General features: G+C 46.9%; 37 protein-coding genes across 37 annotated transcripts in view; 20 read left to right on the top strand and 17 right to left on the bottom strand.

Annotated features, from left to right (window-relative positions):
• Positions 1-857, bottom strand: part of HD556DRAFT_1310160 (uncharacterized protein) — a gene marked incomplete at both ends in the record, with an annotated part of 3,236 nt that extends 2,379 nt beyond the window's left edge. The window contains 2 exons of the mRNA XM_041300380.1: positions 557-577; positions 648-857. Of these exons, the coding sequence (XP_041157966.1) occupies positions 557-577; positions 648-857 (231 nt within the window). The remainder of the gene's footprint in view (positions 1-556; positions 578-647) is intronic.
• A 782-nt stretch (positions 858-1,639) lies between these two features.
• On the top strand, positions 1,640-2,132 carry HD556DRAFT_1310159 (uncharacterized protein; the record flags this gene model as incomplete). Its single annotated transcript, XM_041300379.1, has 2 exons — positions 1,640-1,741; positions 1,899-2,132. 2 exons carry the CDS (start codon positions 1,640-1,642, stop codon positions 2,130-2,132), a joined length of 336 nt encoding a protein of 111 aa, XP_041157965.1.
• A 10,381-nt stretch (positions 2,133-12,513) lies between these two features.
• Positions 12,514-15,206, top strand: HD556DRAFT_1387338 (adaptin N terminal region-domain-containing protein; the record flags this gene model as incomplete). The annotated part of the gene is made up of 10 exons (XM_041303445.1): positions 12,514-12,601; positions 12,651-13,039; positions 13,089-13,373; positions 13,428-13,451; positions 13,479-13,720; positions 13,808-13,934; positions 13,987-14,178; positions 14,237-14,413; positions 14,465-14,643; positions 14,710-15,206. The coding sequence occupies 10 exons, from the start codon at positions 12,514-12,516 to the stop codon at positions 15,077-15,079; spliced, it is 2,073 nt and encodes a 690-aa protein (XP_041157964.1). The 3' UTR covers positions 15,080-15,206.
• Positions 15,207-21,317: 6,111 nt separating this feature from the next.
• Positions 21,318-22,170, bottom strand: HD556DRAFT_1445572 (uncharacterized protein; the record flags this gene model as incomplete). The annotated part of the gene is made up of 3 exons (XM_041306958.1): positions 21,318-21,551; positions 21,661-21,830; positions 21,879-22,170. The coding sequence occupies 3 exons, from the start codon at positions 22,168-22,170 to the stop codon at positions 21,318-21,320; spliced, it is 696 nt and encodes a 231-aa protein (XP_041157963.1).
• A 147-nt stretch (positions 22,171-22,317) lies between these two features.
• On the top strand, positions 22,318-23,372 carry HD556DRAFT_663310 (uncharacterized protein). Its single transcript, XM_041311238.1, has 2 exons — positions 22,318-22,954; positions 23,003-23,372. Exons 1-2 carry the CDS (start codon positions 22,400-22,402, stop codon positions 23,066-23,068), a joined length of 621 nt encoding a protein of 206 aa, XP_041157962.1. The 5' UTR covers positions 22,318-22,399; the 3' UTR covers positions 23,069-23,372.
• Positions 23,373-23,830: 458 nt separating this feature from the next.
• HD556DRAFT_663316 (WD40-repeat-containing domain protein) lies at positions 23,831-25,078 on the top strand. Its single transcript, XM_041311239.1, has one exon. The coding sequence runs from the start codon at positions 24,076-24,078 to the stop codon at positions 25,024-25,026; it is 951 nt and encodes a 316-aa protein (XP_041157961.1). The 5' UTR covers positions 23,831-24,075; the 3' UTR covers positions 25,027-25,078.
• Positions 25,079-26,308: 1,230 nt separating this feature from the next.
• On the top strand, positions 26,309-27,082 carry HD556DRAFT_1528610 (uncharacterized protein; the record flags this gene model as incomplete). The annotated part of the gene is made up of 3 exons (XM_041309384.1): positions 26,309-26,609; positions 26,666-26,871; positions 26,920-27,082. 3 exons carry the CDS (start codon positions 26,309-26,311, stop codon positions 26,992-26,994), a joined length of 582 nt encoding a protein of 193 aa, XP_041157960.1. The 3' UTR covers positions 26,995-27,082.
• A 1,283-nt stretch (positions 27,083-28,365) lies between these two features.
• HD556DRAFT_1445569 (uncharacterized protein) lies at positions 28,366-29,070 on the top strand (the record flags this gene model as incomplete). Its single annotated transcript, XM_041306957.1, has 3 exons — positions 28,366-28,672; positions 28,729-28,934; positions 28,987-29,070. The coding sequence occupies 3 exons, from the start codon at positions 28,366-28,368 to the stop codon at positions 29,068-29,070; spliced, it is 597 nt and encodes a 198-aa protein (XP_041157959.1).
• Positions 29,071-29,308: 238 nt separating this feature from the next.
• HD556DRAFT_663227 (uncharacterized protein) lies at positions 29,309-30,873 on the bottom strand. The gene is made up of 5 exons (XM_041311237.1): positions 30,746-30,873; positions 30,473-30,686; positions 30,189-30,413; positions 29,540-30,135; positions 29,309-29,490 (listed from the first exon to the last, which is right to left on the bottom strand). The coding sequence occupies exons 1-5, from the start codon at positions 30,837-30,839 to the stop codon at positions 29,381-29,383; spliced, it is 1,239 nt and encodes a 412-aa protein (XP_041157958.1). The 5' UTR covers positions 30,840-30,873; the 3' UTR covers positions 29,309-29,380.
• Positions 30,874-31,634: 761 nt separating this feature from the next.
• On the bottom strand, positions 31,635-33,449 carry HD556DRAFT_1387296 (uncharacterized protein). The gene is made up of 6 exons (XM_041303444.1): positions 33,062-33,449; positions 32,587-33,004; positions 32,411-32,529; positions 32,219-32,360; positions 32,081-32,167; positions 31,635-32,027 (listed from the first exon to the last, which is right to left on the bottom strand). Exons 1-6 carry the CDS (start codon positions 33,196-33,198, stop codon positions 31,707-31,709), a joined length of 1,224 nt encoding a protein of 407 aa, XP_041157957.1. The 5' UTR covers positions 33,199-33,449; the 3' UTR covers positions 31,635-31,706.
• Positions 33,450-34,679: 1,230 nt separating this feature from the next.
• On the top strand, positions 34,680-35,697 carry HD556DRAFT_1387288 (uncharacterized protein). The gene is made up of 3 exons (XM_041303443.1): positions 34,680-35,013; positions 35,068-35,558; positions 35,620-35,697. Exons 1-2 carry the CDS (start codon positions 34,852-34,854, stop codon positions 35,197-35,199), a joined length of 294 nt encoding a protein of 97 aa, XP_041157956.1. The 5' UTR covers positions 34,680-34,851; the 3' UTR covers positions 35,200-35,558; positions 35,620-35,697.
• Positions 35,400-39,237, top strand: HD556DRAFT_1387276 (Na+/solute symporter). The gene is made up of 26 exons (XM_041303442.1): positions 35,400-35,558; positions 35,685-35,827; positions 35,882-35,911; positions 35,958-36,052; positions 36,104-36,124; positions 36,175-36,197; positions 36,256-36,317; positions 36,371-36,386; positions 36,446-36,542; positions 36,593-36,683; positions 36,736-36,916; positions 36,968-37,149; positions 37,210-37,223; positions 37,268-37,306; positions 37,354-37,437; positions 37,490-37,614; positions 37,664-37,717; positions 37,771-37,779; positions 37,832-37,940; positions 37,994-38,023; positions 38,079-38,092; positions 38,145-38,290; positions 38,337-38,441; positions 38,490-38,771; positions 38,822-38,894; positions 38,954-39,237. The coding sequence occupies exons 2-26, from the start codon at positions 35,785-35,787 to the stop codon at positions 39,060-39,062; spliced, it is 2,034 nt and encodes a 677-aa protein (XP_041157955.1). The 5' UTR covers positions 35,400-35,558; positions 35,685-35,784; the 3' UTR covers positions 39,063-39,237.
• Positions 39,238-39,326: 89 nt separating this feature from the next.
• Positions 39,327-40,485, top strand: HD556DRAFT_1387266 (uncharacterized protein). The gene is made up of 2 exons (XM_041303441.1): positions 39,327-39,936; positions 39,990-40,485. The coding sequence occupies exons 1-2, from the start codon at positions 39,564-39,566 to the stop codon at positions 40,208-40,210; spliced, it is 594 nt and encodes a 197-aa protein (XP_041157954.1). The 5' UTR covers positions 39,327-39,563; the 3' UTR covers positions 40,211-40,485.
• Positions 40,486-40,527: 42 nt separating this feature from the next.
• On the top strand, positions 40,528-41,397 carry HD556DRAFT_662876 (uncharacterized protein). Its single transcript, XM_041311236.1, has one exon. It carries the CDS (start codon positions 40,709-40,711, stop codon positions 41,222-41,224), a length of 516 nt encoding a protein of 171 aa, XP_041157953.1. The 5' UTR covers positions 40,528-40,708; the 3' UTR covers positions 41,225-41,397.
• A 174-nt stretch (positions 41,398-41,571) lies between these two features.
• Positions 41,572-41,979, bottom strand: HD556DRAFT_1433067 (uncharacterized protein; the record flags this gene model as incomplete). Its single annotated transcript, XM_041305189.1, has 4 exons — positions 41,572-41,646; positions 41,695-41,805; positions 41,879-41,906; positions 41,963-41,979. 4 exons carry the CDS (start codon positions 41,977-41,979, stop codon positions 41,572-41,574), a joined length of 231 nt encoding a protein of 76 aa, XP_041157952.1.
• A 2,847-nt stretch (positions 41,980-44,826) lies between these two features.
• Positions 44,827-45,967, top strand: HD556DRAFT_662811 (uncharacterized protein). The gene is made up of 3 exons (XM_041311235.1): positions 44,827-45,566; positions 45,619-45,890; positions 45,951-45,967. The coding sequence occupies exons 1-2, from the start codon at positions 44,907-44,909 to the stop codon at positions 45,778-45,780; spliced, it is 822 nt and encodes a 273-aa protein (XP_041157951.1). The 5' UTR covers positions 44,827-44,906; the 3' UTR covers positions 45,781-45,890; positions 45,951-45,967.
• Positions 45,968-46,445: 478 nt separating this feature from the next.
• Positions 46,446-47,593, top strand: HD556DRAFT_1387251 (uncharacterized protein). The gene is made up of 6 exons (XM_041303440.1): positions 46,446-46,558; positions 46,614-46,745; positions 46,802-46,847; positions 46,900-47,022; positions 47,079-47,251; positions 47,309-47,593. The coding sequence occupies exons 2-6, from the start codon at positions 46,614-46,616 to the stop codon at positions 47,465-47,467; spliced, it is 633 nt and encodes a 210-aa protein (XP_041157950.1). The 5' UTR covers positions 46,446-46,558; the 3' UTR covers positions 47,468-47,593.
• Positions 47,594-48,151: 558 nt separating this feature from the next.
• Positions 48,152-50,632, top strand: HD556DRAFT_662690 (uncharacterized protein). Its single transcript, XM_041311234.1, has 11 exons — positions 48,152-48,829; positions 48,880-48,975; positions 49,030-49,039; positions 49,091-49,155; positions 49,220-49,500; positions 49,559-49,598; positions 49,655-49,786; positions 49,842-49,887; positions 49,941-50,063; positions 50,122-50,294; positions 50,344-50,632. Exons 1-11 carry the CDS (start codon positions 48,446-48,448, stop codon positions 50,581-50,583), a joined length of 1,590 nt encoding a protein of 529 aa, XP_041157949.1. The 5' UTR covers positions 48,152-48,445; the 3' UTR covers positions 50,584-50,632.
• Positions 50,633-52,248: 1,616 nt separating this feature from the next.
• Positions 52,249-54,604, bottom strand: HD556DRAFT_1387226 (uncharacterized protein). Its single transcript, XM_041303439.1, has 6 exons — positions 53,907-54,604; positions 53,432-53,841; positions 53,185-53,380; positions 52,957-53,100; positions 52,792-52,895; positions 52,249-52,722 (listed from the first exon to the last, which is right to left on the bottom strand). Exons 1-6 carry the CDS (start codon positions 54,577-54,579, stop codon positions 52,627-52,629), a joined length of 1,623 nt encoding a protein of 540 aa, XP_041157948.1. The 5' UTR covers positions 54,580-54,604; the 3' UTR covers positions 52,249-52,626.
• A 1,057-nt stretch (positions 54,605-55,661) lies between these two features.
• On the top strand, positions 55,662-56,655 carry HD556DRAFT_1387221 (uncharacterized protein). The gene is made up of 6 exons (XM_041303438.1): positions 55,662-55,777; positions 55,831-55,899; positions 55,950-56,033; positions 56,087-56,191; positions 56,244-56,477; positions 56,526-56,655. The coding sequence occupies exons 1-6, from the start codon at positions 55,697-55,699 to the stop codon at positions 56,631-56,633; spliced, it is 681 nt and encodes a 226-aa protein (XP_041157947.1). The 5' UTR covers positions 55,662-55,696; the 3' UTR covers positions 56,634-56,655.
• A 3,330-nt stretch (positions 56,656-59,985) lies between these two features.
• On the top strand, positions 59,986-61,185 carry HD556DRAFT_662413 (uncharacterized protein). The gene is made up of 3 exons (XM_041311233.1): positions 59,986-60,021; positions 60,409-61,077; positions 61,134-61,185. The coding sequence occupies exons 2-3, from the start codon at positions 60,467-60,469 to the stop codon at positions 61,141-61,143; spliced, it is 621 nt and encodes a 206-aa protein (XP_041157946.1). The 5' UTR covers positions 59,986-60,021; positions 60,409-60,466; the 3' UTR covers positions 61,144-61,185.
• Positions 61,186-63,468: 2,283 nt separating this feature from the next.
• On the bottom strand, positions 63,469-64,256 carry HD556DRAFT_661981 (uncharacterized protein). Its single transcript, XM_041311231.1, has 3 exons — positions 63,959-64,256; positions 63,876-63,909; positions 63,469-63,801 (listed from the first exon to the last, which is right to left on the bottom strand). Exons 1-3 carry the CDS (start codon positions 64,076-64,078, stop codon positions 63,506-63,508), a joined length of 450 nt encoding a protein of 149 aa, XP_041157945.1. The 5' UTR covers positions 64,079-64,256; the 3' UTR covers positions 63,469-63,505.
• Positions 64,257-64,846: 590 nt separating this feature from the next.
• Positions 64,847-66,122, bottom strand: HD556DRAFT_662198 (uncharacterized protein). Its single transcript, XM_041311232.1, has 3 exons — positions 65,708-66,122; positions 65,056-65,645; positions 64,847-65,000 (listed from the first exon to the last, which is right to left on the bottom strand). Exons 1-3 carry the CDS (start codon positions 65,897-65,899, stop codon positions 64,946-64,948), a joined length of 837 nt encoding a protein of 278 aa, XP_041157944.1. The 5' UTR covers positions 65,900-66,122; the 3' UTR covers positions 64,847-64,945.
• A 4,214-nt stretch (positions 66,123-70,336) lies between these two features.
• HD556DRAFT_1241283 (MT-A70-domain-containing protein) lies at positions 70,337-72,315 on the bottom strand (the record flags this gene model as incomplete). Its single annotated transcript, XM_041298184.1, has 5 exons — positions 70,337-70,458; positions 70,624-71,199; positions 71,333-71,444; positions 71,503-71,848; positions 71,897-72,315. The coding sequence occupies 5 exons, from the start codon at positions 72,313-72,315 to the stop codon at positions 70,337-70,339; spliced, it is 1,575 nt and encodes a 524-aa protein (XP_041157943.1).
• Positions 72,316-72,506: 191 nt separating this feature from the next.
• On the top strand, positions 72,507-75,271 carry HD556DRAFT_1433062 (Noc2-domain-containing protein; the record flags this gene model as incomplete). The annotated part of the gene is made up of 12 exons (XM_041305188.1): positions 72,507-72,718; positions 72,776-72,851; positions 72,901-72,991; positions 73,038-73,297; positions 73,353-73,458; positions 73,494-73,605; positions 73,663-73,849; positions 73,967-74,080; positions 74,139-74,327; positions 74,388-74,557; positions 74,604-75,189; positions 75,236-75,271. The coding sequence occupies 12 exons, from the start codon at positions 72,507-72,509 to the stop codon at positions 75,269-75,271; spliced, it is 2,139 nt and encodes a 712-aa protein (XP_041157942.1).
• A 753-nt stretch (positions 75,272-76,024) lies between these two features.
• Positions 76,025-76,812, bottom strand: HD556DRAFT_661820 (uncharacterized protein). The gene is made up of 3 exons (XM_041311230.1): positions 76,693-76,812; positions 76,431-76,631; positions 76,025-76,363 (listed from the first exon to the last, which is right to left on the bottom strand). The coding sequence occupies exons 2-3, from the start codon at positions 76,608-76,610 to the stop codon at positions 76,229-76,231; spliced, it is 315 nt and encodes a 104-aa protein (XP_041157941.1). The 5' UTR covers positions 76,611-76,631; positions 76,693-76,812; the 3' UTR covers positions 76,025-76,228.
• Positions 76,813-78,566: 1,754 nt separating this feature from the next.
• On the top strand, positions 78,567-81,360 carry HD556DRAFT_1241155 (actin-like ATPase domain-containing protein; the record flags this gene model as incomplete). The annotated part of the gene is made up of 18 exons (XM_041298170.1): positions 78,567-78,765; positions 78,816-78,835; positions 78,892-79,073; positions 79,126-79,198; positions 79,247-79,349; positions 79,405-79,549; positions 79,601-79,703; positions 79,762-79,993; positions 80,046-80,176; positions 80,230-80,337; positions 80,402-80,542; positions 80,594-80,682; positions 80,735-80,776; positions 80,830-80,853; positions 80,909-80,931; positions 80,988-81,052; positions 81,109-81,208; positions 81,260-81,360. The coding sequence occupies 18 exons, from the start codon at positions 78,567-78,569 to the stop codon at positions 81,358-81,360; spliced, it is 1,881 nt and encodes a 626-aa protein (XP_041157940.1).
• An 886-nt stretch (positions 81,361-82,246) lies between these two features.
• HD556DRAFT_1241271 (L-gulonolactone D-arabinono-1,4-lactone oxidase) lies at positions 82,247-83,992 on the top strand (the record flags this gene model as incomplete). The annotated part of the gene is made up of 5 exons (XM_041298181.1): positions 82,247-82,555; positions 82,687-83,166; positions 83,217-83,405; positions 83,456-83,667; positions 83,716-83,992. The coding sequence occupies 5 exons, from the start codon at positions 82,247-82,249 to the stop codon at positions 83,990-83,992; spliced, it is 1,467 nt and encodes a 488-aa protein (XP_041157939.1).
• A 141-nt stretch (positions 83,993-84,133) lies between these two features.
• Positions 84,134-85,042, bottom strand: HD556DRAFT_1445554 (ubiquitin-conjugating enzyme/RWD-like protein; the record flags this gene model as incomplete). Its single annotated transcript, XM_041306956.1, has 8 exons — positions 84,134-84,184; positions 84,241-84,302; positions 84,360-84,500; positions 84,550-84,613; positions 84,670-84,702; positions 84,757-84,824; positions 84,882-84,908; positions 84,970-85,042. 8 exons carry the CDS (start codon positions 85,040-85,042, stop codon positions 84,134-84,136), a joined length of 519 nt encoding a protein of 172 aa, XP_041157938.1.
• Positions 85,043-87,563: 2,521 nt separating this feature from the next.
• On the bottom strand, positions 87,564-91,768 carry HD556DRAFT_1433056 (uncharacterized protein; the record flags this gene model as incomplete). The annotated part of the gene is made up of 15 exons (XM_041305187.1): positions 87,564-87,611; positions 87,661-87,934; positions 88,000-88,036; positions 88,081-88,096; positions 88,150-88,275; positions 88,338-88,391; positions 88,445-88,518; positions 88,571-88,983; positions 89,038-89,117; positions 89,173-89,613; positions 89,670-89,941; positions 89,992-90,473; positions 90,525-91,007; positions 91,071-91,615; positions 91,673-91,768. 15 exons carry the CDS (start codon positions 91,766-91,768, stop codon positions 87,564-87,566), a joined length of 3,441 nt encoding a protein of 1,146 aa, XP_041157937.1.
• A 662-nt stretch (positions 91,769-92,430) lies between these two features.
• HD556DRAFT_1445552 (uncharacterized protein) lies at positions 92,431-93,160 on the bottom strand (the record flags this gene model as incomplete). Its single annotated transcript, XM_041306955.1, has 3 exons — positions 92,431-92,799; positions 92,848-92,967; positions 93,017-93,160. 3 exons carry the CDS (start codon positions 93,158-93,160, stop codon positions 92,431-92,433), a joined length of 633 nt encoding a protein of 210 aa, XP_041157936.1.
• Positions 93,161-93,433: 273 nt separating this feature from the next.
• On the top strand, positions 93,434-97,971 carry HD556DRAFT_1310137 (uncharacterized protein; the record flags this gene model as incomplete). The annotated part of the gene is made up of 17 exons (XM_041300378.1): positions 93,434-93,473; positions 93,522-93,562; positions 93,635-94,073; positions 94,127-94,209; positions 94,262-94,495; positions 94,598-94,831; positions 94,882-94,990; positions 95,041-95,308; positions 95,448-95,577; positions 95,623-96,009; positions 96,052-96,285; positions 96,339-96,738; positions 96,788-97,002; positions 97,060-97,145; positions 97,188-97,227; positions 97,279-97,692; positions 97,894-97,971. 17 exons carry the CDS (start codon positions 93,434-93,436, stop codon positions 97,969-97,971), a joined length of 3,432 nt encoding a protein of 1,143 aa, XP_041157935.1.
• Positions 97,972-105,557: 7,586 nt separating this feature from the next.
• On the top strand, positions 105,558-109,281 carry HD556DRAFT_1310136 (uncharacterized protein; the record flags this gene model as incomplete). The annotated part of the gene is made up of 16 exons (XM_041300377.1): positions 105,558-105,863; positions 105,917-106,027; positions 106,212-106,343; positions 106,390-106,497; positions 106,562-106,875; positions 106,925-107,044; positions 107,292-107,351; positions 107,409-107,422; positions 107,501-107,589; positions 107,704-107,838; positions 107,935-107,982; positions 108,128-108,197; positions 108,270-108,524; positions 108,583-108,884; positions 108,933-109,157; positions 109,210-109,281. 16 exons carry the CDS (start codon positions 105,558-105,560, stop codon positions 109,279-109,281), a joined length of 2,361 nt encoding a protein of 786 aa, XP_041157934.1.
• Positions 109,282-110,030: 749 nt separating this feature from the next.
• HD556DRAFT_1241168 (uncharacterized protein) lies at positions 110,031-110,267 on the bottom strand (the record flags this gene model as incomplete). Its single annotated transcript, XM_041298173.1, has 1 exon — positions 110,031-110,267. A coding segment is annotated over one exon (237 nt), but the record flags the coding sequence as incomplete, so codon positions are not given.
• Positions 110,268-110,597: 330 nt separating this feature from the next.
• HD556DRAFT_1193177 (uncharacterized protein) lies at positions 110,598-110,952 on the bottom strand (the record flags this gene model as incomplete). Its single annotated transcript, XM_041296227.1, has 2 exons — positions 110,598-110,711; positions 110,758-110,952. Coding segments are annotated over 2 exons (309 nt in total), but the record flags the coding sequence as incomplete, so codon positions are not given.
• Positions 110,953-116,631: 5,679 nt separating this feature from the next.
• On the bottom strand, positions 116,632-117,641 carry HD556DRAFT_1445545 (uncharacterized protein; the record flags this gene model as incomplete). The annotated part of the gene is made up of 3 exons (XM_041306954.1): positions 116,632-116,781; positions 116,830-117,341; positions 117,392-117,641. The coding sequence occupies 3 exons, from the start codon at positions 117,639-117,641 to the stop codon at positions 116,632-116,634; spliced, it is 912 nt and encodes a 303-aa protein (XP_041157931.1).
• Positions 117,642-121,402: 3,761 nt separating this feature from the next.
• On the bottom strand, positions 121,403-122,446 carry HD556DRAFT_1537450 (uncharacterized protein; the record flags this gene model as incomplete). The annotated part of the gene is made up of 1 exon (XM_041309660.1): positions 121,403-122,446. One exon carries the CDS (start codon positions 122,444-122,446, stop codon positions 121,403-121,405), a length of 1,044 nt encoding a protein of 347 aa, XP_041157930.1.
• Between the last annotated feature and the right edge of the window lie 9,784 nt (positions 122,447-132,230).

Here is a 132,230-nt window from a genome sequence, read left to right as displayed (position 1 = left end):
TGAGATTACCAGTAGATTGTACAACAGGACATGTGGGCAATGTTAACGTTTTGACTTTTACCTTTAGATATTGTATTACCTTCTTGACATCATCAGCATCAACATCGCATGCAAGTTGCAACACCTTATCTTGACAGCTTCTTGCTTCTTCACCACATGAATCCTCTCCGCACATTGTTTCCCTGGTCTCTTACCTAATCTCACTTCTTATGGTATATAGTTTGTCCTGTTCATATGACACCTCAGTATTGTTCTACGTGACTTACTGAGGTGTGTAGACACTCTTGTTTCTGCACTCAATTCTTACTGATGTGCCCTAGCATGTCTGCTAGGTAGATACATGACAATCTAGTATTGTTCTACATGACTTACTGAGTGTGTCCACTAGCACGTATAGGTTATGAGCCCTAAGCTCTAGACAAGCTCAACATCTGTATGCATGTGGATAACACTCATCAAATCATGAAGGTCCATCTAACAGCTGGAACCCACAATCACCCCGATTCACTTGCTTATCCACTACAATGGGTAAATACAATCACATCGTAGAACTGACTGGCACAGATGTATATCCAAGCTGGTGAAGGGCAGTAGAATTAGCCTTAGCCGGGAAAAGACTATGGAATCACTGTAGTGATGGCACTGACCCCAATGATGTAGCTGAATACACCAGTGTAACACCCAAAGTCACTATGCCAGGACAGCCCACCGCCACAGAATTGGCTTCCATAAAGGAATGGGTCAAGGAGGACGCCCAAGTGAAAGCCATCATCGGCAGACACCTTTCCCCCATTGTTCAAAACACTCCACACATCAATCTTTGCAAGCATGTCATGAATTTGCAAGTTTTTTGACATTATGAGTACCCCCCTGCAAAGATTGATGTGTGGAGGGATGAGCTTTGAAGATTTAGCCTTGATTGTTGGACTAGCAATATTTCAGCCAATCCTGGACCATTTTGCATAAACTTTTTTGTTTTCGTCACAGAATGAAGGGCTACCATCCTAGATACTCAAAACCTGCCAAAAACCTGCAGGTTACCCATGCTATTGCCTAGCATGTCCACTAGGTAGATACATGACAATCTAGTATTGTTCTACGTGACTTAATGAGCGTGTCTGCTAGCGCATATAGGCAACTTATCGATGCTGGAGGCTAGTTTTGTGCATATAAGGCTTGCTCTAAAGGTCAGATCACCACATAAAATTCTGGAATATGGTACAATGGTTGTACATGATGAGAGAATACTAAAACAAATTTCTTCGGGGCCATATGCTTGTCAGGATCATCTACAATAAAAGAAATGTGCCCCAGACGTGACAATCTACCACACTGTACAAATGGGTGGAGTGTGGAGTGTGAAAAGGCATTGTGGCAGGCATGTGACAAAGTGCACAAACTCTAGAGAAAATGCACTTTTCTGTGCGGTAACTCTCTGCCGGACTCAACATATCAATTTTCGAAAGAAAAACTAGCAGATGTTGTACTTTCAATGTCACACTGTCGAACTGTCAAAGAATTAATTTGTGCAATTTGGAGTAATGAACATTTTAAAATGTGTAGTACTTGTCACATGATGTTCGTCGGTATCGGCATTTTGAAACACCGAATTCTGCTCTGATTAAATATCGGATTAAATATGTACCGCATTAAGTCCTACACTTTCAACTTACACGAGGAACTTCATCAGAATGCCATTGTCGTCATCATTGTTATCCCCACTGGTGCCATCGTCGCCTACGTTATCATCCTATTCTGTCGACAGTGTCTGGAGAGGCCCAATTGAATTGCCTTCGAATTTTCTGAACATACAAGCTGATGAGCTCAGACGAGAGAAGCAGTCATACATGGTATGGATATCTTTTTATTATTTTATCTTACCACGAGCACTAAATTAGTGCAAGATGATGCTCGACGGAATAGAACTCGAAGATGACGAGCAAGATAGCTTGTTCACGAAATTCAGTATCGATACGGTGTATTCAAGCTACCTTGCGTCACGGTATCGAGTGCGACAGTACACTCACCTTTTAATGCTCCTGAAGCACGAGGAAGAAGCTTGGGCACAGAGAGTCAAGAGCGCAAGCCGTCTGATGCCGGAATACGTACCGCCCATGGTATGGAGTACTTAATATAGGAGTGATTGAAGAAAGAAGTTCTGTTCCGCACTGTTCTGAATTGTTTCTCGTGTTCTTTCATTTGCTCATCCCATCCTTGTATCCAACTGAGCTTAGTCCGCTTTTGTTATCGTAGTATGAATATGATCCTGCTGCCCACTACTGTATCATCACTATTAAGTACCTACCAGTTCGTGCATCTTGTGTTTCCGAGTCGTGTATCCTCAATAACCACACTTTTTCTGGCACATCTTGCATAAAGGGCTGTGAACCAAAACTACAGTACCAATCTGGCAATGCCTTGTGAGGCGAACATGTGATTATTAGTTGTATCATGAAAATTACTAATGATCGTCTGTCTATCCAGCTTCTGCCAGTGAGCCAACCACATCGGAAGTGGAATGCGCCTTCATCGACCTTCTTGGATTCTGTTCCTCATCCTCGTCCTTTCCATGGTGTCCTGTAGCGCACCACGTTGTTCTTGGGAGAAGGATACTGATTCACGCGGACTCAGCAGACATCGCTCGAGGTGCAGGTATTACCAGAAGGCAAGCACCTTAGCTACAGAGAAGAGGCGGAACTGGGCAAGAGAGTCGACGCAAGCGTCACAAAAGCCGTCAAAGGACACGACTAATAGTAGTACTTGTGGCGTAAGTTACTCATTTCATAGTACCAGCCCCAAAAATGTCATAAGTTGACTCACCTACTACTACCCTTCAATCCATAGCTCGGACCGGTCCAACTTGCAAAGAACCACCGTTTGAAACCCATTGCTCATTGCGAACCTAGGGTGTTTAGGACACTCGTTGAAACGCACCTGATACTGCTCGCCCTAACAGTCCGACTTTTGCACCCCAAGACTCGAGTGTTTGGGACGATGCAATGGAACATGATGGTGAATGAGACTGTCGTATCCCAGGTATGCAACATTCTAAATGTTCTATATCTGTTGCCTTCGTGCTCATGGTTATCTAGCAGTCCACGCAGGTCAACAGTCTTTGCGACGCACTCTCAGACTAGTCCCAAAACATTTCGAGGACGCTCTACCTGCTGATGAAGACCTCAATCCTTCGGAGTCGTGTGAGAATAATCCGCCTCCTCTAATAGGAACTCAAAATCAACCGCAGGGTAGAATTCAAAAAGTGTTTTTGACCCTGCGCGACTCCCTTCAAATGGCGTTTAATGCGATGGGACTCTGTCGGCAGTATCCTAGGTGACCCACATTCGAGCCTGACAAACTCATTCCCTCTTCGCTACTTGCTAATTCCTGTCCGACCACTTACGACGCTCACCGTACTCATTTGTCTGATCTCCCTCCTGAACCACCCTATCCTTTCCCCAACATGACTATCTTCCGCCTCGTGACCTGGATGAACTCCAGGAGTATTCACAAATCGGAGGCTGAAGTATCGCGCCTCGTCAAAGGCGTTATTCAGGCGGAGGACTTCAATCCCAAGGACCTTGATGGATTCTCAGTAAAGAGAAATTTACGTGCCTTGGACCTTAGCGGAGGAAATGAGATTGCTACTTTTCCAGATGACTGGCAAGAGACAGATATCACTCTCAACATACCTACAAAGTCAACAAACGAGTCCAGGTCATTTAATATTCATGGATTTCATTATCGGCCACTCGTAGGGGTGATCCATTCCGCATTCGCTGACGTTCAAGTGAATGCATTCCATCTTCTCCCTTTTAAGCGTCTGTGGAAGGACCCCCTGGACGATCATCAGGAACGGGTATTTGATGAGCTCTATACCTCTGACTCGTCGCTTGAAGCCCAGGACAACCTGCAGAGTCAGCCCAAAGAACCCGGCTGCTCACTAGAACAAGTTATTGCTGGACTTATGTTCTTTTCTGACGCAATGCACCTTGCAACCTTCGGAATGGCTAAGGCTTGGCCCTTGTACTTATATTTTGGCAATTTAACCAAGTATGCACGCTCGGCGCCGACATCTGGTGCTTGCCATCTTGTCGGATTCTTACCTTCCGTGAGCTATCAGTCTCCCGCTTTATGTATCTTCCTGATGTTGAATTTGTAGCTTCCAGATGGTATCAAGGACACCCTCAGCAACTTACCTCGCATATCGAAAAGTGGCATAGCGGCTCTTCAAGCTCATTGTCGACAGGATCTGTTTCAGTCGTGTTGGAAACACTTACTGGATGCAGAGTTCCTTAACACATATTGCCATGGAATCGTCCTCCAGTGTCCAGATGGTGTATTGAGAAGGGTGTTTCCACGAATCTTCACGTATTCAGCTGATTATCCGGAAAAGTGAGCTCTCCTTCTTTTCCTGATCAAAATACTAATAGAAATATCAGGGTTCTAATAGCGACCATCAAAGACATGGGTTCTTGCCCATGTCCGCGCTGCCTCATGCCAAAAGCTTCATACCATCTCCTGGGCCTATTTAGAGACATGTGATATTGCATGGCCAATCTTAGGACTTACTGCCTGGCAGGGGTAACTCGAGCCCGCGTGTTCATATATGAGTCTGGAAACACCATTGACGGCTCAAAGGTGCAGAGGACTCTTGGAGAAGGGTCCTGGGTTCCAACTGTTGTAAGTGCCTTTGGAATCTATGACCCTTTATTAGTACCTGACTGTAAATTAGAATGCATTTGCAGAAAAACTTGGACCCCTAGGGTTTGACACATTTCGCATGCTCGTAGTTGATTTCATGCATGAATGCGAGTTAGGAACATGGAAGGCATTGTTCACGCATCTCATCCGCCTACTGTATGTGCTTCCCGGTGGAGACCACTTGGTCACAACTCTTGATAACAGGTTCGTTTACTCACACTTTCCTCCTTACTGATTTAAAAGTGGTAAATACAGATTTCACCAGGTTCCTTCATATGGCAATGGAGTCATACGGCGATTCGCCAATAATGCTTCTGAAATGAAGAGACTTGCAGCTCGGGACTTCGAGGATATTTTGCAGGTCTGTCTAGCGGTTAAGTTACTGATGCCCATCGCTGACGCCTATTTCAGTGTGCTATGCCAGTCTTCGAAGGCCTATTTCCAGCAGGCCACGATGAGGCTGTGCAGTCACTTTTGTTCAGGTTTGCGCAATGGCACGCCCTCGCAAAACTGAGGATGCATTCCAAAACTACCTTGTCCGCTTTAGATGAGACCTTCCAGCGCCTCTCACGCCAGCTGCGCAAGTTCCGGGACTTTACCTGCGCTGCTTTCACCACCATGGAGTTACCTAAGGAAAAGTCTGCTCGCGAGCGCAACGCTGCTGGTCAACGCTCAGGTTTGAACAACCCAGATCCAGGGAGTAGTGGCCGAAAGGCCAAGAAATTCAATTTGAATACTTACAAGTTTCATGCCATGGGGGATTATCTGCAGACGATCTGGCTCTTCGGGACTATAGACTCATTTACATCGCAAATCGTAAGTGGATCTCAGCTATTCACACCTTTTATCTCAACTTACTTTATGGTCAGGGAGAGTTGGCACATAGAGCGCTCAAAGCCTTCTATCCGTTGACTAGTAAACTAGACACCCCTGCGCAATTAGCTAAACACGAGCATTGCCGTCGGGTCCTTCGGTGAACGGTGGAGACAGGTCGCAGTTTCTACACTAACGAGCAGGCACCAGTCGAATCACCTGCAGGATTGAAAGATCATCATCATATAGCTACACTTAACTGCAACAACCCACTGTATATCTTCAGTTTTCTTCGAAGTCATCCTAATGATCCAGCTTTGGCAGTAGGTATTGGCCTCCGGTTCTTGTGCATCTTACTCACTATGACTCGCAGGAGTTCGTACCGAAACTTAAGGACCATGTGCTTTACCGACTTCGAAAGTTAGACATTGACTATTGCGACCATGCCTTCACAGATCAGGAGCGCAATTCAGTCATCATCTCACACAATAGGTTATACTCGGTCCAAACGATGCAGGTAAGCCCTGCGCACTTTATGTGTTTTGTTAGTATCTAATGACTATTCATCATGACAGGTCCGCTATACAACTTATGACCTTCGACGAGAGTACGACACAATCAATCCTCGTACGCACTGTGATATCATGGTATTGTCTGGAGAAACCCGGCCCAAGCATCCCTACTGGTACGCCCAGGTCCTAGCCATCTATCATATGGAGGTATGGCTGAACATTGACGGCCCGACGAAAAAGCAACAACTCGAGGTTCTCTACGTTAGGTGGCTCGCACCGTTGACGGAGCACCAGTCAGGGATGAGCTGCGCTCGACTTCTGAAGGTAGCATTCGTGGAAGAGGCTGATCATGATGTGTTTGGGTTTCTGGATCCTAGCCAGGTGATACGAAGTGCGCATTTAATTCTGGCATTTAATTCCGGGCGTGGTACCACCTCCCTTCGCCATGGAGAGACATTTGCACATCAGTGCAATGATGTAGTAGATGACTGGGAAGCTTACTATGTCGGCATGTAAGTGTATTCATCCGTCACACCATCCGTACTCAAATTGAGGATAACTTAGATTCGTTGACCGAGATATGTTCGTACGTTACACACACTACGGAATTGGGCACCCCAAGGTCGTGTGGGAGATGGTAAGAGATTGTGCCAATTTGGATCTCATTGATAGCCCGGACTCAGAGGAAGATGAAGATGGGGACCGGGAAAGTATTCATTCCTGCAAGGTTGATGGTGAGAAGGATAGAGATGAAGCTGATGACGAAGGAGATCACGAGGACGTGATCGAGTACGATGACGATGAGCAGTTGGACAACAACTATCCAGATGATTCAGACTGGGAGACTGACGATGTTGAGTTTGAGGAAGATGAGCATCTGTCTTTCTAAATAGTTCAGTTGGTATTACTGTTTGACCCTTATTTTCACCCTACTTTCTTCCTCTGCTAATAATCATCATTGCGTCTAGTATTCTTTCATTCTGAACTGTCAGGCCCTCAGGCTGTTCAGGACAGTGCATGACTTGCAACGTTGTTTCAACATGCTATGACATACTAAGTAACTATTGCTAAAATCACGATTCACTAACGTTGGAGTCAAGATGTCCGACGCGCCCATCCTTATCATGTGCAAGCAGGTGACCGGCTCGAAGTTGATGATTGATACTAATTGATTGTTGGTAGGACGACCATGACTCACTCGGGCACCGTCTTGTAGAATCTAGATTCTTCGATAGCCACTGGTACTACTAGTACGACTTGCCTGGACACAAATCAACAAGGCAAGGCAGTTCTGTGCGTCCAAGAGCTAGCTACCACTCGTCCCGATGCGAATCCTCTTGCCTGTCATATTGGAAGAACAAGATTAGTTAGCAACTTCGAGACAAGTGAACTATCATACCTTGTTTTTTGCGATGGCGCCCGTACCACGAGTTTGTGATAGAATCGAATAGGATTATACATTGGCTGGGCAGTGCCAAAGCCACTTTCCTCAAGAAGGTCGTGGATGGCCTCAGATAACATCTTAATTCAAACGGAAAAAAAACACAGTAAACAACGCTGAGAAGAGTGAACTATCATACCTTGTGTGTTGCGATGGTGCCATACCACGAGTTTGTGATAGAATTGAATAGGATTATACATTGGTTGGGCAGTGCCAAAGCTACTTCTCACGAGAATGTCTTGAAAAGAGCCGTAATTCAACATATAGATATGGCAAAATGACAATGCCCACAATAATAGGTTACCTTGCGGAGCAAGGTCATATAAATGTAGTGTGACCTGTGGTCGTAAACAACACAACACATTCACGTGACCATCGCGACCGTCTGACACCCCAATAATCAACAGCGCACTGCAATAAATTGTGATGCGCTGTTGATAGTTTGCGATGACTAGGGAACTGCGCGGGTACGGGTAACCCACACAGGTCACAGGTAGGGGTACCGCTGGGGTACGGGTACGGGTCTGAGGTCATGATACCCCTACCCCTACCCGTACCCGTGCTGCAGGTATCAGTCACAATGGGCGCCGAATGGATGCCAAACAGGTGCTAGTAAAATTCAACTACGTAAATACGAAACTATACAGCTGCCAACTGTCAAACTCTAAAGACAAATATAAAATCATACCACGCCGCCCGCGAACCTTCGTCACCCACTAGTGCTGCCCATCATGCAGCTCAGCTTTGCAGCCACAGCAAAACGTGTCATCAAAATGACCGGAAAGGCGAGAGCCGCTCTAGAAGAAAAGAGTTTAAAAATGTCATCAAAGAAGCGGAAAAACGATGGTGGTGGAGATAGCGCGAACACACACCTTAAGAAGGCAAAAAATAACCTGCAGGCTGGTAATACTCCCACCGGCAGTGTAGGGTCTGCAGACGAAGATGAGCTGGTCGAAAAAAATAGCTCTGTCACAGCTTCACGGACAGTGTCCATGTCTCCATGTCCAGACTCAGTCTCGAGTCGGCGTGCCCTGGTGCGCACCGAGGAAGAAGAGAACGCAATGAATGAAGACAAAACTGAGACCGGTAGCACTGTATCACAGGCTGAGGTGGAAGCCGACGAGACTGCAGAAGATGAGCTTGGTATGTGCAGAAGCCTTGATGTGAACATTACATTAATTGAGTACCAAACAGCACGCTTAATGAAGGACTGGAACTCACCAGTCTACGCGTTCTTCAATCCGACACCACAGATTACTGAACTTGATGGGTGCCGTGCCCATAACTTCAAGTGCCAAGCTAGGAATTGCAAGACCAAAGTGCGACGATACCTTGACAAAGGTGATGCACGCTCCACCGGTAACATGCGGAAGCATGTGCATTCGTGCTGGGGCAATGAAGTATTGAAAGCTGCGGATGAGGCCAAGGATGCCAACGAGGTGCGCGAAAATATAGTTGGTAGTTTCCTGCGAAACGGATCGATCACTGCGTCATTCAAGCGTAAGGGTAAAGGGAAAGTTACATACTCGCACCGTCAACATACACGTGCAGAAACACGGTACGAACAAAGTCTTATCTGAGTCTTGGACTGAAACATCTGCCTTCAGGGCCGAAATAGTGAGCTGGGTGTCCAAGAGCCTGCGTCCATTCAATATCGTCAAGGACCGTGCATTTCAGTCGCTGATGAAGACAGGGAGACCGGAATATTACATACCTTCTGCCTCCACTGTTTCGCGTGACGTGCGACAAGTATTTGTGCGAACTCGACAGCGTGTTGCTACAATGTTACAGGTAAGTATTTATCATTAATAAAAAAAACAAATATTCAAAACACACCAGGAATATGACGGTAAAATAAACTTTACTACTGATGGTTGGTCATCGCCCAACCATCGTGCGTTGGTCGCATTTTCAGCGCACTTCGAGCACGAGGGGGAACCACTAAGCATCCCATTAGACGTTGTTGAAGTGGGGAAGGTAAAAAAAACTCACCTATATAGATATATACGAGCTGAGAGCTTCATAGTCGCATACCGGCGAGGAGCTCGCGGAGGCGTTTGCAAAAGTGCTAGAAGAATTCAGTATATCAGAAAAGGTATTGATCCGAAAAAAAATTGAACAAACTTACATGCAACTAAAACCGCATTGCACAGATCCTGAGCGTCACTTGCGATAATGCGTCCAACAATGACGCCATGATTTGTGAACTGAGCGGTAAGGTACTGGAATTCGGCAGACCAACCACTCACACTAGGTGTTTCCTGCACACTGTGAACCTGGTGGCCAAATCGTTGATCCGGGAATTCAATGTGAAGAAAGGAGAGGCCAACCAAGCATTGGCGCATAGTACTGACAGTACTGACATAGAGCTGGAAGAACTTAGCGCAGATATGGAAGAGGACACAGGGACGACGTATGAGGTAGATAATGATGACGGCTTTGTTGATGAGGTCGAGTTGTTGGACAAGAAAGAGCGGGCCGCACTAAACAAAGAGATAAGACCAGTCAAATTAGCACTTGTCAAAGTAAGTGCGTGCAACAAAAGAGGACTCACTATTGAACACAATTGCTCCAGGTGCGCAAGCTTGCATACAAGACCATACATTCGACTACTATCATCCTTCCCGCATGGCATGCCATCCTCAAGGACTTGTCGGAACCCCAAACCCTCATGCCACGCGATGTGGCCACACAGTGGAATTCAACGTTTGATATGTTGGATTACGCACTTGAACATCGTGAGGCCGTAGATACCATTATGCAATGGCGAGACCTCGGTTTACGGAAGTATGAGTTGGAGGATAATGAGTGGGAAATACTACAGCAATTGCGTGATATACTAAAGGTTTGCACTCTTTGTTTGACGCTTTGGCGCATATGCTTATGTTATATTGTTTGCTCTTGTTAGATTCTAAAGGACGCCATGCTTTACTTCTCGCGTGCAACACCTAACCTTGCGACGGTGATACCAGCAATGGATCACGTCGACAAGATGCTCACATCCTATTCGTGCAACAAGAAATATCTGCCTTCAATTCGTTTGGCAGTCCAGCTCGCAAAAAAGACACTCAACCGGTACTATCAGCTCACAGACAGGTCTCACACATATCGGATCTCCATGGGTAAGTTCTATTCAATCTAGGTTTTTTCTAGTTTCTACTGACGGTTAATATTATTATACTAGTGTTACATCCCCAACACAAGCTATTATACTTCAAGGCAGCAGACTGGGAAGACAACTGGATCCAAACTGCAGAGCAACTTGTGCACAAGGAATTTGAACATTCATACCTGTCCCTTGATGCCGACTCTGATTTGGGGCGTGAGGCGGATGTCTTGGAGTCAAATGATAATATATTGATGGTATTTTTCTTTTTTGCTTTTTACTTAGCGTTTGTACTGACTCAATCTTAGAGCGACAACATTTTTGACAACCTCCCCGCACTTGCAGTCCCCAAACCTACTAACTCGGGCTCCGAACTCGACCGTTACCTTAGTACGGACGTGGAACATGTCACCAACCCTATCGCTTGGTGGCAAGAACGTCGCAAATCATTCCCCCACCTGTCGCACATGGCCATTGATTATCTAACTATCCCTGGTATGTGGCATTATTATGTTCAATGCCTTGTAAGCTTACATTGCCTATAGCTACTTCTGTAGACGTTGAACGTCTCTTCAGTCGTGGGCGTCTTGTCCTGTCACATGTCAGAAATCGTTTATCGGCGCAGTCGACACGTGCGCTGCTTTGTGTCGGCTTATGGAACGAGTTAGGCCTGGTCAAATCTGAGGATATCATTCACGCGTCTAAGCTCCCAGATGTTGTTGGCGAAGAGGAAGCAATGAATGAGGGTTGGGACAGAGTCCAAGTAGATTAGTATTACATTTGTTGTTACAATTCATTACAATGCTCTTCGTAGTGACCCGCGGGTATACCCCTCGCGGGTAATACCCCGGGTCCGTTTGGCTGATACCCACAAGCAAACCCGTACCCGCACCACGGGTATGGGTATATCTCCAGGTACGGGTACAGGTCCGACTGCGCACACCCACGGGTTTACCCGTGGAGTTCCCTAGCGATGACGGTGACATGAGTTCTCATTACAGCGTAACACCTACAGCGTTTTAAATCATTTAAAATTTTGTTGACACTGCTAAATCCATCCAGCTATTGCCGTGTGACTATTGAGGTTCGCACGTTTGCGAGGCCATGTACTGTGTGAGATTCGATGGGAATAAGAACGGGATGCAGCAACATCTCTTCGACCTTTATCATGATGAATAGCATTGGACGTCGAAGATTGGTTTTGAGCATCAATATCCAGACCGTCAACGACCAAAATATCGAGTATGTCGTACTTAGTTATTTGTCTCTATTGATCTCTATCCGAGATCTCGGCTTGAACCAATCGACTCTGCATGTACCTTGAAGTGACGAACATGATACATTAAATCCTACACTGCGCAAAACGAAAGACCATTACTAATCAGCCAACATGAGATACATCCAACGACGAAATGTCCCGTCCATCGTCAACCGACACCGATGAAGCTACCCTTTGCCAGCTCAGCCGCGCACAGCTGCAAAAGGTTGCGCAAGTAGTATGATTCGGATTACTTATTCGGGTTCATTTGCTCACTGAAGTACAGAAACACAAAGTGAAGGCCAAATTGTTATTGTATTTCGATGTTGAGTTGATATCGTCCCTTTGATACATGTAACACTAGGCGACAAGCATGTACATAGTACAGAATAAAATCGGGGATGAGAAAACAAAACGACGACGCGGGAACAACCGGAGCAAGGTTATTAGTCGGCAACGCCGACCCCTAGTACAAGCAAACTATCACCCCTCATCTGCTACAATGGAGGAATGTGACGATATTGTCGTGGACTGTTCATGCTACTCTGCATGTACAGGCATCAATAGCTATGTATTTACAGCTCAAATTTTTCGCAGTATATATGATATTACTTAGCAGGAGCAGAATTGTATCCTTCTACAGTTCGCACGGCTACAATATCAAGGTCTCATCAATTCACTGATGCTCAGCGTGGATCTCAATAGCGAGTACCGCGATAAACGAAAAGATGCTATCAAGCGTGTCATAGCATCTATGACCGTCGGTAAAGGTGCTGCACTTTCTCGCTCAATCTGCCCACCGCGCTTAAAACATCCTAGACGTCAGCGGCTTGTTCCCCGATGTCCTCAAGAATATGCAGACAGATGACCTCGAACAGAAGAAGCTCGTATATCTATATCTCATGAACTATGCAAAGACACAGCCAGAACTCGTCATATTGGCCGTGAACACCTTCGTCAAGGACTCCGAGGATCCCAATCCTCTCGTACGCGCACTGGCGATTCGAACTATGGGGTGTCTGCGTGCAGAGAAAATTATAGACTATCTATGCGACCCTCTTCAACGCGCCTTGCGAGATCACAACCCGTATGTTCGAAAGACTGCTGCGCTCTGCGCTGCAAAGCTGTATGATCTCAAGCCCGAGCTTGTCATCGAGAATGGTTTTTTGGATCAGCTTCGTGATATGATTTCGGATAGCAACCCTATGGTAATCTTATATCTTTCTGTCTTACCGAGTAGGATTCATCTACATTTAGGTCGTGGCGAATACAGTCGCAGCACTCACAGACATCCACATCTCAGCAACCTCCAACCAACCATCTGACTCTACTTCCGATCCCGCCGTATTCTCCATCACCTCCGCTATACTGAACAAACTACTTATCGCCCTCAACGAGTGTTCAGAATGGGGTCGAGTCGCAATTTTGAATGCTCTAGCACGGTATGACGCGACAGACGACAAAGAGAGTGAGCACATCTGCGAACGCGTCGTACCTCAATTCCAGCATGTAAATGGTAGTGTTGTTCTTGCCGCAATGAAGGTACACAGTGTCGCTCATCCGGCCCTTGTCATGACTTGACCTTCGCATCTCAAGGTCATCATGATCCACATACGCAATGTTTGACGAGACGATCTCGTTGAGCAGTTGATCCGCAAGATGGCACCACCGATAGTCACCCTGCTATCGTCCCCGCCCGAGGTACAATGGGTCGCGCTGCGGAATATCAACCTTCTCCTTCAAAAACGATCCGACCTCCTTTCGAACGAAATGAGGGTATTCTTCTGCAAATACAATGACCCGTTGTATGTCAAGATCGAGAAACTTGATATCATGGTCCGATTGGCCAGTGATAGCAACGTAGATGCTTTGTTGAGCGAACTGAAAGAGTGAGTCGCAGCAATTTCTGTGGTTTGCATTGCTGACCGTGCTGGTCAGATACTCGTCAGAGGTTGACGTCGATTTTGTCCGAAGAGCATCAAAGCCATTGGCCAGACAGCGATTCTAATTGAGAGCGCAGCAGAACGTTGTGTGAACGTATTGTTAGAGCTCATTAACACTCGCGTCAGCTATGTGGTCCAAGAAGCCGTGGTTGTCATGAAGGTGCGCAGTGATATCTAGCTTTTTGTGGCCTTCGTAATGACATTCCTTTTAGGATATCTTCAGGAAGTACCCCTTAACATACGAAGGTGTAATCCCTACACTCTGCGCTAATTTAGAAAAGCTGGACGAGCCAGAAGCGAAAACGTCCTTGATTTGGATTATTGGCGAGTATGCCGATAAGATCGACAACGCGGATGAACTGTTGGGGATATTTGTTGACTCGTTCATCGAGGAGTCGTACCAGGTATTTGACTTCAGTGTTACCTTAAACTAGTGCTACAAGTACTGATCTTGCACAATAGGTTCAACTTCAAACGTTAACTGCAGTAGTCAAGCTATTCTTGAAGAAACCTGACTCGTCCCAGGGAGTCGTTCAGCGTGTGTTGAATACAGCAACGAAGGATTGCGATTCACCAGATGTGCGGGACCGCGCTTACATATATTGGAGACTCTTGTCAACAGACCCTGGCGCAGCGAAGGTGTGAACAATTTCTGAGCCTTGGTCGATGGTGCTAATCAACGTAAACTAGGCTGTTGTCCTTGCTCATCGGCCACCAATATCTATCCCGAGAACAACGGTTTCGCCCGCGTTGCTTGAAGAGCTCCTCGGCGAGATATCATCATTAGCAAGTGTTTACCACAAACCTGCTCAAACATTTGTTGGTCACGGACGGGTTGGTGCCGACTCAGTGCAACGCAAAGGATCAGAGTGAGTGCCCACTGGCCAGTTTTGTTTGTTTCTACTGAATTGACGACTCTCATGGTGTAATTACAGAATTTCAGATGCTCAGAAAGCCCTCCAGACGGTTGTTGCTGGCCAACAAGCAGAGAATCTTCTCGACCTTGGTGATGATTCCGCGCAGGATGAGCAGCCTTCTGGACTCGCTGCTACTCAAATACTTCCTTCGACACCCGCTGCAGCAAACTTCCTGTCAGGCACTTCCGCGAATCCACTAGACGACCTTGTGTCGATCTTCGGTGGTATGGAAACTATGGATACGGGCGCAGGATCACTGTCAACGGCGCTATCGCCGACAGTGACATCCCTGTCCTCGCCTTTCGAAGGATTTGGAGGGTCGCCGGCGCCACCGTCCCAGCCGGCTCAGAATGCGCAGCCCCAGGAGGACTTGTTAGGGTTGTTCTAATGTACTTGACATCACCATGCGCATGTACATATTTGCTCGGTGCCGTTAGCAGCCTTCCATGTGTGGTACACATACATGTCGTCTGGTCGATATTTTCTGTTTAAGGAATGGATGGGTTATTCATCATACTTTTCGCGAGGTGTTCGTGGCATGCGCGTCACTGTCAAGCACGGAGTCTAAAACTTCGCGTGGCCCCTTTTCACTCAAGCAAGAAAACGGGTGTCTCAATGCATCGCTGGCCCACAACAAAATATGCGAGCACGTTGTTACTATCCTAAAGGGCATCCAAAACACCTTTGCCCGAGCACGAGATACCGCCGGGATCAGGCGCAATTGCGTTCTATGCTGTATTACTGCATGTTCGAAAGCCACTGCATCCCACGCATAAACTTTTCGTTCCATCCAAACCGTTCGTTGTGGACAGTAAATCGAAGACAATCTCCACTCAGATCTGCGTGTCAAGGATCCGTTTGCTCATGGTTTTACACAGCGTTGTCGAGGGTCAGAACGCGAAGAGATACGCTGTGTCTATTTGCGGAGACGAATGAAGTTGGAAAACAGACGACCGAAGGCGTGTCCTGTTTAACCTAGACACAGATAAACACCTCAGTCTCGGTGGAACGGACTGAATTAAGTACCTAGACACAGATAAACACTAGTACGTAGCGTGTTAGTGTCTAGTAATCGTAGCGGGAGAACAAAACAGACGTACCCTCAGTCTCGGTGGAACGGACTGAGGGAAGAGATGGTACAAGATGGTTCAACTATATATACGAGTCTGTGGATGGAATCCTACTATCAGTTGGCGCGTCGTCACGTGCACTCTGTGCGCCAACACTCCTCCTCGACACGACAAGTAACTCCTCCTCGAATGATTCACCGTAGGCCCAAGAATGTGCGCAGGCGATCGAAATCCTTCCGTGGCAAGGCCTTTGTGAAGATGTCGGCAATGTTATCTTTGGAACGCACATAATGAAGTTTGAGTTGACGGCGGGTCACCCGTTCGCGAATGGCGTGGTGAGCCATATCAATGTGCTTGACCCGTGCATGAAAAGAAGAGTCTTCGGTGAGAACGATAGCGCCGTTGTTATCACACATCAACGGAGACGCCGAAAGTTGTGGAAAATCGAGTTCGAGAAGAAGCATACGGAGCCACGCAATCTCTTTACCAGCCTCAGAAGCAGCCACGTATTCTGCCTCGCAAGTTGACAGTGCAATGGTCTTCTGCTGACGCGCGCTCCAGGTGACGAACCCACCGCCAAGGGAACAGCAATATCCGCTAACGGAACGACGGGAGTCGACACAGCTTCCAAGATCACTGTCAGTATAGGCAAGAAGGCGGGCAGTGTGATCACCACCAAGTACAAGAGAGAGTGTGCGAGTACCCTTCAAATATCGAACGACCCGTTTGGCGGCCTCCCAGTGGACACGCCCGTAAGAATCGAGGAATTTGCAAAGCTGTTGAACAGCGTATGCGATATCGGGGCGTGTGCCGATGGCGAGGTACATAAGGGAACCTACGAGGGAACGATAAGGTGTGCGTGCCATGAGATCACGTTCGGCATCGGTACGAGGGGAGTGATCACGCCGGGAAAGATGAAGACCTGGATCCATAGGGATGGAGACAGGGACAGCGTTCTGAAGGCCAAATTGTGATACAACTCGATCAATAAGGGCAGTTTGAGAGAGTGAGATGGTGCGATTGGGTCGGTCACGCGCAATAGCGATGCCCAAACAGAAGTGCGCATCCCCGAGTTCAGAAACCTGCCACTTAGTTTTCAGTTGAGTTTTGAAATCAGAGATAACTGCCTTAGAACTGCCGACGGTGAAGAAGTCGTCGACGTGGACAGCGACGAGGAGTATGCCAGAGCTGGTGCGACGGTAATAGATGCAATGTTCGCTCTTAAGACGAGCAAAGCCCCAAGATAGCATAGCGTCATTGAGTGTACGATTCCATATGAGACCACCCTGCTTCATGCCGTATAGACCTTTTTGGAGTTCCCAGACATGATCCTCATAGCCAGGCTCGACGAAACCTTTGGGCTGTTCCATATAACAGATCTCGTCGGAGTCGAGAAGGCCGTAGAGGAAGGCTGTCTTAATGTCCAGTTGTTCGATTTCCCAGTCGAGAGCAGCGCCAAGATGAGCCAGAATGCGAAACGACTCGAGACGCGCAGTAGGTGCAGAGGTCTTGGTATAGTCCTGACCCCAGACAGCGGAATAGCCTCGGCATACATACCGAGCTTTGAACCGAGCTGGATTGCCTGCCTGATCCCTCTTCAGCTTGAAGACAGGACGCCCTTTCATAATCTTGCGACCGGTAGGGACAGTAGCACGAGGGACGAGTTTATAGACACCCAGATCGTGAAGTGACTTGAATTCGTCGCGCATCGCCTCAGTCCATGCAGCCGCATGAGGAGAAGACATGGCCTCAGTGTAAGTGACAGGATCGGAAGGGTGCTCGTGCTCAAAATCATCAGGTGTAGCTGCAAAGACGGACGTGAGATAAGCAATCTCAGCTTCCAAGTCCGCGAGGTCATTGACAGTGGGGGACGTGGTGAAAGCAGACTCAGCAATGCTCGGCAAGGCGTGAGTTCGGTCAGCGGCAGCCAGAGAAGCTAAAGCATGACGCTGAGTAGCATTTACGTATGGTATACCTTCAGTATCACAGCGTCGTTCAGAAGGCATGGGGGCACGGGCAGATCGCCGGGGTGGAGGCACAGGAGGCTCAACAGAAATAGGAATGGGAGGTGGGTCATCCTCGTCTGGTACTTCAGTGACTGAAGCACGCTGCGACGGGACAGGCTGAGAAGCCTGCAGAGAAGCATTATCGTGGGAGATACCGGGATGAAGAGGTGCATTAGCGGAAGTATGCGACTCAATAAATGAGACGTGGTATGACACGAACACCTTATGAGAGGCCCGGTGGTAGCAACGATAAGCTTTAGAGTCAAGAGAATAACCAATGAGTACACATTCAACAGAACGATCGTAAACCTTGGGGTTGTGACGGTTCTGAACAAGCACAAACGCGCGACAGCCCACCTCGCGAAGGTGGCTGAGATCGGGTTTGGTGCCGTGCCATCGTTCATAGGGCGTGTGACCAGCCTGCGAAGAGACGGGCGTGCGGTTGGACAGATAGCAGGCAGTTAGAACAAATTCGTCCCAGCGATTCACGGGAACGTCACAAGCAGAGCGCATAGCGCGTGCCTTACCCATCAAGGTGCGGTGTAATCTCTCAACACGACCGTTCTGCGCCGACGTATAGGGCGCAGTGAATTGGTGAAGAGTACCACGCGAGAGGAGCCACTCTCGCATGGCCTCAGACTTGAGCTCGCCATTGTCAGACCGGTAGATACCGACTCTGGAGGAGGTTTCGAGCTCGCGAGCTTTCTCCCAGGCTTGAAGCGCAGGGAAAGCATCGGATTTAGCAGGTAAGGGGATGGACCAAGCATACGACGAGAAATCATCAATGATGTCCATTATGTACTTATTTCCGGCGGCGGATACAGTGTCAGGATGCTCCATGAGATCCACATGGACTATACCCAGTTTCCTAGTAGCCCTAACACCTGTGCGAACTTTCGGGACAATAGACTTAGTCTGTTTGCCAAGAATGCAAGCGTCACAAACGGGAGGTGAGGTGGATAGGGTGATAGGCATACCAGTGGCATTACCAGAGCGGGCAAGATCATACACGGCGCGATAGTTGGCGTGGCCAAGACGACGGTGCCAAGACTGAAGGTCAGGGACGCGTTGTGCCAGGAAAACGTGGTCCGCAGAGAGCTGCCCACCCGAAAGAGCATACAGACGACGGGATGTAAGGGAGCCAGAAAGCATGCGGGAGCCACTACGAGCAGTAACCCAGCAGCTAGAGGCGTCGAAGGACGCGATGCAACGGTGTGCACTGCATAGACTAGAGACGGAAATGAGACGTACAGTAGCCGTAGGAATGAATAACACGTTGTCGAGAGTGATGTGAGTCCCCTTGGAGACAACCAAACGAAGGGTGCCAACGCCGAGCGCCTGGATGGAAGAACCGCCGATGCCACTGACGGTGCGAGGAGGAATGGGACGCAGACTGAAGAAGTCAGACTCAGTGTTACTGATATGAACAGACGCTCCACTGTCAAGGAAGAAAGGCACGATGGAAGGATCCACGATAGTGCGTTGACGCTGATTTGGCGCCTTATAGGTGATGCCAGCGAAGTCAACAGGTTGGCTGCATTTGTGCCAGTCAACACTGGCCTGCAAGGTGTCCAAAGCGGAGTAGAGGGCCAGTTCGTCACTGTCAAGCTCTGACAGCTCCCGGATGAAGGCAGGCGTGATGGTATCACAGGCGAGGCCTGCAAACTCGCGAGAGTCAGTGTCAGATGACGAGGAAGGAGGTGCAGCAGGGGGAGTGGCAATATAGATAGCCTCGTGGGTCTCGCCATCAAGGATATATGCGCGTCCACCAGTATCATAACGAACGGCACCCGGCTTCCCGGTGGATGCAGGCTTGGCAGCGGGTTTTGCCCCCTTGCTGTTGGCCTCACGAGCCGCACGTTTCCGTGCAAGGACCTCCTCCCGTTTGCCTTCCATACTGCCACCCTTACCAAAACAATCCTTAGCGTAGTGCCCCCAACTATTGCAGTTGGTGCAACAGTATGAGTGGCCCTGACGACCGCACTCAGTACAGGTCTTGGACCGGCCGCCATGGGAATTGCCCCCTTTACCACTGGCAAGGAGAGCAACATCCCCGGAATGCCCCTTCGCGGTGTCGATAAGTTGCTGCTCGACATCGAGACGGGAACGAATGTTGGAAGGGCCATAGACACTGGTAGTGGTGCTGGTGGCCAGAGCATCTGCGATATGGTTGCGAACGTGGGGGAGGTCATCTGACATGGCGTTAAGCATCATAATCGTTAAGAAGTCGTCTTCTTTAGGTAGGCCTATGGCATATATGCGCCTGACCACCTCACTGAGTTGAGTGCTAGTTGTAGCGAGGCGTTCTGAGCGACGGTAACGAACAGCGAGGGCCTGCTGGATGAGTAAGATCTGTGCGATAGGGCCGACTTTCTCGTGACGAGATTTGAGCGCATTCCAGGCCAGATAGGCATTGGTGAAGGTGCGAAGGAACTCCTGTTCTTCAGAGCTGGACCGCGTGCGTAAGGCTGCAATGATACATAAGTTATTAAGGTCCCAGTGGGACGCGCTCGCAGGATCAATGGAGGGATCGGGACGCATAATGAGTCCGAGGATATAACCACCCCCGTGTTTCAGAAGAAGATAATTCTCCATCTTGTCGGACCAAATCCCCCAGTTATTCTTACCGCGGTCCAGAACCTCAATCTTCTCCAGATCGGTTTGACTGAGAGTTATGGCCGTGACGGCAGGTATGACGACGGGGGAAGAACTGATCGCGGTGCTAGCGGTGCCGGGATTAACGGTACTCTTTGTACGAGTGTGCGCCGGCATGACGAGCAAAGAAGTTGAGAAGAAAGAACAATCAGAGATAGAACCCCACGAGTACGAGTTATATAGGATATCTCAGAAGCTTCTCGCCCGAAAAGGGAAGCAACGAGACGGTTCGATGACGAAGATCGAAGTACGATGACGAGGATCGAAGATAGTGACGTAATGCACCGCACACCTGAGGTACGGTGGCCTGGCGTGATTGTTCCTGGGCAACCTGTGTTGTCTAGATGGTTTCTGCTACTCGTTTACGAGTGAGCAGGGCTCATAACCTGTTTAACCTAGACACAGATAAACACCTCAGTCTCGGTGGAACGGACTGAATTAAGTACCTAGACACAGATAAACACTAGTACGTAGCGTGTTAGTGTCTAGTAATCGTAGCGGGAGAACAAAACAGACGTACCCTCAGTCTCGGTGGAACGGACTGAGGGAAGAGATGGTACAAGATGGTTCAACTATATATACGAGTCTGTGGATGGAATCCTACTATCAGTTGGCGCGTCGTCACGTGCACTCTGTGCGCCAACATGTCCTTGTTCCGCTTAAAATTCAGAGAACGAGGTTGTTAGACACTGGCAAGCTACTAGTAGGAAGTTGCCGATAAGAGTGCAGCCTCGTGTTCCATCGGCATCACAGAGAACAGCGAGCCTATTGAAAAGACAGACGGACTACTACTACTATTAGCGATATTCCCAGCGACGATGCAAGAAAGATTTGGCTTTGCTAATATTGGAGTGCAGCGCCCAGAGTTTCATGGATGGAATGAGATGGACCAGCGTCATGGGCGTGGGATAGAAGGGGGAAAGGTAGAGGGTTCCGGAGACCAGCGCTGGACGGAATGAGACGGACCAGCGTCATGGGGGTGGGATGGAAGGGGCAAAGGTAGGGGGTTCCGGAGACGGACCAGCATCATGGGGGTGGGATGGGGCAAAGGTAGGGGGTTCTGGAGACCAGTGCTGGATGATGAGTGCAAGGGTAAAAGGGGAAGGTTAGGGGGTTCCGGAGACGGTGTCTGGAAATGTTGTGATAAGCTTTCCTAGTAGTATTCCTTATGATTAGCTTCATGATCAGTACTAATAAGTGAAACACACTTACTAATATGTATTAATACCTACACATACATTTGAAGGAGGCTCTTCGACGTCTTGGAAAGGCCATGAGATGTATTGGCCAAATAGAGAATGTCGGAAGTGAATATTTCCGCGAGAGAAAAAAGCCACTGAGTACACGAAGATTGCGGCACCGAGTAGTGTGGCTAGCAGCCCCACAGGTAAATTGAATGGTGCGGGAACTATTATGGAATTAGAAGTGTATTCAGTGCCACTGTCGCGGAACTTACCTGTTGAAGTTTCTAGATTTGGCCAACTGATCCAAAGCATGTAACCCCAAGCAAACGTGAAACCAGTGCACAGGTGGTCGAACGTGCTTCCTGCCTGCATGAACCTTCTGGTTCTGCGGCCTCCGCTAAGGAAAACAGCCAGGGTCCATAAAAGGGCCATCAAACCTATGAGTGTCTCTATAATGAAATGAGGAACGATTTTTTGGATTAAAAAGATGGTAGCAGCCTCGGCTATCAGTGATAGGGGTACTATGGGCTTGACAAAGGTAACTGTCCTGCAGTATCTGGGCATGATGAAAATATTTAAAGATTAAAATTGCCGTACTACCTACGGTAGGACTCAAGCTTAAGTAGGCAGGTCCCAAGCGATGAACTGAAACATTGATGTCATGATATACTATTTATGGCAATTGTCATACAACGGACCGTCGTTCTTTCAGGGGTACAATACCTACTACCCTTATCCAAATCTTTGAAAGTACACGCTTCTAGTCTAAATCTTTCTAAATTTGCCCACAACAATGGCATTTCACTTACGAGCACATGATTATGCCCACATCTGGGGCCACCTCCTCATAAACATCAATTTCGTCAGCACTAAAGTGTTCCCTTCCTGGACTGGAGTGTGCTTTGCCATTAGCATGGCGGCAACCTGGCTTTTCGCTGTCGTCCTAGTACGAATTCCATCTACCTGCAGAATGTTACTACAGGATTTATCCGGCCTTTGCACGCTATGCTCGATCTTTTCGGCATTGTGGACATGCGTCTTCCAATGGTACGATCATGGGACCGTGAACCCGGAGATGGTGACATGGGCAGGTAAAGTCGCAGCACTGCATCTTCAGGAACTCCAATTAATGTACATGCATACCGAAGATGTTCTAAAACTAATTGCCATATTGTTGGGTTCTATGTTGGCGTGGCAGGTGGAGTTCGTAGTCATGTTGTGTTTCTGGGGGAATTTGCAGTGGAAAGATCCGATAGCGACATTTTGGTGGTTGATCACCTTGGGTCCGATGATTCATGATGAGGACGAACCGCCGAATGATCTGCACTTGTTTACATATTCCTCGCTGGTAGGTATTTCATTTAGTATCTATAACCAAGCTAATATTACGTTCAAGCTCCACGAGGATCCTGATTTGTTGTTCTTGCAACTTGACGAGAAAATTTTTACATCCGAAGTCTGAATGCTCACGGCATTGGGCTATCTCTTCTAGACCTGGCTCTTCCATATCTTTCCTTATCGCTACATATGTCGTAGGCACCTAGGGTGTGCGCCCCCAACAAAGTCTCTTTCAAATTCTCCGTATTATTCCTCATCAAACACTAATTCAATGCCTTCATCCCTTGCGGCCGCTATCGCAGCTTCTTGTCTCCCCTCAAAGTGCATTTTCAATGAAGTAAGAATGTCACGCTGCCCTGCAAAACAACGTCAGAAAACCCCGCAACGACTTTCCCGATGACCCACCTTCTAGGAGCATCAATCTCACCACCGGGCGTTTAACGGAATGTGATCACGTGTTTAGGCGCTTTAGGTGCACAGCCTATGCTGCTGTGAAGCGAACACCAGAATACAACATGTACAGAAATATACCAGTAAGCAGTGGCAGTTCTTACTTGGCACCAGAACCATCATTCCCCGCTGCCTGACTATCGCTGCTGAGAAAACCTCCTCGTAAGTGATAATTCTGAAATTTGATCGATGAAAGCTGAGACGGCGCTGCACTGCTCTAGTCAAGATTCTGGAATATGGTTTTATTCACTGCTAAAACGAAAGAGACATCAAGAATAACACCCCGCCAAAAATTTGAAGGACACACCGAAAGGGTCCCAGGCATCATACACCTGCCAGGTGGACAGCGAATCATGACTTGTTCATCGGATGGCTCGCTGCGAGTGTGGAACTTGAAGACCGGGAAACAGATAGGAGAAGACTGGAGAGACGGTGAAGGTGAAGTGTAAAGGCGATATTACGAGCGCGGGACCGAGAACGACGAGGAGTGTATCACTAGAACACAAAGGTAAATCTCAGTTCGTTTGAAACGACTCTATTGATCTATGTACCTAGAACACAAAGGTAACTACGAGCCGTTAGTTAACGTAAATGGCGGGTACGAGAATATACCCACATCTCAGTTCGTTTGAAACGACTGAGATGTTCGGACGCTGGAGCTGCTCCTTTTAAGGTGAGTGCATGGTTACTGGATATGAGAGAGAAATATTGAAAAAGATTTGCAGCACACGAGCCGACGTCATACGTCGCTCGTCTATGTCCAAAATGGCGTGCGCTCGGACCTATCATTCCTCCCCTCGTCCTATCTCGGATCTCTCGGCCTCGGACTCCAACAAAGTGTATTGTATAGCGTTGTCTCCGGACGGGAAGAAAGTGGTTAGCGGGAGTAAGGATGGCATAGTGAAGTTGTGGGACATCGACACATGCAAAATCATCACTAGATGGATGGGGCACAAAGAGACAGTGGTGTCTGTCTGCTGGAGTCGAGATGGTCAGAGAGTGTTGAGCGGATCTGGCGATGGGATTGCAAGGCAATGGGGCGTGGAAAGCAGAGAGACAACCCTCGAGTCAATCGAGACTGGGCACGTCTTCCTGTGGGCAGTCGTCTATTCACCAAACATGATTGCGACTGGTGGACATGATGGACCCTGGACTGGACAACCCATCGAGGGCTCCATCAAAATCTGGGACACAAAGACAGGCGAGCTTGTCGCAACTCTCAAAGGACATACATGGACAGTGGGTTGCCTGGCTTATACCAAGGACGGAAAAACGCTTATATCTGGGTCAGACGATCACTCCATTAGGACATGGAATACCAAAACATGGAAGCAAACCGCACTACTGCAAGCGCACACCAACCAGATATGGGCCATTGTGACATCTCCGAATGACCACATCCTCGCAAGCGCATCGTACGACAATACAGCGCTATTGTGGAACCTCGACATTGGCCAACCCATCGGTCCGCCCCTCTGGCATGTAAACTTCGTTGACTCCGTATCGTTTTCAGGAGATGGAAAGCTACTAGCTACTGCCTGCTGCGACACAAACACGTACACATGGGATGTTGCTGGGATTGTAAAAGAAGCTGGCCTCGACGACCTACTTTTGAATTCAAAGGTGAGTTGATGTGCACGTCTTGTTGTATATCCTCACAGCTGAACACGCTCTGCCAGACCAACCAGTCGGTACTCCAGGTACGTGACACTTTCATCAAAGATCTCGTTGTTCTCACTATATAGTATGCTCTAGGCTAGTGCTACACGACTTCCGGTCCAACGACGTCCGCCTGCTTATCGGGTACCCCAAGGTTTTTTCGATGGAGTCCCACCAAATCGTTCTCATGTACGTTATTACTATCACATTGATTTGATTTTCCTGACCTCTGTGTTCTCAGTCCTCTGCACGAAACTGCCCCCACTCCTCAGCATCACCAGGCACCACACGTCTCAGCCGTCTGTTCCACCGCAACCGCAACCCATCCAGTGCTCATGCTACGTCACCATCCTCCCCTTTCGACTGGGCTCGAAACATTTTGAAACGGCGCAGACAAAGAGGTGAAGGCATTGCGTTTCAAGGACCCGGTCCCGCAGTTGTTGAGGTCCCGTATGCGAAGAGCAAACGTGTACGTTCCTTTTCTTCCTTGATACTCTTACACTACCTGATTTCACGTAGAGAAATGCTTGCGCGAGGGAGAAACGGAGAAAATCATTTCCCTCGAAGATCCCTACCGCAAGTAGCTCACGGCCTCCAAAGCTCAATGCCACCCAGTCATCTTCGCAACCACAGACTGCCATCTCTGGTTCATCCACCGCACCTGCCGTTGACGATGCTATTGGCATAGCCACGACTTCAACGCCCTCACGTCCAGATGCAACGATAAGACAGGCTGGACTCTGGACTCGATTCTGGCTCTTTCTCGGTTGTCTCTCTCCTGAATATACGGATGGTCATCATTAGATCTTCTAATCCTTCACGCTCCACGAGTGGCATGCCTTTACATCTCTCGACAGACTTTCGAGACGCTTTACCTACTCCCTTTAATATATTTTGAGCCGTCCTTTATGTACGATACGGATGTCAAACGAACGCCTCATCATCTCCGTCGAATTGTATACTACGCATTCACTTTTCTGCAGCTGCGACAAAGCGTCGACCATTGCATGAACATCAACAATCTCATACAGGAGCCGAAACAAGACTCGCATCAAAATAGTACTATTGTCCTGAATGGCAAGCTAATACCAGTTGTCGAAACCGGATACTACTGGATGAAGAGAATACTATGTAGCACACCGCGGGTACAATATCTACCCCTATCCAAATCTTTCACCCGAAACTACGCATCCCTTGCCCTCGTTCCTCCAGCTTCAAGTACTATCAACTCATCTTTCTAGATTCGCCCATCACAATGGAATTTCACATAGTAGCACATCGATATGCCTTCCTCTGGGCCTACCTCCTCGGGTACATCAATATTTTCATCAACAGTGCATATCCTTCCTGGACCAGAGTGGGCCTTGCCGTCAGCATGGCGGCAACCTGGCTTTTCGCTGTCGTCCTAGTACGAATTCCGTCTACCCGCAGAATGTTCCTAGAGGATTTATCCGGCCTTTCCATACTATGCGAGGTCTTTTGGGTATTGTGGACATTCTTCTTATTGCAATGGTACGATGGTGCGGCCGTGGAACTGGAGATGGTGACATGGACAGGTAAAGTCGCAGCACTGCATCTTCAGGAACTCCAATTAATGACATGCATACCAAAGGTGTTCTAAAACGATTGCCCATATTTTTGGGTTCTATATTGGCGTGGGCGTTGGAGTTCGTGGTCATGTTGTGTTTCTGGGGGGATCTGCAGTGGAAAGATCCGATAGCGACATTTTGGTGGTTTATCACCTGGGGCCCAACGTTTCGTGATGTCGAGGAGGGCGACCCGGAGAATGATCTGCACTTGTTTGCATATTCCTCGCTGGTAGGTATTTCATGTAGTATCTATAACCAAGCTAATATTACGTTCAAGCTCCATGAGGATCCTGCACAAACACGTAGATTACTGCTTCCGGGAAACACAGTGGAATTTGACATTTTTCAGTAATTTTCTTGCATTTCCCCGAATGAAAAATACACCCTGTTGTATTTAAACAGAATCTGAAAGACGGACTTTCGAGATGCTTTACCTACTCCCTTTAATATATTTCGAGCCGTTCTTTATGTACGATACGGATGTCACACGAACGCCTCATCATCTCCGTCGAAATGTATACTACGCATTCACTTTTCTGCAACTGCGACAAAGCGTCGACCATGGCATGAACATCAACAATCTCATACAGGAGCCGAAACAAGACTCGCATCAAAACAGTACTATTGTCCTGAATGGCAAGCTGATATCAGTCGTCGAAACCGGGTACCAGATGAAGATTGATTTGAGAATACTATGTAGGTGTCGATGCATGCGAACGGAGATCAGAGCACGTACTTCGTGGCTTGTTGACTTGAGCAAGAGAGGAAAAAAAATTGGAATGGTATTGTCACAAATGTGATATCAGACTAGTTATCTTCTCCTTGCATCATAGCAATCCCTCCAAAGACCAAAGATTGCGTTTCTGCGCAGCTGAAAACGAACCGTTGTAGCTCGTCGCGAACGTATACAAAATCCTGTGTAGTTCTGTCCCAACATCATACGGGAGGGGAAAGTGGGATTAAGATTAGGATCGGACTCACCTAACAACATTCTCCTGAAATTCGTCATCGTTGTCCATCTCGCCGTCAACACCAAAAGGGACAGTTCGATCAATGCTGATATCAGCGCGTCGAGCAAACCTGCTGCTCTCCCTCCTGAACCACAGCCAGCATAAGAGTAAAGGTGGAGACGGATGACAGACTAGAGAACATCGAAGCATGGGAATTGACATGAAAAATTGGTGGTGGTGCGTTTTCTGAGGTAGAGGCTTATGTTTAATTGCGGGTCAACCTGAGGTTGTGAGGAGGGGGATGGTTATCCACAGGGTTTGGATTTTGAGTGTGTCGCTTGTACCTAGGAGAACAGCGAGCCCATTGAAAAGAAAGACGGACTACTACTATTAGCGATATTTCCAGCGACGATGCGAGAACGATTTGGCTTTCCCAAGTGTGGCGCCCAGAATTTCAACAGCTTTTAATCGATACGGCCTTGAAAAGCATGGCGTCGAGAATCGAGATCAAGTGGGGCCATCAAGCCATTGATTCGAGCAAAGCGAAGATGCAGTGAAAATCACGTTCGCGAATGATACTAAGAGGCAATGCACGGGTGAATCAGGGCTTTTGACTGGCGTTTCGAGTCCGCACTGCGGGTCACACTGAGGCGGGTCACACCGCGGGTACAATATCTACCCCTATCCAAATCTTTCACGCGAAACTACGCATCCTTGCCCTCGTTCCTCTGGCTTCAAGTACTAACAACTCATATCTAAATCTTTCCATCACAATGGCATTTCACATACTAGCACATCATTATGCCATCATCTGGGCTCACCTCCTCATGCCCATCAATTTCATGAACAGTGCAGCGTTCCCTTCCTGGACCGGAGTGGGCTTTGCCGTCAGCATGGCGGCAACCTGGCTTTTCGCTGTCGTCCTAGTGCGAATCCCATCTACCCGCAGAATATTCCTAGAGGATTTATCCGGTCTTTCCATACTATGCTGGGTCTTTTGGGTATTGTGGTTGTGCGTCTTAGCGCAATGGTCACAGTACGATCGTGGGACCGTGGAACTGCCAGAGTGGAAGTGGACAGGTAAAGTTGCAGCACTGCATCTTCAGGAACTCCAATTAATGACATCCATACCGAAGATCTTCTAAAACAATTGGCCATAATTTTGGGTTCTTCATTGGCGTGGATGTTGGAGTTCGTGGTCATGTTATGTTTCTGGGGGAATTTGCAGTGGAAAGATCCGATAGCGACATCTTGGTGGCTTATCGCCTCGGGTCCGATGGTTCGTGATGTCGAAGAGGGCGACCCGGAGAATGATCTGGACTTGTATGTAAATTCCTCGTTGGTAGGTATCTCATTTAGTATCTATAACCAAGCTAATATTAATCACGTTCAAGCTCCATGAGGATCATGATTTCACAGCACAACCACGTAGATTACTGCTTCCGGGAAACACAGTGCAGTCTGACACTTTCCAGTAATTTTCTTGCATTTCCCCAAATGAAAAATACACCCTGTTGTCTTTCAATAGAATCTGAAAATACAATCAAACTATCCTTTCGTTGTGTCGCAAATATTGATCAATATATATGGGACTTAGTTGCAATTTTGTTCTGGTTGGCCCCAGCGCTCTTGACTCTCGACTAGGACTGTACATCCGAAGTCTGAATGCTCATGGCATTGGGCTATCTCTTCTAGACCTGGTTCTTACACATCTTTCCATATCGCTACACATGTCGTAGGCACCTAGGGTGTGCGCCCCCAATGAACCCTCTTTCAAATTCTCCATATTCATTCCTCATCGAACACTAATTCAATGCCTTCATCCCTTGCGGCCGTTATCGCGGCCTCTTGTCTCTCCTCAAAGTGCATTTTCAATGAAGTAAGAATGTCACGTTGCCCTACAAAACAACGTCAGAAAACACCGCAATGACTTTCCCGGCGACCCACCTTCTAGGTAATGTTTGAGCATCAATCTTACCGCCGGGCGTATGGCAGCATCGTTCTCGTCCGGGGGATCGGGAAGTAAATCGCACTTCTTCTGAACCATTTCCAACAACAGCTGTGCTGCTTCCAAATCGTCCTCATACCCTATCTCATCCGGGGTTTCAGCCACCAAGCGCCTCACTTCGTTCCAGAGTCCTTCCGCACCGCTTGCAAGACGACCGATCGCCCACTTGTTAGAAGACCCACCTAGCTGTAACGTAATTTTATCATCCGGATTTTGTGGCAGCGAAAAACCATATCCGAGGATCAGCTCGTCGTTCGCTTTGAGCCCATAGTTGTTGAAGACTTCTTCGCCAAGAGGCGTCGTGGTATGCGAAATGATGGAAATAGTGGCCGACTCATCCCTTTCTTTCGTACTTCCTTCTGGATACGACGTGCACCAAGAAACAGGCTGTCCACGAGAATGGTTGAGGATATCCACGCCAGGAAGCATGAACGGATAACTCGAGGAGGTGGTCTGCAGCGTAGGAGATCGAGATAGAAGCGTGGACGGAAATGCGCGGGTTGAAAGATACGTCGATGCTTTTAGATATTTGTCCCTGATCTGGTTTGAGAGACGTACGTGGAGAAAACAAGCACGGGAGATGCGTACCAAGTGTATCTTTCAGCCCAATCTGAATTAACGGCGTGGATAAAGGTTCGACATGTGTTCCACTCAACATTCCAGTTTTCCCGACGATCGCGGGTAGCGCCGTAGATGTTGGTTCCTCGGAAAGCCTCGAGTTCAGATGGCGTGAATTGAAGGGGCGTTAGCAGTGCGTCCGGAGGTGGAAGGCTTTTTAAGTAGGGAAGATGTCGAAGGACATTGGGAATTTGACTGTAATGTATTATGATTATCAGATACGCACGTAGACAGACAGTATTAGTTTAACTCACCTTGAATCGGGGAAGATCCAGTGTAAACATAAGTAAGTGCAAATAAGCTGCCTTTCCGACCACGACTGCAGGTCAACGAGAGTCGATTCGCCAAATAGCGCTGTCAGGGCATGCAGGGAACACTCCACGTCGATGGCCAGTGAAAATGGACAAGATACGATCGTAGTGTCGGCATCGATGGTGTCTTGCGCGATAGCAGAGAGTCCGAATTTGTCTGGCGGTGAAATTAAACGGCGGAATGGATATAAAGTATCTACGTGTTAGATCGAGCACCTTGGGACAAAGAGACTGATGGGTGAATAAAACCGCCATAGGTAGTGAGCCATCGTCTGAGCTCAGCAGCGCTGCTGGGCTCCATGGTTGACATTGATCGTTAGAGGGATGAATAAGTGATTCGGATCAATGTCGGAGAAGAACCGAACTTGGCTCGCGCACGCGCTAGACTTCACGTGATCGTAATATTTAGATTTCGATGAACTTCAAGGAGCTTGAACGTTCTGAACTACTACAGTACTAAAAAGCGACAATTGTCCGTTATACATGTTTGTCCTATCTTCCTCTCTTCGAGACCGTGTCAGAATTCTCTTCGAATCCTCCTCTGCCTGTTGTGGAGAGACGTGAAGAATTCGTCCCTGACATATCCGAATCCCTTTTTGGGGTCCCTATTTTGTCGTTCAGTGCTCAGCCTGAACAAATATACGTTTGAGATGGCGCGTACCGTCTGACATTAGATGTCTCTTTTTCAGCGTATTTTCGGCGTCACTCGTGCCCAGCTGCGCTTCTGTCGCGTCCATGGAGACGCTCATGGATCTCGGATGCCGCAAGTTTTGTAGTAGCAGGATCTTGGTGTCTAGGAAAGCTTCCTCCGCCTCCAGGCTTTGGAGTTGTTCGAGAAGGAGAGGAATACGGTCAACGACTGTAGACGCGAGCTCGCTAAGCGGGATGGAAGAGAGGCTGTTTCTGGAATGCTGCATTGTGAATGAAAGAGCCTGCGGCAACGCTAGTCACTGGTGGTGAGTTGAGAGAAGAGTATTCCAAGGATAACTTTGCAGTGAACAGTGAGGCTGTTGATGAAGATCAAAAGCTGGAACTCCTTATAGCCCTCGAGGTAGGTTCAATTAGAACTACCAGTTTCGATTGATATTTCTTTCAATATGCATTACAGCGGTTCTGAATCTGACGATCGTGGACGTTCCAGGCTGCATGACAAGATCTAGACATTCACGTAGAATAACTACATTTCGCTCTCGGTAAACGGTCCGGATAACATTTCGTCGCTTGCCCTCCTCGCTAGTACGTCATCATTAAATCGCGTTCGGACTGCTTCATCTCTAGCCCTACATGCGTCAATGCCTTCGACCACACGAATCTCCCCTTGTCGTCTAGCCTTCCTTACGAGCTCTGATGTACGCAGTAGCCGAAGATCCTGGTAATCAGTGAACACTCGTAACAATAATTCTGTCGACAGCTGGTCGGCAGATGGATTGTGCTTCCCCAGGAGCCGCATAAAATGGTAGATGTCTTCGAAGGCTTGATTAGCACCTTGGCCCAGATGCTAAATACGATTATATCGATCAGCGCCATGAAAATGGATGGCGACCTTCGTACCGGAGTGGTTGGGTGAGCTGCATCGCCCAAAAGAACAATCCTTCCCTTAAACCACGATTCAAGCTCGGGCCGGTCACAGAGACCATACTGGAAGACGTCCATTTCAAACACTCGCAAGTATATCACGAGGGAACTTACCCTCACGATCTTCTGGCCGGTCTTTACCAAATCTCCGGCCCCAAACCCCCAAGCAGAGAAAGGCCCTTTTCGGATTTCGTTCTGTTGCTCCGCGTTCTGCATTCTCCAATTCTCCTTGGCCTCAGCTCCTCGAGTTGTGATGCTGACTCCCAGGATAATCAAACTTGGAACAGGTAATTAAGGCGCACTTACGACCATGCATATTCGTCTTCCGCAACGGGATACGCAATCATATGACGACCATCCCCGTAGTTGTTTACCACGGCAAAGCTCCCTTGAAGGACAGGCGGCGTAGGAGACACACCACCGACCTGCAAATCACTTGAATATCAGTCCCCACGCCAGGACCGTCACCGAAATGGGCTCACCCGCACCATTCCCGTAAAGTGTGCCTTCTCTTTTCCAAAGAGCGCAATCCGGGTATTGCTATGCAACCCATCACAACCTACGACAAAGCTCGCTGTGTCCTTGGTACCATTCGCGAACCTGACTTCCACTGCATCTTCGCTTTGCTCGAATTCGATGGCTTGGTGGCCCCACTTGATCTCGACGCCATGCTTTTGGGCCGTGTCGATCAAAAGCTGTTGAAACTCTGGGCGCCGCACTCCAATGTAGGGAAAGCCATATCGTTCTCGCGTCGTCGCTGGCGAAATATCGCTATCAACGAGGATATCCTCCACTTCATCCAAGCAGGAACAGTGAATCATCCTATCTGGAGAATGGCCGGGTATATGTTTCAGGAGCTCTGGAATGAGTGATAGAACACGCATGCCGTTGGGCTGCAGCCTGCCTCTAGCATTTAGTATTGGGTTGACGAGGAAAAGGAGCAGCGAGGGTGTTTACATGATCGCGATCCCGCCTTCTCCCGGACCGGGAAGTCTCTCGTATATGACTGGGTCGTAGCCTTTCATCTTCAAAAAAACTGCAAGCACGGGGCCCGCAATTCCAGCACCCACTATTATGACCCTGATGTTCGCCATCTGCGAAGGTGTTCGGCGGTGGCGGCAATGGTCAGTAATGTCCCTTTACGTTGGTCACAGCAAAAGGACTAAATAGGTGCTTGACAGTTCTTGTCGGACCGGGTCGTAATCAACCGTTGATCGTAGTATGCGCAGTGGCGGCCCGCCAATATCACACCACCTTAGGGAGGTCAGATTAAGGGTGCGTTCAATCCAAGGTGTGCAGATGCAGCTTCGCAGCCGCACTTCCAACTCCCCTGTACTCTTCCCTGGTTAGTACAAGTGTTCTGTAGGTTTAGCGTTCAACTTTACTGTGAATGTGCGTCCAGAAGTCCAGCCTGATGTTGGTCTCGTCCTTATGGCCAACAACTCAATCAAGGCGTATCGCATATATTAAGGCAGTTGTGCGTTGGCACGTTAAAATGCAAGCCATCTGTCACGGTCATCATCGGTATCAACTCTTGGTACGGTCCAAGTTAGTCTCTTTGAATTCCAGTACTACAAGTCTTCCTCAAACTCATAAACCATCGTCATCGATCTCCTCTTACTCATCATTAAAGTCACCATCCCTCGAGCGATGATATGCGTCGTCTTTGGAGTCGTCATGCGAGTCGTTGAACCCTTTGCCTACTCGCGTCGTTGCCTGGCATCTTCTCGCTCCTCTTCTGCATCTTTAGTAAGTCAGAAGTTACATGCATTGTGGGATACCGCCCAAGGTTTCGTGCATGTCCATAGCTCCTTCCTCGTACAACTCTTGACTCGGCGCGGCGCCATTTTTGTCGTATCTTCCATTCGATCTATCGAAGTAGCCCCAGCATCTGCATCGCACAACGTCGCACGTGCGCAGTATTGATCCAAGTCCGTAAAAGCACTCGACTCCGACTGACGGCAGTGATCGTGCGTGGCTATTGATCACCATAGATATCCGTCGTGAAATAGTATTAGTGGGCCATACGCACATGCGAATCGTACAGGTCCGTCCAGTTTGGGAAAATAGCGATACACTTGAAGGGCGCCCACTTCCAAGTACATCCTCTCAATCTGAGGAAACACATGTTTTGATGGAGTCACCAAGCTAATCCTCGTATTCGGAATTATACTCCTCATCCTCATCTTTCTCAGAGTTATTTTCAGTGTCCTTGCATGACACAGGAAGCACTGCGCGGCACGTTTTCATGGTTTGGCGGCGATCGATGGAATAGCTGGTCCATGCGCTCTGTGTGGTGGGGGTTGGGCGAAGCAAGGGTCTAAAGCGATGTTCAGAGAACCTCGTCCTCTAGATATGACTGTCGATGTGAACTCACGAAGGGTCATGTAAGCGATGTCGTCTGTGGCATATATACGTAGTACATTGAGGAGTGCCGCTGTGAGACCTCCGCGAATACGCAAGTATGTCGATGTTGAGGCCTGAGGCCTGCCCAAACCGATACCTGTTGAAGTGGCCTTTGCTGATTAATGATTCCTGGTTCAGATTTCGTGACTGATTTTAGTATTCGGTTCATTCCGTCACAACACGCACGACAGGGTCCAGGCTACATTCGGAACGTTCTAGCAATTGCCAATGGTCTAGCAAATACTTTTCTTCTGTGTTCAGTTCACTGTCCATCAATAGGCAGCTTAGGTCCTCACAAGAGTTGGCCTCAGATATTTGATACTCCTGAAGCAGAATCCGAGATGGCTCCGTCTGAAGCGATAAATGACGACCAGCAGATGTCAAGTGCTACTCCACTTCTCATCGCGCCTCCAGCAAACGATGATGCGAAACAAGTCACCTTGGGGTCCTCTGAGACTGTCAAACTCGATGCTTTAGGTCCGATAGTAGTGAATAGTGATGGGGTAAGCCACCCATTTTGATGCTCGGACAAATAATCGTCTCATTATAACTTCAAGACCTTATCGAGGATTGCAAACTGGGAGAATATGACAAAGGAGGAGAAAGAAAGGACCATACGTGTCGTTGCAGCTCGGAACAGGTGTGTTCAATTGTGCCGGAAGCGGCGAGCCGTGTATGCGGGCGCTTGAGCTGCTAACACCGCTTTCTTCCACCGATTGAATAGAGCTCGGCTTGCGAAGCAAGCTGACCAGATCCAATGAAACACATCGCATTCACTCAAAGACATTTTCTGGGTTGCGCATCAATATGTTTACTAGTAGAACGGTTGCAACTAAATGCCAACAAATTTTGGCTCCAAAAATCAGCTCTGAAACTTTTTCCTCCATTGCCAATCAACCTTAACGTCATGTTCATGGCAGTAACTATGCTTGGACGGAAAAGTGGTACGTATGCGTATCGTCATATGTGTAACTCATGCATTCTCGGTAAGCCAATCACCATGCCTTGATAATCCGAGGATTCAGTTTGTTTGTCGGAATGCCGCTCGGTAGGTACAATCAACTGGCTAACTTAGAGCTCCAGCTCACTCACGCTCTGTGTTATCGTAGATTTACCAGGTGCTGGACGCTCATATCTTGCTGCCATCTGACAGTTGCCCAGATCCAACATTTCTAAGAATATCTCATAAGATAACAGCTGACCCTATATCACGGCACACCAACACTTCGCCAACAAGTTGAGCTGCTAGCAGCTTTTCCCATTCAACATTTATCATGTCCAGCGAGCCGTCATATTCCGAGTTCAAGCCACTCCTCAGTATGTCTAGGTTTTGAATGCTTCCATCGATCGCTCACAAACTTTTGCATGAAGCCCAGAGCGTTGGCTATGGCGTTGTCGTTGGTATGAGGTCTAACAAGGTTGAAATTTTTTGACTGACTATTTTCAGGTGTGGGGTTCTTCTTCGCAGGCGTCATGTTCATCTTGACCACACTGCAACGCAAATTTTTCAAATTCTCTCCTGCTTCTTCGGAAGAATTCACGGTATGATATGGTTCAATACTATAGTTGTTCTAATTTCTAAACTATCACAAGAGTGCTTCCCGGAGTGTTAAGGTACGTTTGTATTTTAAAACACCTGTCCGCTACCTCACGATCAATGGAAGCCTGGCCTAATATGCTGTGGAATGTGCGTACTACTACTCGTTTGGGTTTCCCTAGTGTCGTTGGACTAAACGTGCGTGTAGCGTAAGCGCGTGGACATGGAGCGCTACGCTTTTGCAATCGAGCACTGTTGCATATACATTCGGTAAGGACTTCTTTCATATCCGTTACGGGATGCGCGTTGATCGCAGTTGAAAGGCGTTAGCGGTCCTTGGTGTGTATCTTTTAGGACTTGCGGTTACCTCGTTAGCTCACCCTTTAAACCCTGTGCAGGTGGTATGGTGTCGGTGGCACCATTCAGGTTGCTATGTTTGGCATGGTTGCCTCCAAGGTGAAGCAGAACGCCAACGGTGCCCATACATTCCTTGAGGTATGAATAATCAATTCGGAAGGTATTCTGACTTGTTCATTGGCATTTAGATTGTCAAGACCCGATTTGGGACAAGTGCCCACATTCTCTTTACATTTTATGGATTTCTGTGTATCTTATTGGTCTGCGGGTCTCTGCTACGTATGTCCTAATCTTTGTTCTCAACTGTCAGTTTCACTCATGATTAAGATAGTTGGAGGCTCTGCGACTGTTAACGCCTTGACCGGCATGAACACCACCGCGGCATGCTTTCTTCTCCCTATTGGTATTGCTGTCTATGTCATCTTTGGTGGTCTGCGCGCGACATTTATCTGCGACTGGAGTCATACCATTATCTTGTTCATTATCATCTACATATTCACATTCCGAGCATAGTGAGTGTTTTCTCCTGCGTGGGGCTAGTCGATCATGGAATATCTTGATAGCGGAACATCACCCGCCATTGGTAGTGTCTCCAGACTCTATGATCTCTTAGAACAGGCTAGCGTCGTCACTCCAGTGGTAGGTAATCAAGGGGGCAGCTACTTGACCATGAAATCCGATCAAGGTCTTGTGTTTGGTGCTATCACAATCCTTTCTGGTTTTACCGGAGTCTTCTGCGATCAAGGTCTGGCTCTGATACATGCATTATCTAGTCTACATTTTTCTAATGGAATATTTTGCATAGGTTACTGGCAAAGGGTGAGCCTTACGCTTTGCAACATGCTCCTGGCTGAGCAAGTTAGGCAATCGCAAGTCATCCAGAGTCGACCACCAAGGCATACGTCAGTTTCGCGTTCGTGGGCTCTGAAACAAGCTGACAGCTCGACAGATGCTTGGTGGTATTTCTTGGTTTGCTGTTCCATGGGCATTTGCATCTTGTCTCGGTCTGAGTGCTCGCGCTCTTATTACTAATGCAAGTCTCGTTACAGTACATCCCAAAGATAACAGCTCACCGATATTTGTAGCCAAACTTTCCCACCTATCCTTCTCCGCTTTCTCCAAGTCAGATTAGCGCAGGTCTTGCAGCTCCTGCTGCAGCTGCTGTGCTCATGGGCAAAGGTGGTGCGATCACCGTGCTCCTTGTAGTATTGTACGTATACATCATGGTGGGAAGATACAATGTTCTGACAAGATATCAGTATGGCCGTGACTTCAGCCGCGAGTGCTGAGCTCATTGGCGTATCCAGTCTATTGTGAGTTGCCGTATCATCCTTTCAAAGGCAGCCACCTGACCATACATGACCAGTTCGTATGAGTGGGTAATACATGACGTGGATATTATTATGGGGAATGACCCCGTACATTAGCATATACCGGACCTATTTCCGTCCCAATGCCACTGGCGATGAGATAGTGAGGGTATCTCACTACTTCATATGTTTCTGGGCAGTCTGGATGGGCTGTTGGGCAACTATTGTAAGTGTCATTCATCCCACCGTTTGTCTACCGCATGAGCTCAAACTCGATAGCTGAATGCTGTTCACATCGACCTCGGATGGGTGAGTTAGATCATTCCCGACGCTGATGGCCTCTACTGATGAGCTCGTGGGAAAGTTATATTATGTCCAGTAAGGTTTTTGATTGTTGCGAGATGAAGTACTGAGACTATCTGGAATACAGAGGCTGTATACTCAGCCCTGCAGTCATTCCCATTGGACTTACCGTTTCATGGTCTAAGCTTACGAAGGCAGGCGTTTTCTGTGGTGCTATAGGCGGTGCATGTTTCGGAATGTTGGCTTGGATGATCGGATGCTGGAAGATATACGGTCTGATCTTTCAAAGTCCCGCCTACTTTATGCTGATCAATTTCAGGCCAAATCAACATCAATAACCTTGCGCAACCGTACTCCGCTCTATGCAGTAGTCTCGCGGGACTATTTTTCTCTGGAATTTTGACAGTGGGGGTGTCGCTCTTGAGTTCGTTCTTGCTGACTTGTAGTATCTAATGCTGATTTTGTTCTACAGACCCTGCTGACTATGATTTCTCGGGCACCCGAGCAATCGCCACCTTAGAAGACACAATCAAGAGTGACATTTCAGGCGTTGACACTCCATACAGAGCATCGGACACCGAATCGCAGAACGAGAAAAGGGATGAAAAGGAGTCATCGTTGAAACAACCTGTTTCCAACATCATGGACGTTGGGTTGGAGAACGATGATGAACAACGTCTCAGATCTCTCAAGACGGTATTTAGAAAGGCGTTTATATATTCGTCGATTTTGACATTGATTGTTGTCATACTTGGTCAGTGTTGCAGCGCTATTCTATTTGCTACACAACTGATAGAGAATCAGTCCCACTGCCACTGTTCTTCTCTCATTATGTCTTCAGCAAGAAGTTTTATACCTTCTGGACAGCCTGCTCGATGTGAGTTCTCGACGTCAACATGCGGTTCGATGGAGTACTCACCGAGTTTCTTTTGATAGTATATGGGCTTTCGCGAGTGGGTCATTTTGCATCGTCTTCCCCCTGTGGGAGTCCAGAAATGAGATCGGTATGATATTGGGTTCAGCTTATAGGTCAATCCGCAAATAGAGTTCACTTTGAACCCCCAAGTTGTTTCATGTATATATCTTTCCTGTTAGCATTAAGTCGCAATTGTGTATCCCAGATCGGTAACGCCTTAACTGAAGACAAAAGCTGGAGTCTTGATTCAAACATGATTGCAACTAGTATACCACCTAATTGTTTTTGTATGCCGGCAAATGGTATCTCATGGGAAGCCCTCGTTATTGTCTTTGTTGTGCGAGCCTGAACGGTCTTTACCAAATCTGGTTACTAATCGCATTGGGTTGGCAGCGTGAGCTCATCATCATGACCACCTTCGTGTTCCACCTTTTTGTTAACACAAACTTGGCCCGTGGATGCTTTACCAATGCCGCACCACCAGGAATCTATTTATTCGCGAATATCGGAATGGGGTGAAATCTAGGTGTCGTTCATCCGCCCACTTACAGGCCTACCATTTTCTCTCGGAATCTCCACATTACAATACTCTCGGCTCACCACTAGGTGCTTCATCAATTTCTCGGCAAAATGTGGCATACGAGCAATACTGCATCGTTCTCTCATCCTTCCAACCCGCCGGTCGAGCTGCACCTGCACAACTTGCCATCAGATACCGTCTTAACATGTGCTAGCGCATCCAGTTCCTCGCAGGCAACCTGCACCGAACAAGTCACACCCCCTCCTCAAGCGCACTACTCATCCGTGCAGCTCCAGGATGATATGTTTGCACAGTTTTTCGGAGCCAAGCCACACCGAACGAGAGCCCTCGAACGGCGTGTCCCTCCACCCTACTTGCATGAGGGGGAGTTTGAGAAAGTGCCCACGTACACTGCTTATCCGTGTCCGGATGCAGACACCAAGCCCAAAACACTCACTCGCCATCTGTTTTTCTATGGTTTCTGTACGTTTGTTACAACACGTATCACAAGATATGAAGCTGACAATTCCCTTTAGTCTTTCCAATATTTTGGATAATTGGAAGCGCTATAATATTCTCCCCACTTCGGCCCAGTTCTGAATGGGAGACTGGAAGGTCGGAGGAGGAGAAACGGAGGTTACTTGCAGAGATGCGAGTTTCGGAAGTCAAATGGGCGAAGCGTTGTTTGTATGCCATGGTCGCACTTTTGGTTCTTATTATTGTGTTGGTGACCGCCTTCGTTTTGGTAAGACGGTGAAGAACGCTGCTCTGCTCTAGCTTCTTCCATATAGCGCTGCTATTGTTGCATCATGCGTCCGGTCGACTGGACCTTCATGTTTTCGTTTATCAGCAAGTACTATAGTTGGCTTTTTCTTTTTGTGTATCAGCAACTCGGCAGTGCCGTACCACTTTCAATCCCTACGTTTATATAGATAGACAACATACTTTATTGTACTACTATATCTGTCTCTGTACTGAATCTCCTCCGGGTATCCGAATGATTACCTCGTCCGCAAGGGGTTGTTACATAATAGCTGCCAGCGCGTGTGACACAAAGGACTAAATGAGCCTCGTTGGCGCATGCCCAGTAACTCTCTCGTTTTATCAACTCGCAGCTCAATATCTCTCAGCAATATCCATGGTAAACTGTGAGAGGCCCTACGTTTCATCAAATTGACTGGTGTTAGTGCTTATCGGCGTGATAGTTGCGGAGCTCAAGCAGAAGGCAGGGAAGGCCAAAGATGCGAGTGTCACAATGATGGTGAACACAAGGGACAAATATTCCAGTGTTCCCTCTTCAAAAACGAATTGGGATCCTAACTGGAAGCGTGCACCTCCACCTGCTCCAGCAGGATCGTCGGGTAATGGGCCTTCACCGCCTCCACTGCGATCACGTCCAGATGCTTCTGGAAGTACGAGAAGCTCTGTTGTTTCACCTCCTCCTCCCTCGGCTCACGGCTCACGGTCCGGTGCTCCTTCCTCACCATCGTATAGCCATATTTCTCCTCCACCCGCACGCGCTACGAGTTCTTACCGATCGCAGATGGCGGGATCAGCAGATCCAGTGAATCACATAGATTGGGCGAATTTGTCACAGGAAGACAAGGATGAATTTTTTAGTTGGCTGGACGAATTTTTCTCTAGATATCTCGATATCGCTCTGCCTTCCGGGCGCTCATCTGCAGGAATGAAAGGAAGCACTGCGGTCACAGTACAGTCTGGACCTCCGGTGTGTATCAGTATGATGACATATTTCATGCCAGCTGACTGAGTTGATTCTGCCGCACAGCCGGTTAATCTCAATTCACGACCGTCCTGGTGAATGACCACCTTTATTTGGTACTGCGCCTCCGTACTGTTTGTGAACCGCTCCCATGGAATCTTCGCCTGACTACTACAAGCGCTCATAATAATCCGCATTTATGGAGCTCGAAAGATTAATGCATAGTTAATGAATGACTGCGAAGATATCCAATATCTGTGAGGCTACAACATCTCAATCAACATACAAATACAAGAGGGATTTGGGATATAGGTATTCCGATGTGGAATGACATTCAGACGTCAGCTAGGTACACCATGCGCCCATATCCAATATGAGGCAGCACTCGACTAGAATTACCGTGACGGTCGTACGCAGTCGGGATGACGTGTTCGGTACAAGTTTTGTACCCGGCGGTCTTCCGTCACCACCTACGAAAACGTGAATTCCAGCAGATAGGGGAATGCGAGGACTCGTACCGAGGGGCACCCGCAATTTCGTGCTGTCTTGTGCATGTGAGACGTACTCGTCTTACACCGTAAGGAGGCGCAGTCGGAGGTTACTCCGGTAAAATATCTTCCATGAAAGTGCTGCGGTGAGGAGTGCCACAACATCGCTATTGTGTTAGTGCCTAGTTGGCTTCTACTCGAGAATGAAACCTACTCCACACCCTGTCCAATAGTCACCGACACTGTGATACAATGCAAGTGTGAAGGGTGACTGTATGACCTTGGAACCAATGCTTACATTTCGTGAAGACACATCAAGTCTTGTCGAGGGCGGTAGCGCTAGTAGTGGTGGCGCAGAAGGATGTCTGGCAATGGTTCCGAACCGTACCGACGAAGACAAGGTTGCTTCCAAGAGATGGAATGGCTGAGACCAGTTGGTTTTAGGAGGCTATTATATATCACCTCGCTAAGCGAAATTGTGGCCTGTGGTACATATGCGATGGTATCCCGCATGTAATATAATAACATACGAAATAAAGAGTGTTGAGGTCAGAAATCCAGTACACTAATTCTCGAGACATCCCGCGGTCAATATCAAGTTGCCCCAGATGCGTCATTCCGCGCCGAGCCGGTTCCATTCGGATCACACAATCTTATCTCGTCGCGAGGAACATCGATAACAAAATCTGATCGACATAATTCAAAAAAACTTTACTGAATTGTGATTTGAGGAGACAGATAATGGGTGCGCATGCGTGACGAGCAAGCCGTCGTGAAGAAGTTAACACAAGGCTTGCTGGCAACAAGTGGCAGGATGATTGTACATAATAAGTATGTACAAGTCTGACTCTAATATTTGCGAAAGTTCCCTAGTCAATCAAGATCAATGCATCCGTACTACGTAGCATCACCGCGTGAGCGACTGGCCGCGGAAATAGGTATTTTGCCATGAGTATCATCACCTACTTGAAACTTTTCCATTCTATGGTTTTTAAAAGACTCAGGGCCACATTCGTCCAAAGGAACAAGATCGTGTGTGCAAAGGGGTGTGGTATAACGTTCTACCCAGCCACGGAACGATTGAAATACGGGATAGCGTTCGAATAAACACGAAGGTACTCTGATGCAGTACCATTAATATTGCAATTACTTATATTTCCGCCACGAAAGCCTGACCCGAATGACCCAAACTATGGGAACATCCTGAAGGGTGCTAGTGACTCAAGTAACCGTTTGTTGAGTTGAATAAAGTTCATCAGATTATACAGGGTCGAGCGCGGTGACGCAATGTGGGTGGCTTTGGCGAGCTGTTAATGACATCAACAATTGTCTCGCTTGAGTAACGCACTTAAGCTGGACTGCCGCTTACGTTTGTCGTCATCAATCCCGTAGTCACGAAATGAAGACCATTTCAGCTTGTAAAAGTAGGGACGTGACCAGGGGTGACTGTTGTTATCACATGAATATGTAAACAGCCCACCATGAACTGATATCCGATGCCCATGCAGCTAGCTCAGACCTTGCCAGACATGACAAAAGAAGTAGACCCGCGTATTAAGGGCGATGACGTCGGTGGGCTTGATCCACTGGAAATGGACTAATGTGTAGCTTTGCGTAGAGCATAGACTGATTGCGACTGGAGTGAACGAGAACTGCCGATCAGCATAAACACAATCACGACATGTGATTTTTTTTGTGTTTCAGGTTGGTAGGAGTTGGACCACGGACTCTGTCTGTGATCATGAGTAACTTGGAGGAATCCGAGTCAAAGTTATGTACACACTTAGTACTTATTACTAGTTAGTCCGCCTTCGTTAAGCGGTTTGACCAAATCGGTAGACATGAAGAATTATGGGCCTGGCAGGGATTCATGGAGGCTTCGTGAGTGATCATTAATAAAAATTGTCGATCGATTGGATTGGTCACGGTGAGCAAGTAACCTCGCCTTATAATATTCGGTTCGGCGCTTTCCGCTTGCAGTGGCACAGCCTCAACCCATGGGCCAGGGATCGACGTACGTAGAGCCTACATGTTTGAAGCATATAAAACATGCATTTTGCATGATTCTGAATTCACGAAAGAGTATACGACTTAGTGAGATACCTAGGGTGCTGCCATACGGTACTGCCCCGATAATATTTGTGATCAAACGTAATTTATTTTAAGCATCACTCACGTGACCTCAGCGGCGCTCTCGAAACTCATTGTCAAGCGCTGTGCCAAGTTCATGCGCCACGGGAACTCGTCACTTCTGATTTTCTGAGGATCTGACAGTGACCCATGCTGAAAGTCTGAAACACTCGTTCCGTTAACCACGAAATGGTTCCCTTGACTACCATATGACTGTGACGAGCCAAGTTTTGATTTTTCTGCTCCGTGGTGATACTAGTGTGGATTAATCGATTGGATTCCGAGTTAGAATCAGAAGTTGGTGCACAGTCGGCGTTGTGAGTTAATTCCCGAAACTACTATAATAACTTCTAGCTTATCAAGTCTCAGATCCCAGCTTGGGGGTAACCTTTGCCTTGTCTATGCAGAATGACAATGTATCAGTTTTCGCACTAGGGCCGTTTCATACAGGCGTTCACAACTTCACATTAATGACGCCTGCACGGTGGTATCATAATCGCGCGTTACGTGGTGGACTGCGATAAGCCATACATTGAATAGTCGTGCAGATCTCAGGTCAAAGACTAGCCTTATGTGAGTTGAACTTGTCAGTCGCCATCTAGTGCAGAATACCTCATTGACCAAATTCAAGATCATCCTAACGTGTGTGCCATAGTTGAATTGCAACGTTGCCCGTGCAGATAGTGATTATGATGGAAACTTGGATGCTGATGACATCAGTCACGTTTCTATACCCCGTGGGCCGTGAGTTCCCCGTCAGCGTTTTTTTATACCTCGTTTGACGCCTTAAGGCCTCAGTGGCCGCAACCAGTTGCCAGATACGTTCCTTCCTACATCACACTCAGAAAGTTGAGCTTCTGTGATAGTGTCGTTGATGTACACTTGCTACAATGTCATCAAACTGATCAACTAGTCTACTTCGCCCCCAACTTCAGTGCCGGTGGTCACTGAGTTTGCTGTTGCCCTCGGCTCTGCACTTGCCGTTCGTAGCTCATGAAGCTTAAACGACGTTTTTGACATCCTCACAGAGCGCCGTACTTGTTGAGATAATTTCATCCTACGGAATTTCATGATATGATCCAGCTAGTCAGTTATCTTATTATCCTATCTCGATGCACTCCTCACGCCATCCGTGGCACACCTTCTGCCTACCTCGTGTTTGTTGCCTCGATTCTTCACTCATGAAACGTGGTGATTATTCTCTGTTGTGGCTTCGAGCTGGGCAAGGGGAAATGCATAGAGTGGTCATGTTTCCCTTCGGTTTGGTACTGCTCCCGAGCGCTAAGAAGTTCCAGGAACCGATAATCACACAACCAGACTTTCATGCATCATGTTTGGATGACTTCCGATATGCTCTAACACAGATTAACATAGATTCAAGTTATCGCTGTGGATCTCAAGCAACCAATCGATGGCATCGAGGAAACCTAACTCTGCAGCTTCAGCAGAGAATAGATATCGATATTGGGTCCGAGCGCTACTTATCCGTATTCATAAGGCGAGTCTCTGTGCAATCACAATCACCGTGGTCCAAACGAGCTAGAATCATGCATCGACACAACAGTTTCAACAACAACGTAACTCGTTCGCCCTCCCTTACCCAACGTAAACTCGCGGCTGAATTTCGACCTTCGTCTCCGCTCGTTGGGGGATCGCCCGTGAGCACTACTGAGACCCATCAGACGGTGATCACAAAGAATTCCTGGCTCGATGCTGCTCGTGAAAGCACCAACAAATTCAAACTGAATGGTTCACCCCTCCCTCTCGTTTGGGTGAGGAGCATGGTGATCGATCTTTACTGAATCTCACTTACAAGTATACAAGGTTTTGGTTGAAGACAACGTCATCCCGCCGAATGCTGTTCCCTTTGGCGAAGACAAGAACGGTTCTCAGCTGTACATTGCTCGTGCCCTGCTCGAGGTAGGTTGTTTCTCCCAGGGGTATCACAACTCTGACCTGCCATATCTTTCAGGGTGGGCTCTGTGAGTATATTCTGCCGGTAATCAAGAAACAGTGCTAACCTGGTTTTAGACCTCGGAAGGGTAGGTACTCACCTTCAGCATGCCCTCATTAGTTACGGCGGAAGGGAGCACCACGTACGTCTACCAAATCGAGCGTTATATCTCTTCATGAAATTGAGATTTGCGTGTTTCCAGATCCAAAAGTACGAAGTACTCGTGTGTGCTTCTCAAGTTCGCTGGGGCTTGGCCTCCTATGACTCAGCAGGATCTTTGAGTCAGGGCACAGTCATACTTGCACAACAAAATCAGCAGCTGCAATCTCAACGCGGGTCGACAGCATGGTCTACTCAAGCTGGCGGTTTCTCCCAGCATGGGGGATCGCCTGGTGGTTTCGTTGCACCATCTGGATCACCCGCTGGTTACGCTGCACCATCTGGACCACCCGCTGGTTACGCTGCACCATTTGGATCACCCGCTGGTTACGCTGCACCATCCGGATCACCCGCTGGTTACGCTGCACCATCTGGATCACCCACTGGTTACGCCGCACATACTGGATATTCTAATGTCCGGGAGGTGTCCAGTGTCCGAGAGACTAGAAGTGCATACAGCTCTCGCGAGAATTCGAGCCTCGTTGTTGAGACAACGCTGCGTGTCGACGATATTCCAAGGTTTATCCCCAATCTTGAGGACCTCAAGCTGAAGAAGCTTGCGTACGGATTCTTTTCGACCATCTTGTTACATACCTGACGATTCTTGTTAGCGACTACAAAACCGTGGTTCTGATTGATGATTCCATCTCTGTTGGTGTTACTTTCCTTGTAATATGACTTAGATGTTCTGATCCACTTCATTTAGATGGCCGAAGAACAATCTTGGACCCTTGTCCGTGGAGCTCTGGCGGGAATCGCTGATCTTGCGAATCAGTATGGCTCTCAAGGAATTGATTTGCACTTCTTGCACCAGGAGCATTACCATCAAAACATCAAGGTCTGTTTTGCAACGCACAACTTGTAGGGATGTACTGTGATTGACTGGCTCTTTAGACGAGCCACGAAGTTCAACAAATTTTCGATCAAATGGCCCCTAACGGTTAGTTCCATCCTTGACGATACGTCGAGCCGAAGGTGACATCGAGATACAGGTCCAGAAACGCCAACTGCTGCGAAACTGGAAGAGCTTATCAACACCTACCTCCCCCTCGTGGAGCGCAAATTCCCTCGACACAACCCTATTGATATTATCGTCATCACCGACGGTGTCGCAAGTAAGTTATGCCTCACGCGCCTCGGCTCGTTGTGTTGATAATTCTATGTGAATTAGCTGATCAGCAGGCCCTCCCTGAGGTTATCGTCAGTGCAGCCCAGCGCCTGGAAAGAAGCCAAGTTCCAGAGGGAATGTTTGGCCTCCAGTTTGTACAGATTGGCACAGACGCGGAGGCTGCTTTGGCATTGCGCGCTCTAGATGACCACCTCGAGCAGCAGTACAAAGTCAGAGTATGTTTTGTATTTCTTTCTAGCTGGTTGAACTGGACTAATATTTCTTGTCGACAGGATATCGTGGATACCACACCTTACGATCCTCAACAGGGCGCGTTCAATACCGATTACATGCTGAAGATCCTGCTCGGTGGTGTGAATAAGGTTCTTGACAATGGAGGTCCTGTGCCGAGCGAGTTGCTCTCTATTCCAGTCCCATACGGGCCGAGGTAATCGATCCGTCTCAGTATTGAATTTCCCGAAATGTCTGTGTCGTATGCTGGCGAAAATATGTTTTCCATCAAGTCGTTACTGTACAATAAATGTTTCGCAACGCATGATATACATAAGCTGTCTGGCTCGTATGTTCCGCTGTAAGGAAGTTCCAGCCCATCCGGCCCGTGCAACCCAGACCCAAAAATTTCAAAGAGCGTCAAGCAAGTTCCCACCATGAATTGCTCCCAATTGCCTTCATCGATCGCATCATCCATCATGCATCATGTTCGAGCCATTCACTGGGACCACTACACCTACAAGTTATTGTCTGCCATGCGGCGAGGGTACTGAAACCTTGCGCCGTGGCAAATTCCGCGAGAAGACAGGTACTTGCCCTATTGCATTAAAGTGAAGGTTGTTGGATCCTTCCGGAAAGTGAATCAACAACTTGAAGTCTGATCTCATCAATGTTCCTTGCGTATATATGCAATCAAGCCAGCCTCCTGAAATTCAAATTCTCCTACAAACTCGTTATCGATTCATTCACGAAGACCTTGGTCGGTAGGCATGCTTCGTGTTTCAAGGGAGATCTCCACTTTGTTGGCCTCTGATCAACCTCGTTGAGCTATGGTAAGCAGTGTTATCTATCTGCTTCCGAAATGAGGCAACGTGCTAGGTCGCGCGGTACAGATTTCTGTGATGATTGGACCGGCATTTCCCAATCACATCTTACTGACAAGCCAGCCTTCCGGGATAGGTGAAAGTTTTAACAAACTTCTGGTGCATCGTACAGTGTCACATTGCGCCTTGTGTTGATTGAACTATTATTGTGCTTGTACTCCTTCAAGAATCATAGAATTTTCTGTTAAACTCTATGATGCACCTGATATCGATGGATTGGGCGCCAATGCATGATGCCTGAAATTCATGGTATAAAGTGGTTTCCAGACAATCCCCCAGGAATCTACCTCCATATTAACAAACCAATACTTCACGATGCGCAGCTCCACTCCGACTCAATTCCAGTCGACGAGGACGTCGATGTCGAGTAGCACACACTCTAATCCCGCCGCTTTCGGCACTTTGATGCCAGAAGCTCGTCCGGCACCGTATCAGCAACGTCCATCATACCTAGCCCCACGGCCACTGGCATCACAGTACGAGACCTCTCAGTACACCATGACGAAGCCAGCATACGAATATGGACGCCCTCCCGCCACAGGCTCATATGCTGCCCCAATGCCAGCATTCAACAATGATTCAACAATCACCACTACTACCACTACTACTACCACCAGGCACAAGAACAGCTGGCTTGATGAAGCTAGGGAAAGCACCGCTAATTTCAAGAAGAACGGCTCACCTGTACCACTCATATGGGTAAGAGTGGTGTCCATTGAGGTTATAATGGTTGCTAAAAGGTCTCAAAGATCTTGATCGAAGATAAATCTATTCCGCCGAACGCTGTCCCATTTGGCGAAGACCGCAATGGACAGACGTTCTTTATTGCACGTGCTCATTTAGAGGTAAGGTTTATTATCAAGGAATCCCGGCCAAAGACGCTCACGTTCGGCTGACAGGGAGGTCTCCGTAAGTGCTATTAACATGTAGTGCGGACACTCCACATGATCAACTGTTCAGACATTGGAAAGGTTGGCTATCACACCTCAGGTGCTCTGATCAGCTACGTCGGCAAGGAGCACTTGGTATGTGTTCTTATTATCGTCGCACTTTTCTATTTTCATTTTGACGGACTTCGTGCGATATCAGATTGAAAAATACGAGGTTCTAGTATGCGCATCTCAGCTTCGCTGGGGCCTGGCGTCTCAAGATGCGACAGGAAGCTTAACTCAGGGCACTGTCGTCCTCGCTCGTCAGCAACAGGGGAGACAAGAGCTCAAACGCACTCCAAGCAATTTGTGGTCGCGCGAGACTCGGGAGACTCGGGAGTCCACCGTGACATCGGTCGTTCAGACTGCCCTCCACGTAGATGACATTCCTCGTTTTGCTCCCTCTCTTCTGATACAAGAGGAAGAACTGCGACGCGTGGCGTGCGTGTTCACTGTTCACTGCTCTTTGTCAACCAAATTCTAATCATTTTTGTGATAGTGAGTACAAGACGGTCATCCTGATCGATGATTCCATCTCCGTAAGGATGGCATCCTCAATATATTGATCCATGACCGCTAATGTACTTGTACCTAGATGGCCGAAGCTGATCTTTGGAGCCAAATGCGAGAGGCTCTGGCTGGCATCGTCGACCTTGCCATACAGTATGGATCCAAAGGGCTTGATTTACACTTCATGCACCAAACTCAGTTTGCCGAAAATATGAGGGTATGGGAATCCGTTCGCTGGTCCTATACTTTTTCAGCCTAACGGTCTCGACTAGTCTCGATCTGAAGTCCAGAAACTTTTCGACCAGCTCAGTCCCACTGGTATGTATATCGCATTTATCGGACTTTATCAGTGAATCATGCCCTTTATTCAGGTGAGGACACACCAACGGGAGTGAGACTCGAGCAGATCATCGAGATGTATTTGCCACTCATCGAGCACCCGAGCTCGACTCATGAACCTATTTCTATCATTGTCATTACCGATGGAGCTGCTAGTAAGGTAGTACTTCCATACCGTGTTCACATGTCTGACATACACGGACATCGCTATAGCCGACGGTGATGACTTATTGCGATGCATCATCGAGGCCGCCAGTCGCCTTGACAGGCAGCAGGTTCCTCTCGATAAGTTCGGTATCCAATTCGTCCAGATCGGCACAGATGAAGATGCCGCAAGGGCGCTCCATATGTTGGACGACGAGCTTTCTGAACGTTACAAAATTCGGGTGCGTCTCGTTCATGGTTTCTCGTACGCTTTTACTCATGATTCTTCAGGATATCGTCGACACCACTCCCTTCGACCATGCTCATGGCGCGTTCAACACGGACTACATGGTCAAGATCTTCATTGGAAGTTTGCACCAAGGTACTAACAATGGGACCCCTGAATTGCCCTTGCCGGAGAGGAAGCCCCAAATCATGGCGATGCCTGGCTATGACAGGCATCCATCTCCCGCCCCCAGATCTGCCTCTCCCCATTTGCCTGCTAGCGGCCTACGCGCCCGAGGGTTTTGAGGGGATCGGATAAACATGCTACGCTTTACGATAGATTCAAAGTCACAATTCCATTTACGCTGTGTACATCTTCTGGATAGGCTACAGTTTTGATCGGTTATCTGTTAAAAAGTTCTTTGGTTGAAATTGAAGAGTTGTCTCGTGTCAGTGAAATGTCAGGACGGTACTCAACTACTGGGCATGTGTGTTGTAGGATGTAGAAATATTTAAAACGAAGGCTCCGGCTGTATATGGGTATTCCAGTAAGTATATCGATGGGAGACGGGGTACAAAGTCAGAAACGCATACATGCATATGGTGGGACGGGCATGGACTGCAAGGAGAGCCCAGGTCAAACCCCTATAAGCAGGAGGCCAGGACCTGCGCCAGAGCACCCTGATACAATGGGATGTTGCAGCAAATGCTAGAGGAGCTGGCCTCAACGACCTATCTCGTTTTATCTGTGTTTTATAGGCTAACCACTGAATTCGTCCTCCCAGGATGACAAGTTATTGCTCGACATATGAGGTGTATGTATACACATTTCTGAAACTTTCTCATTTTTGATCGAACATATTTTGTAGACTGATGCTACACGAATCGTAGTTGGTGCTGTCGAAATGCTCTGCTTCAGATAATTTATCTTGATATTCCATTCTTGTTGATTTGCTTCGGTCGTTGCAATGCCCAAATACTTCTGTGACGTATCAGTTAAGCCTGAGCGGGACAGTCAAGTTGAAAGTCCGAGTCGATGGTAAGAGGACTCCAGCGGCGCTGCGGGGATGGGCCGGCCAGGGGGACGGCTGTCTTCAGCCAGCAATTTGACATATGCGATCGTTTCAGGCCTTAAAGTGGCGAAGGAAGGAAGAAGAAAGAGACGAACATAGAGAGAGGCTTTCCCAGGGTTTGGCCAGGGACAAGAACAAATCCGTCAACAAAAAGATTGACCTGTGACTGACCATGTACGTGCCGAGGGGATGAAGACTCCAACCCTGAGCTGCAGGGACGCGGAACGAGGCACGCCGCCCAAGCGCGAAAAGGCGGAGCCGCGGGGGGAGATGTTTTCAATGTGCCGAGGGGGCCAGAAGGTCTAGATTTCGCCAGTAACGAAGAGAGGCATCGGATGACTGGTGCTCTAGAGCTTTGACGACATTTGGAGGAACCTCGGATAGAAGCATCCGCCAAGTCGTGCCTCCTTGTGCCTCGGGGTTGGAGTCTTCCGAGTCCTCCCCTTGGCACGTACCTTGGTCACAGGTCGATCCTCCTGTTGACGGATTTGATCGTGTCCGCCGCTGTCGGCTGTGTACGGTCCTGGAAGGACTGGCAGATGAAGAATTTCTCCTCGTGTCCCATAATCAATTTCACGATGCACAAGTAGTCAGTACGTTTACCAGAACCGGTCAGCCCCGATGAACAGAAGGCCCTTAGCATTGAGGATGGCAGGTTTTAAGATCATAAGGTCGCTACAAGCGGGTAAGCGGGCGGTGATGTCGGTGATTTTGCAAGGAGAATCAAGAGGCTTCAGAACTGTAGCTGGAGTAGTGGAAGTCAGGAGCGCAAAAATCAAGTAGTGTTTTGCAACCAACTTTATCATAGTTCTCGTCCGTCACGGTCGCGTCCCTTTGTGTGGTTGACTCGTCGTGCTTCTAATACTCAGGGGAGTGGACACGCAGCTAGCAGCTAGAATCAGGAGAAAACAAGGATCAAAATCAAATTGCAAGTGATGGTATATGTACTCTATGAATTGGTAAATAGTGACTCGGGATTTGGAGATTGCAAGGTAGTAAAGACGTGCAAAATGTCAGTCAATAAAGGTGAGTAATGTTGGAAAACAGCGGAGCGATGAAACTGTGAAAAGGGTCCTCAAAAGAGCTGATAATATTGCATGATGGAGAAAAGAGAACTTCGATGGCTTTGAAAGTTCAATAGCACCGTGCTTGCCAAAGGCTTCAGCGAACGGCCACAAGAAAGCAGGTACAAGCGAAAAGTGCTCGCTAGCCTTAAGTGAAAACTCGGATAGATGTGCCTGAAGAGAAACACCATGGAATCGGCGGGGCATGGCGCTCACACATCAATGCGGAAGCTCATCACCTGTGGTAGATATGCAGCGCCTGCAAGATCAAGGACATGAACATCGTCGAAAACGTCATGACCATTGAACTGTGCGAATAGATGTTAGCATTTTCAAGACATCCAAGTTCCAAAGAACAAAGTCGAAGGAAGACTCACCCCTCCAAAGACAAACAGTCTGCTATCTGCAAGGATCGTCGCATGGTATCCGCGCGCGGAAGGGGGTTTACCTTTCACCGTTCGTGGTTCATATTGGAGGTTCACTGTGCTCAAGTTCGTCAGTTCGTTTTGCACTAAAGTTTGAAACCATAGGTATGCACTCACCAAGGTTAAACAAGACAACTTCGTCTCTATACGCCCCACCGTCGTGTCCGCCCACGATGAAGAGGCAGCTTCCAACTTGTGTAGAGGTATGCGAAAGCCGTCGGTGAGAGAGAGGGAGATTAAGACGGGTCCAAACAAGAGTCTCTGTCGGGAAATAAGATTGACAGTCAGGACTGAAGGAAAGAACAGACGCAACGCGGGGCCCAAAACATTATATAAATGACCCACCAAGGTGTAAACACCATACATCTGAAAAACATTCTCTCCCATCACTCCCTCCGACCACGATCATTATATTGCCTACCAAATTGGCAGTGTGGTATCCTCTCGGCACGGGCGGCTCACCCTGCGTTTCGACGAGGGACCAACGGAGCCCACCGCTTGCGCCTGAGCCGCCAAAGGAACCACCCCCGTACGAGTACGTCTGTTTAGAGACACTTAGTAACGTGAGGACACTGATTAATAAACCACACACAGATTGTGAAGTAGGATCTAACCGAGAAACATCAAGCGTCCATAGATCGTTGAGAGCTGTGAGGCCATTTCCTCCCCCAAAGATGTAGATTTTGCCATTATAGAGGACAGACGTGTGGGCACGACGCGGTGCTGGGTGGAGGGGCCTCTCTGAAGGATTCTGCGATTGCGATGCCGGCGGTTGCACCTCAGTGTTCGATTCAGGGTTCTGCGACGGGGATTGGGAGTGAGGAAACAAGGGACAGAACCAGGAACGCGTAGTAGTGTCAAATATATATGTACTGTCGTAGTACACTGGGCCTTGGCCCCCACCGAAAATCACAATTTTACGGTCGACGAGAGTAGCAGTATGGGCGCGGCAGGGCGGTGGAACGTCGCCGAGGGTGTCAGGATGTGACCAGTGCATTGTATCTGAAGCCCGCAACCTCATCAGCATCTCACAGATAGAATATGCATCACGAAGAAGAGTAACTGACCGGTATCAAAACAGTACACATCCTTCCAACAGCCTTTATCATCACATCCTCCGAACAACCACGCAACATGGTCTACAAGCGTGACCGTATGAGCCCTGAACGCGCGCATGGGGAGGGTACCATGAATTGGAGCTCGTGACCAGTAGAGTGCGGTTGCAGGTGCAGGGGGATCGTCGGAGTGCGGCAGACGTGGGGTGGCGCGAACGCGCTGTTGGGTTTTTGGAGGGTATTTACCTTCCCTGGCAGAAGGAGAGGATGCACGTCGTTTGATGGAGGAGGAGATGGATTCAGCAGGAACTGCGGTGGAGGTGTGGCGCAAAGAAGAAGGTTTCCGGGAAGAGGCGGTGCGAGGTGTACCAGGCATTGTTTGGGTTGATGTACTGGTGGGTGTAGAGCCCGCCGTTGGAGTGTTCGCGGTAGCAGTAGGTCCACCAACGTTAAAGGTGGACGTTGAAGCTGTCGCCTGGTGGGTTGGGTGTATATATGGTGAATGGGTACTATCAATGTTGCTACTAAGCTGCAGCGCTGTCGGACGGGAATCATCATGAAGGGAGAGCGAGCTCATGGTATCGTTGTCATCATCGTCCACTGGCGCGAAGAGAAGCGTTGACGCTGTCGTTGAATGTGTTGCAGAAAGATCTGGATTGGTCTTTTGCCGTCCCCGCTGTGCCATGGCGATGTGCACAAGCGATCAACTCGTGGGAACAATATTCGGTTGTCCTGGAGTAAGTAATTATATTAATTAGCGCTTAGCGCTCATGCACCGATGGCCCATCATGACTCACAAACAACTATTCCTTCCTTGAAGCCCCCCCCCCCCCCCCGGGAGAGACTCAGAATGCTGCTGCGATCATGAAATGATTTAAAACATTGTGTATGCACAAATCTCCCAAGAATATGTTATGAAATACAAGGAACCCGCCTACATCGACTATCAACCTGGTGGCCCCTTCAGGCCAATCACACATCGCCGACTGTCCTCGATGTTCTTCTCCCACTGGGTAAAATGGTATGCGCGTCTCATTCTCCTTGTGGTATTCCAAATCTCATTCGCCCGTGTATAGCGGTACGCTACGGCGTGTGCTCCCGGCGATGACGATGACCTCATACGCGATGAAGAACATGTTTCTCCCCCTTCCCCCCAATCCCGGCTCAAGCCAGTTACCTGTATCAGGCATTGTCAACTCCGGACACAACCCGTTTTGTTTCTGCTTCTAGCTGATTTCGAACTTGTTCCCTGGAATCTCGTTCCTGTGAAATTGTTTCACGCTGCATGCGTTGTTCTCCCTAGCTGGAATTTATGTTCACTATGCCCCTTAAAGCGCTTGAGATATATCAACAGTCCCAATGGTTGATCCTGTCCAGACACCGTCAGTTGGTTTTGCTTTGCAGCTCAGCCTCAAATTCCTGGTGATATTGCGTGCATTCGCCGTTCGCCATCAGCACTGGGTCATTGTCAGCCCCAATCACAGTATGCCATCACCTAGACCAGTGACTGTAGACAAATTCTTGGCAATATATATCATGATACTCTGATCAGCTTGCTACAAACAAGTAGTAAATTTGTATTACATCCATGACAAATGGAGCAAACCATCAAATAATTTAATATTGTCTCATCCCATGCGCCGGTATCGCATCAGTGCACTTGTGTGGCTGAATGGTTGGCGCTTGAAGTCAACGTGCTGGCTATGCTTCGGAGTTCTGCCCAAGGATAAGACGCCCATTTCCTTCTCAGACCATTACTCAGTGTACCCCACCACACCGATCCAAAACTACAGTCACTCACGATGAGTGAAGACCATAGACCAGATATTGATCCTCCTCCAGGAGTCTCCAGATCCAGCCAGGCAAATGTTGTTGAAAGCTCGGTACGTGCTAGTCTCTCGAAATCCATCGCTGCCCTTATGCGTTATTCATCCAGAACCAATCTCGTGGAGGATTGTGTCGGTCCCTGCGGAAATTGAAAAATGGGTTAACCAAAAAAATTCCTGTGCGTGGACGTCAATACTGTTTGTCCTAAAAATTGCTGAGGCTGTATAGAAACGCTCTAAGCGAACACGCAACCGCATCACTACGGTCCAGAACGTTGAAACTGAAGGGACTTCATCTAGTCAGAAAGTTGAGGTGAGTGCTCGAACTTGCTATCCTAGTCCTTCGGTGTTCTTAGAGGCGCCCAGGACACGCTGCATCTTCATACTTCCAATGACAACAAGCATCCCACCACATCTGAGATTCCCAGTGACTCCGTGAACCAAGGGTTGTCTGGTAAACCTGCTTCACAGGTATGTTCGTCAAATACATTGATTTTCTTCTCTAATTTTTGCGATCCCACAGGTTCAGGCCGCTCCTTCTGACAAGGACAAAGGACCTGATCCCCAATTAGTTGACGCTGAACTTCAGGGTGCCTATGATGGTACACAAAACATGAAATTGCTCGGAAAACATGCGACTTCTATGGCATCCGCCGCCGACAATGCCCCAGCGGATCTTGCTGCTGCGGATGATTTTGAGACGACGTATCTCCAGCCGCTAAAGATTATCGACGGTGTCCTTGAGAAGATTGCGGATGTATGGGTCATTCTTGTTGATTGGAAGCGAACTAATCAAATTGTATAGATACATCCGTACGCAAAGATGGCGCTGGGCGTGCTGTCCGCTGCATCTAAAGTATGTTTGGTTTCTCCCAGAGTCCAGTCTCCTGCTAGAAGTCACGATATCTTATAGATTATAGTCGCTCAAGCAGAGCGCGACAAATCGATCTATAGTCTTCTCAAGAAACTGGCTGAAGTTTACCGCTTCATGGCTCAAGATGACAGTCTCAGTAAAATCGAATCGATGCGCAGTATCGTTGGAAAGATCGTTCAGCAGACTCTTGAGTGCGCGCGTTTCATCAGGGACTACTCGGAGACAAAGAGCTTTTGTGAGTCACCAAGCTATCACACTTTGTACACGAATCTTATACTATTGTCATAGGGAAGAGACTCGAGAAAAACGTTCTCTCAGAAACTGATGACGTCGTCAAACGATACAGTGACACTTTGGACGAACTTGTACGACAATTCCGGGACCAAGTTGATCGGGACGTGGCCGTCTTCGTCCAACGTACGGGTAGGGATTCTGACATACTTCTGTCTTTACATTCACTCACACTGTTTCAGGCGATACCCTAGATCTCGGGGATATCGCTTATGCAAAGGGCGCAGGACTAAATACCATGAAACAATGCCTACCAGGAACGCGCAAAGAGATTCTTTCCCAGATTACGGACTGGATCAACGGCAGTGGAGATGCTGCACAACGTGTGCTGTGGCTATCTGGCCCTGCAGGAACAGGTAAATCAGCCATCGCTCAAACGATTGCCAAGGGGTTCAATGATATGGGAGTGCTCGGTTCATGTTTCTGCTTCGACAAGGCCGAGAAACGCCATGAAAAAGTTTTCTCTACCATCGCTCGTGATCTAGCTGACCGTGATCCGGAGATGAGACGAGCATTGGCGGATGCGGTCAAAAATTCCACTTCACTCAAGAACTCGAAGGACATTTTCCAGCAGTGGGAGAAGCTTCTCATGGATCCACTGAAGAAATTCCCTATGTCAAGTGTGGGACCTGTCTTGATCGTGATCGAAGCGCTGGACGAGAGTGGCGGAGTGGAGACGCGGCGGGACCTTCTCCGCATACTTGCGGGTAAACTTCAGAACAATGATCTTCCCCAAATCACGGAACTCCCATCTAACTTTCGTATCCTCGTTACCTCTCGTCCACTTCATGATATCGAAGATGCATTTCACGGCGCTCAGCATATCCTACAGTTATCCACGGACGAAATTCCAGCCACAGTGGCGGAGCGCGACATCCGTGCGTTCGTATCTGAGGAGCTGAAGGGGTTATCGGATTTTCATGACAAAGAGTTCGCAAGTCTTGCTGCGAAAGCTGATGGACTTTTTGAGTGGGCGCGTCTCGCCTGCGAATACATCAAAGATACCCCTCCAGGTGTCCGCCAAATGCCTCGCTTCAATGCTCTCGTGAACCGCAGTGCAGGAAAGCAGAAAAACCTGTTGTATGATATGTATTTGGTTATTTTGAAAGAAATTATGAAAAGGGATCAATATGATGACGACGAGTACGAAGAAGCACTAGCAGGGTTTCGTTCCGTGATGGGACAGATACTTGGCATAGCTGAACCACTGCCTTTCAACTCCCTCAATATCATGCGGAACTACTTTCCAGACCGAAGCAAGGATGTCAACATGGACATTATTAAACGTATGGGATCCCTTCTCAGCGGCACCACCAACTTATGTACTCCCATCCGACTCCTTCACGCATCTTTCCATGACTTCCTAACAGACAAGTCATCCAGTGGAGACTTTTTCATTCAGGTGTCTAATGTACAACGCGACCTTGCATTTGCATCACTACGAGTGATGGAAGATGGCCTTCGCTTCAATATCTGTGATTTGAAGTCGTCGTACCTACCTAATTCGCAAGACACAGGACTACCCCAACGAATCAAAACATCCATTCCCCTACATCTCTCCTATTCCTGTCGATATTGGGCTACACATGTTCAGACAACAGACTTTGACGATAAGCTCGCGAAGGAAATAAGATCACTCTTCGATGACGAGCGACTGCTGTTCTGGATTGAAGCGCTCGGACTTCTCAACACAATCAGAGGTGCAATCATCGTGCTTCCACTCGTTGCCAAGTGGCTGAAGGTGAGTACTACGAGGCAGTGTTGGACGAACAGCTCATAAATGAATACAGGGCCATTCTGGATACGAAGATTTGCGGTCCACCACGATGGATGTACAAAGATTCATTCAAGTGTTTGGCGGCATGATTTTGCACAGCACGCCACATCTATATTTATCAGCGCTTCCATTCTCGCCCGTCAACTCCACCATGGCCACCAAATTTATGGCAAGGTTTCCGAATAACCTTCGCCTGGTATCCGGCCGTGATTTAAACTGGACACTTGTTCAGACCGTAATAAATGGGCACACTGGAGAGGTTAACTCGGTCTCGTTCTCACCGGACGGTGCTCGCATCGCGTCTGGTTCGGATGATGACACTGTGAGGTTGTGGGATGCAGCGACAGGACAGCCATTGGGTAAGCCCTTGGTGGGGCACACTGGAGGGGTTTGGTCAGTCTCGTTCTCACCGGATAGTACTCGCATCGCGTCTGGTTCTTTGGATGGCACTGTGAGGTTGTGGGATGCAGCGACAGGAGAGCCATTGGGTGGTCCCTTGTGGGGGCACACTGGAGCGGTTAACTCGGTCTCGTTCTCACCGGATGGTACTCGCATCGCGTCTGGTTCATCGGATAACTTTGTGCGGCTATGGGATGCAGCTACGGGACAGCCATTGGGTGAGCCCTTGCAGGGGCACACTGCAATGGTTTCGTCAGTCTCGTTCTCACCGGACGGTACTCGCATCGCGTCTGGTTCTTTGGATAGCACCGTGAGGTTGTGGGATGCAGCGACGGGACAGTTATTGGGTGAGCTCTTGCAGGGGCACACTAGTGAGGTTAGGTCAGTCTCGTTCTCACCGGATGGTACTCGCATCGCGTCTGGTTCGGATGATGGCACTGTGCGGCTATGGGATGCAGCTACGGGACAGCCATTGAGTGAACCATTGCTGGGGCACACTGGAGCGGTTATCTCGGTCTCGTTCTCACCGGATGGTACTCGCATCGCGTCTGGTTCTTTGGATAGGACCGTGAGGTTATGGGATACAGCGACGGGACAGCCATCGGGTGAGCCCTTGGTGGGGCACACTAGGGAGGTTAGGTCAGTCTCGTTCTCACCGGATGGTACTCGCATCGCGTCTGGTTCGGATGATGACACTGTGAGGTTGTGGGATGCAGCGACGGGACAGCCATTGGGTGAGCCCTTGCAGGGGCACACTAGAGAGGTTAGGTCAGTCTCGTTCTCACCGGATGGTACTCGCATCGCGTCTGGTTCAAGGGATAGGACCGTGAGGTTGTGGGATGCAGCGACAGGACAGTCATTGGGCGAGCCCTTGGTGGGGCACACTAGTGAGGTTAACTCGGTCTCGTTCTCACTGGATGGTACTCGCATCGCGTCTGGTTCGGATGATGACACTGTGAGGTTGTGGGATGTAGCGACGGGACAGCCATTGGGCGAGCCCTTGGTGGGGCACACTGGAGGAGTTTGGTCAGTCTCGTTCTCGCCGGATGGTACTCGCATCGCGTCTGGTTCTTTGGATGGCACTGTGAGGTTGTGGGATGCAGCGACGGGACAGTCATTGGGCGAGCCCTTGGTGGGGCACACTAGTGAGGTTAACTCGGTCTCGTTCTCACCGGATGGTACTCGCATCGCGTCTGGTTCGGATGATGATACTGTGAGGTTGTGGGATGTAGCGACGGGACAGCCATTGGGCGAGCCCTTGGTGGGGCACACTGGAGGGGTTTGGTCAGTCTCGTTCTCACCGGATGGTACTCGCATCGCGTCTGGTTCTTCGGATGGCACTGTGAGGTTGTGGGATGCAGCGACAGGAGAGCCATTGGGTAATCCCTTGTGGGGGCACACTGGAATGGTTACCTCAGTCTCGTTCTCACCGGATGGTACTCGCATCGCGTTTGGTTCATCGGATAACTTTGTGTGGCTATGGGATGCAGCTACGGGACAGCCATTGGGTGAGCCCTTACAGGGGCACACTGCAATGGTTTTGTCAGTCTCGTTCTCACCGGATGGTACTCGCATTGCATCTGGTTCATCGGATAACACTGTTCGGGTGTGGAGTGCAGTGAAAGTGCAACCATCCCCCGAGTCAGGAGAGCCAGATCCCTCCGCATCTTCGCTGCATCAAAGCACTGCACCTCCCACCCAAGAAAGCCGTTTCATGCCAACCAACACTTGTAATGATCGCCTCATTTCCTTCTCTTCCAACCTGGAACACGCTCTACCCGACCCCGCTGATTTGCTTGAACCCACCTCTCATTGTGATTCTAACTCAACCTCCGTCTCGCTGCAAGCTGATGGATGGATGATGGGACCCAATCACCGGCTCCTTTTCTGGGTACCTCCCGCTTCCCGACATGGATTACATACTCCTTGGACTGTATTCGTGATACCCAGAGGATATCCTGAGCTTGATTTGAGCCGCATGGCACATGGAACACGCTGGTCGAGTTGCCGAGATACGTGAGTTCTTAGTCTTTACCATTCGTCCTCGTAGTTGCTAACACCAATGCTGCCAGTTCCACGTAATGATGAATTTATTGCTGCAACATCGAGCGTACCACTTGATCCTTTAATTCCTTATCAATTTCATACCTAGCACCGAGCCCAAATTTACGATTGTCTGACTGAACGATACGCTGAAAAGCAGACTGGATGAAAGTCAAATGTTTCCGCTCGTAAGAGTATGTACCGCAAACTAATTTCATCCGAGCCGCCGTGTTTGCACCCTTGAAATTCATGCAGATGTTTGAGTAGGTATCATAGGCGCTTCGGTGTTCCTTGTTTCACCGTCAGTGCCGAGAAAACTCGAAGTTCTCAGGGCAGTCGCAGTCTTTCGATTGAAGTGTATGTGACCAAGTGGCTACAGCCTCGCACACACAGCGGTACAAGGACATGCCGATCGACTCATTCTCATGTCCGGACTCTGATGAGGAACTTCATGGTATCACGATAGACAGAAGATGCCTCTTCCATGGCTCTTTAAGAAAACATATTCTGCCACCTGAGGCTGACACGACGTTTCACAGTAGTGGGTTGCCATTTGCTTGAAGTTCTGATTGTTCCTGCAGGGCATCGTTCACAGGCGAGTCTGTAAAGAGGTTGGGAACAAAATCAACTCCCTGCCAGTGGAACATGACACAGTTTCCATCGTTTACGCTGGTATCTGTCAAGAGTCGTCTGCGTCCTTGATAAAATTGAGGCCGCACGGTCCATGTCAGAGAGGTCAGAGCTAGTAAGATTTGTATTCATTTATGTATATCTCTGGTGCACAGATGTGTCAATCAGCGGAATGAGTAGAGCCTCTGGCAGGCGAACGCTGAAATTCATTATTATAACCTTGTGAGTACGAGAAGGCAGCGGGTACTTCTCAATCATCAGCGTTACTTGCTACTGATTAGAAGATTGGACTCGGAATTCGATGTCGCCTTCCCGGGTTATTCAAGAACGCAGGGTGAATTGTACAAGTACCAGAAGCAGGTGTGGGGTATACGGTAGGAATCCCTGACACTATACCTTACACCAGCTTCTGGTACTACTTAGGATCATGAACGACGTGTCGAGTCATCGTTTTATCCAGACATCAGATGTTCAAAGAGGAGTCTATGAATTTTCGCGAAATATACAGAGAGGGAGAAGAGAATCAGAAGTGGGAGCACACAAGAAGCTGAACAATCATTACGTTTGATAAAGCTCCTCGTACCACAATTATTGGACGATGCACGATTTTTGGCCACAGCGAAGGGTGTTGAGACGAAGGTAGGCGGCGATAACGTCCATTGTGGTCTTTTTTCGAGCAAGTACAGTGGATAGCAAGCGGTGCGCGTCGCACGTAGGTCTAGTGTGAGTGAGTTGGTCGGAGACGTGGGAGATGATTTCAAGATATAAGTGCGCGATCGAGAATGACAGTGAAATTCAAAAACTAACCACAAAGTTGCAATATACAAACTCATTGGACAGAAGACAGGCGTTCTGCTCAAGAAACCTTGATCGCTTGCGAAATTGCGCTACCCGCGTCCGCTGGTGGGTGTAGAAAGTGACATGTGCAACAAAGAAAGACTTGGAAATGAAACGAAGGAGAGGGTAATGGACGAGATTATATTGACCGCATGTGTAGAACTGGTCCCTGGAGTTCGAGGAGAACATGGGAATTAGTAAGTATTGGTTAGTGGTCAAACGAAGCGCCGCCCGGTGCCATGCCGATCGTGCCGATGATATCGTCTCATCGTGGTAATACGCTGCAGTACAGCGAGTTCTCCCGGTTATCATGATCAATGTTCTGATGCCTAATGCGAAATATGTTTATCCTCTTCCTTCCCAATCCATGCGGTTTGTCAACTCTGGACAGCATGAAAGTAGCCGGTGCTTCTAATTGAATTCGTTATAGCGCTCGAGACATATCAACACTCCCGATGACGGTCGATCTTGCCGAGACTCTAGTGTCTACAGGTCTGAGGCATTGCCCCTCACGTACGAGCACTCACCGTATTGTAGTGTCGCTAGGTAACTTTGGTTGAGGTTGGTGCCTATCAATGATTTGGATGTCAGAGTCTCCGTTTCAAGCTCTCTCAAGATTTTACGGCGGAAATGCGTTCACGTTTTCGATCGATAAGTTGGTTGTCGAGCCTTCCAAAGACGATTCTGACAACCAACTTATCGGAAAAGCTCAGCGGGACTGGTGATGACGTCATGAATCGTTCATCTCACCTTGCTTGCTCGTTAGATCTGTGGCGCGTACATTCAAGGAGTGTGTATTATAACCAACGAATGGCATCAGATGAATACAAAGAATATATGTACTTGGTGATACATGAATGATTGAACAGCAAACAAAAATAGTCAGCTGCAGTAGCAGGAGTGAAATTTGATTACATTTCGTACATCCTCTTTCTCATCTTCCTCCTCTTCTTCGGCGGGCCTGCGTCGGACTAGTTGGGTATGACGCCAGGGCGCCCACAGCTGTTGACCGTTCACCCGTGCCCGAGCACGTGTGAACGGTCGACGGCTGTGAGTGCCTCTTGTAGGAATCACGTCTCGTATACCTAATCAGCACAAAATGATGAGATGCGTCAATCATAAGAGTTGGGATACGGAGTTCTCTTTGTTCCAAGTCCTGCGTATCTTTAAATCTATTTAGTTTGGGGTCTACTGATCTTGTGTGCTTACGGTAGCTGTCAGGTCCGATTACTTTGCCATCTATATCCATGTGTGCTCAATAGATGGCAAAGTAATCGGACCTGAAATGGAACACGCGAATTTCCCTTTGGGTTGACCATATTCATTGAGCACGGGTTTCTGTCCCAAGGTTTGAGAGTGCGACCTCAATAACATGAAAAAAACTCACAAACAACGGGTCGCTGTATATCTTGCCAGAGCATATTTTAGTGTTCTTGGCCTTACAGCGTTCGCGGACTTTCGCGACACGACCTGGTGCTTGAGGAAGAGACGAGGAAGCAGAGCCCATTGAGAGCCCAGATCCGTGATGCTGATTGAGGATTCCTTGGTACAGGATGGGTGGAGCATACGCGTGGAGGTTCGCACCTCCCGGAATAAATGGGAAGGGTTGATGATACGGTCCTGTGGGGGATCAGCAGCATTTAAGTAGCGGTGAACATGAGTGGCGTGCGAGAAATCGCCCTTTGTCCCACGTACGTGGTGCGCAACTCTAGCACCGCACCATAATCAACAAATCATCAGATCGCTATGACAATAACAATAATATATAGCGATCATAATAGTGTGCATGCTATTGTGCCATGGACAATAGAAAGAATATCTGTACTTGGTGATACATGAATGATTGACAGCAAACAATAGAACAATAAAAATAGTCAGTAGCGGTGAAATTTGGTTACGCATCCTTAAAGTTCATTAGCCTCCCAAAAATCAGAGTCATCCTCTTCCTCTTCCTCTTCTTCTTCTAATTGAGAGGCAGTTACAGGAATCGTGAAACCGGGTGTTCCACTCTGCACGTTTTGAGACATTGGCGGGGCAAACCTAGGGTACGGGCAAGCATATGCAAACACCATGGTAGGTGCTGCCACAGGCACGGGAGAAGCAGAGCCCCTGGAGTCTTGACTAGCTGGGTATGACGGCGGGGCGACCACAGCTGTTGACCGTTTACACGTGCCATTGTCCAAATGTCTCTTGTAGGAATCACCTCTCGTATATCTAATCACCACAACATTAATGATGAGATGCGTCAATCACAAGAGTTGGGATACGCACGACTTGGAACAAAGAGAACATTTAATTCTCTTTAGTTCGGAGCCTTGGTGTTTGGCGGATATCGTGTGCTTACGATAGCTGTTAGGTCCAATTTTCTTGCCATCTAATGCGCACACGAATTTCCCTGTGGGTTGACCGTATTCATCAAGCACGGGTTTCTGTCCCAAGGTTTGAGAGTGCGACCACATTGAAATGAAAAAAAAACTCACGAACAATGGGTCGTCGTATACCTTGCTAGAGCTTATTTTTGATTTTCTGACCTTGCGGCGTTGGCGGACTTGCTTTTGACCGCTTGGTGCTTGAGGCAGAGACGAGGAAGCAGAGCCCATTGAGAGCCCAGGCCCGTGATGCTGGTTGAAATTTCCTTGGTCCGGGATGGGTGGAGCGTACGCGTGAGGGCCCGCACCTCCCGGAATAGACGGGAAGGGTTGATGATATATGGTGTGCGCTGGTGGGGGAGCAGCAACATCTGGCGGTGGGTATTGAACAACCTGAGTGGCGCGCGAGACATCGCCCACTGCAGGGGGGTAATAACCATTTTGTCCCGCTTGGAACGCGTTGCGCGCAACTCCAGCACCCGCATCAGGCGAAGGCACCATAGGCGTGTATGGGGGCGCGGGACCACGCGTCCAATGAGGCGGCACACCGTACGGATGGTAGGTGGCGTAGCCTGGGTAGGGAATGTATGGGGGCTCGGGCCCGGGTAATAGACCCATATGCATGCTAGCGTTTGCTATGTGATGTGTTGCTTCGGAAGAATCTGAACCGTGTGATGAGGAGGCAGGGGGGGTGGATTGGGTCATCTGGAGGTGACAAGTAGATATAAGTTAGAAAGCACAGGCGTTGAAGCTGGAGAGAACCGTACCTGGGCTACCATATATTGATTTGAAATGTCAAGGTTGTTTGTAAGCGTCCGTAGTGATAGAAAGTCCAGTAGATGAGGGACAGAGGATGAAGGCCACCGTTGTATATGCTCGTCCAGCGCTGGTACTATTCTCGAGGTTTGTTTCCACTGCTGGGAACTTCCTTTCGGGGAAGATTGTCTTTGGGGCGCCATTATTCACTAAACGGACGGTGGTTGTTTTGTTCGACGCGTCAGTTTTTTCTTCGACACTTGAGTTGTTCAGTCTTGTTTCAAGTGCACGATGATAAAAAAAAAAGAAGTGCGCTGTGGATGAACCGTGGTATGTTTGTGTTCCCCTGAGGTCAACAATCTGATTGGGGCATCACAACTTATGTTTCTGGCTCCGCGAAATAGTTGAATAATCGTAAGTCCATGGCCGATTCGCATGAGTGACAAGACTCATCAGGTCTCCACGAGTCATGTCGGTGCTCTGGGAGAAACAGTCTAGTGAACTGGTCAACAACAGTCACCAAGAACGAACCCACGCGAGGTGCAATAGGCGATGCAAAATTCAATGTACACCTCTCGCATCACGTTCTAAACCCGTGATTTTAGAGACAGCCAGCATCCAACTCGAGAACACTCAAGAGCGAAGCTTCACGGGAAAGATCACCATAACTGCATTTCCTTGCGCGTACTCACAATTTTATTTGGTTTCTTTTATCACATCGTAACATGCCGTCGTAGATTCTGGCCCAACTTGACTCCCCTGACCAAGCTAGAGAACCGACCAAAATTTTATTTTCCTATCTTCAAATTTACACAGTCGAGTTGAAGGAAATCGCCGCCTTGCAACATTAGTCGATTGACGTAAAGGTGTGTCTTTGCCATCCAACTAAGAACCTGCAACCGATCGCTTTTTAGTGTTTGTACGAAGAAAGACAACAGAAATTGCAAGGAATAACCTCCTGGCCCCGAAGGACGGGTGGTACGGATACCATGAATGGTAAAGCAGCGAAAATTCACTTACCATGACATCGATTCAAGGGAGCACCAAAAACCGCCTTCACCGTTGAACAGTCGTCTCTGGCATTGCTTTGAACCGCTGTGGCTCGTAAACACAACACGGAAGCGACATCCGCATGTCCTGGTGCGACCTGAATCCAGAAGTCTGGATCGGATAGAGCGACAGCATGTGCATGAAATAACTGGTTATAAATATGAAACTGCGTTATTGCTGGGCAGAAAGTCATACCTGAGGACACAGGGGTCTCGTTGACAGTGCAATGTACGACCAACGCATTGGTATAGACTTTCGAAGTGCGGCCGAACGTCGACCAGGTAATATTTCCGGTCATGATCATTCATGGTTCAGAGGCTTTCAATACTGATGTTTCGACCACGGTGAAGATCGATTATCATTCGGTTTTCATACGACTTTCCTATTCTCCTCCTGCCAGTGCGCCTTACAGCTTGCGGTGCGTGTCAAAGATCCTCGCATGCATCATTTTTGATGGGCCTACTCTCCGAGGCCGCACTCGCACCAACTTTGCAATTGTTTCGGATATAGCGCCAGAGGCGCAGACACGCATTTGAATGAATTTTAGACGGTCGTCAACTTTGGTGCAGCAAAATGCGCTGTGCGTGCATGAAGAGAAGGAATACTGTTGGTTGACCTCCGAGTCGGTCCTCGGATTCTAAGCGTCAGCATCCGAATCCCGATAGCTATTGTTGTACTGTTGTTTAATTGTTGACTCTCACGTTTGCATATTACAGCCTACAGCACACTGCTTGGCTTGGCCTACGAGAATGCGACTCAACGCGAAGGTGGTTGAATCTAGCGAGCTTGAAAGTGAGGTCAAACGAGCTCTTCGTCATTTCAGTGCAAGATTGCGACCTTCCACTTCCAGCTCATGGATTATGATTCTACCGTGGACTCTCCTTGAAGACAAGTTTCATGCTCTGAATTTTCCCTTCATTGGAGCGTACGTTGCGCCGTGGCATGCGAGAACCACGCGGGTGGATGTCGCTCCAAGGTCAGATCATATTCTGTGGATTGTTCTAGAGCAAGTTACGGACATCCTCAGCTAGTAAGGATATATCGTGCAGGGATCCAAGGATGTGGATTCGCATCAAGTGCTGGTGACTCATCACCGGAGCATTGTAACCTCATTTGTCCCTCTCAAGCCAGGTCCTTAAAACTTCGTGAACCTAGGCTCGTATATTTCTCTTAGATCCATTCAAGTCAAAAATATCACTCCCTGAATTAGTATCAACATCTGTATGAAGTTGAAAATCGAACAGTAAAGCCGGGCTTACGAACGCGGCAGCCTGATAACATCCGAACCGGCAGTGACCAAACACAGGTGCGTTTATTCTGCGCTCCTGTCGAATTCCGTGAAGGCGATAAGCCACTCTTACTTACCAAAATGGACCTATGATCTCCCATGAATCTAACACATGCAGCGCTGACCGAAGTCAATCATATTTGTGGATGAAATAATTTTTATCGTAGGGCCGTACGCCCTATGATCGGACCTAGGGTCTATTTCAATACTACCCGTGGCTACCCTGGATGGCAAGGTTCAAGGTACGTCTGCATCAGATTCTTTGTCGTTAACTGATGAAAATGGACAGATGCACATAGACTTGGCGACCTGACAGCGGCTGTCATGAGCGTGCTAGGACGTGCCGCCACCCTTGACAAACGGAGATCTGAGTGCGATATGTTTGTAAATAGCGAGGGCGCAGAACTATGAGGTATCATTTGAGCCCTACGCACACCGTAGATGCGTCCAAATACCAATATCGTCGGTGTCTCACTCATTTCTTCTTTCGAAGGAAAATCGAATTTTACCACAACACGCTCAGTTACTTGGCAGAAACAACTGGCCATTCTGGTTTTGCTGTCTTGGTTCGGACGCATGACACTCGTGGATTTGGCAACACCAAAAACTTCTTTGGACGGGTGCACAATCACAGCATTTGTAGAACAGTCACTTTGTATCATGATGGGACCCATCTTCCAACAGTCAGCCGACACCTCATTTCCGTCTTTCGGAGACAGGGCAAACCAAAGGAACTGGTTACACTAGTGCTCAGAAAAATTTTGTGCTATTCTTGTTGCTGAAATTGTTCACGAAAAAACTCACCCTGGAAATCGGAGAGAGGTTGGAGAGATGATATTGCGAGGCCATAATTTGTAAAAATGCTCTGGCGATGTGCACGAAAGACACGACACCAACGACATTATTTGACATACTAATATAGCCCAGAGGCAGATCGATATCAGGCATAGCTGCTCCTCCTTACCATCACTCTTTCACCAGGCCAGAGTCGACCCGTGCTACCCGAATCTCGGACATGTGCAGCGATCTGCAGCAAGGTAATGTGTTGAGAACGTAACACGAATTTACAGGTATACTAGAGGAAATATCGATCGGAATTCGCGGCAAATCAAACCGTAACAGGCTATCGTCCACCAGGCCCGTCTATCGGCAGCGCTTCAAGTAGCTTAAACTATTCAATCGTCTTATATTGGAGACGAACAGCTGAAACTCGGGTACCTCTTATCGCGGAGGTAAAGCGGTACAAACGCGTTATCCTATATTCTTATTCGACACAATGGCCCTCGCTGACTTTTCTAGTACCCAAAGTTGACGCCTAGAACATCCCCACTGTGAGTTACTTCGACCCTTGACTATAATGGTGCATTCGCACGAACTCGGATCAAAGCAACTGCAAAAGGTTAAGAGTTGTTCGTGGGGAGTCCCTCTTCAAAATACCACGGTGCACGTATCGTCCACATCCCCCAACCCCCTTTGGGTAACCATTGAGATCACGAAACACTCGATTACTAGTCGATCATAACAGGTGAAGTATACGGTCTCGACTAGTCATGGGTTATTCATAATCGTCTAGTGGACATATACTTCAGGTTGCAATTCTTTCCACAGAAAACACTAGCACTGCCTCTCACCTGACAGGCCCCAAAACAGTTTACAGCGTGGCATAACACGCGGTCAGTCCGCTTTGAAGGACTCAGAACAATTTCCATTGCTTTGCCCTTGTTACAGGGGCATTCAAATATTCATGCGCTAGTGATGTTTGCGCACCCTTGGTCGCCTTGTCACATTTGTATCAGTGCCCGCACGGATCAACAGCCTGTCACGATTGTGAATGAACCACACGCAGCGCTACGCTATCGGGAGTTTCTTCTGCATTCCATCGGCCTGCCAATCTTCCGCGCGTCGCGGACTTCATTGTTCATATGCTCAGATGTTCTATCCTCTCTAGGCTATAGAGAGTTTTGGGAATGTCTGTGCAGTGGCATCGCCACTGGCGTCTATTGTTATGATAGTATCGCCTCATACGTAGGATTCGTGAAGTCAATTTTCAACACGGGTGCTAAGGTAGTCATACTCGCTCATACCTAATGTCTACTAAACCCATTGTGCATGCCATAATATACTGCGTGATGCTATCTGCTCTCAATGAGATTGCATAGATGAATATATCAGCTAAATTTCGTATAAACTAGATAGAGGCTACCGCGGATACAATATATAATACAGTATATGACACAGTATGTATGGATGCGTCCAGTGAGCGACCTGCCATAACTCCACACTGCACGTACAAGATTGAGCCTCACTGGAACCCGTCGTACCCCTGACCCCATTGGCCATGCATCCCCATACCGCCCATACCGCCCATACCCATCCTCGTGTTTCCCATACCTATACCCATTCCCGGACCTCCTACACCCATTCCTGTATTCCCCATGCCCATACCACCACCCATGCCCATACTAGCCATCATTCCATCATCCCAGATTCGATCACCATCCCCTACCCATTGGAATGCGGCGCCAGGCATGTCTCCCATTCCCAACACTCCAATGTTCCCCATCCCCATCATTCCCATGTTTCCCATACCTAAGCCCATCATATTCCCGATGCCCATACCCATGTCCATCGGCATACCCATCCCCATCATTGGAGACACCATCATTGGATTTTGGGAAGGCGGACGCCGGGCATGTTGAATACTCATGTTGGGGTCGGAGTTCATATTTCCCGCATTCATCCCCACCCCGGCACTCCCTACGCCTACACCTACGCCACCGCTGATAGCAACCCCAACTCCACCACTTACACCTGAATTGCCAGAACGCATGGGAGATTTGGGGCGGAGAGTATCAATTTCCTGAGAATTTGGCACGACACACTTCCCCCCTGCGAGCGAAGCCAGGTGTCGAGTCGCTTCCTCCCACGAATCCTTGTTCCATGGGTGCACGACATCACCTTCTGTAGTCCGCGTATGCTCCCCAACCTTAGCCCCATCGCTTGCAGTCAGCACTGTGACCCACCCGCGGCGGAGGGACGAGCGTGCCCGCCCAAAAAGTTCAAGACGGCGTGTGCCGAGACAGAAATTTTCTATGAGAGTATACATTTCGGGTGGTTTGCGCATCGGATCAGCGGTATCCCCTTCCCAGATGATGACGTCGGTATCTGCAAACTAAATTAGTGTCTAATTTTCCAGAGGGTATGGGTTTGTACGTCAGACATGATGCACGGTTCCAAAGCATCATGAACGAGCATGGACAATAAAATGATAAGAACCCCAAATAGAAAACAAGCTCACCAACGTTGCAGTGAACAAACCAGCTGTCAGTCGAGCGACGTACTGTGCCGCGGATACCCATGAGGCAATGCTGTTTTGTGCGGGTCAGAAGAGAAGTAGTAGGTGGGTCTGTCTATGTAAATAGCGTCAGTTTACCAGATAGATAAGTAGAGGGTAACTATGACACGCACCCCTGGACCGCGATTGGTGGTGTTGTTTGTCTTCACCCATACAACATCCTCACACCTGCGGTAGCCCCACTTAGCAAGGACCTCACGACCACGCTCGAGACCTTCTCCTGCGCCACTACCTACCCACATGAATACAAACGAAGGGTCGGCAGCAAGGGAAGGCACAGGAAGAGCTTGAAGATCGTCCCAGCCAAAAGATGAGGAGAATGGGGGGTCTAGGAGGATGACATCGAACTTTTGGTGATGTAATGAAGATAGGTGAGAAAAGGGAAGGAAAAATGGAGGTGTAGCATGCGCATCGACGGATTCCTTTTTCAGACCGAGCAAGCGCTGCTGCTTTGGGTATCTGTAATTGACATGAGGTCAGATCCGGAGCAGCAGGTAACGGACGCACTCCTCAAAACGGCGGGAAGGCTCCGCACCGAGAACCCGATTCTGCGGCCACTCACCACTGTCGACGTACCGCTGCGAGTAGTCGTTGCGGATCGTTTCTTCTTCTGGGACATAATTTGCGTAGCGGGCGACCCTCGCACGTTTTGCAGGATGGAGATCTTGGCGTTGTGGGCGGGTACGAGGAGCGAGTTGGGGCGATGACAGTGGGGAATGCACTGGTGATGGTGCAGGAGAATCAATTAATGGGAAATTTGCCAGATCATTGGGCGCAGTTGCGAGAGCACGAAGCTGACGTCGATGCGCCCGCTGTGAATTGCGTACGTATGTGAGTAGCTTCCGATGGGACGTGAGCAAGTTGTTTGCAGAGTCCAGTACATCCGCTGTGCTTGCTACTGCCAGTATGGGGCCGATATCTGTCATGAGTGTCGACCTAGTGAGTATTTGGAATATGGTGGTTGGTGCAAGGGTGTGTCCGAGACTTCCAAGCCGTGGTGACTTTCCTCTTTTGGTAATATATGATTTGGATCACAATAATCTTTTCTGCAGTTCCATACTCCTCCATTTGCTTTCCCTACACTACACTTCGAAAGTCGGATAACTACTTTGAAACCATGGGGAAGGCAGCAAAGTCTAGCCGCAAATTTGCGGCGAGTGGCAAGTTGAAGCAGGCAATTCAGTCGCGGAAGAAGCACCAGCAGATGCAGAAGAAAATTCAAGGGAGACGTGGGACACACGGCAAAGGAAAGCAACAGGCCGCTACTGAAGCAGACGGTAGTGAACACGACGATGATGACGACGAAAAAGAGGTCAAGGGAGGCAAAGAGTCAGTTGATTAATTGTCGTCTGATCTTTTGTCTAAATACTGAGAATTCTGCTTCAGTGCGAAGAAAATGACTGTCGAGGACTTTCTCGGAGCAGAATTTATGGATGATGACAATGATGCTGAGGAAGATGAGGTAGGACCGTCATTCTTTTCTTCACTCAGTGCAATTCTAACACGCGCAGGATGATGCCGGAGGCGACGAGTTGGATACAGACGAAGATGAAGAAGACGTAGCAGACGACCAGTCCTTTGCGTCTGTAGATGATCTCGAGGGTGAGTGCCTACATGATTCTTACATGCTTTGCTTATACTGTGATAGATCATGGCACAAGTCACATGCTTGAGCTCGCACAACTCGCCGAGAAGGACCCTGAGTTCTACAAATATCTACAGGAGAATGATCGCGAGCTTCTCGAGTTCACCACCGCTCAAGAGGGCCGTGACGAAGCGGATGATGAGGATGATGTCATGGATGGAGACGATGACGATGATGATGACGATGACGATGATGAAATGGGAGAGGAACTGCCCATTCTTACTACCGGCATTCTCAAAACCTGGCAAAAAGCACTCCTTGAGGCAAATCATATATCTTTCTTTAATTACACATTCACTGCTAACCCGGCGGCCGTAGCATCGTTCCCTGCGAGCCCTCCGCAAACTGCTCATTGCGTTTCGCTCTGCAGCGCATATGAATGAAGACGACCAGGTTCTTTTGTGGCGCATTGACAATGCCGCAGGTGAGCATCGTATCCTCATGTATCGTGTTATGTAGCTGAATCGGTTCTCCCGAAAGTGTACACAAAGTTGGTAACGACCTCCCTGCGGTATACGCCAATTGTCCTAGCCCATCATCTCCCATATAAAACACTTCCGAACGGTAAATTGTGTGTCCTTCGCTCTTTCCATACTGTCTTGTCCTGAAATATTTTATCTACCGTCAGTAAACAACCTTCGCAATCTGCAAAGCAAAAAACGCTGCAAAAACTAACTCTGTCATACTTCAACAATCTGATTCACCTCATCCCTCAACTTACCGACCCGGATACATTGCGTCTCGCTCTCACAGAAAGCGCAAAGATTCTCCCTTACGTCGTTTCTAGCCGCAAGGCTGTTAAGACGTACTTGAAGGCGAGTCCAAATCTACTGTGCTCCTGCTTGAAATCCTTTATTACAACAGTTCTTATCTTCTGTTTTTACCCTTTCCCCCTTCTATTCGTTTTTGAACGAGGCTGACCCCCAATACAGAAATGTTTAGAATTGTGGTCCACAGGTGAGGATGACGTACGGATAGCTGCATTTCTCGCCATCCGTCGACTTGCGTCCTCCACTGATGACTCCATCGTGGATCTCGTACTCAAGGTACGCTACGCGAGTTCTTGATGCCTGGTACTGCTCTTGACGCAGACCAACTTTAAAGAGCACTTACTTGGCGCTCGTGCGTGCGTGCAAGTCTACGACCACCTATCGACTGCCATCCATTACGCTCATGAAGAACTCCGCATGCGAATTATTTTGTGTAGATCATGGTGTAACATACCCGCACGCATTTGGGTACATACGCCAGCTTGCAATACTCCTGCGTGGGGGTATGAAGACAAAAACAAAGGCAAGTAGAACCCTTGTGGGTCACTTGAGCGGCAGATCTGACGACTTGTATCACCTTCAGGAGGCGTACAAACAGGTCTACAACTGGCAGTACGCGCATTGTGTTGACTTCTGGGCACTTGTGCTAGGTCGCGCGTGCGATGCACATGCGGAAGCCGAGCGAGGGGGGCAGGAGAGTGAGCTAAGGCCGCTCATCTACCCACTCGTGCAGGTCAGTCTGGGTGCCATCAAGTACGTTCTCCACGTGTGATTTTTCTTGTGCTTATCTTCTTCGCAGACTCATTTCGAATTCACGGTCATATCCATTCCACTTACACATCGCACGCTCGATGCTGCATCTGACTCGACACACGCGCATTTACGTACCACTGACGCCTTATCTCCTTCCTATCATTTCCTCTACCCTCACGGCATCTGGCAAGCCTAAGTCATCCACGCTGCGCCCTCTCGACATGGAAACGCATATACGTGCTCCGGCGCAGTACGTTAAGACGCGGGTATATGCAGCGGGGCTTGTGGAGGAGACTGTATTCCTTCTCGCGGAGTGGCTTGGCAGCGGCCCAGTACATGGAAGCGTTGCATTCCCCGAATTGATCGTACCCATCATTGTCACACTCCGCCGGACACTCAAAAATTGCAAGGAGCTAGGGAAAGAAGCGGGAATGGTGAAAGGCCTTCTAGAACGGGTGGAAGATTGTGCAAAATGGATAGACCAGTCACGCTCAGGCATCAATTTCGGCCCAGGAAAAATGGATGAGGTCGAACAGTGGGAGGCCAACGCGGAGATAGCGGAGTCCCCCCTGGGAAAGTACCTCAAAGTGCAACGAAAGAGCAGGGAAAAGCGCAAGAGGATGATCGATAAGGTACGCGTATTTTTTTACCGTGTGGATACTGCTGATGTCGTTACAGGCCAACAAAGGCGAGGATGAAATCTTAGAAGACTAGATTGGTATGGGCGTCTTCCAGCCCGCTTGCCTGCCGTTAATTATTTTGACACAAGACGCCGAAGGAAATGATAATCAAGGGGCCGCTTCCCCTATTTGATCCTTTCGGAACGCGAGAGGAATAGCGTTGACCCTCTTCTGTCCGCGGAACATCCACAAAAGTATTCGGCAATGCCCGAAGTCACCGCCACAGCGCTTCGTTCCGCGTTTAATTTCCGGGACGTTCTCCACCTCCACAATGCTTGCAAACACATACACAATTTCATCCTTCCCAAAAAATATATATCTTAGCGCGAGCGGTATCCGCCGTCTGTCTCTTGATCGCGCTGTGCCTCAATTTCAACGTTTTTGAATTGTGAGATCCGGCGAGGACCGAATTGATATTACAGCGTTTTGTTCCGCGCTGTGACCTTCTGGAACGCCAAGCTGCTGGCGTTGTTTTACACAACAGGTCATATGGTTTCATGAACCCAATTTGGCTTAGGTTAACTTCTCACAGATTTGTCCAAGATTGAAGCTTGGTGAGGCGGGGATTCTTTGGTTATCCCTTTGGACTCAGATAGATCTCAGGATGGACCGCATGGGGTTTATGAGGTGAAAATGAAATATCTAACAGGTTGATCGTCTACACAGCCATAAGGCGGCATTGCCAATGCCAAATATACCGACAGCCAGAAGTTTGACCATAAAATTATGGCCAAGTGATGGTGATATATAGTTCGACCAATTGATGGGTCTAAGCCTGAATGGATCCGAGGACATCACGACTGAAATCACTAGATGGTCAACTTGGGTTTCGTGCAGACCTGGGGTCTATTCTCAGATTAAAATACCATGCAAGGCCCCTTCTATACATACTCTGAGCTTCTAGCGAATGACAAGGCTTCCGCTCCACCAAGTGCCGAACAGCAGGTTCAGCGAAAATGAACAAGTCACAAAAAGGTTCGATATTTCATGGTTATTTCCATACTCCAAAGAAAACTTTCCACCAAGGTCGCCCGGCACCTCTTGCACTTCTTTCGTACCCTTCCACAAGCCGTTCGTAGTGCCTTGGCATAGAAGCCGGCTGAAGTGTTTTCGCTGACAGTGCGTACTGAATGCGGAAAACGTACATTTGTAATCCGTTAACCATGGATGAGAACACATGTGGTCGCACTCACCTTCTTCTGTATGGCGTTGTCCCGTAGTAGCTGTGTTGCTTGGACAGCCTCGGAGGTTAGTTTTGGATGCGCAGAGAGGTGAATCAAGAAGTTCTTGAGTTGGATATTCGGACGAAATGGATCAACAGGCCATGATGAAGCGATACTGGACAGCTTTTGTGCCGCCTTGGAGGCAACCATGAGATTTCTTCTAGGTGAAATCTAGGGTTGATCATTGTCCCGACATATCGCGTGAATGCATACCATTCGACCTTGTACTTACCAGTACTTCGATGAACTAGAGGACCGACGTCAATTTTTCGCAAACCTACTGAGTAACAGGCACTCCGACTCAGAATCGGACCTTCAACCTTACGCAAACCTTCGCAAACCTTCGCGGGAAGCTCCAACTTGAACTTTCATTCCAAGGGGGAACCAAAATGCAGTGGTGCGTCGTTTATGGTATTTTTAAATCCGTCTAACAGTAACTGGCTGCCATCGCTTGAGGATCGGGAGCGATTTGGAGCTATTGTCAATTGTCCTTCCCAGTCAGCAATGCATCCGCGGCCGGATTTCGGACACACAGCAAATGTGACGAAAAGTATGCCAGGGCAATCAACAAAATTTGGAGTTGAGTGACAGGAATCGACACTTCACGTGGAAGCAATCGGTACTACCCTGTGCCACCATTCTACAACGTGCGACTCGCAAAGGATTCCCCTCGGAACCACCATCATGAAATAGATATCCCACATCCTGTACGAGATGGAAGATACCAACACACTCGGAATTTTCCTGAACGGTTCCCACTTAGACTTGGGGAAGGAATCAGAACTCCCTCGCTTGATACCGAAACCTTCATGTGAAATATCACGAATCACGAATCACGATGAGCCATCCTCCTGTCTGCACTCGAGAAGACGCACAAGAATCACCGACATCATGTGATGCGTTCGTGCATAAGCGGCGCAGAAATCACCCTGTGGTTCCTTACCTGCTGTTGCGAGGGAGAAATTCCCATTCCCGGATAGTTGCACAGGTTAGCTGATTGCATTATTATCGAAAGATCATCATAGAAAGCCAGCGATGATCCATATTCACAGTGGACGACAGCGCTGATAATACACCAGCCTGGGTTGTGGCAGCTAGAAAAATCCCACTGGTGTCTATCTCTGATTCAAAGCTCAAGAGTCATGGCCTTTTCCGGATCTCATCTGATTACAGGCCCCCGTCTACAGGAACCGCTGCAATCGTCATGATCTTTGCCCATCAGGGATTCTTCCCCGGTGCAAGTAGCAGTCAGGCAGCTTCCTGCATTTCTCCGAGTCATAAATAATATATGTGCGACAGCTTGTTATTCCTCATGACCTATCATTGTTTGTAAGAGAATAATTCTAATTATATCTGTTTCTGATGTAACTTCGGTATTCCTCGAATATCAATATTTCAGCTAGAAAGTGTTAATCGTAGGTGAGAAGCTCGTGACCAGGCTGTCTCGGATGTCTACTCATCACCTATGCCGCTGAATGCGTGACTGAAGCGTGGTTCTACTAGTGCACTGTGTGTCTATTAAGTCTAGTAAATTTTAATCTTCATGTCACCACTCGGTAGTATAACAGTTGAATCCATGCAGTACTAGAGTCAACGTGCCTATCAGTGCCGATATTTGCGGGGTAATACTTGTCACAACACATGTCTGGAATATGGGCGGGCGCTAGTTTGACGCTTGCAGTTAGCTCGGTTGACTTCACAGCACTTGCACTGCCACGCCAGGGCAGTTGCAACAGGGCCAGTGTTGATGGTAAGGCATACACCCTAGTTCCGTCCATTTTCGCTATTTTCAAGATGGGCTGCTGTGGAGAGTCAGTGGTGTCAGCCAATACTCCTGATACTCAGTATGCCAACAGAGTGCAACCAGTGAATAACGGTATCATTAGCCAGCAGCCCGGTCCTCACCCAGGCGCTCAACATCACATACAACCATTTGCAGAGAAACCACCATTGCTCATCCCTCCTGGGCCTTCTCCACCTCCACCAAGCTTTCAACAAAACAACCGGTCGATAAATGGCACTCCTTGGAGTCACTCGCCCTCACCACCTCCCCAAGGCCCGGCCTATTCAGCTCCTTTGAGTCCAAACCTTGGAGGTGCACCATTGATGCCACCACCAGCTGCATATGCTCCTCCAGGACCGTCCAATTCTACTGCGTTCTTTACGCCTCTCTTCCACCCTGACCCCATTCATGCTCCGCTAAGGAGCAACAGTGTCACACCGTCTACATCCACTGCAGTAACTTCAGCTAGGATTAATCCGGCGCCTTCAGACGAGGGGAAAATGTCGATCTCTATTGACTTTGGTGACTATTCCCATCGTTACTGGTGAAGTCCTGTGCTGATTGGAATGCAGGAACTACCTTTTCTGGCATCGTGAGTGAGCATGATTCAACGAAGGCTTTGCAGCTTATGGTTTTCATCGCAAATAGGCATATGCCTCGTCTCGAATTGCGTCTGGGAAGATACAGCAAATCCTGCATTGGCCTGGATCTTTTGAGACTTTCCGCAAGGTACCTACGTGCTTGCTGTACGATGAACATGGTCAGGTTCTTGCTTGGGGGCTGGAAGCGAAGAACGCTAGCTCCATGCCCGGCACTACGCGTTGTGAATGGTAGGGACTTTATAATGGGCCAAAATTATCTGATTCAGATACTTCATTCAAGGTTCAAGCTTTTTCTCGAACCACGTGCTCTTCGTGATGAAAGCGCGATTGACCCTCGGTTGCCCCAATTACCTGTTTGTGTTATCCCCTTATTTTATGGCATCTAATTTACAGTATTCTAGCCTGGTAAAGTAGCCATGGATCTCATCATCGACTTCTTGTCGTGTCTGTGGGAATACGCTAAAGAGCAGATTACCCGTGACATTGGTGCTGTCGCAGATCTCAGTCAGTGACCACATGGAAAATAATGGATACCGTGATTTATCTGATGTTCTTCCAGACTCGGCTGATGTACTTGTGACGTGCCCGGCAGCCTGGGACGCTAAAGGATGCGACATGATGCGCGAAGCTGCTATTGCCGCAGGCCTCGTGCAGTCGGCTCATGCAGGTGATGGTAACTGGCGCGACAGGCTGCGCATTATCACGTATGATATATCCTGCGTGCTCGCCCCTCCATTTGGCTCATTCATTTCCAGCGAGCCAGAGGCCGCGGCTGTCCACTGTGCCAGACTTACGGATCTGCACAAGCTCAAGCCCAACCAGAATTTTATGATATGTGATGCTGGTGGTGGTACAGTTGTACGTTTTCTTATGACGACTTATTTCATGCATCTGACTGATGCATCTCTGGCAACAGGACCTTGCCGTTTACAAGATCATTGGGCAAATGTCTAACCTTGAGATCGCCGAGATGTGTGCTCGATCTGGGGCCAATTGTGGTTCCCTTTTCCTCGATTTGAGATTCCGAGAGCTTGTAAAAACTCTTTTAGCTGATCATCCTGCTCATTTGGACGCCGCCAGTCTCGCCTATTTCATGCATTCTTTCAGCCAAACCGATAAGCTCGCATTTAGGGGCGAGAGAGATGATGGTTGTCAAAAATTTTGCCCTGGGATTCTCACGCTTATGCGCACTATCTGCAGACACATACTTCAACTTCACATGTTTCAATGTGCAGGATCCCCACGATTCTTCCGTTGGATTGATCAATGGAGAACTCGCGATTCCAGGGAATCTCATCCGTCGGGAGGTGTTTGATCCCGTTGTGAATCAGGTAACTTTTGTCGTGAGATCTCGTTATTTTCGCTGGTCATGGTATTTTGACAGGTACTCGAAATGATCGAAGAACAGTCGAAGAAGGTAGAGCAGCGCATCGACGCACTGCTTCTCGTGGGAGGCTTCGCTGGCAGCGAATATCTTATTAGACGAGTTGAGGTCCGTTTACACGAGTGGAGCGTCATGGATGACTGAGTAGTTCTTACACACCCTCGTGGGATAGGCGCAATTTTCGGGGAGGATCAAGGTCATCGCTCGCCCTTCTGACGCTGACACGGCTACGGTGCGAGGTGCCGCGTTGTACGGGCTTTCTCGCAAATCAATTGTATCCACTGTGATCGCTCCACGGTCCTACATCATGAAAGTGGGTGTTCACACTTTAGCCTCCTTGTTACCCTTTTGATTGTGTGTTCAGGTGAAACTGCCTGCCGAGCCAGAGGACTGGGCCAGACGCCCTGCATACATAAAAGAGAACAATGCCAATGTTCCCATTTGTGACAACCGGTAATGACGGTCCATGAACCACCCGGCGTAATGTATTGATTACCGGACCTAGCTTACAATACTTGGTCATGAAGGGCGCTATCCTGCGAAAAGGGTAACTGGCGATCTGCTTCAGAGTGTTATCTTGTTGACCTTGTATTCTTCAAGGCAAATATTGAGGACGAAATTTTGGTAAGCGCCTCAATTACATTTGCACAACTGAACTTTGGTTTAACTTGCAATGCAGCAAATTCTCACAGAATGGACAGGGTGCGATACAACTCGAGGTTGATTATCGCCGCTTCACGATACTCATAGATATCCAGATTGCATCTTCGTAGCCGTATTGTATACTTCCGACTCGGACAAGATGATGAGATATACTGATGAGGTAGGTGGCCACGTCACGGATATTTCCAGGATATCATTAACCTATTCTCCATGAAGGGCGAAACGATGGAGCTCTGTAGATGGACTGTTGATCTGAGTTCTCTGCCTACATTCATGCAGAATGCGAGCATACCGCAGCCAAATGGGTTCTTTACAGGTTTGTGGTTGTAGTCGTTTCTGAAAGACCTGTGCTGACGCTTGTTCGCAGAATTTGAATTGGGTTTGGAGATTGATAGTGCTGAAGTCCGAGGTGTTTTATTTTACGAGGGACAAGAATGGAGTCGAGTTGTCTTCGATTTTCTCAATTGATTGGCATGGTGACTGCGAGTAACAGTACTGAGTTTGGTGCATCTGATTCTCGTTGACCCGGAGTACATGTTGCGTTATTATTAATGTTCATGGCGTGTTCCTGGCAATGACCTAAAATACGTCGGAAGAGTCGAAACCCCGTGGGAGAACGGCAAAAATTTGCCAACGCAACGACAGGTTGGATGAAACGGAAATATAGTTGTGTGCTTCATGTTCTTCTGATACTAATGGCTAAATTACTGTAAGACTACCAAGGCTTTCCCGTTCATGATGCGATATATCCTTTCCAATGCGTGCAAATATTGACAGCTATTGACAGCCATGTGGGATACGAAATTTTTTGGATTAAATTCCGTTTGATGAAGGATGGGAGACGATGGGTCGGCCGATCCTGAGGCGGTGATTGAATTCGCAGGTATGTCGTCGATGATCGATGATGTGAACATCCTAAAGTACTTTTGAGTAAGTTCATGACGCCCCCATGCCATGATGCAGCTTTATCTGTCAGATCCGGGACTCAGGCTCGTCTCACGCGTTTTCTGCCACGGGGCGATAGCTTCAAACGTATGGCACGAGATCTACCTGGCTATCCCAGGTTGAATCCTCCGATTTGGCCGCAAGTGTAATAGCCTGTGGGTGAAGAGATCTCGGAACCCGATCCTTGGATTATGTGACCTGGTGCCTATTGGTCGTCGGTACATTGCCTTCGAGCGTTACCTCCACTCTCGTCCACACTTTTGATTGCTGCGACATCCGGTCATATCCGTTTATCGTCGGAGTTCGCCGAACTGTCTTACAGAGGATCGGATTGACATATGAGTCGTCACCCAAAAACTTATAAAGCCTTTGCAATGGATGGCCAATCTCCTCGTCATTTGTCCCTGCAATGTCGACGTCGACATCGGCACTTCAGCTTTCCTCAATTTCTCTCCAGCAGCTGTATGACCTACTTCAGCCAATAACAGTCCCCAATACTTCTCCCAATGCCAAGTTCACCAATTGGAGCGGCACTTTCACTTGTTCCCCACTCGCGGTCTTCGAACCAGAGACGGAACTTCAATGCGAGCTCATTCTGGAGCTTGCACGACGTGAAGGCAGAGTAGTCCGAGCAGTCGGAGTAGGACATAGCCCCAGTGACCTCGCCTGTACCACTGGCTACATGCTACGCACCACCAAGCTCGACAAACTTTTGGAGGTAAGCATAATTTTAGACTCATTCGGTTAAACTTTGTTTCATCCCCGACCCATTGCCGGAAACATTCTGGCCATTCGTCATTGATTTATCATTAACACGTAAGCGCGCAATATTGATTTCGAATTGTTCAGGTTCATGCAGATAAAAGATATATCATTGCTCAGGCCGGAATTACACTTGATGCACTGCATGCCGAACTCACAAGCCATGGTCTCGCGATGATCAATGTCGGCTCAATCTCCGATCAGACGTTGGGCGGTATCGTTACGACCGCTACCCACGGAACTGGCATCAAGTATGGCGTTATTTCTACGCATGTCATGGGACTGTCGTTGTTGCTGGCGGATGGATCTCGTGTGTTCTGTTCTCCCCAAGAGAGGCCCGATCTTTTCACAGCATCAATATGCGGATTGGGCAGCACGGGCCTTATCTTGGCGGTTACCCTTGAGGTGGAGCCCGCGTTTCGCCTCAAAGAGGTTCAACAAACCTTCCAGTTTCATGAATGCGTGCGGAGCTTGGATAGCCTTGTCACTGCCTCCGAACATGTTCGGTTCTGGTGGTTTCCAGCTGCGGATACCATGCGGATTAGTTCAGCCGATCGTACCGTAGAGGTGAGTCCATGTGCTCAGCTTATGTACACTTCCAACGTAATTCCTTCTAGCCAGTTAAACCGGCAGGAAGCTGGCTCTGGCATTCGTTGATCGGCTTTCACGTGGTGCAGTTTCTACTTTTTGTGGCAAGATTCATTTTGCCACTGAACATCTTCATTGGTCGATTCGCGTCATGGCTGGTCAGCACCAAAGTTATTGCGATTGATGATAGCTTCCGTATCTTTAACATGGAATGCAGAGTGAGTAAAGCATTTTCTTTCTTCGTTCCACATCGCTGACTCCACTGTAGTATCCGCAACATACTACCGAATGGGCTATCCCCTACGAAAATACGAAATCCTGTCTTCATGATTTACATGATTGGCTGATGCGCGAGTTCTCTGACCCAAATGGTCTCCGCCCTCATTTCCCTATCGAAGTGCGATTCTCTGACAGTGACGACATCTGGCTAAGTCCCAGTAACGGACAGAAAACTTGTTGGATTGGGATTATCCAATATAAGTGCGTGTCTTGTTTATCTTTTTTTGCACTGGCTAAGACTTGGCGAAGACCTTATGGTTTCGAGGTCCCGTACAGGTTGCTGTTTGAGCGTTTTGAAGCCATTTTGTGCCGTCATGGTGGTCGACCTCATTGGGCCAAGGCACATCACCTCCGTCCGGAGACACTTCGCAGATTGTATCCTCGATTCGACGACTTCACCCGCGTACTTGGGTCGGTCGACCCTCGTGGGATGTTTCGCAATGAGTATGTGGAACGCCACATATTTGGCAAGACAGGCCCTGAGTACCACAACAGAGTGTTCAAGCGTCATGCCCCTTCACGATAATATTGCAATTTTTCCAGTTCCGCTATACATACAATAAGGCTCGTCATCTCGTATAACCTATTCCAAGTAGATTAGTCCAGCCAATTACTGCAAGGAACGTGCTGGCAACGTATATTATTCTAGTGTTACATATCATGGTACTCATACACCTAGCTGTTGCCTAATCGACTCCCTGACCAGCCTTTCATATTCCTATGTAAAAGAGTTTATGAGACAAGAGTGTGGCATGATACGAAATCAGCGCTCACCGGTTTGTTCTCCCGATACAACTTGCAACAGTCAATGTTAGCTCCACTCTCCAAATTTGGTTCTATCAAGTGAAGCATCAAGAGAAGGGCAGAACGAGGATCAGATCCGGTGAACGTACCGGCAAGCATGGAAATAACACTCAAGATCACCTTCTCAACGCTCTGCACAGGACTCCATCTCTCAGACGCTTGTTCATACATGGTAGGGTCGTCTCCGGGTGTGTGGAGGATTGATATGCAAACGTTTCCATCCGGATAAACTGTGTACCATCAGCACGGTGACCAAATAAATTAAGGAGATCATTTCACTGTTCGGGTGGAATAAGGGAGGGTCGAATTTCATCTTGAAAGGCGATAGCGGATAGTCCTGTGGCTAGACTCATCTCTTGAGTTACATTTGCGAGATGACCATCTGACACGTTATCTTACAAAGGTGAGTTTGGCGACAAAGACGCCACCCTCCTGAAATGCCAATTACATCAAGTACAACTTGCGAGAGGTCGCGGAAAAACCTACAAATGGTGTGCCTTCTGGACCAGAGATAAGCGCTTCCCAAGTGAAGAAGTCCGACTCTGAGATTGGACCTATATGTCAAATTGCGGGATTACACCAACAATATAGCGATGTTTTTGTTAATGTACCTGCGGTGAACATTCCATCAGGCGAACCTGGAAAGTTGAAACCCAATGAGTGTCAACTGTATGAATCACAAGACACCAAAGTAACAACCTCCTGAAGTCAACTGCTTGTACTCGGTCATTAATCGTCGTAGTGCAGTTGCACTGCTGCCCTTTGTGTTCATGGTCGGATAAGAGATGGAAGATGGGGAACCGACAACGTACAGCGTAACCAAGTCTGGCAGCACAGTATTTGAGCGCTTAAAGTAATAATAGCTATTTGACGCAAATGGTAATATTCGACATAACGTAATTGCACAATCGACTGTCGACAACGCGTGTCTCTCTCGCACAAGGATTTCATGTGCATTCGAACGAATTTTAACCCAATTGTCTCGCTAATAATTTTCATACGCGCACTCCGTTCACAGCGCTCTTCACCATTACTCTTCTACACGAGCTTGAGGCTGAAGCATGAAAAGCTTGCCTCAGAGGGCAAGGCCAGAGGTGCGGGTATGAAATCTTAAGATCCGAGGTCTCACGCATTTTTTATCAAAGGAGGTCCGGTGCTGCGTGCAGAGATACTGCATATGACGTATCAGGACCTATCGACATTACTTTCATAAAAAAAAATCAGATGTCAGATGTGACAACACCTGGCAACACCAGACAACACGGCCATCCGATCATGATACTTGCCTTATGAACGGTGACTTTACGGACCGGTCTTTCATCCATGAGCGCCCAGGTTGTATGCAGTGTAGCCCATGGTGGCGGGTTGCAGTGCCGAACTGTTTATCATATTTTGACGGCTCGGTGTTCAAAGTTGTTCCGTGCGGATGCCCTTGGCGGGTACAGCTTGCCGCTAGGGAACTTAGGGAGGAACACACAAGGCATTCACTGTGAGAGATTCCAATTACCAAGGCACATCTCCCTTGCTTGTGGGCAAATGATTCAATATCACCATAATAACGAGAAGCAGGGCCCACCCTGGATCATCCTGGATAATACCTATCACAGATATACTTTGGGCCAGAATTCGACTCACAGGGCCGAAGATACATGATTGGGCGACTTCACCTCAGTCCGGACCGCACGTGGTCCTCGGTGTAAAGTTATATCACGGTCCGCAAGGGCTCATTGTAACTTCCGTCAAATCTTGATAATTCCATCTTGTTCCTAGATATGACTAGCTACCCAGGGTGTGGCGGGTATGCCGACACACCGATATTCAGCCCCTTCTGAAAAGCTACAACTTTTTTGCATTTTTAGCGAGCTTGGAAAAAACTCAAGGAAAGTATGGTCACTGTTTATCAACAACTTTTTTGCGAGTTTCACCTCGATCTCTCAATAATTGCGTGGGCTTCGGAACCTACTACCTGGTAACGCCGAGAGCCCAGGCAGTGAAAAGCAGAGTCTCGGAACACACGCGTTTATTGTGTCGATTCCTTGAACCTAGATCCGGGTTTTGATAAGTTTCTTTTCGGGATCTACATAGGTTCCACAGATATTATCCGGGGTCTAGAGTAGCCAGGTGGCCGAGCGCGCATGGCTATACCACAAAGTATCTCCCAAATTCGGGTAATTCCTGTCTCGCAACCAAGTTTTGATACTTCTCACCCCACACCCCGCAGATGTCGTAATAATTCAGGACTCTAAGCCACCTCCTGCTAGCCCTCCGCTGGCTCGCACATTAATATTGTCATATGCGTTAATGTCTGGACTGACATCTTTCGTGCTATCATGCATGGACATATTATAACGAACATCTGCACAGCATCAGCGCCTAGTCTGGCCAAATATGAACACGCACAATACTAATGGCGATACCAGTTCATCTATCTTCCACCAACTATACCACATTAGTTTTTTGGTGTGGCCCCCGCCTTAGTAACGTCAAGGCTTCAAGCTTCAGTCACCTGCTGTAACAACGGTTATGCTCGGTTAACTTCGTAAGGAGTCCTACTACATGTACGTACCGCTCTGACTAACAGTTTCACACCAAGTGTACTAAGCACCTCAACAGTGTGAAGAGTTTCCACCCGTCACTCCCGAGGCTCCGGGATACACTCCTTTCGATTTCCTCGGAGCTCTGCATACTTTCACGTTTCACTATCACTATTACTAGTTTACGTTAGGAACAGCTAAGCTTTGTTGGTATGCATACCTCGATGCACAACACACCGCCATTCACTTCTATCACCTCCATCTTTTCGTATATGCACTAGCATGTATTCTCGCACAGCATACCAATCGGAATCCACCCATTTTTTGACTGAAAAGGGTTTTCGCGATCTAGTAACGAGTCAAATTTAGCGTGATCAGCGCTATCCCTAATAAGTCATTAGCCCTATGATAGGTTATCTCTCTCGTCTAAGACATACATTTCCAACAACTCCGAGAAATAGTAAAGGTTGTAGGCTGTTGTCAGGAGCCTGAGTGCCAGGACGTTGGAAATTGCAGTTTCAGTTGCTAGCTATATCCTCTCAAATTTGGCTGTCCTCAATATCAGATGTGATCTCGCCGGTTTCTTAGATCGATCGACTCCAGCTGTACATGATCATCACATTACACTCCGGTGCACATGGGCCGGGTTTTCCGACAAGTCACAGGTGCAATGGTTGCCCACCAACAGCTGTTAGGCTGTACAGCCCTAATGATCAGATGGAGGATGGAAGAAGCATTGTGTTGTATCATGTTATACAATTATGCGTCATCGAGTATCAGTCGGGGAACGACATTCATTGCCATCAGCTGTACGAACAATCAGTACTTAACACGAAGTGGACGAACGCTGACAAACCTCCTGGAATAATAATTTTGCAGCGTACGGAATGGTGAGCTTAGCCATCTTCTTCGAACTCTTGCAGTATGTACACCACCCGTTGTATCCCATCAGCCCGCATTCCTGGCAAGCGTTCACCTCGAATTTGTCGGAAGAAATCATCAAGCGTTCAAGCAGCAACTGAGTGGCACCATAACCTATAAGACAGTCTCGCTCCATTTCCCCGAGCCGTAGACCACCCTCGCGGGACCGACCTTCGGTAGGCTGGCGTGTTAGAGTCGCACGTGGGCCTCTTCAGAGAAACGTCGACAAGTCAGCAAAAATTCGCCAGGATTTCTCAGGCTCATTCGATCGTACCTAGCACGGGCATGCATTTTATCCATTACCATGTGTTCTGTGGCGCATGGGAGTTAATCACAGACAATGTTAATGTGGGACTTCTCTCACTCAGTTTCTGTGAGACAATCAGTTTACTGAAACCTTATACGACGCAGCGAATTGACATACTTGATAGTATATTGGACCAAAATAGACATAAGCTTCCAGGGCTTCACCAGTGATACCGCTTGTGAGCATATCTTTTCCGGCATAATTAAAACCATGCTCAATTAAGATCCGGGACATGTCTTCGACCTGTGGTAAGATAATTGGTAATCAGAGTTCGATCGGCGCTAGCGCTGGTATCTGTACTGTACCTTGGAGCCCCCAAATGCTGTACCGTACTGCAGTTTACCACTTAAGACCCCGGCCTGCCAAGCAACATTAGCCCACAGAACCGCACGTAAATGTCGGTGGAAGTTACCTTCCCTGCTAAAAGCTCGATCATCTTACCAACCGTCATTCGAGATGGGAATCCATGTGGGTTCATGATGGTATCTGACCCCAAAATTAACTAAGTGAACATCAGCCAGGGACATGTTTACTTTACCGGGGTTGATTCCTTGATCGTTGAAGGGCATGTCCTCTTGGTTTACGATCAGACCGCATACACCTTTCTGGCCGTGTCGAGAAGAGAATTTATCACCCAGTTCCGGCCTCCGCGTCTGGCGGATCAAGACTTTGATCAACGTTTGGTCGTTTTCGGTGTCGCTGATCATGACTTTGTCAATGTAACCAGCAACTGGGGATTTATAAGACATCGGTGCGTTTTTGTAAGGGACCGCGGCGGCTTGGCCGCTGAAAGTATTATCGTTGGCGTTCGTTGGCATTTGCTTGTTAACATAGACATCCCCCGGATCAACCCGCTCGCCGACGCCAGCGAGACCGTCGAGTTGAATGATATCATATTTTTTCTGGGTTTGCCCGTTCTCATCCAAGGGAGCATCTGCCAACCGATCAAAGCTAGAGATCGATGCTGAGACAAAGAGATACGCTCGACAAAAAAATTCCACTCACGTGCCGTTTGGGTATTTCCGAATGAGGGTAGCGTTCTTGCGCAGAACTTGACACCTTCCATAACCACGATCGAGACTTGCCTACACGTCAAGTTAGATCACCTGCTGACATGTAAAACAGGAAATGGTGGCCAACTTTGTTTTGAATGAGAGCATCTTCGATGTCATACCCAGAATAACTCATCACCGCAACTGTAGCATTTTGACCAGCTGGCAGACGATCGTACCCAATAAGTTCAATGGTTTTCGTCTTGACCATCGGCTGTTGCGGATACACGGATAAGTACAGAAGCGTGTCGATCCTATTCAGTTGGTTGTAGCCGATTGCGCCTATCGCCTGTTTACCCATAGCACATTGATAGGTGTTTCGGGGTGATTGATTGTGATGGGGATATGGTATGAGACCGGCGACAGCACCCAAAATGGTAAACGGTTCGATCTCCAGATGCGTAGTCATTGCGACAATATCGGACTCATAAAGTGCGATATAGGAATCGTTCTCTTCATTCACATCGAGGTATTCCACAAGACCATTTCGGAGGAAGTCATCGAATGAGGCAGCACCTTGCTTGAGTTGCTGAATGACCCAAAAAATATTACCAGCTTGCTTTAATATCAGAAAAAGAATCATACCGCGATATGTTCTGACGTGACTCTTGGGCGGCCGTTCTCCACGATGATCATTGGTCGACAAATTCGTCCACCGTCGCTTGCTATGTGAACAGCGTGATGGTGGTGATTAACATAAATACCAACAAACTCGCTGAAGCGGCCCGCTCTGCGCAGTCTGCGGAAGTTTGTTACAAATCTCATCGGATACCGAGTCAGGCCAATGATTGTGCCATTCACATTGACCACAAATGTATGTGGTCCGTATATCTCCGTGCCCGTGGCTAAGCTGATATCTGCCAGTGTATTTCGTAATAGAAACAGGTATGACGCGATCCGAACTCACCTTCGACGCCGAGCATTAATGCCAAACGGACGATTGGTCCTTCTTCTACATCTGTGGTGATATGCGTCATCAAGGCAAGATTCTTGACTAAACCACAGGCTTCTCCTTCCGGAGTGTCACTTGGACATAGCATGCCCCACTGACTAGGCTGTAAAGCACGAGGTCCGCTGACCTTTCTAGTCTTTTCAAATTGGGATGATATGCGTGTCATCATTCCGAGGGCAGATATGAAACTCAGTCTGCTGAGAACATGTGTGACTCCTGCACGCTCCATTTTGAACCTCTTCAATGACCAATTCCCAGTGGAAATGGCGCGTACAAATCCGGCGGTTATGTGATCTCCCTGGAATTGCATCGTATTGAAAGCATCGAATTCATTGGTCCTTGACGGCTTCTTGAGAACCTTATCGATAGCTGATTTGAGATTGGAATTGAAAGTTTTGAACAGGTCTTCGAACAGCAAGGCAAGTAACTGTCCCGCACTAGGTAACATTGACCCATTGACAATGGCAAAAGATAGAAAATAGACCTACAGTTCTAATCGTTTGTTGCCAACATAATCCCGATCGTCAACCATTTTTTCATCATCCATCGCCATCAAAACCCGGCGAGTCATGGTAGCCACGAAAATCGCCTTGGACCGAAAGTCCAAGCCTACCACAGGAACATGGGCCAGGATAATTGTCGCAAGTGCTTCCAAGGCTTCTTCCCAGGCGGGCCTTCGTGGACCAACAACTTTTCGGTTGACCTTTACACGGGACCCTATCCATTCAAGTGCTTGATGTCTCGTGAATACGCCCGACTTGGCAGACTCCTCAAGGTTGGCAGAAAAGGCAATCTTATAGGCCTCTGTATTTCCAGCAGTTAAAAGAAGAATCTCTTTGTCGGACTGGATACCGAGCGCTTTTAAAGCAATAACAATCGGGACATCTTCGTGAATGCAATTGTGTCGGAGATATATTTTTCCTTTTTTCGTGGCAACATAGGTTTTGGACTTGAGCCCACCATGAGTTGAGCTTTAATGCGAATTAGCCAAAGGAGTCTTAGAAAGGGAAGTTAAGATATAGAGAACGACTCACGAGGTACATGTGGCTTGCACGATCCCCTTGACACTGTCAGTTTCGACGATTATGCGATTCTTGCTCAGCTGCTCTTGAACAAGAATGACCTTCTCCGTGCCTTTGACAACAAAATAACCTCCGGGATCAAGGGGACACTCCGTCATTCGAGCCAGCTGCGCTTCATTCCTGCCAGTGAGCACACATTTGTTGCTCCTCAACATGATCGGCAGTCGTCCAATGTTAACGTTAGGTCTGCGCACAACGTTCTTTCCTCGAGTGTATTGAATAGTGACAAGAATCGGGGCACTATAAGTGATGTCGCGTAGCCTACATTCGTGAGGCGTGATACTCTTGTCTATCGCGTCCAAGTCTGTGCGGTCCGGGAAGCCGACATGAATATCCGTGTACTTGAGCCAAAAGCGAGGATCGACATCTGAGGTGACCTTGTTGTTGCCTCTTACAATGTTTTTGATGTCCACATCGACGAAATAATTAAAGGAGTCGATATGCTGCTTGACCAAACCTTTAATTTTGAGGAATGCAGGTAATAACAACCATTTGTCCTGAGGTGTCGACAATAAGTGCAATAAGAACTACGCGCAAAATGAAAAAAAAAATACCTCGACCCTCTTGATTGGATCTGCGAGTCCTAAGCCACGCCAGTTCGTGCGATTTGCATGCTCCCAATCATTTTCCTCCTCCACAATAGTGGCCATTGTGACTGGTGATTAGGGACGTTCACAGCTAGGCGCGCCCCCTTACACCCCTTCTAAAAACGGTAGTCTTACTTACGTAACCGTCGGACTTCGAAATAAACCTTCTGAGCCGAAACTTGATACTACACGGCCAAACGTGGATTTTGCTTTACCTAACATTTGACGGAAGTTCAATTGTGTACCTCAGTCCGGTCGCAATCAAGCACGCAAGGAACCAATTAAAAATATATAGACCAATGGTCCTAGCGATACAATTTTTTGCCTGTATTAAGAACCAGTGTTTTGAAGGGCCTAAGAAAGGTCTGGCAAACAGTGATAGCACCCACAAGTGATGTAGACATGTCACTGTAATATAAACCTTAATGTGATGCTCAGCTCGTGAGGTCAACAAGTCATTGCTCGAATATCTGGCGAACATCAACACTGAGGTCTAGGTGACCACTATAGTAGATCTAATGCAGATTGCTTGGTTGTTGTGATTTCAGCTCAGTGCCGAGACCCGCTCAGTAATAGTAAGCTCAAGCATTGCATTGCAAATTTTGAAACAGATTGATTTTCGGCCAGAAGGATGGGAGAAAATGATACATGCATTGTCCTATTTTATGCGTAAATAAGGTCGACATGAAATACATGGGTATGAGGTACATGGATGAATGTAGGAATCAATATTCCTGAAAGAGAGGAAGCGGGTATAGCATAGTTGCGAGATCATGAAATTTCCTCCACACACCAGTCCAGATGTTGTCGGGCGATCTCTCACTGCCTGAACCAAAGTCAGACATCCAATAGGTGATAAACTCGCCCTCCATGCCAATCTTTGGGTCCCACAGTGGCCATTCTCGGTGCGGAAATCCAGGAAATGCTGCAACAAATGCCATCCAAAAAAATTCACGGCCCCACAACCACACATCTAAACGTGTCAAAGAAATATTGTTCACAAGCCAATCTTGAATGGTATCGGCAAGCACTGCCCAAGTCCGACCATTGAGGTGATTGAAGCTGGGTGCGAGTGGAAAGAAGGGAAAGCTGCCCTACATATAATGTTATCATTGACATATCTGTGTGGGCAGTCCAATTACCTCTGGTAGACTATTCAATGATGGGCGACCGCTCAAAGCAACATGTAGGCTGATACATTCTACAATGGGTGAAATTTGACTGGCATATGCTTCAGGAATATGGATAGAGACTTTTAGTGGCTGAAAATTTTTGTGAGATGGAAGACAACACAAAAAAACATTGACTGACAATAAATGTGGGTGGGTTTTGCAACTGTGACTGTATGTTTCCGACAAAGCGGATAGATAAGCAAAGAGAGGCAAGACTAAGTCCGTTTTCATCATATACCGTATCGACATGGAGAGTATCTGTGCTGGCTCTTGTAAGAGACATGGTTGCCAGAGGTTTGAAGGCGTGTTGAAACAATGTTGCAAGTTGCTGTTGGTCATCACGTGAATTCAAGTTCTGCTTCATCACAATCAATGATTGATCAATCCAAATTCTGCCACCGGATCACTCATGCCCTTGACCTCACCGGACCTTACCAGCATGCTGAACATGTGTAGATGCTCATATAAGAGCATATGAATACTCTTGTGCGGGCACCTATCCATGTTCATTTTCTCAATCATTCAAGTCAAACAGTAAAACGTTAGAGCCTCACCAATGCGGCCGAAGAAGAAAACTGTAGACTTGGATCCTTTTGGTCAGTCTTATGTCAAAGCCTTCAAATGTAAACTAATTTTATTTGCAGTGTATGCACAAGCCAGCGAGACGGGCCATGTTATATGCAAGGTGTGCCCAAAGCTAAGGGATACCATCCTAACAATGCACCAATGTCACATCGCTGCCCATGACTGAACAAAGAAGCACCGACGGAATCTCTCACATGCACTGCGCCGTAGCCATGCAACCCCTCCACCCAGTTTTGAGCCCAACATCGACTTCAACATGCTTGAGCCATCCGACCTGACCTTACACGATGAACCTTCTTGGGGCCAGCCACCTTCTGATCCTATGTCTGAAAATGTGACACCTCCACTGACAGATACTATAAACGACGATGTGGAGGATGACAAGTCTTACTTTCCAATCAAGGAGCTGTGGCATGGCACAGCGTCAGCACACACATTTTTGCATGCGGACTACTATGAAGAGATGCAGGCAGCTCTTCAGCGAGGAGAGTCGCTGTTTTCCTGTCCCTTACCCCCTGGCAGCTCTGATGAGCTGGGTATGGAGACAGATGATATTGACATGAACCTTGATGATGGTCTTGAGCCGGACAATCATGGAATAGACCTTTCAGGTACGTACAGTCTGTTTTACATTCACACATCCCATTATTAACGCTATGGCCAGGTGTATCCCCGGAAACTGATGGCCCAGCTTCAAACTCGGAGGTTCCTCTGGACGCACCGACTTTTCCATGGGCGACAACATCTGTAAGTTCTGTCATTCTCCCAATAGCTACACTCGCATTAACTCTAAAAGCAGGAATTTATCACGCATCTTCTCTTTAGCTCACCCTGTCTTCAATTCTCCGAAGCACAAAAGAAGGCCGTTCTGAATTGGGCAACTGCGCTCGGGGCAACAGGTGTCCCCTCACTTCATAGTCTCCGGAAGGCACAGGATAGGATCAAGGAACTTGTTGGAAACCCGACTGAGAAAGTTACTGCGGCCTCCGGCAATATCTTTTATATCAACTCGGTAGGCAAGGCCATCGCAAAAGTAAGTCTTGGAACTAGTATCGTCAATGTGCATTGGCTCACTTGTTGATCTTAGGATTATTCCAATCCACTCACGTGACTGACTATGCGGAACTACCCCGAGGATGGTCAAGGTCAAATGTCACAGATTCACCATGGCGAGAAAATGCTTCATGGTCTTCCCGACAATCTTGCAACACCGAGTGTTCGTGTTGACGGGAACATATTCTTTGTCGACGAGCTCCTCCAACAAATGTCGAAAGACTATTTTATTCCTAAGAAGTTCTTTCAGGCACAGGTATCTGCTGACCATGACACTGAAATATTGTCTTTGGGACATTCTGTCACTCGGACAGAGGTAAGATCATTCTAATCGTGTGACTTTGACTCATCCAGCATCGTATACAGGAGGGATTTTCAGTTGATCCTGAACAGGTCATCACACCAGTATCAACGTTCTCGCGCACCTTCAAGGATATTCAAGCTTGCTCTAAGGAGTTTTCATGCGGCTTTACAGGTGAGCTCGTATCATGCTCATCTTGATATTACTTGATGCACTATCTCAAGATTCGTCTTCTTCGCATGCCCATCTCATGCCAAATCCCCTTCGGGAGAAATCCGGTGGCCGCATGGTCTTAAGCGTCCTGCTCATCGTCTTCATGGATGATGTATCGGGAAATATCTCGAAGCAGTGGAATAAACACCACATCGTATATATGTCGAATGCTGCCATGCCCCGTGAAATGCTTGAAAAAGAATTTTGTGTCCGATTTGTGTCGTCATCACCCCACGCGACTCCCTTGGAGCTCATGCGAGCCGTGACGCAATCTATTCAGTATGTATGCTATTATATCAACTACTTGTGTCTGATGGGGATCACGCACTCAGAAAGGCTGCAGATAACAGTGTTATTGCGTGGGATTGTAAATACCACGAAGAAGTCATGCTCATCCCTCACAGTATCTTCACGGCAGGCGACAATCCAATGCAGGCCGAAGAATGCAGCCATGGCAGGCTGAGGTGCAATTTTTCTGCCGGATGTGCAAAGTTGGTGGCACGACTGTAGACAAGAAGTCTGATGCAGGTTACTGTAGTATATTCAAGGTTCGTCCAGACATTCTGTGTGTTTCTAAACTAATGTACTTATAGTCCGCTGAACTTCGAACACCAGAGGAAACACTGGCGCAGGTAAAAGAGCAGGTCGAGCTTGCAAAACTGCCTGGTGGAACCACCAAAATTCAGAGCGCTGTGGCATCAACAGGGACCCGAGATGCAGCTACATCGGCGATCATAAATTACCTTCTTGAGCTTGGAAAACAGCTTCGCAAACGTGAGGCCGGGAAGCCTCCCATTTCTGAAGCGGACGTTCGTGTACAGCTTGAGCATGAGCTTGAGGCTGCGCTAAATGGTTATTTGCTTGATGATCATATCAACCCAATTCTTGGTATGCCAAGTGTCAATATTCATCAAGACACGCCCACGGAAATCCTACATACTGTCCTTCTCGGTGTTGTCAAGTACTTCTGGGGCCAGACGGTATGGATACTCGATAAAAATCACTTGCTCAATACATTCCAGATGCGACTGGAATCTGTCAACAAAGAAGGCTTAAATTCACCGACTCTTGGAGCAGAGTACATCTGCCGTTTCAAAGGAGGTTTGATCGGCAAGCATTTTAAGAGCCTTGCACAGGTAATGCCATACCTGATCTACGACCTTGTTCCGCGCTCAGTTCTCGATGGTTGGACCTTGATTGGCAAGCTCGTGGTGCTTCTCTGGCACACAGTAATTGAGAATACTGAAGATTACCTGGTGCGTCACACTCTCATCTTCAAAAGTAGTTATTGTCTCATTCATATTTTAAGGCCAATCTATCACGGACGATCGATGACTTTCTCAGTATCAGCGCTAAATGTGCGCCCAGTATCCTCATCATGAAGGCAAAGTTCCACTTCCTCCTCCACCTTCCAGCTTTCATACGGCGCTTTGGGCTGGCGATTCTGTTCTCAACTGAGCGCTTCGAGTCCTTTAACCATATTTTCCGTCTATCATCAATCTACAGCAACCGTCAAGCTCCCAGTCGCGATACTTGTCATACCTTTGGTGGCTTTGATGTTGTCAAGCACATCATAACTGGAGGTTTCTGGTGCGACCTGAAGACACGGAAATGGGTGCATGCTGGTAACAACATCGCTGCATACATGGCCACACACCCTGAACAACGCTGCTTGATAGGCTTACCCACCACAAATGAAAAACCAGTTGGTAAGTAATGTTTCAATCACACTCAAACCACCTGCTAATGTCCTGGTAGGATTAGTTCATTTGCTGACTCACAAGGATGCAGGGGGCAAAGTCCCACCAGTTGAATGGTGTTCGACACAGACCGCACTTTTTCCTCCTGGAAAGCATCAATTCCCTGTCGCCTCGCTTTTTTACAAGTGTGATTCTTTCATAGTGGCAGATCACAGCAGTGCGCCACTGGGGAGCCATGTCATCATGAGGTGTAATCAGACGTGCTTGGACGAGGTAAGCAATGATATATTGCAAAGCGGCATCTTACTAAGTGTTGCTTCTCTGTTCTAGCTCTCTATTGGCAAAGTCATTGAAATACTCGTGCCACACCAAGGACATATCACAACACATGTTGTCATTCGGTGTCTCGAATTCTTGTCAGCTAAACTACACCCTCAATTACATGTGCTGTGCCTCAGATTTCCGGACATTGACGATATTGCTGTCCTTACACCCAATGTAAGTCTTATTTTCATTGCTCTTTGTGTGCATACTGAGAGTTTACATAAGGAAATATTGTGTGTCGTCAACGTTCAACATGACTGCGCATCGTCTGGAGCAAACTGTGGCATCCGGAATGTGCAAGAGTGGCAGGAGCGCATCATCACAATGAGACTCCGGCAGCTCATTGATCATGCACCTACTAACGCCTACTTCCTCAATACCCACGCGCTTCACAATTACCAACACATCTCAGCTCTACTTCCACTGGATATATGCGCCCAGATCAGCATGCCATGTATATCGGATCACCAGGCTGTACGTCTCCATGCTGCAGCACTTGTGCGCCAAAAGAAGGCATCAGACAGTGCTAATCCCGCCAACCCGGAGAAAGTGAGGGAGAATGACCCACCCCCGGCCTTTGATCATAGCGCAAGCAAAGCCACACGAATGAAAGGCAAGGGTAAAGTAGCACATATTACAGTGACCTATCTCCGTATAATACAAGGGAACGGACATGCATAATATCCCGTATGATACGGGCCAGCGGACCATGGGCCCATGATAAAAATATCCTCGACTATGACGGATGGGCCGGGAGGGAAATTATTCCCGATGGAGGCGGGTGGGCCCATGCAGGGAATATATAGAGTAGATGAGTGGGCCGATGTATATGAATATTAGGTAGACGGGTGGGCCAAGGTAGTTGGATATTATGCAGATGGGTGTATTAAGGTAGATGTGTATGAGATAGATGGGTAGGTACTTGTTATCACATTCACGGGTGGGCCCAGACACATATTAAATTAGACGGGTGGGCCGAGGGTATTATAAAATATTGTATTAGACGGGTAGGCCCAGACACATATTAATTAGACGGGTGGGCCGAGGGTGTTGTATGGGATGTTGTATTAGATGGGTGGGCCGAGGGTGGTATAAAATATAGATGGGTGGGCCCATGTGTATCATAATTGTAGACATGATGGAGCTGAGGTAGTTGTACATCAACCAAATCAGAGGAGGTAATAAATCAAAGTTACCAAGTTCCCGGAGCAGCAGGTGATCTCCTGACATGGCCTTTGATGGTGCACAGGTTGTCTTGCAGAATTTGGAATCCGGGGTGCAAAGCTTGTGTTGCCCTACGAGACGCCAAGTTCTGACCACCCAAATTTGGGTCAACTGTACCGACTTCTGAGTTCCAGGACCTGGGAGTTGACAAATGAATATCTGATAACCAGCACACTTCCAATCAGGTAGTATTTCATTGAGCAATGGATCATCCAAGGGGTCCCTTATCGGACTCGGTAGTCAATATAGGCAAATGATAATGAAAACATGAAAGTTGTTATTATGCTATTTTTCAAACCCGAGACCCTGAAACCCATTGTTCAACATGTCCATTTTTCACTCACTGCACAAATCACCGAGTTTCGAGTGCTGAAACCCAAAACTCGAAACCCGGTGTGCAACACGTCGATTGTTCATTTACATTACACAGATCATCGAGTTCCGAGTGTTGAGTGCCGAAACCCGAAAATATGTATGGAACATGTCCATTTCTTACTCATTGCACATATCACCGAGTTTTGAGTGCCGAAACCCGAAACCCAGTGTGCATCATGTCCATTGTTCAATTATATTACACAAGTCATCGAGTTCCGAGTTCCGAGGGCCGAAATCCGAACCCTGGACCCCGAAAATATGTGCGCAACATGTCCATTTTTCACTCACTGCACAAATCACCGAGTTTCGAGTGCCAAAGCATGAAACTTGAAACCCAGTGTGCAACATGTTGATTTTTTATTTATATCACACAAATAACCAAGTGCCGAGTGCCAAGTGCCGAAACCCGAAGCCCGAAGCCCGAGACCCGAAAATATGTATGCAACATTTCCATTTTTCACTTGTTGCACAAATCACTGAGTTTCAAGTGCCGAAACCCAAAACTCAAAACCGGGTGTGCAATATGTTCATTGTTCATTTACATTACACAGATCATCGAGTTCCGAGTGCCGAGTTCCGAAACCCGAAGCCCGAGACCTGAAAATATGTACACAACATGTCCATTTTTCACTCACTGCACAAATCACCGAGTTTCGAGTGCCAAAGCGTGAAACTTGAAACCCAGTGTGCAACATGTTGATTTTTCATTTATATCACACAAATCATCGAGTTCCGAGGGCCGAGACCCGAACCCCGAAAATATGTATGCAACATGTCCATTTTTCACTTGTTGCACAAATCACTGAGTTTTGAGTGCCAAAACCTGAAACTTGAAACCCGGCATGCAACATGTTGATTTTTCATTTATATTACACAGATCATCGAGGTCCGAGTGCCGAGGGCCGAATCCCAAAGCCCGAGACCCGAAAATATGTACACAACATGTCCATTTTTCACTTGTTGCACAAATCACCGAGTTTTGAGTGCCGAAACCCAAAACTCGAAACCCAGCATGCAACATGTCCATTTTTCATTTACATTACACAAATCATCGAGTTCCGAGTGCCGAGGGCCGAGACCCGAACCCCAAAAATATGTGCGCAACATGTCCATTTTTCACTCATTGCACAAATCACCGAGTTTTGAGTGCCAAACCTGAAACTCGAAACCCGGTGTGCAACATGTCCATTTTTCATTTATATTACACAAATCATCGAGTTCCGAGTGCCGAGGGCCGAGACCCAAAGCCCGAGACCCGAAAATATGTATGCAACATTTCCATTTTTCACTTGTTGCACAAATCACCGAGTTTCAAGTGCCGAAACCCAAAACTCAAAACCGGGTGTGCAACATGTCCATTTTTCAATTATATTACACAAGTCATTGAGTTCCGAGGGCCGAGGGCCGAAACCCGAACCCCGAACCCCGAAAATATGTGCACAACATGTCCATTTTTTGCTCACTGCACACAGTCCACAATTTCGGGGTTTTAAATCAACCTTTCATATATCCATACACATTTTACCAACCCCCGAACCCCGAAATTGTGGACTGCCGGGTTTCGGGGTTCGGGGGTCCCGGAACTCGGAACTCGGTATGTAAGACAACAAAAATATCTTTCGGGGTTCGGGGGTTAGTGAAATGTTTATAGATATATGTAGGTTAATTCAAACATGTCTGAAAATTATCATTCATCTCAAATGTCAAATCCTGAGTTCCGGGCTTCGGGACTCGGCACCCGGCACCGGCACTCGGGGTTCGGGGTTCAGCACTGAAAATTTGACATTCAGGTGTTCGGGTTTCGGGTGATATCTAAATCAACAGCTTCGAGTTCTGCCAAAGCGTGAAACTTAAAACCCAGTGTGCAACATGTTGATTTTTCATTTATATCACACAAATCATCGAGTTCCGAGTGCCGAGGGCTGAGACCCGAAGCCCGAGACCCGAAAATATGTACACAACATGTCCATTTTTCACTCACTGCACAAATCACCGAGTTTCGAGTGCCAAAGCATGAAACTTGAAACCCAGTGTCAACATGTTGATTTTTTATTTATATCACACAAATAACCAAGTGCCGAGTGCCAAGTGCCAAAACCCGAAGCCCGAGACCCGAAAATATGTATGCAACATTTCCATTTTTCACTTGTTGCACAAATCACTGAGTTTCAAGTGCCGAAACCCAAAACTCAAAACCTGGTGTGCAACATGTTCATTGTTCATTTACATTACACAGATCATCGAGTTCCAAGTGCCGAGGGCCGAAACCCGAAGCCCGAAACCCAAAATCATGTACACAACATGTCCATTTTTCACTCATTGCACAAATCACCAAGTGTCGAGTGTCGAAACCTGAAACCCGGTACTTCAAATGGACACGAATTGTATTTGTATGTATTATCCATTGGTGTAGGGTTCAGATAACTTGGGAATTGTATTTGTCAGCACTCGGTACTCGGTACTCGGTGATTGGTGGTCAGTGGTTGGTACTCGAGACTCGGTAGTCAATATAGGCAAATGATAATGAAAAATGACAGTTGTAGTCCACGTCAAGGTGAGTGTCTTGGTAGTCTTTCCTTGTCATTCGGCAAAACATCAGCAATAATGAAAAAATGAAAGTTGTTATTATGCTTAACTTCCTTACCGAAGGTTGTAGTCCAAGTCCAGGTGAGTGTAGTGATAGTCTTTTCTTGTCAATTGGTTATCTTGTTACTCATTACGCAGTACTCGGTACATGGTAATTGGTACTCAGTATTTGGTTTTGATACTCGGTACCCGGGAATCAGTAGTCAGCTTAATGAAGGTTGTAGTCCGAGTCTAGGTGAGTTTATTTGTAGTCTTTTCTTGTCCATTGGTTACCAGGTGACCGAGATATAAGCTAAAGAAATCCGAAACATCAATAATGACAAATGAAATACATGTGTGCAGTAAGTGAGTCTAAAGATAAAAGAATGAATATTAATAGTGAGACTTGCACATTATGTTGAGATATCCAACATAACAAGCCTGTGATGTGATCAGAGACCTGGAATAACACCCATATACATCCATTATAATAGCTTAAAAGCTTAGAAAGATTCATGAAGGATTGATGTAATGATAGGCAAAATGACATATGTGTGGAGAGTGACAATAGACATCTTTTATACAAAGTCACATTTATATATGATTCAGGCCGAAAATATCATTACAAATATGTAGGATAGATCGTAAACTACCCAAGGAACCCATACTGCCTACTGCCCTGAGGGTAGGGGGTGGGTAGAAGGGATATAGTGAAAATATGAGTTGACCCAGCATTAAAGTCCTACCACTGCTCAACTAACCATTTTCGATGCTTTGGGTCTTTGAAGTTTCCCACACTCAATTTCTTACCCATTTCACTTCCTCAGTACTCAATTCTTGGTTGATTTGTCTGTAAATTTATGTCTATGATACTTAAGATATTTGAAATGTACCCCAGGTTTCTGATTATGAAGATTCAATGTTTTGAAGGCATGGGCCCCTTATCAGGCGAAATGGCAAGTATACACACTAGCTCACAAACTCCAGCCTATTGTGAGCTGATCTTGGTCATAAGAAGCAAGAATATAAGCTATGCTCATTATATATTAAAAGGTTGGATCATGGATGCAAGGGCAAGATACTGAAAATCGTGAAAAAATGTCACAAGTGCAATTGTCTATGCTTTGTTCCTGGAAAAGAATCCTGTGTGTCCTGGGCTGGTTATATGATATATCTACTCCGAATATGCTCAGGAATAGACTCCCTACAGTCCTTGAGGTCCAGTCCTACAGGGAAAAAACCCCAGCAGGTGAACCACCAGAAGAGGGGGAGGTACACTATACAATAAAGGATTACCCTATGGTCCTGAGCTCCTGATACATTGTTTCTATTGTTGAATAGATGATTGAGATATAATTTCAAAGTCTATTCACCTAGAAATGAACACATAGGAACATATTTTGTATTTTTATGTATATATGCAATATCCATTTAAGCACCAAGTCTCAACTACCGATTACCAAGTCCCGACACTTGATAGTTGATAGTCAGTATTCGAGCTCCGAGTGCCAATATTGCCTACCAATATCTCAGTCAAATGATAACCAAACCAAGACCCAAGTTCCAAACCTGACTACTGAATACCAAGTATCAGTACTTGGGACTTGGGACTATTGGCTGGAGTACCCAACTATTGATTCACAGGTACCGAGAATTAGAACCAAGTACTGAGTACCTGACTACTGATTCTCGGGTACCAAGTATCAGAACCGAGTACCGAGTACCTGACTACTGATTCTCGGGTATTGAGTATCAGAACCAAATACCGAGTACTGATTCCCTTGTACCGAGTACCGAGTAACGAGATAACCAATTGACAAGAAAAAACTACCAATACACTCACCTTGGCTCGGACTACAACTTTTGTTCAGGAACTTAAACATAATAATAACTTTCATTTTTCATTATTGCCGATGTTTCAGATTTCTTTAGCTTATATCTCGGTTAAATGATAACTGATGGACAAGAAAAGACTACCAATACACTCCCCTAGACTCGGACTACAACCTTCGGTAAGGAAGTTAAGCGTAATAACAACTTTCATTTTTCATTACCATTTGCCTATATTGACTACCGACCAGTGGCTGAGTGCTGAAGCTTGAAACTTGAAATCGGTGGAAAATGAAATCTCGCAACAATGTACACATGAACATGTTTCATTTCCATAAACAATTCCCCGAGTGTCATGTACCGAGCCCCGAAACCCAAAGCCTGAAGCCCGGACTGTGTTGTCAGGTTAGTACAAGACACTCAGTGAATTGTCAAAGGAAATGAAACATTTTCATGTGTACATTGTCGCGAGATTTTGTTTTCCACTGATTTCAAGTTCCAAGCTTCAGCACTCAGCATCCGGCACTCGGAACTCGGCACTCGGAACTCAGAACTCAGTGAAATGTCTAAGGAAATAGAAATTTCACAATTCCCTGAGTTAGTACAAGACACTCAGTGAATTGTCAAAGGAAATAAAACATTTTCATGTGTACATTGTTGCAAGATTTCGTTTTCCACTGATTTCAAGTTTTGAGCTTCAGCACTCGGCACTCGGAGCTCGGTGCTTGGAACTCGGAATTCGGCGCCCGGAACTCGGAACTCAGTGAAATGTCCAAGAAAATAGAAATTTCACAATTCCCCGAGTGTCGTGTACCGAGCCCTGAAGCCTGAAGCCCAGACTGTGTTGTCAGGTTAGTACAAGACACTCGGTGAATTGTCAAAGGAAATGAAACATCTTCATGTGTACATTGTTGCGAGATTTCATTTTCCACTGATTTCAAGTTTCAAGCTTCGGCACTAACCTGGAACTCGGGACTCGATTTTTGAGATGAAAGACATTTTTCAAACATGTTTGAATCAACCTTTCGTGTATCCATAAACATTTTACCAACTCCCGAACCCCGAAATTGTGGACTGCCGGGTCTCGGGGATCGGGGGTCGGGGGTCAGTGCTCGGGACTTGGGAAATTTGGGGAGATCAATAAAATTTGATTTACAAACAAATTGATTTACAAACTTTTGAAAGATATGTCGTCTCACATATCGAGTCCCGAGTTCCGGGACCCCCGAACCCCGAAACCCGAGACCCGGCAGTCCACAATTTCGGGGTTCGGGGGTTGGTAAATCTCGGTTTGGGGTTTTGCACTGAAAATTTGACATTTATACGTATCTAGGCTCACCCATATATGTACCCATCTATGTACAATTCCCCCACATCAGCCCACCCATCTATGTATTATCCCCCACGTCGGCCCACCCGTCTATGTAATACATCCTATGTTGGCCCACCCGTCTATATAATACATACTACGTCAGCCCACCCGTCTATATAATTATACCCCACCTTGGCCCACCTGTCTATGTAATAAATATTTTATCACACCCTCGGCCCACCCATATATGTAATACTTTTTATGTCGGCCCACCTGTATATGTAATACACCCCGCGTCAGCCCACCCATCTATGTAATATTCCCCTACCTCGGCCCACCCATATATGTAATACACCCCCGTCGGCCCGCCCGTCTATATAACAATATTTGCCTTACATCTCTCTTCAGCCCAGCTGTCTATAATATCCTACTCTACATATTACCCTGATGGGCCCACCCATCTCCATGAATGATCATACTCCCCCGGCCCATCCGTCAACATCAAGGATATATATATCATTGGCATACATGGGCCCACCCGTCTCCATCGGAAATAATATGTGTCCCGGCCCATCCGTCATCATCGAGAATATACACAACATGGGCCCATAATCCGCTGGCCCGTCTCATACGGGATATTATGTAGGTCGGGTGGCCCGTATAATACGGAATTTGTCACTGAAGGGGCTCAAAGTAGTGCCGAAGAAGAAGCTTGTGACTGGCCCTGATCCAGGACCCTCTGATCTTGCATCTCGATTGCAACACCCGCAGCAGGTCTATAGCACCCCGCCAGCTGGTGCTATATTACAAAATGAAGCCTCATTTTCACGATCTGACGTCCTCGCTTATTTGCCCTCAGGAACTCTACAGCCGCATGGCTACTGGCAGATGCATGCGAGTCCTTCTGAACCAGCTCATCCGCAACATCGAGGGCATGCTCCACCAACTGATAACTTTACTCACACTTCATATCCACCTCGAGATTTTAGTCAATTATCTGTCGTGCAGCACATGCCCCCCCACCTGCCCGCTGCAAGCGGTATTCCAGGTCATTTTCTTCATAATTTCCGCACTTATGATGAATAATAGACATTTTAATATTTACTTTCAATACAAACTACAAACTACATCGATTACTATAACTATGTCTGTTGTCGTGTCTCGTTCCTTTGCCCTGCGCTGAGTTGATCCTCACTAAATGGCTCGTCCAAGTCTGTTGACACAATTCAGACTCCTCCAAGCACCAGCTGCTGCCCTGCGCGGTTCTTCCACTCCAGTCGCTGGTCTTGTGAATGCCAGGGAAAATACTCCCACAACAGACTTGGCTGCCGACCGCAGGGCCACAAGTTTGAGTCCCCCCACAACTCCAGCGAGACGCCCACGAAGTGATTCAGCAGACAACAATATCGACAGTGAACATGAAAGAAAATGGCTCAAACAATTTGCTACCAATGCTTGCAAGGCCCATGGCCTGCCTGACAATGCTTTGGACGACTTTCTCAATGTAAGTCACTAATATAACGATCTCTAAACGTTGACTGACCAGTCCGATGCCAGATCAAGTCCGTCAAGGAGATGTTCTTAAATTTGATGGCAACCCTGCTCGCAATGCAAAGGGCCGCCAAACGATCTGCAAGTCAGGACTTTATTGCTTCAGATGATTTCAAGGTAACTGCCCGAACTTTCGCGTGATTCATGGCTCATCGTGGTTCAAGGGTATCATGAAAGATAGATTACATGCATGTTTACTATCACCGAACCTGACAGGATATGTCCTCGAGCTTGCAGACAATGTCATCATGAGCATGGACCTTGTGTACGCTGCTCAGTATACTAATTCACACAACTCAAGGCCTATGCAAAGAAACACCCTACAACTTTCAAAATTCCTGATGGAACTTTCGAGGATTCAGAGATGTCGGACGTAGTGACTACATTCATCAAGGAGAATTTGACTGCACAGCGGGGGAGCATGAAGCAAAAGGTACTCAACATTTTTAATGAGATTTTCGTACTCACATGTTTCAAAGATCAATCATAGCCTCAAAACCAAGGCAAATATATCTGTCCTCGCAAAGTCTCTAGCATCGACGGGTCACGAAGTTACAGTGGCACACTGGGCGCGCTTTGCCTTTCTGGTAAGCACGAGCCTCCTACTCCTGTTTTGTTCTTACCACTTCCTGACAACATGCCATTGAACAGCGCAGTACCTTTGTCAGCTTCCAGACTGTCGTTGAGCAGGCTAAGGCCACATCGGCAGCTCAGGACAGCGCTGTTGCTGTCATGGAGAACAGGGACTCTGAAGTCATCGACTCCCCCAAGGCCCTCGGTCCAGGTCCAGCCACAAGCGAGAACGAAGAACCTGATGGAGTCACAGTCGCCGATACGATAGAGAAGGCACGGAACTGGGTATCAACCGAATATTGGGAATTTGTCGACCTTCTCCTTCGTGATGTCAGGCAGGAAGCTCGTGCCATTGGGAAGACACCGTTGGAACGTGAAAAGATAGTCGAGACGTAATCGTTTTTTCTCCTTTTTCACATCAATTATTGACAATCATTCAAGGTTTTTCACATCATGTCTCCAAGATGACATGAAGCAATATGCGTCTACTCACTCCCTTATTCCAACTTTCGATAAAGTAACCGTTCACTGGCAGAAAGCGATTCATACTGGGCTCATTTGGTAGTGTCACCGTCTGTCTACGTACTATAGCCTTTGTTCCATTCAGTAGCATCTAATGCATTTATTTGTGACATTCTTTCTATGGTGTGATTATCAACACCAGCACCTGATGCAAGCAATCATACTTCCCCGTCTAACTATCAAATGTGTATCTCATATACACATTCTCAAATATCTGTTGCGCACCTATAAAATGTCGGAACTACTGTCTACTCATGGATTGATTTGCACTAATATAACCATACAGCCGCCAATCTGAGACCTCTCACAGACCTCTGGTTCCGGTCAATCAAATCGCTTGCTCATCGTATGTGTTATATTTCATCACAATGTGCCGCTAACATTATTCCTGTCAATGATGTAGCATTCCGTTTACAGGTATGTTATGCGCACAAAAGTAAGGGTAAGATTCATATTTTGCAGTATGTATGTGTAATATTTGACGAAAATGCTTAGAATTACCACATCCAGTCCCCGTTAAGACACAAACCGTCCCAAAGGTCTCACAGACCCTCCCAAGAACTAACCGTGTACTATCATTCCGGGTAATCTGCAAATTATTTTGTAGCTCGTCAACTACTTCACATTATCTTCCACGAATTTAGATTATTGTATATTCATACCTCCTCTATATAGATCCAATTTCTACTCATTTTTAGGATGTTGTAGTGTGGTGTTGGATGACAGCTACCTTCAAATCGATAGGCCAGAATCCATTTTTGTTCATTCACCACTTTTGTTTAGTTGTGGAGCCGGCCAAACAACAGGGTCCCGCCTATTACGATACTTTGTCGGTGAGATACCCCAGAATGGCACTGGACTGCGCAACATCTATGATATGGCATGCGGTTCGTTTGATGCTGTGTCTCAGTGTCTGACACCCATCTGAGCTCACTGCTGGTAATACCAGTATGACTATTTATCACCAACTCATCATGGTATGTTCAACATTGTCTCTGTTACTTTGGATCATGCCAGCATGAGCTCAACATTAGTACTTGCATGCTCCGCTCAGGGCTAGCAACCTGGTCATTAGTGCGATGGCTTTCTCGTCTTCTCAAATGTTTTACTTGATGATGTCAGGATGATCCGACCGATACTGTTCCCCAATCCCCAATGGCCAAACTACTAGTATATAAGACCTGTCCATCAAGTGAGTGCAGGAATCATCTCAATCATAGTATGTCTGAATCTAGTCACTCCCAAAGTCCTGCTCTTAATGAAGAGGAGCAGCAAGAGATGCTTCAACGTCGCTTCCCTCGTGCCGGCTATTGGTTCAACATGCTCCCTACCCACCCCTTCATCCATGGTATTGAAAATATGCTGCCGCCGCCAAGCACAGCACCTCATCGCATTCATGATTTTGCACCACCTCCATATTCTGCACCACCTCCGTATTCCGCACACAATCCTGTACATGCTACAAATCCTGTGCCAATGCAAGTCAATGCTAGGCCAGCTCTGAGTCAGCAGCCAGTTGGTGAGTGAACATTTTTTATCTTTATCTGATCATCGAGTTGAGGTATTTGATCATTCAGCTGCTTCCAATATCACCGTGTCCATTCCGTTAAATTCTGGTGTTGTTGGGGGACGTGTCAGCCGAGTTCAAATTTGTCTTCCCCTTGACATTTCTTTTGTCGATTTTTTCTCGCGTGTCTGTGCCAAGATGGACTTAGACCCAGTGGATGCTGAACTGGGATACAAGTTTCACACCGACCATGCCCGCAATGACCCCCATCAGCTCTCTAATGAGCAGCAGCTTCATGAAGCACTAGAACGTGGCAGGCAGCTGATCCATTGTTCTCGTACTCGAGAGACCATTCTTGAATTACACAACCTGGTAAGTAATGACGAAGCTTGTAAGTAACATGCTGCTAATTTAAATCAGAAGAGACCAGTGCGTCAAGCTGCGTCGGCCAGTCGAGGTCGTCGTGAAGACATAGGAAACAGTGATCAGGATGCAACTACTCTCAGCTTTGCAGCTGAGTTCTGTGAGCTCAAGAACAAGCTGGACTGCGCAAAGCACCCTGGCACACACTGCTACATCAACCCTGCCAGTGGTGAACACGAAGCACAAGATATTTACAACCTCACACTCTGGGTGAAAAAAATTGTAAGTAAGGTCAAGCTTGAAACTTCTGTTACTGGCTTATTTTTCAATACAGTCCTTGGGTGAGGCCACTTATGATAACCCACCTGAGACAGCTGCTTTTGATCATGTCCGAAAAAAGCGTTGAGTATCTTCCACAACAGCCTCACAAGGTTTGCCTGCAATTCATGTCCATCTCCCTCCGACAACGGCTACACAGCCACTAGGCGATGTTCATGGTCAATGTCGAATCAATACATCAAGGCTCTTCTCAGGCTCTTCTCCGATATTCACTGAAGATGAGGATGAGTTCATTGTGTATCCGCCCATCACTGAGGCACTTCAAGACATGGATATCACCATGCCACTTTTGAATATGTCTCAGTACGAGAACATGCTAATTAGCAATGGTGTTGCATATGTAAATGGCATCATTGGCATATCTGATGATTTTTTCGTCGACGTTATTGGCATGCCAGTTGGAGTAGTTCACTCTTTTCTTGCTGTTGCTTATTGACTGATTCGGCGCGTGAGGAAAGGCAAAGCGAGGGAGCAGAGCATCGAAATTTGAAGGAGCATCAACGAGTATCAATACCAATGTTTAACACTAGTTGTACAGTATATGTCAAGTAACAATTGTTGTAGCTGTATCAAATAATCAAGACAAGTACCCACTGTGCGCAAACCAACCACGAGCTTTTTCGGGTGTGACAGTGTCAAATACAGCATCCCACAACAACTGGTAGGGATCACAAGTCAGCTTGCCCATCATTTCTCCCCTGGCATAGTCATGGTGGTGTTGTATCCAAGCCTTTATTGCTGAGAAGGCCTCCTCGATAGGATTGAAGTTGGGTGAATAGGGTGGCAAATACACAATGCGCATGCCCCTGGAAGTGTTCAAATTGATGGCCGTTGAAAACTAGAGCAAAAGTAATACCTTTGTTGAACTATTCCTTTGAGATGCGGTGACTTATGAATGCTTGCATTATCCATCACAATTACAGAGTTTTTCTCAGGAAAAGGGTTCATATTATCGAGCAAACCAACTACGAACTCATTAAATGTTGCTGACATATACGAATGATCCAGCACATCAAGGTGCAGGATGCCATCTAACGAGAGAGCAGGTAGGATTGAATACCTGGATTAAATTAGACTTTGACTGCAAATAGACCAACTCGAGTCACTCACCTTTGCCCACGGATGAAATAATCATGGCGGCATGCACGCGTGCCAATTGGAGACCATGCCATTAGACGCTTTGTTGTAATCCGATTGCAAGCTGATTCGTCGACGAAAACAAGCTGCTCAGGACGAAAATTCTCGGCTATAAACATTTGGTAGCGATCGCGGTTGTCTTCATTGCATTCAAGTGCAGCCCTAGACACCTAGAAGAGAAGGTCAGTATGAAATTCATAGTAGTGAAACATTACATACATGTTTGTGCGTGAGGCCATGTCGTTGCAGTGTTTGTCCAATAGTTATCTCAGAGACTTCAACTCCCCTCGCCTTGTGTAGCGCATGTTGCAATTCCAACAAGAAGATGTCTGGAGTGCACTCAATACATGACAACAGATACTGAGCAGGTCAGGGAAATTGAACACTACTGGCCTATTTTACTTACTAATACATCTGCTGCACTGAGCAGATGAGGACGTCCGCTTTCCAAGGGCCTTCTGACAACAGAGCCTGTGAGATGAGAGAGCCGAAGAACTCGGTTGATAGTTCGGCGGCTCGTGTTAGTGACTTGTGCTATGGCCTTGGGTGTCATTTGGGCAGACATAGTGACCCATTGTTGCTTCATGGCTGCTGGAATGTGGCAGCAGTTTCTAACCATAGTGAGAATGGTGTCCGAATGGTGAAGACTGTCGAATGAGAAAGCTGCGCAGTCCAGTGCCATTCTGGGGTATCTCACCGACAAAGTATTGTAATAGGCAGGACCCTGTTATTTGGCTGGCTCCACAACTAAACAAAAGTGGTGAATGAACAAAAATGAATTCTGGCCTATCGATTTGAAGGTAGCTGGAAAGCTGAGAAAATTCAGGGTCTGACTAATACTCTGCAAAATATGGTCACGTTGAGTCACACCTCAGCATAGCACTGGCACAGTCAAATTTGACTCTCCACAGCTCCTCCTATCCACTGTCACATTTTCATACATGTTGTCAATTCTTCCTCTATAGCAGCATCAGTAAATTCACACATTGCTTAATCTCACTTGTTTCATAAATCAAAACTTATTTACACTTTAATCTCACTTATTTCGCTTGATGAACTTGGGCCCTGGACTTTGTAAGTAAATGAGTGACACACAAGAGCGCAAGTTGAAGAGCATTTGACAAGTTGACACAAGCACCAAAAATTTGACAAGTACTATACTAGTACATATGCTGAGACGGCTTGTACTACTAAGAGCCTTCCCTCCATTGAATGAGCCATTGGACTCAGTCATCATGGAGGTCCATTTATGACCGTTGATGAGGGACTAAAGGACCGTATGTTACGCACTCAAATAGGTCTGTTATGCGGAGCCCTAAGAGGGGCGTTGTCTGCTAATGTTCGTGACGTAACTGGAAGGGTCCGGTATAGCGAGTGAGACTGGCGACGTCGAGTTGGCAGATATCACAGACGCGCGTGTCACATGACTTCTAAGACGGCTGTCCGTGAAGTCACTGAAGTCAAAGAAAGGACAGTCTTGTTCTAACGATGACCGTTGATCGAGGTAGACTTAGATGCAACGAGCACCTAAGAAAGTCATACTAGAGACAAGAGCTGAGAGGCTCTTGAAGGAAGTAGTTTCGAGGGAAGATTGAGTAGATTCAAGTTAGGGAATCTGATACAAGATGACCGACTACTTATACTAAGTGGAAAGGGTTGAGGGCTGGGTTACCGTACTGTAGGTAAGGGTAAAGGGGAAACGGAAAGGGTATAGGTACATTGGCAACACAGCCTGATTAGTGATGAGAGGTCGAATGCAGAATGAGACCGATGAACGTTGGACCGGGCCAATGGTAAAGTTACAATGCATAGCAGGTGCGAGTCAAGGGAGACGAGAAGGGAAAGCCACATTGGTGGCATGAGTCCGGACGAGTCAAGGTGCCAAGGCACGTGCACACGTTGGTGCGGTATCAGAGATAAGGCGGATGATGGGATGGAGACGAGGGATGGGAACGGTCCCGAGGATCCAGTCAACAGATATCCGGTAGAGGAGTACGACCCGGTAGATGGTGAGGATGAGGATGAAGGGAAAATGATAGGGGGGCCACGTGACCAATGTTACTTGTAACACTGTAGAACCAACTCGATATCTGCTCATTTTCATTGATGACTGTGAGCATGAGAAAGTTTTGGCGGCTCAAAAAGTCAGGTCAGTGGTACATTCAGCACAATATCTACTACACAACTTACTATCTTGATCGTTCAAACACTATGAGCCTCGCGAACATGGTATGGACCCATATGTGGTTGCAAACAGATGCTAATGTGGTCGATAGCATTTGGTTTAGTCCAGAGAGCATCTGTGACAGATAGTAGATACTAATCTCTACTATACGTGAGGGAGGTGCAGCGAGGCGAATTGGCCAGGAGGTGAAGGGCGAGGAATGCCTAGAAATGGACAGATTTGGTTTGGAAGGGATTGAGGGCAATATTCAGTTGCTTGGATGAAGAGATGCTCGAGAGCATCCACGAGGCGTAAAGTTGGGTGCCAGTGGACTGGTAGGAAAGTATAGGTAAGTTCATATATCTTTGGTCGATGAACAGCTAACTCACCTAGTACATTGATGTTAGGATGTCCTTAAATGAAAGAAATGAATGAGAAGGAGCTTGTGGGACTGGGACGGATCAGGAGTAGATGGCTGTGGTTGTTGTGTTAGGATGTCCTTAAATACAAGAACAAATGAAAAGGAACTTGCGGGACTGGGACAGATCAGGAGTAGATGGCTGTGGTTGTTGTACTAGGATGTCCTGAAATACAAGAACAAATGATAAGAAACTTGCGGGACTGGGATGGATAGAGGTGAGACAATACAAGAGGTGGGATGATACAGGAGAACTTGCGGGACTGGGATGGATAGAGATGGGACAATACAAGAGGTGGGACAATATGAGAGGTGGGGTGATATGAGAGAACTTGCGGGACTGGGACAGATAGAAGTGGGATGATGCAAGAGGTGAGATGATGCAAGGGGTGCAACAATGTGGGAGGGGTGAAAGGTCATCCATAGCGGTTAAGACACTATCTCGAAGGCATGATGGTCAGCATATTTGTTGACATAAAATGAGCCGAATGTGTCATATGAATGGTAGAAATTGATAGATTCAGAAATGAACTCGGAGCTGTACATAGGGATCAGGTGTGCTGCACAGTAGACTGTGTCGATGTGGATGACAGCAAGGTTCTGGGAGCCATCTTCATGAACACTTGGTTGCACCATTCACATGCCGGTAACTTCATCTGCACAGTCACCAACTTTGTTGAACCACTGGATGAGAGCACAAGGATACTTGGTCCTGTTGTGGTTAAATGAGAAGAAACACAGGACTCTCACAACGTCAAGTCCTCGCATTCCTTCAAGATTTGGATTAGTGTTGACGAACACGCAATCATTGCATGCATAAAGGTTCCGCCAGAGTAAACATGCGTGAATGTGTTTGTGGCGCATGCCACTGATCCCGCTCGGATCACTGGGCGCATAGAAGGTTGCAGCTGCAGAATTAAAGACCTTGAGGCAACCTTGATACCGAGGACAAGTAGTGGCTGGGACGTCTTCAGGGTCCTGGGGACAATTTGGGTAGAGTTAGGAGAACAAGAAGTATTGAATGAGGCGTCGCAAATACAGAACACCAACTTCACCTGCTAAGGCGATTACTGTCTGTGCCCGTTTTTGTTCTGTATGATAAAATTGGGAGCATCAAGATTGAATATTGTAGTTGCACTTACAATGAGTCTTGGCAAGTGTTACATGAGTGAGTGCAGTTGGACCATCAACTATTTTGTTGTCATCAATATCATTGCCTGGTTGTGGTTGGATGGCAGGGGCACCTGGTTGCAGGTGGACAATAGGAACCTCTGGTTCATTCTCATCTATCATGACTGTATGTGCAGTTGAGCATGGGAGAATGACAAATCACATGGTGAAAACTTACCAAGATCATCCATAGCATTTGATAGTACAGTGCCAGTGAGCATCCCTTGTGCACCAAAGTCTACACGTGATGCTGCAAGTTTGTCAAGGTGTTGATTGGACATGAGCATCTGACCAAGAGCATTGTGCTTGCTGGACCATCGCCAAGGCTCTTTTACTGCTTTGATATGCTTTGATTCTGTTATTGAGGAGCATAATCCATTCGGGGAACCAAAAAGTCGGATCATATCTGCATAATGGGACATCGAGTGCTGGCGGGGGAGTGAGAGAGTAGAAATGACACCTAAGTCAAGAAATATCTGGTGGTAGTGGTGAAAACAAGTTAGTGCATCCTGAATCTGATTCAAGGTATCTTGTTAAGACCGTGCACAAAGGGTAGGACTGATTCCGAGGGGCTTGGCTTCAGCTTGTGCGCTGCGCCCCTTACCCGAGTATGTGCCCTTAATTTCAGAATGATGTCCGAAGCGCGGGAAAGTTCGGAAGGACTTTCCGGACGAGTGCGGGAAACTTCCGGAGAAACTTCCGGAAATTACGATGAGGTTTCGTCCTGATACGGATACGTGTAATGGCTACTTAGGACAAGTCCTAAGTAGAAGCAAACAGAGGAAAGGCTGCAAGGACAAAGTCCGAAGCAGAATAGGTCCGGAGGACCGCGGGAAAGTTTCGGACGAACGTCCGGAAACTTCGGAGGATCGGATAAGCGGAGCTCTGGCCTAGGGAATTTCTCCCTAGGCCCGAGATGGATATTGACTAAGTCGATAGACTAGAACTGATATGAGGACTTAGAGTGAGATCTAGTGCGAGGACTAATATGATATTCAGACTGAGGAACTACAGGACATATACAAGAGTTTATATACTAAGGAAATAACGGAAAGATCAGTAAGCAAGCGTCCGAGGCTATGTATGAAGCATAAGCAAAGTTATCAAGTGCGAGTCGGAAATGAAGCATAGGTTAACGGATCAGTAAGCATACCGGTAGTAAGTATAACCGAGATACCGAGGACAAGGAATACCGAATAGAGGAATAGGCTGTGTTAACGTTATATGCACAGGAATTGAATTAGGAAGCTTATCGTATATCGGATCAGATCAGATCGGACCAGATCGGACCGGATGTCCGGATGAGACACGTGGATATATGGGATATGACATTAGGGTGATGGGACAAAGGATGACTGATGCAGGCTAGCTGAGGTATGGAGGTAAAGGGATGTGGATGTGGATGTGGATGTGCAGAGGTGCAGGGATCCGGATGGATAGAGGACTGGAGACATGGATAGGGCGTCCGAAGGTCCGGATGAGGCGTGGGAATATTGTCGGATGTAAGTCCGGAATACGGGATATGACATATCTTCAGTAATGACATTGTGCCGCACAAGATAACAGAATTCTAAGAGCATGTGAAAACAATGTACAATATCTTCGTGTACATGGCCTTCGATAGCTGGAATAAACACCTTCATGAGAACCTTGGAATCGTCACCTGTCCATTGCTTGAAGTCGTGACCTTGAGGGAATCATTGTAGACCAGAGAACGATGCTACAGCTGCAATTCTAATTGACATTACAGATTGAAATCAAGCGAATGACTAAAGTGACATACCTGTGATCTATGTCACTCATGATTTCTTCTGGCTGTCTGGTCCCATGGATATGCTTGAGGTACTTGAATACCCAGTCAACGAGATGGTCCTTGAAAGCACCTTTGATAAGTTGATGGAGAATATCAGGCAACAACAATTCATATATGTCAGCTCGGGGAAAGTCATTTGTGAATGGCTACATATGTAGAAAAATTAGTCTTTGAGTCAAGAGCAACAGGTTCTTCTACTCACAATGAGATTGCCAATTATACCAAATTCATCCCATAATATGTCCCACTGTAGTTCTTGTATAACTAAATCTGCATGCTCACGACACCAGTATAAACCACCACCATCGAGGTTTGTTTGGATCACAAGACATCTGTAAATATTATTAGTACAAGTTGACACTGGTTGTAGAATTAAATACCCACTTTGGGCACCAGTTTCAGACAATACAACCTAATACCACCTGTTCCTTGTAGTTCTCTATGTAGGGTTACCATATATGACATGTTGAAAATGACCGTCTCCACAATGCACAACCTCATACTAGGTCATTACAGGCTTCGAGCTTTGGAGAATCGTGGATAATGAGGAGTAGTACAGTTGGCGGCAAAACATCTAAAACACCTCATTGTTAGCATTCTTCTTGTCAGCTGTGACGTAGCTCAGATTAGGCTTCATAAGATTTGAAACATCAAAACACATACTTTTGGGTATAGCGAGGAAGCCAATGATAACAAGAGCATCGTGGTGGGCACGTCACACGTTGTTGTGTACATTGCTGATTGAGGCATAGAGAGGGTAGTACTCGTTGTTACCTGTACCTACAGAAACGGTGGTCTTGTCACTGCCAAGAATAATTGGGACAGATGCAGATCCACGAGTGTCCAGATCATTTGATATCTCGTCCTTGGAATGTTAGATGTCCCTACCAGTGATAATAAATGGAAGACATACTGCCTGTTGCCATGCCCAGTCTACAGACATAAAGTCTTTCCATTGGTGTTTGTCATCTGATACGTCGTACTCACGGAATGACACATAGTCAATTTCATCCTTGCAGGTAGGGTTGGCTAATATGTTTTGTGCCATCACACGAGGGTCCCTAAACCAGACATCATACTCTTTGTCCATCCATGGCGGGACAACCTCAGGGTGTTCTCCTGTGTGTTTAACTGAAAAACACTGCCAGGGGACATCACCAAGTTGTGTCACATCTATGACACTGTATAAATCCTTGTGATCGGCAAATGAAGGTGAATTGTGGTGTTTTGCGAGTAGTGAAGCCATTAAGTTGCATAGGAAATCTAAATTTTTCATAGACATATGGCATTTTTTGAATGCGAACTCTGCCATCTCAAATTCAATTCTATTATGATATGGGCTCCAGTCATCGGGAGCCTTTAGTGGTGTGGGAGTTGGAGGGGTGCCAGGCGGCAGAAATGCACTGTCAGCTGTGCATGGTCGTCCTAAGTGTAGACAAGTCACAAAGAGTACTGATGGAATATAAGGAACTTACTGTTTAACATTGAATGATATGTATGATAGTAACACTCACTCATGTCAGTGAATTCTGCATCAGCACCATCTGGATCCTCCTGAATTGGATCAGGACCTAGGGGAGGTGATGATGGCTGTGGTGGCAAGAAATCAGGAGGGGGTGGTGAGAAATTTTGAGGGTGGAGCGGTGGCTGGGGTGGTGGGGAGAGATCCTGATGGGGCGGTTCTGGAGTAGGTACACAATCATAATCTGGGTGGAGCGAATGCATGTGTTGAGTGCAACCTGACTGGTTTCAAAACCACCACGTGCAGCCTAGACCTAGGCATAGAAGGCGAAGTTGGTTGTGATCACGCCAGTGGAGAGGCATGTGAGATGGAGTTCGGGCTATTCAACGAATAGAAAATAGCAGATTTTGATGGACTTGGACGTGGCTAAAACAGATTCCAAAGGCCCCAAACATATTCAAGATTTGGGGCACACCGGTGTAGAGACTCATGCCTCACATTGTGTGATATGGCAGTTTTCACTAGGGAGTACATGACACGAACTTGTAGCATCACTCTGCATGCTTTCCGCAGCTATTCCCATATGAGGCGCAGCTTTCCCGCACAACGCGCAACATGCGCACACACTTCCCGTGCTTCATGATGTATATGCACACGCGCTTTCCCGCGCTTGAGCGCCCTATAGCGCCAGCCATCCAGATGCATCCATCCACTGTCCACCAAGTTCTCTAGTGTGTATATTTCCATTTCTCTCATTTGCATATCGTTCCACCTTTATTTTTATCATGGACCCTTACTTACATATATCTTTACATACCTTACTCGCTAGCGCTTCGGCTCCGCATGACAGCGCTTAGGCGCCATACATAAGTGCTAGTAGTACATACCAGAAAGTAGTTTAGCAACCCCCATGTTCATACTACACAACTGAGCTTAGTTGGAATCACTCCCTAGAAAGAAGCACTATCATCTCATATCTCTATATACACGCGCGCACGTTCCCGCGCCTTGCGCGCACCTGCGCTTTCCCGCGCTTCGCATCAGCCAACCAGTAGCGCCTTCAGCACCTACTTCTAGATCCTTGCTGCACTCGCTTCCCCTTTAGGGTCGAACACACTTGTCGTGTCAAGTATAGCAGACTAGGCAACACATGACCTTACAACATTTATAGATACAGTCAGGAGCATCATTTGTTCTTCTCAGTATCGTTGAACCTTCAACTGGAGCCCACCACGAGGGGAACAGTCAGCAAGATCTAGTTCTACACACCTTTGCACTTAGCGCCATTTAGTGCATATAGGTCAATCTCTTTGCATTTTCACAAGCTAACCATTTTTAGTCGCGCATTCTCGCGCCTCGTGCGCGCGCCTTTCCCACGCTTCAATGCCTTATAAAATGCCCATCCATGGCACGACAAACATGCCCAAATTGACGGCACTACAGACAACCTCGCCAATTTCATTGACGCATATGAGCAGCTCGCTGATGAAGCAGGACTCCAAGGGCTCGACCGCATCAAAGGTATTATTCGCTACCTTGAATGCGATGATCAAGAACTATGGGGAGGCATGCCTGAAGTGGCAGTAGATGATTATGTTGCATTCATGGCAGAAGTTAAGGTAATGTATCCTGGATGGGATGGTAAAAGACGCTACGCGCTCGCGGATCTACGTGCCATCGTGCGCGAATACGCTAACAAACTGATGCCCTCTTGCACAGAACTAAGCAATTACTTGTGCGCATTCAGGAAGGTTATGCAGCCACTTATGGATGAAGACCGTATTGGGAAGGCCGAACACGACCGCTTATTCATGGAAGGAATCCCTAGAGATGCACAGGCGCAAATTCGCTTGCGCCTTATGATCAAATTCCCCGACCACTATCCACACGACCCATATCTGTTTATGGACATCTTTGCAGCTGCACAGTTCCTATTACCTGCGCGCACTTTTCCCGCGCCAAGCGTGCCAGTTAGCATGCCCGTGGTAGTGCCAATTGCGAACTTAGTCACAGCGATCACGCCAGCGCAAGCACCGGTGCAAGCCATGGTAACTAAGCGCAAAGATCAATACCACATGAGCCGCTGTAGGAATACAACTCAGAGTGGGGCTATACAAAGATGGCTCCAAACTGATATCTTTATGTTGTGGTCTTGCACTGCCTAGTCTGCTATACTTGGTGAGACAAGTGCGTTCGATCCAGGGGTCTGCGGTCTGGGAATAGTTTTGGGGGTCAGTGAGTGATGTGGGGTCAATAGTCCAAGCGCGGTGTAGAGACTCATGCCTCTCATGGTGTGATATGGCACTTTTCACTAGGGAGTTCATTGCACGAACTTGCAGCACCATTCTGTGTGCTATCTGCAGCTATCCCTATATGAGGCGCAGCTTTCCCGCGCAACGCACGCCATGCGCGCACCATTCCCGCGCTTCGTGATGTATATACGCGCGCGCTTTCCCGCGCTTGAGCGCCCTATAGCGCCAGCCATCCGGAAGCATCCATCCACTGTCCACCAAGTTCTCTAGTGCGTATGTTTCCATTTCTCTTATCTGTGTATCGTTCCACCTTTATTTTTATCATGGACCCTTACTTACATATAGCTTTACATACCTTACTCGGTAGCGCTTCGGCTCCGCATGACAGCGCTTAGGCGCCGCATATAAGCGCCAGCATTACATACTATTAGGAACTGGGGAACTTTCCACTTTACCTCCCACTTACCCACTTACTACCTAGCAGACCACTTAAGCAAAACTCACACTTACTCTCACTTGTTTCCGCTCACGCGCGTACCTTCGCTTTCCCGCGCCTCGCGCGCACCTGCGCGCTTTCTCGCGCTTCGCATCAGCCGACCAGTAGCGCCTTCAGCGCGCACTACTAGATCCTTGCTGCACTCGCTTCCCCTTTAGGGTCGAACGCACTTGTCGTCTCAAGTATAGCAGACTAGGCAACGCGCGACCTTACAACATTTACAGATACAGTCTGGAGCATCATTAGTTCCTCTCGGTATTGTTGTTTCTACAGCGGGAAACAATGTCCGAAGGTATAATTACGATGTCCAATGCAAAAGCGTCGGGTCCGATGTTTTTGGGGTTTCGGGTTATCGGGTTCGGGTTCGGGTTCGGGGTATTGGAAACTAATAGTAATGTGATAGCGAGTGTTGGGAAAGCGAGAGGTGTGCACAATAATAACAATGATGGATATGGGCGGTGAAGGAACGATGATATTTGCAATGTCAACTAAGAACTACGAAATATCGGGTTTGACCCCTAAGCGTCAGAGAACGGCTCTCCTCTACTTGGATCCTAATGATGCTATGGGGAGTCCAATATTTATGTAGATACGTAGAAGTCCGGAATCATATAGGCGAAAGTAGTAGCGCAATATTTTCGGGTCCAATGTCCTATGTAATAAGACATGAGGTGCTGCGGACATGTAATAATGTGGTCTACAATGTTAGCGATGTGAAAACAAGTAACTACGCACCTAGTGGGGCTAGCAAAATGACACAGGACATAGGTAGGACGAGTGTGCATGATATCCGATAGTCCGATGTGATGTCCAATAGTCCGATGTCCAATGTCCAATGTCCGAAGTGCGAAGTGCGATGTCCGTATAAATGATGAAGGAAAATATTCGTAAGTGCGAAGTAGTATTTCGGATAACACAGTCAAAGTGATACTAGGGGCGCAGAGTACCATCTGACTTGACTTCTTCGTGCAACTTTTGACTGTCTTTCTTCGGGTTTTTGGGTTTTTCGTGGTTTTCTACATAGATATAAGGGTGCGCACACGATGCGCAGTCCGAAGATGAAATGCTATGTAAATAGGGGTTATTAGCGCGCTTTCGGGTCCGAAATGTCTGTGTACTATTAGTTTCTAAGTGCGGACATATGAGGATTGGGTTATTGAGATATGAAACACCGGCCTAAACCCAGGGTAAAACATGCGATGCTGGTATGTGCGAACTATGAACATATGTGCGTGTTTTTCAGGTATTGTGTAACCCGAAATTTTGGGGTTTCGGACTATAGCTTTTTCCTAAGGTAAAGACATCGTTGGCTTTCATACTGGTAAAATGCGATCTGGGAGTGCGATGGATGAGGGTATTGAAAGCATTGGTAAACCGGATGATAATTTTGGACATTTTGGGTCTGATGCGACGGGTGACGGGAGGATGAAACTATGACGGGAAACTGCGGGTGAACAGGGTATATCTTCGGAATGATGGGAGAATGTGTTTCAGGTGTTTCGGGTATTGACGTGCGGACTTTCGGGTGCGACAATTCAAAATGATACCTAGACCAAGTGATATAACCAGTGAGTAATAAGATGAATGCTGCGGCGTGGACAAGATGGTCAGTGCTATCTGAAGAAGGTAAAACGAGTTCGTGATCTAAAGCTCCAATATCAATGTCCAAAATTTCAGACAAATCTTCGGCCGACGTTTCAGGTATTTCGGGTCCGTCGTCTCCTAGATGTGTTAGCTCTGTTTCTATGACTTCTGGTGTTAGTATCTCCGTATAAATGACTTTGACAAATGAATCCAATTGTTCCGATGGTAGCTGAACATGTCCGAAGGTCAAGTCCAAAATTTCGGAGACTCGGACTTCCTCTGGGGCGTTGGATGTTGCATTAAAATCTTCGGATGCAGATACTTCTACTTCATGAGCAATGAGTTCTTGCACGGGCGTGTCTTCATGACTTTCTGATTGAAGCGTCCAAACTTCATAATCTTCAGATTCATCGGGTCCGTCGGGTCCGGATATCTCAGACTTCGGAGGGTCGGGTCGGACATACTTATCTATGCCTTGTTCTGGATAACACCACAAAATTTCGTTAGCAAAGTCTAACCAAGATGTTCCTTTGGCTTTGGGGCATCCTGCCCATAGCGATTTATCTGTGGACCAGTTATACTTAATAGCATACTGAATGAGCTGAATGTCCGACAAATTGAGCTTTTGTCCAAGTTGATCTATGGTTTGCAAATATGCAAAAACTCTGCAAGTGTCGTCGGTGAATCTTGGAGCTGATTGTTCTGTCCTGAATGGCATGCCAAAGGCGTCGGGCATGATGTGCAAAGCGCGGGAAAAACTGCGGGTCCGAAGCGCGGGTATGTTGGGTCCGAAATGCGGGTTCATCGGGAAAACCTAAAAATCAAAATCACTTAATTAAAACTAAACCAGATGGACCCCTCACGGTGGGCTCCAGTTGTGTGTGAGGAATGATAGCTAGATGAGAAGGGGTGAAAGGGTGAAGTGGGGTAAAACTCAAATAGACCTCTGGATGCGAGTATAGATTCGGCCCAAGGGGATTGCTACTGAGAACGATTCCTCTAAATAAAATGTGAGGGGAAACTTTGGAAACTAGTAAAAGTAACTAAAAGTGGAAGGAGCGCAAGAATTTGCGCCGATGCGATGCGAGTGTGAGTGAGCTGCCGAAAGCGCATTACGATGCGCAGCCATATAGCCGAGGGTTTGATGAGACGCAGAAGCGCACGGCTGAGTCAAAGGATAAACATGTAGGCGATGCGGCGCAGCGATGGAGCGAGGAGACAATTCAACAATAGAAACAGTAAATGGGATGCGAACTTTTAACACGGCCATAAGAGATGCGCATGCGGTAGTATGCCGGAGGTTTAGATATTCAGTCAAAGTGTTGCGTGCGAGTTGGTGATAATTTTTGATGCGGAAAGAGATACTACCTGCAAATTTGTAAGTACTAAGTATATATGAGAGCGCGCAAAGCGCTGTTCGGAGCCAAGTAGGTAGCAGTAGTATTTAAACAGGGTCCCTAACACAAGTAATGAGAATATAAATGAGATAGCGTCAGAAATAATTTTAGTCTAATGCAGATTGGGATAAGTACGCACCAATGGACCGGCAGAGGACATGGATAGGACAGGGGAAGGACGCGCGACGGAACCGAAGGGAAGTGGATGTGAGCCGAAGCACGCATGAGTCGCGGCCATCAGCCAATAACGGAAATGGTGCACGCCATGTTAGCTATAACGCGCGCTGTGCGAGGACCTAAGGGACACTGAAAAAATGACCTCTATGAGGCTACAAGGACTCCAAGTCCTATATTGTTTTGACTTGCACAAACCGCTATACTTGCTACCTAGACAAAACCCTTGCTATAACCGACCCTCAGACCCTGTCTTTTGGTCATGGACTGCTCCATTCTCACTTTGCCATACTGAAACCTGTCAAAACTGCTATGAAACACTCGTTATTCTGTCCAAACCGAACTCTTTCTTACTGCCATTAATTCACTCTCTCGTACTTTCACACTAGCCACCTGTCAGGCTCAATGCCACTCCCTTCTGCATCTGTCACATCCTAATTGTTTCGGTCAAACTATCAAACTAACTGAGGACCCTTGCCATTATGCACTTATATACAGCTCATGTACTTTTGTATCAGAATGCCAGAAGGTCTCAAACATATCAGTCTCAAAATGTCTCATCCACGTCATAACATTTGTGCTCATTTTTTATCTAAAAACTCATCCTTGTTCACTTTCCCCTTTGAACTCAAACATCAGCCTTACAAGAATATGTTGTGAATATTTGCTCACATACAGCATGTCAGACATTGAAGTTCATAAAACGACCACTTGGCTAAACACAACTCTGATGAGCTTGTAAGCAAACCAACCATGAGCATATGTCAAGGTGTGGTTTCATAAAAAAAATGAAAATTTATCATTGGCAGGTTTCAAACCTGCACAGTCCAAGAGAAGCAGATTTTGACTCTGATAATCACTAGCAATTTTATCTTTAGCGGGTTTTAAACCCACACAGACAGATCTGAAACAGATTTGGATTCTGTTGTAGCAACTGTTTGACTAACACCAGTTAGATGCATGTTTAAAGAAAACATTCAAAAGTGAATCTGCAAGGCAAGTGTACCATTCCCTGTCACTCACAATGTTTTCCCTCAGCTGAACAGATGAATTGAATGTAAACGTTTGGCACGAGCAGAACGAGACGACGAGGACTAGATAGAAGGAAACAAATCTCAGTGTTGTGGACCATCACTCTTGTATTACATATGTAACATCAGCCAATCAGATATCACACACACTCATGCTGCCTTACAACTTAACTAAGACTGATGAAAATCAGTTTCTGAGAGACAGACTATGATTCAATATTCAAGGCATGTTCTAATAGAAAAAAATGCAGCATTCAATGTGTTTCAGACTGTCAAGGTGCATTTTCATAAAATAAAAAATGTTATCATTGGCAGAGTTCAAACCTACGCAGTCCAATGCCCTTCATCATCATTTCATAAAATGAAAAATGTTATCATTGGCATGTTTCAAACCTGCGCAGTCCAAGAGAAACAGATTTTGACTCTGGTGACAACTTGACTAAAGACCAATGAAAATAAATGTCCGAGATGCTGTCTATGAGCAAATATTTGAGGCATGTTCTTATAGAAAAAAATGTGATGTTTCACTTGTTTCAAACCTGTTGCACTCCAATAGAAACAGATTTTGATTCTGTTATGACAACCACTTGGCTAAATACAGCTCTGATCGGCTTGCAAGCTGACCGATCATAAGCATATGTCAAGGTGTGCCCTCATAGAATAAAAATAAAAATGTTATCATTGGCAGGTTTCAAAGCTGCGCAGTCCAAGAGAAACAGATTTTGACTTTGGTGATCACTCGATGATTTCATCTTTAGCAGGTTTTGAACCCATGCAGACAGATTTGGATTCTGTCGTATCAACTGCTTGGCTAAGACCAGTTAGATTGACTTCCAATGAACCCATTCAGAAGCGAGTCCTCAAGGTACATTTATCTGCTTTTTGTCAGCTCTTTTAATAGCATGGTCACTGTTGATTTTTTTTATCCTACTCTTATTGCAAAAGACACAGACTTCCTGCTGGGGCTTCTTGACTTCAAGACCTGTTTATCTAATGATTTCCCTGAAAAATTGCTGATGGAAGACCACCACGGTGGGTCCATGAGTGAAAACTGACAATGAAAGGATCACACAGTGTATTTTTGATGCAGAGTTTGATATATGACCAAAATCTCGATGCAAACTCGGAAGGATAAATACAATAACAATAACATTCTTTCTAAAGGTCTTGACTTGGTTGAAGAAGAAAAAGAGCAGATTAGGCATCAAAATTTCAAGTTTGATCCTAATAACCTGGGGGATTAGGAAAAATACAAATCTATTAAGGCTGAGAGGTAAACAGGTCTTGAAATCAAGAGTCGCAGAAGAAGTCTGATGTTTTTTGCAATAAAAGCAGGATAAAAGAATCAACAACGACCATGCTATTGAAAGAACTGACAAAATGCAGATAAATGTGCCTTGAGGGTTCACTTCTGAATGAGTTCATTGGAAGTGAATCTCACTGGTCTTAGCCAAGCAGTCGATATGACAGAATCTAAATCTGTCTGTGTGGGTTCAAAACCTACCAAAGATTAAATTGTCAAGTGATTGCCAGAGTCAAAATCTGTTTCTCTTGGACTGTGCGGGTTTAAAACCTGCCAAGGATAATTTTCATTTTCTATAAAAATGCACCTTGACATATGCTCATGGTCGGTTTGCTTACAAGCTCGTCAGAGTTGTGTTTAGCCAAGCGGTTGTCATAACAGAATCAAAATCTGTTTCCATTGAAGTGCAACAGGTTTGAAACCTGTTGAATCTCGCATTTTTTTGTTCTATTAGAACATGCCTTGAATATTATTTGCTCATAGACAGCATCCCATATGCTGATCTTCATTGGTCTTAGTCTTATTCCATGAAATCACACCTTGACATTTCCTCATGTGTTTATTTTCCCTGTTAGAACACACCTCGACATGGACTCATGTGTGCTTTCCTGAGAGCACCATCTTGCTGGTGGTGTGATTTCATAGAACAACAATAGTATTATTGGCGGGTTTCAAACCTGCGCAGTCCAAGAGAAACAGATTTTGACTCTGGTGATCACTCAATGATTTCATCTTTAGCAGGTTTTGAACCCACACAGACAGATTTGGATTCTGTCGTATCAACTGCTTGGCTAAGATTAGTTAGATGCACTCCAAATGTGCCCATTCAGAAGTAAATACTCAAGGTACATTTATCTGCATTTTGTCAGTTCTAATATTAATTTCCAACATCCCCCTCAAGTCCAATCATCATATGTGATCCTTCTATTGTTGGTTGTCACTCATGACCCAGTTGTAAAGAATGAGTTTATTGGAAGTGCATCTCACTGGTCTTAGCCGAGCAGTCAATACAACAGAATCTAAATCTGTCTGTGTGGGTTCAAAACCTGCTAAAGATCGAATTGTCAAGTGATCACCAGAGTCAAAATCTGTTTCTCTTGGAATGTGCAGGTTTGAAACCTGCCGACAATGAATTTTATTTTCTATAAAAATACACCTTGACAATAAAAATTTTATTTTTATTGTATGAATAATGAAATCACACCTTCACATTTCCACACAAATGTATAGCAAGCAAACACTGATGATCTCAAGCTTGATTGACATTGCTGTTGGTTTCATGCATCCTTTTTTGCTGAGTGAGTGCGAGTATTTTTGACACAGAGTTCAATATATGACCAAAATCTCGATGCAAACTCGGAAGGATAAGCATAAGAACAATTTAATTCTTTCTAAAGGTCTTGACTCTGTTGAAGAAGAAGAAGAAGAAGAAGAGCAGATTACACATCAAACTTGCAAGTTTCATCCTAATGACCTGGGGAATGAGGGAAAAATACAAATATATCAAGGCTGAGATTGTGCCTTGAGGATTCACTTTTGAATGAGTTCATTGGAAGTTCATTCAACTAGTCTTAGCTGAGCAGTTAATACAACAGAATTCAAATCTGTCTGTGTGGGTTCAAAACCCGCTAAAGATTAAATTGTCAAGTGATCACCAGAGTCAGGATCTGTTTCTCTTGGACTGTGCAGGTTTGAAACCTGCCAATGATAAAATTCATTTTTTTTCTATGAAAACACACCTTGAAATTTGCTCATGGTCGCTTTGCTTGCAAGCTGATCAAAGTTGTGTTTAGCCATGTGACTGTCATAACAGAGTCGTGCTCGTCCTTTGTCCATCCATTCCATGTCCATTTGGTTTGTCGTTGCATATTTCTATTCTATTTCTGTGAATTCTGACAGTATTGCTGGCGCTATGCGCACACATTCCATAATGCTATGTCATGGACCCTTATATTACATATTATCACGCACTCGCTTCGCTTCTCAGTTCATTTTAGCGCTTAACATTACTTACATAGTTCATGTATGTTTTTCTCTCTTGACAAATTAACCACCATCAGCTTGCTGTGACGCTCAGAACCGCGCTGGGCAGCAATGAGCCTATTTTTATATATGCATCAAGAAGTATAGAGCACTATCAGTTTCCATATCCTTGTTCATCATTTGTCCAACATTATACATAAGCGAATAGTGGCCAGATGGCTATTTTGAATCTTTGCCTTGAATCTCAGCCTTAACAGATGTGTGTTCTTCCTCATTCCCCAGGCCATTAGGATCAAACTTGAAAGTTTGATGTGTAATCTGCTCTTCTTCTTCAACAAAGTCAAGACCGTTGGAGAGAATTAAATTGCTCTTGTACTCATCATTCCGAGTTTGCATCAAGACTTTGGTCATATATTGAACTTTGCGTCAAGGATAAAAGAATCAACAGTGACCATGCTATTGAAAGAACTGACAAAATGCAGATAAACGTGCCTTGAGGATTCACTTCTGAATGAGTTCATTGGAAGTGCATCTCACTGGTCTTAGCCAAGCAGTTGATACGACAGAATCTAAATCTGTCTGTGTGGGTTCAAAACCTACCAAAGATCAAATTGTCAAGTGATCACCAGAGTCAAAATCTGTTTCTCTTGGAATGTGTGGGTTTAAAACCTGCCAATGATAACATTTTTATTCCATGAAATCGCACCTTGACATTTCCTCATGATTGATATATGTTTTTTTTTTCCCTGTTAGAACACACCTTGACATCGACCCATGTGTACTTTCCTGAGAGTTTCATATGACTGGTCTTAGCCAAGTAGATGTTGCAACAGAGTCAAAATCTGTTTCTTTCAAGCCATGCAGGTTCAAAACCTGCTTGCACAATATTTTGCAGTGTATAGATTCTCAGAGACCCAAGTCCCAAGTGCAAGCAAATAGGGACAGTTAGACATTTTGGAGTATTAATCAAAGTGATGTCATTCGCGTCAGTTTTATCTTTTTCAATGCAATCCAGGTGTGACTGCTTTGTACTAGTTTTGCAGCAGAATATAGCAATAATGCTTCTGTTGCATCTATACATTGTGGTCTGTAGCTGGGAGTATCCTTCAGCATGACATAAAAATAAAATGATGAAAATATACCAGCAGTGTTGGATTGGACAACAGATGGACGTGTAATGTAGGGCGTCCACAGAAATGCAGTGCTTGGTATGGGACAGGATGTGATTTCATAAAATAAAAATGTTATCATTGGCAGGTTTCAAACCTGCACAGTCCAAGAGAAACAGATTTTGACTCTGATGATCACTTGCAATTTCATCTTTGACAGGTTTTGATTCTGTCGTATTAACTGCTTGGCTAAGACCAGTTAGATGCACTCCCATTGAATCCATTTAGAAGTGAATCCTCAAGGTACATTTTGTCAGTTCTAACATTAATTTCTAACATCACCCTTGAGCTCAACCATATGTGATCCTTCCATTGTCAGTTGTCACTCGCGACCCAAGACATCACAAACATCATCGGCCCACTGTGGTGGTCTGCCATCAGCACTTTTTTTGAGCAATTGCTTAATAAACAGGTCTTGAAGTAGAGGCCCAGGAGAAGTCTGATGTCTTTTGCGCTAAGAGTAGAATAAAAGAATCAATCATGGTGACCATATTATTGAAAGAACTGACAAAATGCAGATAGATATGCCTTGAGGATTCACTTGTGAATGGACACCATTGGAGGTGCATCTAACTGTTCTTAGCCAAGCAGTTAATATGACAGAATATAAATCTGTCTGCGTGGGTTCAAAACCCGCCAAAGATGAAATCACTCAAGTGATCACCAGAGTTAAAATCTGTTTCTCTTGGACGGTGCAGGTTTGAAACCTGCCAGTTGCAACATTTGTTTTCTATAAAAATGCACCTTGAAATATGCTCATGGTCGGTTTGCTTGCAAGCTGATCAAAGTTGTCTTTAGCCAAGTGGTTGTCGCAACAGAATAAAAATCTGTTTCTATTGGAATGCGATGGGTTTAAAACCTGTTGAATGTCACATTTTTTCTATGAGAACGTGCCTTGAATGTTGGCTCATAGACGGTATCTCAGACATTGATCTTCATTGGTCTTAGTCAAGTTGTCGCCAGAGTTAAAATCTGTGTCTCTTGAGCTTTGCAGATTTGAAACCTGCTGATGATGATTTTTTTATTCTATGGAATTAAACCCTGATATTTCCTCGTGGATAGTTTTCTTCAAAACCCATCATAAATGCTCTTTTCCATATCATTGCCACAATAACATGGCTAAGACCATTTAAGATGAGTTTTTGAGAAGACTCTTCACTAGGAAATGTCAAGGTGTGATTTCATAGGATAAAAATGTTATCATTAGCAGGTTTCAAACCTGCACAGTTCAAAGAGAAACAGATTTTGACTCTGGCGACAACTCAGCTAAGACTGATGAAGATAAGTGTCTGAGATACTGTCTATGATTCAATATTCAAGGCATTTTTTATAGAAAAAAAATGTGATGTTTCACTGGTTTTAAGCCTGTTGCACTCCAATAGAAACAGATTTTGATTCTGTAATGACAACCGCTTGGCCAAACACTAGTCTCAGCAGCTTTAAAGCAAACCGACCATGAGCATATGTCAAGGTGTGTTTTCATAGAAAATGAATTTTATCATTGGCAGGTTTCAAACCTACACGGTCCAAGAGAAACAGATTTTAACTCTGGTGATCACTTGAGTGATTTCATCTTTGGCGGGTTTTGAACCCACGCAGACAGATTTAGATTCTGTCGCATTAACCGCTTGGCTGAGAGCAGTTGGGTTCAATTCCAATGAACCCATTCAGAAGTGAGTCCTCAAGGCACATTTATCTGCATTTTGTCAATTCTTTCAACAGCATGGTCACCATTAATTCTTGTATACTGCTCTTATTGCAAAAGACACAGACTTCTGCTGGGGCTCTTAACTTCAAGACCTGTTTACCTAACAATTTCCTTGAAAAAGTGCTGATGGCAGACCATCACGGTGGGTTCATGAGTGAAAACTGACAATAAAAAGATTGCACAGTTGAATCCAAGGTGGATGTTAGAAATTGATGTCTGCGCCCAAGCAAATGTTGCAATTGGCAGGTTTGAGCAGGATAAAATAAATAAATGATGATCATGCTATTGAAAGAACTGACAAAATGCAGATAAATGTGCCTCGAGGATTCGCTTCTGAATGTATTTATTGGGAGTGCATCTAACTGGTCTCAGCCAAGCGGTCAATACAGCATAATCTAAATCTGTCTACGTGGGTTCAAAACCTGCTGAAGATGAATTTGCCAAGTGATCACCAGAATCAAAATCTGTTTCTCTTGGACTGTGCAGGTTTGAAACCTGCCAGTGATACAATTGATTTTCTATCAAAGCACACCTTGAAATTTGCTCATGGTCGGTTTGCTTGCAAGCTAATCACAGTTGTGTTCAGCCAAGCGCCTGTTATCGCAGAATACACATCTGTTTCCATTGGAGTGCAACGAGTTTGAAACTTGTGGGATGTCACATTTTTTCTATAAGAACATGTCTTGAATATTTGCTCATACACAGCATCTCAGACATCAATCTTCATTGGTCTTGGTCAAGTTGTCGCCAGATTCAAAATCTGTTTCTCATCACAGACTGTCTGCCCTCTGGGGGCTTCGACTCAGTCACAGTCATGGTAGACCATGGCCTTATGAAGCAAAGAATTATTACTCATTATAACAAGATTTTACATCAGAAGGACTAGTCAAACTTCTTTTTAAGAATGTCTTCAAACATTTTAGATTCCACAATAAGGTTCTCTTGGATTGCAGTGTAAAGAGTAGATCCTGTGTGGACACTTAGAAAGTGATCACCTCAGAACTCAGAGTGCGAGTCTAAGTCGTCTCACAGAGACTGCCTGTAGAACTACCTCTTAAAATATAAGTGCAGGGAGGTCTGTTAAGATCGAGGATGAGAGAATGGAAAGTCACCCAAGGTGCTTTTGAATTTCTGAAGATGTGTCAGTATGTCCAAGTATGTCTAAGTATAAGACTTGCGAGAGTACCAAAGTATGACTATGCAAAGTCTATTGAAAGAACTTGAAGATATCGAGATGCGAAATGACAGTGGTCAAGCCAAACAATCATTCCAAATGAACAAGAAGGATCAATTGCGCAAAGTACAACTATCTGAAAGCAACTCTACTGACTATGACTCATAGCAAGGGAAGTAAAGTGAAATGCAAGCAACTAGCGAACCAGATTATATCCTACAGCGTGAAGGTCTGAAAACTGCATAGGCAAGAACAGTAGCGAGATAAGCTATCTGAAATGTAATAAGACTCGAGGTGAGCTGCTACAAAGATATGCATGCAACAGTGCATGAGGCGCGCAGCTATACATATTAATCAAGCTTTCAATGGGCCAACAATGTATGTGCACCTAAGAAATAATCAATAGAAAATCGCAGAATACACATCTGTTTCCATTGGAGTGCAACGAGTTTGAAACTTGTGGGATGTCACATTTTTTCTATAAGAACATGTCTTGAATATTTGCTCATACACAGCATCTCAGACATCAATCTTCATTGGTCTTGGTCAAGTTGTCGCCAGATTCAAAATCTGTTTCTCTT

This window comes from Suillus plorans (assembly GCF_016647745.1).
Source record: "Suillus plorans strain S12 chromosome Unknown HD556scaffold_45, whole genome shotgun sequence".
Taxonomy (NCBI): Eukaryota; Fungi; Basidiomycota; class Agaricomycetes; order Boletales; family Suillaceae; genus Suillus; species Suillus plorans.
The sequence above is the reverse complement of the archived record's forward strand: the minus strand, read 5'-3'. Positions and strand labels throughout refer to the sequence as shown.

Excerpts from the sequence above, each read along its gene's own strand:
- HD556DRAFT_663310 (XM_041311238.1), top strand. The coding sequence starts at position 22,400 with ATGGCATTTCACTTACGAGCACATGATTATGCCCACATCTGGGGCCAC. Across the intron at positions 22,955-23,002 it reads TGTTTACATATTCCTCGCTG|CTCCACGAGGATCCTGATTT; the intron begins GTAGGTATTTCA and ends ATTACGTTCAAG.
- HD556DRAFT_663316 (XM_041311239.1), top strand. The coding sequence starts at position 24,076 with ATGGTTACTGGATATGAGAGAGAAATATTGAAAAAGATTTGCAGCACA.
- HD556DRAFT_663227 (XM_041311237.1), bottom strand. The coding sequence starts at position 30,839 with ATGTCAACCATGGAGCCCAGCAGCGCTGCTGAGCTCAGACGATGGCTC. Across the intron at positions 30,687-30,745 it reads ATCAGTCTCTTTGTCCCAAG|ACAAATTCGGACTCTCTGCT; the intron begins GTGCTCGATCTA and ends TTTCACCGCCAG. Across the intron at positions 30,414-30,472 it reads TGGATCTTCCCCGATTCAAG|TCAAATTCCCAATGTCCTTC; the intron begins GTGAGTTAAACT and ends AATACATTACAG.
- HD556DRAFT_1387296 (XM_041303444.1), bottom strand. The coding sequence starts at position 33,198 with ATGGCGAACATCAGGGTCATAATAGTGGGTGCTGGAATTGCGGGCCCC. Across the intron at positions 33,005-33,061 it reads GAAGGCGGGATCGCGATCAT|GCTGCAGCCCAACGGCATGC; the intron begins GTAAACACCCTC and ends TGCTAGAGGCAG. Across the intron at positions 32,028-32,080 it reads CAGCTCACCCAACCACTCCG|CATCTGGGCCAAGGTGCTAA; the intron begins GTACGAAGGTCG and ends AATCGTATTTAG.
- HD556DRAFT_1387288 (XM_041303443.1), top strand. The coding sequence starts at position 34,852 with ATGGCTCCGTCTGAAGCGATAAATGACGACCAGCAGATGTCAAGTGCT. Across the intron at positions 35,014-35,067 it reads TAGTAGTGAATAGTGATGGG|ACCTTATCGAGGATTGCAAA; the intron begins GTAAGCCACCCA and ends TATAACTTCAAG.
- HD556DRAFT_1387276 (XM_041303442.1), top strand. The coding sequence starts at position 35,785 with ATGTCCAGCGAGCCGTCATATTCCGAGTTCAAGCCACTCCTCA. Across the intron at positions 35,912-35,957 it reads TGGCTATGGCGTTGTCGTTG|GTGTGGGGTTCTTCTTCGCA; the intron begins GTATGAGGTCTA and ends GACTATTTTCAG. Across the intron at positions 36,125-36,174 it reads GTGCTTCCCGGAGTGTTAAG|CCTGGCCTAATATGCTGTGG; the intron begins GTACGTTTGTAT and ends GATCAATGGAAG.
- HD556DRAFT_1387266 (XM_041303441.1), top strand. The coding sequence starts at position 39,564 with ATGTGGCATACGAGCAATACTGCATCGTTCTCTCATCCTTCCAACCCG. Across the intron at positions 39,937-39,989 it reads TCTGTTTTTCTATGGTTTCT|TCTTTCCAATATTTTGGATA; the intron begins GTACGTTTGTTA and ends AATTCCCTTTAG.
- HD556DRAFT_662876 (XM_041311236.1), top strand. The coding sequence starts at position 40,709 with ATGATGGTGAACACAAGGGACAAATATTCCAGTGTTCCCTCTTCAAAA.
- HD556DRAFT_662811 (XM_041311235.1), top strand. The coding sequence starts at position 44,907 with ATGCACTCCTCACGCCATCCGTGGCACACCTTCTGCCTACCTCGTGTT. Across the intron at positions 45,567-45,618 it reads CACCCCTCCCTCTCGTTTGG|GTTTTGGTTGAAGACAACGT; the intron begins GTGAGGAGCATG and ends CAAGTATACAAG.
- HD556DRAFT_1387251 (XM_041303440.1), top strand. The coding sequence starts at position 46,614 with ATGGCCGAAGAACAATCTTGGACCCTTGTCCGTGGAGCTCTGGCGGGA. Across the intron at positions 46,848-46,899 it reads CGATCAAATGGCCCCTAACG|GTCCAGAAACGCCAACTGCT; the intron begins GTTAGTTCCATC and ends ATCGAGATACAG. Across the intron at positions 47,252-47,308 it reads AGCAGCAGTACAAAGTCAGA|GATATCGTGGATACCACACC; the intron begins GTATGTTTTGTA and ends TCTTGTCGACAG.
- HD556DRAFT_662690 (XM_041311234.1), top strand. The coding sequence starts at position 48,446 with ATGCGCAGCTCCACTCCGACTCAATTCCAGTCGACGAGGACGTCGATG. Across the intron at positions 49,156-49,219 it reads ACGTCGGCAAGGAGCACTTG|ATTGAAAAATACGAGGTTCT; the intron begins GTATGTGTTCTT and ends GTGCGATATCAG. Across the intron at positions 49,888-49,940 it reads CGACCAGCTCAGTCCCACTG|GTGAGGACACACCAACGGGA; the intron begins GTATGTATATCG and ends CCCTTTATTCAG.
- HD556DRAFT_1387226 (XM_041303439.1), bottom strand. The coding sequence starts at position 54,579 with ATGGCACAGCGGGGACGGCAAAAGACCAATCCAGATCTTTCTGCAACA. Across the intron at positions 53,381-53,431 it reads TAGATCCTACTTCACAATCT|ACGTACTCGTACGGGGGTGG; the intron begins GTGTGTGGTTTA and ends GTCTCTAAACAG. Across the intron at positions 52,896-52,956 it reads AGTTGTCTTGTTTAACCTTG|TGAACCTCCAATATGAACCA; the intron begins GTGAGTGCATAC and ends ACTTGAGCACAG.
- HD556DRAFT_1387221 (XM_041303438.1), top strand. The coding sequence starts at position 55,697 with ATGAGTGAAGACCATAGACCAGATATTGATCCTCCTCCAGGAGTCTCC. Across the intron at positions 56,034-56,086 it reads CATCTAGTCAGAAAGTTGAG|GACACGCTGCATCTTCATAC; the intron begins GTGAGTGCTCGA and ends AGAGGCGCCCAG. Across the intron at positions 56,478-56,525 it reads TCCTTGAGAAGATTGCGGAT|ATACATCCGTACGCAAAGAT; the intron begins GTATGGGTCATT and ends CAAATTGTATAG.
- HD556DRAFT_662413 (XM_041311233.1), top strand. The coding sequence starts at position 60,467 with ATGGTTACCTCAGTCTCGTTCTCACCGGATGGTACTCGCATCGCGTTT.
- HD556DRAFT_661981 (XM_041311231.1), bottom strand. The coding sequence starts at position 64,078 with ATGGGCTCTGCTTCCTCGTCTCTTCCTCAAGCACCAGGTCGTGTCGCG. Across the intron at positions 63,910-63,958 it reads TATACAGCGACCCGTTGTTT|AAACCCGTGCTCAATGAATA; the intron begins GTGAGTTTTTTT and ends ACCTTGGGACAG. Across the intron at positions 63,802-63,875 it reads TGAATATGGTCAACCCAAAG|TAATCGGACCTGACAGCTAC; the intron begins GGAAATTCGCGT and ends TAGATGGCAAAG.
- HD556DRAFT_662198 (XM_041311232.1), bottom strand. The coding sequence starts at position 65,899 with ATGGCGCCCCAAAGACAATCTTCCCCGAAAGGAAGTTCCCAGCAGTGG. Across the intron at positions 65,646-65,707 it reads ATCAATATATGGTAGCCCAG|ATGACCCAATCCACCCCCCC; the intron begins GTACGGTTCTCT and ends TGTCACCTCCAG. Across the intron at positions 65,001-65,055 it reads AAGGTATACGACGACCCATT|AAACCCGTGCTTGATGAATA; the intron begins GTTCGTGAGTTT and ends ACCTTGGGACAG.
- HD556DRAFT_661820 (XM_041311230.1), bottom strand. The coding sequence starts at position 76,610 with ATGGTTGCCTCCAAGGCGGCACAAAAGCTGTCCAGTATCGCTTCATCA. Across the intron at positions 76,364-76,430 it reads ACAACGCCATACAGAAGAAG|TACGCACTGTCAGCGAAAAC; the intron begins GTGAGTGCGACC and ends TTCCGCATTCAG.